Source organism: Podarcis melisellensis (genome assembly GCF_964234715.1).
Source record: "Podarcis melisellensis genome assembly, chromosome: 9".
Classification (NCBI taxonomy): domain Eukaryota; kingdom Metazoa; phylum Chordata; class Lepidosauria; order Squamata; family Lacertidae; genus Podarcis; species Podarcis melisellensis.
Window position 1 is genome coordinate 23443880 of NC_138541.1, and position 144179 is coordinate 23588058.

The 144179-nt window shown below is 43.1% G+C and overlaps 1 protein-coding gene and 1 long non-coding RNA gene across 5 annotated transcripts; one reads left to right on the top strand and one right to left on the bottom strand.

Moving 5' to 3' along the window:
- Positions 1-1605: 1605 nt before the first annotated feature.
- On the bottom strand, positions 1606-106545 carry LEF1 (lymphoid enhancer binding factor 1). 4 transcript variants are annotated; one of them, XM_081925183.1, is made up of 13 exons: positions 105914-106543; positions 104964-105198; positions 101605-101668; positions 99491-99624; positions 40020-40152; positions 33409-33499; positions 29444-29527; positions 27125-27247; positions 25350-25512; positions 19112-19219; positions 17132-17180; positions 16081-16121; positions 1606-2829 (listed from the first exon to the last, which is right to left on the bottom strand). In XM_081925183.1, the coding sequence occupies exons 2-12, from the start codon at positions 105177-105179 to the stop codon at positions 16087-16089; spliced, it is 1200 nt and encodes a 399-aa protein (XP_081781309.1). In that variant the 5' UTR covers positions 105180-105198; positions 105914-106543; the 3' UTR covers positions 1606-2829; positions 16081-16086. The 4 variants fall into 4 exon arrangements, with proteins under 4 accessions (XP_081781309.1, XP_081781307.1, XP_081781308.1 ...); XM_081925181.1 differs by lacking the exon at positions 16081-16121 and having other exon boundaries at positions 105914-106544; XM_081925182.1 differs by lacking the exons at positions 16081-16121; positions 105914-106543 and adding an exon at positions 105419-105582.
- Positions 2713-3488, top strand: LOC309377816. Its single transcript, XR_014171680.1, has 2 exons — positions 2713-2846; positions 3319-3488. It is a non-coding gene; the product is annotated as an uncharacterized lncRNA (long non-coding RNA).
- Positions 106546-144179: the final 37634 nt, after the last annotated feature.

The window sequence follows — 144179 nt, forward strand, 5'->3', positions numbered from 1 at the left end:
GACTGAGAACTGCCTTGACCAGCCCTCCTGGTGAAGTTAGGGGAAGATAGTGATTTCAAGGCTTCCTAAGAGCCATGCTTTGAAGCTGCAGATCAGCAAGATTGAACTCCTTGCCCTGCATTGAGTTCTACCCTGCTTTCCGCGTGGATTAACTGCACGCAACATTTTCCTATGGCGAACTTAATCGTGCAGCTGAACGAGCCACATCTCTTACCTGCCCCATATGATGTCAGGGGTGGGGGCTTGGACTGGAGAAGAGCCACCTGCTGGACAAAATGTGGCCCATGGGCTGAAGGCTCCCCCCAAGGACTCACTTGTCAGGTTTTAATTGGGATTCACTCCCACAAAGGCATTTAAAGCTAATGGAATTTGCAAGCAATTAGGTTTCTTGTACCAGAAACTATGCTATGACTTACTGCACTGCTGTGATGTCTGTCTGTGCTTAATTTTTAGAATTATCGCACATTTGGTAGCGTATTTGAATCTGTTTAACTGTCTTTATATTGAATTAACTTTGCTTCCCAGAGACACATGCACAAAAGGAACCATTTCTAATGTATTCTGCTAGGTTAGATGACCTGCAAAAGCAGTGTGCCTTTTCCTTCTGTTCTCCTGCCATAAGTCTTGGAAGAACAAATGGCCTATTGATGCTCTGTGTTATGCAGAAGCAGCATAGCTGTTGCATCCTAAAACTGAATTCCTAGGCATACTTAATAGGAAGTATCGCTGAACACCATGATACCACTTCCACATATACTTACATAGAATCGGGGAGCTTGAGGCCCATAGCACCATCCCATAGGGTACAAATGAGTGCTGTTAAAAAGCAATGGCAGATGAGCCTCATTCAATGTGCAAAGGCTTTTTATTCTGTAAAGGGACCCCTGACCGTTAGGTCTAGTCGCAGACAACTCTGGGGTTGCAGCGCTTATCTCCCTTCATTGGCTGAGGGAGCCGGTGTACAGCTTCCAGGTCATGTGGCCAGCAGGACTAAGCCGCTTCTGGTGAACCAGAGCAGCGCACGGAAACGCTGTTTACCTTCCTGCCAGAGTGGTACCTATTTATCTACTTGCAATTTGACGTGCTTTCGAACTGCTAGGTTGGCAGGAGCAGGGACTGAGCAACAGGAGCTCACCCCGTCGCGGGGATTCGAACCGCCGACCTTCCAATCAGGAAGCCCTAGGCTCTGTGGTTTAACCCACAGCGCCAACCATGTCCCTCATTCAATGTGTATAGGACTGCAAACTTGGCCATGACTTAGGCCCCACTGATTTCAGTGAAACATTGCAGCAAATAAGAAAGCACCCAAGCCACACAGAACAGCAGATTATTTTTTCCCAGCGGGTCCTCTTGCCCTTGTTTTAGAGAGCATTGTATAAATATTGGAAGTGGCCTTACACAGAGTCTGGGTATATTAGTCCTTTTAGCTCAGGTATTACCTGCACTGACTTTCAGTGGCTCTCCAGGGTTACAAGGCAGGCAATTTGTCCTATCCAGCCAGATGTTGCAGATGGAACAGGGAAACTTTTTGCATGCAAAGCAAATGTTCTTCCTGCTGAGTTATGGCCCCTTCTTCCCCTGACTCATTTAAGTAGCCATAAAGTATTTTGTAGTTTTATTACAAAGCTTTTATTTTTTTTAAAAAAACAAAAACAAAAAAAATGCTCAGCACATTAACTCATACTGGAATGACAAAATATATATTGGTTGACGGGTATTTTTGGCAAAAAGGTTTTTTTTTTAAACTATTTTTTTTTTAAAAAAATGGGTACATCGATGCTCATTTCAACAACTGGCATAAAATCCCACTAAACAGGCTAACAAAAACAGATACAAATACAGAACAATTGAAGTAATAATAATTCAAGTGCTGGGCTTTTTTTTTTCTTTACAAGGAAATTCAAGGTCGGTGGAGGAGGAGAGCTTGCTGTAGTTAGACCTGATGAAATATCTTGCCTTTACACATACTGAGTAAATGAAATAGATGAACATGGCTGGTGACCAGCTGATGGGTTATGTTTAGTATTAACTCCATAGTACACATATACAATGAGGATGGTTATGCTACAAAGTGTTAACAGAACAAAAAGCCACAGTCCTCCAAACATTTTGGTTCCTCTCCTGCAGGGTGGGGCAGCGGGGGGGGGGGGAGAGGATAGGAATTTCCTTTTCTTAAAAAATAAAGGGGGGGGCGGCGTTTGGATGCTTCTTTAAAAGCTCAAAAAAATGTACACCAAGGAAATAACTAAAACATAAAAAGCATTCAAGTTTTCTTTTTTTAAAAGCTAAAAATCCAAGATCGATCCTTTTGCAGCATTTAAATAAACTGGGTTGTGCCTTCCTTGACGAATTTAAAGTGTGTTCATTTCGGTGTGAAGGGCCAGGATGGGAGTTGCTGCTGGCTTTTTACATCATTCTGCTGCCTGAAGCAAAACAAAAACACAGCCGAACTATATTTGCTGCTGACTCAGCATTGACAACGCATGAGAGATATAAACAGGAGTGTAAGGCGGAGCGAAGACCGAAAAGGAAAGAAGCTACTCTGCTGGCTGGGGAAGTTCTGGCATGTTCTCCTTGCTCTCTTTTATTGTGTTAAGATTTGGGACTCCATGATAGCAAAGGGGCCTGGCAGTGATTGTCTTTATGGTTCAGTGTCTTTTTAAGCAGTGACATCGGGGCAAGTGTTGTCGGCGTCCTAGACATACTCCTTGATGGTGGTCTGTGCAGATGAAGGACATGCCTGGAGATTTTAACAAGCTTCCATTTCGAGAAGGGGCCCTGATGTCGCTGCCTTTGCTTTGCACGTTGAGAAAGCGTTTCTCTTTCCACCTGCAGGGAACAGAAAGGTGAAAAGTTTTAGGGTATATATTTAAGTATCAAGACACTTTGTTATTTGTTTGATTATACTACTTTTTAGCATTTAGAGTAGGGGCATGGAACCTCAGGGTCTGTACCTGACTTCCACATGCATAGCTGTCAACGTTTCCCTTATTCCGAATAGGATTCCTCACAAGAAAAGGGAAAAGTTGACAGCTATGTCCACATGTCCAGCATAATAGAACACAGCTGTGCCCATGTTGCTTATATATGTGTGTGACTGGGATCACACAGTGATTGGTACTTGTGTGTGCATATAAAATACACAATTGTACAGGTAACACACACATGGATAGTTCCTTTCACACATGACCAGGGATGGGGGCCAACAGGTGTGATTCGGCTTTTCCTCCACATACTCTGTAAATGTAGTTTGAAGGTCGGACTAGGGTTTTATAAGCACACTAACTGAAATTATCCTGTTTTTTCCATTGTTCACAGCGGTTACAAAACAAGGTCATTGCTAACAATAGCCAACGATTAAGACTAAGCACCCACAGAAGGACTGCAGTCAAAAGCTAGCTTGAAACAACAGGTCCCGCAGACTTTGTGTAACGACACAAACTCAATAATGTCCTAACTGCTATGGGGAAGAGAGGATTCCTTAGAGTCATAGTAAAAAGCCTACATTCTGCGCTGTTGCTCCTCGCTTACAGAGCCTCAGGCTATTGTTGTTGTTGCTTTAAAAAACAATACAGCCCTAGGGAAAACCTGGAGCGCTTAAGGCAAATGTATCAAGCCAGGTTGATGGATGGCTGGCAATTTTTCATATTGACCTCCAATAATGGGTTGATTGGGACGCGGGTGGCGCTGTGGGTTAAAGCCTCAGCGCCTAGGGCTTGCCGATCGAAAGGTCGGTGGTTCGAATCCCCGCGGCGGGGTGCGCTCCCGTTGCTCGGTCCCAGCGCCTGCCAACCTAGCAGTTCGAAAGCACCCCCAGGTGCAAGTAGATAAATGGGGACCGCTTACTGGCGGGAAGGTAAACGGCGTTTCCGTGTGCAGCTCTGGCTCACCAGATGCAGCTTTGTCACGCTGGCCACGTGACCCGGAAGTGTCTCTGGACAGCGCTGGCCCCTGGCCTCTTAAGTGAGATGGGCACACAACCCCAGAGTCTGTCAAGACTGGCCCGTACGGGCAGGGGTACCTTTACCTTTACCTAATGGGTTGATACAGAATATTCCCTTACTACAGGAATCCCCAAACTCAGCCCTCCAGATGTTTTGGGACTACAGTTCCCATCATCCCTGACCACAAGTCCTATTAACTATGGATGAGTTTGGGGATGCCTGCCTTACTACTTAGGTATGAGGCATGATGATTTTGCTACATGGTCTATCCAGCTGTTGACTATTGCTGCGGTTGCATTTTGAGGGGTTGACTCCATTTTTCAAAAAGAAAAAAAATCCAGTGTTTTCAAATCTGCTGTGCCTGGCCGATTAAATTTAACATGAAACGTCACAACACCTTTATCAGAACTTAAGCATGGACACTCAACAAGCAGTACATAGATTCACATGAACACCTGTATTTGTTCTCCAGGCTATTTAAGTGCACAGAAGGTTACACTGTCTGTCTTTCCACAGCGCTAATCATATGTTTTATTTTGCCCCATCAACATATATGGCACCTGCCTGATGATCAAGTGTGATCACATGTACGTATGAGCGAGGGGAGGAATGAACCAAAAATGCTTCATGAATAAAATGGCTACAGAAACACAAAGACTGTTGTACAGTGTTTAAGATCACAGTGTATAGTTTCCTTTTCCCTGTACTTGCTCATATGACGTGCACCTGCTAGGACCCTGATTTTACGTTACTGTTTGTTGCAGTTACATCTTCCTGACGTTTTTAAACAGCAAAGACAAGTGCTTTCTGGGAAAGTGCTGCTTTCAGTGGAGGTGGTCTGTAACTGACTAACCTACTTCCCATTTCCTCATAAAACTCCCCAAATTAAAAACCAAAACCAAAAAACTCCCTCAGCTTCCTGTCTCAAAAAACTGCTCCAGAAAACATGGGGATCAAAAGAGCCATGTGACAAGGGCTTTGGTTTTCCAGGGAGCACAAAGGAGAGAGGCAAAGCAGAGGAACACTGGCAAGAGAGGGAGAGAGCAAGAGAGCGCCACCCTGCTGATTTATATTTACTTTGGGCCTTTTCATCCCAGATTTTCAAAGGTTTGGTCCAGGTTGCTCTTCCTGGGAAGGTTTTCCTCTCAGTCTTACATTAAAACATTGTGTTTCCTGTTGAGGAGCGGCCTTGAGGCGCCAGGCCAGCAGTTCACAGAGCCCGATACAAACACTGCAATTCAGAGTTATTCCCCGTTACCAGCCAGGAATGCACTCCTTGCTGAAGGAAATGAAATGCCCTTCTGTTGAGATGGTTCCCGCTTTTCCTCCTCTTACCAGCAGACCTCCTTTGAAGTGAGGAGGTTAAAATAATGTACGTGGCCTTGCTCTGGCTGCCTCCTTCACGATAGTGGACCTTTTTAATTGTTATTATTTTCCTTCAAACTGCCACAGTTGCACTTTCTTAACAACCTTCTACCTCTTTCCTACACGGGACCACCCCTCCCCCAAAGTGGAGGGGGGTCTGCAAAGACAATAGTTAAAATTTCCCTGGAGGCTACCCAGAGTTCAAGATTTTCTGCCTCTGATTTTGGTTCGTGTGTGTCCGTGCTTACACATTTGCCAAGAAATCATACAGTGAATCAATTCAGTAGCTCTGCTAGAGTCCATGAACTAAAAGTCCTTTGCCTGCTCTAAATACCTATAGCAATAAATATTAATAAACATCCAAACTCCTGCAAGCATGAGCTACAAAGGGGAAGCGGCTTCCATTCCCTGCCAATAAGTTGATTGGAGCCTTAAAGGAACAGCTATGGTGTTGCCTTACAGATATAAAACAGGTCAAGCCAGGATTCTTTTCAAGAAACCACAGGTATGTGCTACAGAGACTGAAGACTTCCCACATCTAAGGCTTCACTGGAGGGCTGCAGCTGAAGTCTCGCCAAGCCAGGCATGCCCAAGCAAAGTCCAAGCCGCAAGTGAAGTCGGCGCAATCAAAGACGGCAATTACAGCTCCCTGGCTGTGGTTAGGCTTCAAAGCAAAGCGCTGCGAGTCACATTTTAGCATATGTGAAGCCTTGAGCCCGAGCCACGACGAGATCCCAGTATGCTGGGTTATGGTGTAGTGCAGAGAACTGACTGCAGAGAAATGAAGGAAACCGTTCCTCAGAAATAAAAGTTGGGCAGAAAGGGGGAAGAAAACGGTCCACTGTTAAAAGATAACACTGAAATTTTGGCAGCCAGAAAGGGTGCATAATTTGAGACCTGCGACATGCAGAGATCAGAGGCTGAAATTTAATTCTCTCCCCCCACAAAAAGTACCCAACAAGGTCTTGCCTTTTTTGCACTGCATTTTTAAAAGGGGTGTGTGAGCGAGCGGAGACACATTTACATAGGAGTACGTTTTTTCGTTATTTCAGTTGGATTTGCTCATGAATAAATGTGTTTTCAGGCTAATGTTTATGGGTGAGTCGGAGCTTAAAAGGGACAGGAAAGTGAATCAAACCCAAGTTCTGCCATGACCGCAACCTCATGATTAAAACTACAGAGAAATGACAGCCCTTTTACTCCAGAGCTTCTTAGAGGGTGCCCTTCCATTCCCCCAGGCACTTGTTCCTTTCTACAACACTTTATAGCTAAGCTCTATAGTCTACTTCGTTGCATCCTAAACAAACTTCCTATTGGCATTTCCTGAACTGGTCCAGTGATCAGTGCCCACGCTTTAAAATATCTGAGAAAAGCTACATTCCATAATCTCCCCTCCTCCCCAATCTAAGCAACATCTGACCATCGCCTTCCAACATTTCCTCATTTGTCATGCATTCCTAAGTCATAATCATTTTTATTTCACCCCTCTGAGTTCAGTTATCGGTTCCATTCCACAGTTCTTAAACTCTGATGATCTAAACCCAAGCTCACTAATTTAATAGGGTGCAATGTCAAGGAATCACTAACTCCCTTGTGTCATTCTGTCAGGGCTGCAAGTTTTATAAATCAGTAGATGAACCAACTAAACTTCTGGCTATTTGATATTAATCAGTCTGGGGTGCAATTTAAGGACACACTGGTCGTATCAAATCAAGGCTTCAGGATGGGGGAGGACTATAAATCTAAGGCAGGCAGATGCCATTTCCTGCTGATTGTAATCTAGGGCAGCCAACCAATTAAATTTGATTATTAATTAATTAAACTGTATATTAATATAACCTCAATACAGGTGCTAATCTTCTAATATTTTCTTTATAATAGTGTACCAGAATTATTATTTTAATTAGATAAATATATATTCATATGCAGTTTACTTAGTTAATTTAAAAGACAAAGGATTCATCCATTGTTGGCAATCCTAGGTTATCACCAACAGGAAATGGCATTTACCTCCCTTGCCCCATCTGATTTGATACAATCCAGTTGACATTACGATCAGTGATTTGTGCATCAGGATTCTTTTACCAATAATGATCAGTAATTGGGGGAGAGGCAATAGTGACACTTGCAATGCTTTATCTTCTCACGGCAGATTTTAGAGAGAAGCAATATCTCAAGCAGTGCAACCCCATCGGCCGTGAGAAACATGGGCTTCAATCAATTTCAATAAATGGCTGCAAATAAACCGGTTCAAAAATTAATTAGACTTTGAAAAAGGGGAAAGTTTCATTTTAAGGTTTTACCTTACACATGACTCTCCTTCAAATACATCTTTCCACCTTCCACTATATTTCTAGAGCACCCAGGGCAGCTCACATCTAAAAACTATCATTTGAAAAATGTTAAACCAGCTAAACTATAGTCATCGTGCCATATAAAGAGCAATCTAATAAGGGAAATAACACAAAATCAGCCCGCTAAGTTAAGGTGAATGTATAAATGGTGCCTGAACACCATTACTAAGAGGGCAGGGAGTGGATATCTTGGAGCAGGGAGTTCCACATCCTCTTGGGTGTCCTAATCAGCTACAACTCTGATGGCAGCAGGATGTAATGGTGAGTTTCCATTGATGAGCTGAGAAAGCAAGGCCACATTGGAGGCGGCAGCCTTTCAGGTGACCTGGATCCAAGCAGTTTAGGGTTTAAAGGTAATTGCCAATATTTTGAGTTTAACTGAATGGTACCAGAGAAAGTACCATCCACCTTGGGCCTGCCCATAAAAAGCAAGTCTAGATTGAGAGACTAGGGTGATGCCTGCTGTTTCCAGGAATTCTTGTTGTGCAACTTTTGTGGCTGAGCTAGGTGTTTGTTTGGACCCTGGGTGTGAACCTGGAGGGAGGGAGTGTCAGAAGGAAAACGAATTGATGTTGGGTGTGTGTGCGGGCACACATATTAGTAACTTTGTTTTAGTGTAACATTTTTATATGTAACTCTACTTTTGTAACATTTTGTTCAAGTTGTTTGTTGTTGCTCCTTTTTTGTACACCACTTATAGATACTTCAAATATATTAAGTGGTAAAGAATTTTTTTAAAAAAATCTGATAATCAAAGCTACCCTCTAGGAAGGATTAGAACCACACTGTAAAACATGACTCCCCCAAATTCCATCCCCACCTCTATTCATATGAAGCCATTGTAAATGGAGTTTTAGATTATGCAATTATTTAAAAAGTATACACATTTGGCCCTAAATCTGCAAGGCAGTCAGAGAGGTGGAAAGATACTGCCTAAGATCTGGAAATTTAGCTTAAATGTAATTTCCAACAGACAGTCTTTGAAGGGGCTGTGAAACATGATATTCCCATGGAAGTCAGTTTGAACGGGTCTATTTACATGGGCTCTGACCACAGTTATTTCCGGGTCGGAGATAAAAGTAATGTGATCATGATGACATTATAGGCGGCTGAACCAGAAATAGCCTAGAGTTCATCTGTCCTGTTAAACTGAGGTCTGGACAACTGGAAAGCAACTGGGTTCATACAGCTCTCATAGTAATAGCAGGTGCTGCAAAAGCCATTTTTTATCTGAGACCCATCAATTCTTCATCAATCTGTACTGTCAAAGAGTAAAATCCAGATTCAGCACTATGTTTTTTCTGGACATTTGTGCTACAAGATGGGTTAGACAAAATCACAGTCAACTATAAGCCTTAACAGCAAAAGGAAACTTTCATGTTCCTAGTACTGCATTTCCCAATCTGACGTCCTTCAAATGTTTTCCATTCCAGTTCCCATTCCTAGCCAGCCCCTTTCCTAGCCAGCATGGCCTGTGGTTCAGGGATGGTGGGAGTGGAGTTGTAGTCTTAACAATTTTTGCTAGCCCCAGACTGGGAAAAGCTAACACAATAGTTTTTGCTACTAGGTAAAAGACTCAAGAGTTCAACAATAATACTACACTTGATCTTAGCCAAAAGGCCGAGAAGCGATAAGAGTTCAACAATAATAGAGGGTTGTTGCCTTATGCAAGGAATCAGGAACTTGTCTTCCAGATGTTGTTGGATTACAGCTTCCACAATCCCTCACTGTTAGCTATGCGGTCTGAGGTTGATGAGGGCTGGAGAACAACAATTGGAGAGCCACAGTTTCTTCATTCACCCCTGCCTTATGGCATCCTTGTGAGCCTCCCAGATGCATTCGATTGGGCACACACGACTGACTAGATTAGCCTTTTACTTGGCCAAGTGATGCTGTTCTAGGATGACAGCATGAAATACACGCGTTTGCAACAGCAACACTTAACTGGGAAAGAAGCAAGTCCAATTAAGCCTTTCATTCTCCCTCTCTCCCACCAGGTGTCACCCTGTTATACACAAAACAAGAAGACTGAAGTTGTTACCTCTCTGCAGTCTTAACAATTTGATAGTGAAGGCTGGACTGTACGTCTGGTGTGCCTTTGCTATACCCAATGGGAGTTTCATAGAATGCATTTGCTGCTACATCTTACTGAGTTGGCGATGTAATCATATTATACACTAAACAGTTATCAACAAATAGACTTGCACTCTCATTAATGCCCAACAGTTGAGATAACAGCTGCAGAATTTTAATTTACTAGCTTTAGGTGTCATCAAACCTCAATCAATCAATCTTACCATGATTGGAGATCAGCTACAAGTCTAAACCTGGATTTCATACAATTAACTGAAAATCACAAATATTTTTTTCCTTCCAAAAGTTAGAGACGTAATCTTCCCCATCACTTCCCCTGTCACATTATGGCTGATTTTCAAGGCTTGTTCTGTAGATATACAACTAGTCTGGGGCAGCCAATTTCTTAGAAGACTCAGAGCAAGATCCCCTTCTGACTCTTCACATGTTAGCACTTTAAAGAAGTCTGCCATGCAGTGAAATTTTGATGTATTGGTTTTGCACAACTGTTCCCTCATTTAAATGCATCCTCAAATTTATCATAATGGGGCTGATGATTCCAGCTTCTTGCCACTAGAGAGTGCTTTTCAATCAAACATATTTGCCATAGAAGGACAGCCACAATGTGCTTAAATTTCACTTTGTGTGAGAAAAAGTAATATGCAATCTGGGCCTAAATCAAAGTACAACATGGTGTTATCTTCAAAATGGTCTTGATGGGAGGCTTTGCTCAGTACTGTACTCTTAGCTGGCTGGCTGTCTTGTTCTCTCTGGCAGACTAATTTTCCCTAATTAGACAAATGGGCTTGGTCTCCTCTTTGAAACGGCTTAGGAAAAATCACAGCCGCACAGCAGGGGCAGGGAGACACTTTCAGCCAATAAAGACAGCGGTTTCTGCTAAGAGCAGCTAGCAAGTAGCGGGTCAAAGAGGAAGAGGGGTGTGTGGCCACTGGGAAAACAGAAAGGAAATAGAGCAGAGTGCTTGCCTTTCTTTGTTAAGAGAGTATTATATGAACCTGCCTTATAGGTCTTTACATAGATAAAGATTACTGCACTATTTTGGCTTGAATTTTTTTTCTGTTTGCCTTACTTTACCAGAACAGTACTAATAGCCATTGTCACTGAGGGCATTGTACATGGGGATGAGAACATATATATAATCATTAATAAAGTTACAGGTAGGTAGCCATGCTGGTCTGCCATACTCAAAACAAAATAAAAAAATTCCTTCCAGTAGCACCTTAGAGACCAACTAAGTTTGTTATTGGTATGAGCTTTCGGGTGCGTGCACACTTCTTCAAGTGTAGCTGAAGTGTTAATTCTGCTGTGACTTCACATGTGGAAAGAGACAGGAAAGGGAGGAGACATCACAGACAACAGCCAATAGGTGGCCATCAAGGCACCTGCACAAGTATGAAGTGGAATTAGGATATATACTAGCTGGTAAGGAAGAGCCATGTTTTCTAGGTAAGGATACAGCACACCCAGTTGTGGAAAAATACAATAGCTTTCTAGAGAACTTGTCAGGACTGATCCCCCCCTACACATAGTTGAAATCCATGCTTACAATGAGAGCTACTGCTGATAAGTATTAGGAAATGCAAACAGGACAAAAAAAGGCATACTCTAAAAGGGGAATGCAAGATTAATATAATCATCCAATTTTTACCTATTGGGCTACTTAATTCTGTTTATTTCAATACAGGGGTACCTCCGGTTACAGACGCTTCAGTTTACAGACTCCGCTAACCCAGAAATAGTACCTCGGATTAAGAACTTTGCTTCAGCATGAGAACAGAAATTGTGTGGTGGTGGCGTGGCAGCAGCAGAAGGCCCCATTAGCTAAAGTGCACCCCAGGTTAAGAACACTTTCAGGTTAAGAACAGACCTCCAGAATGAATTAAGTTCTTAACCCGAGGTACCATTGTAAAAGCAACACACACACATTTCAATGTTTAGGGAAGCTATGTGTGTTGCAGCAAGACATTATGAGATGCACAACTGAAGATATGGCTAGCCAGACATGTTTAAATATTCCCACCATTTAGCACATTGGCTTTTTCATTTTCTATTATATATCCTTAGACATTTCAAAGCAATAGTTATTAGCAGGCAAATACATAAACCACATAATTTCTATACTACTTCTGGATAACTTAGTATATAGTCTCATATCAGCTAGAGAAATTTTGCTTAGCAGTTAAGTTTTTCCTCTAAAGAACTAGGGATATGGAATAAATTTGATTCATTCCACAGTTTGAAGCAAACCTCCTTGCTTCACAACTCCTGTGCCAGTGTTCAAATCAGAACATGGAAATGCAGATTGGATTCCATTTCTTTAAAAAATAATCCATGGCATAGTTCAATCATGGCATACTACTACAACATCTGATGGGAGGGCATATTTTTACAAAGTGGCCAAGGGCTGTCTAAAATGTGCTGTCATTTTCAAGATGCTTGAAGCAGCCAGAGGGCACCATGATTACTGCACTCATTGAAAATATTGTCTAAAAATCCAGATGTTTTATGATATCAGCCTCTATCATACCCTCCTCAGCAGGCTGCAATCCTAAACATACTTGGTGCAAATAAGCCCTATAGGACATGGTGAGATTTACTTCTGAGTAAAGATGCATAGGATTGTGCTGCTAGTCTCAGTTTAAGTCATCAGTTTAAGAGGTGCCAAATACAGTGGTGCCTCGCAAGACGAAATTAATTCGTTCCGCAAGTCTTTACGTTTTGCGAGTTTTTCGTCTTGCGAAGCACGGTTTCCCATAGGAATGCATTAAAAATCAATTAATGCGTTCCTATGGAAACCGCCTTCAGACCAGGTCCGGGGACAGTCTGTCCCCCGACCTCTTCTGAAGGCCGGCGGGGGGCGAAAGTCTTTGCTCCCCCCTGCCTGCCTTCCCGGGAGAGCGGAAAACGCAGCGCTGCCTTCCCGGGGGCTTTTAAATCGCCCCGGGACTGTCCGGGGCGATTTAAAAGTCCCCGGACGGCTTTTGAAGGCAGGCGGGGGGGAGCAAAGACTTTTGCCCCCCACCAGCCTTCAGAAGAGGTCCAGGACCTCTTCCGAAGGCGGGCGGGGGGCAAAAGTCTTTGTCCCCCCTGCCTGCCTTCCGCGGAAAGCGGGAAGGCAGCGCTGCGTTTTCCGCTCTCCCGGGAAGGGAGGCAGGGGGGAGCAAAGACTTTTGCCCCCCGCCCACCTTCAGAAGAGGTCCTGGACCTCTTCTGAAGGCTGGCGGGCCCCCGCCTGCCTTCAAAAGCCGTCCGGGATAGCGGGAAGCGCTTCCCTGCTATCCCGGACCGCTTTTAAAATGCTGGCGGTGGGGAGCAAAACCTTTCGCCCCCGCCGGCCTTCCTGGACCTCTTCTGAAGTCCGGGGGGGGGGAAAGGCTTTGCTCCCCACCGCCAGCATTTAAAAGAGGTCCCCGGAGATTTCCCTATGGGCTTTCGTCTTGCGAAGCAAGCCCATAGGGAAAATCGTCTAGCGAAGCGACGCAAAAACCGAAAAACCCTTTCGTCTTGCGGGTTTTTCGTCTTGCGAGGCATTCGTCTTGCGGGGCACCACTGTACTTTTGGTTGACTTTTTCTTCACCATTCCCAACTCTACAATAGGGATTTCCTCAGTCACTAAGGTCATTAGGTAAGCCCTGCCCCCTCCCCGTGGTGTCACATGTCCACTTAGCAGCCAATCAGAGTAGGGCCTTTACTAGCACCTATCATGTTAAACAGACTCCAGAAATTAAGGTATGCAGAAACTATTTTGTGTTTTTGGCACATGCTGTAAACCTTTTTGTTTACCCAAGTGTTCCTGGGTGGTTTACACCAACTGACTACTTGTACTAGCTTCTCTTGGATTCTGTGGGCACTGCATTTCTCTTGTTTTCACAATGCAAATGTTTTAAAATAAATGAAAATAAAATACTGGCAGTTTTATTTTCATATTCCCTCCTAATAGTTATTTATATTTGTAACTAGTAATTTAAAGACATATTAGTAACTAAAGGTCATAAAACAGCAAGCAAGCAAGCAAACACACACACACACACACACACACACACACACACACCACAAACAGTTTAATAAAACTCCAATGACTAAACTCCAATGACATTATGCAACAGCTGGACTTGGGGGGCAAGTGTGAAACCACCCTGAGAAATTATTAAGTAATGGCCATGTTAGAGGCTTTCCCCCATAATAGGTCACATTCAGCCGTGTGTGTTGGATGCTTTTATCATCTGCATTTGTTTTGCTGGAAGCCCATTTCCTATGATGGGTACTTCTTGGTCCTGCTTTCTGCTTAGGGCAAGCTATAGTAGCAGATGTGTGTACACAGTGCCAACCCCCCCCCCAATTCTATCAACAGGATTATGAAAATTAAGCCAATTTGCATATATCTACTTTTTTTGCACAAGAGATTTGGGGATTTAGAGGAGTGTGGATTAAGAAGAGGGACAGCACTAGGAAATGAAGGAAAGGGTAAGGAGAGTTGTGTTGGCAGCCCAATGAGGTCAGGAAGACAAGTGAAAGGAGCTCGTAGGAGCTATCCAGGATATTTAATGCCTTTCTTCCTGAGCGCTGGATGCTTTCGGCTAGAGTCTCATTTGGTTCCTAAACTCACAAGGCTTCTTAGATGATCAATTTATAGCACACAAAAAATGAGCAGTGGTTCGGTCATCTGTTGTATTGAATCCTCGGAGAAGCCTGTCTATTTAAGGATATCTCATTTTGCCAAAAGCAATAGCTTGGTGGGGAAATGTGATGTTCCCAGTATTCAAGATAATTGATCCAGACGACATGCCTTTAACTTGAGACACAAGACTTTTATTCATTCGTTCATTCCATCACTCACTCCAACCTCATGTTTTGCGATTTCTATGCATGGAATTGGTGTGACTATGTTCTATATCAGGCTTCCTCAAACTCGGCCCTCCAATTCCCATGATCCCTAGCTAGCAGGGCCAGTGGTCAGGGATGATGGGAATTGTACTCTCAAAACATCTAGAGGGCTGAGTTTGAGGAAGCCTGTTATATAGTATCCAAACTTTCAGTGAAAAATGTGAGATGAACTGCTGTAGGATCATTAAGTTCCAAATCCACCACAGAAAAAAGTAGAGAAAGGATCACTTGGATTAAAAAAAAAATGAAACAAAACAAAACCTCCAAAACTGCTTAAGGATAGGCTGCAATTTCTGTCATCATTACATTTCCTTTCATAAAATCAGTCTGAGCAGCAGATATAAAGCATCCATTTGCAAATGAGCCAGCAGAGGGCTTTCTAGAGGTAGGCAAAAAAACAAAATCTGTGTGATGTTATTGAACCCTTAACACCATATCCCAAATTCAATAGCATCAAAGCTAATTTATATCTAGATTTCTGCAAACACACCATGCAATACATTAGCTCATTTGATAGTAAACTAAGCAGTAGAAAAGCCTATCATTCAGGTTTAAAATCATGGCAATGTGAAACTTAACCTTTGCATTTTTAGCAGTCATTTAGTCACATAACCATTGCTTGTTTGTTTAGTCGTGTCCGACTCTTCGTGACCCTATGGACCAGAGCACACCAGGCACTCCTCCCTTCACATAACCATTACTGGCATTAATTTCAATATCTACCTTAACCTCCACAACTTTAATCCCTTTGTAAGTACTGTGGTATTTACCACACCCAACATGTAACAGTGCATTTATAGGAGATAGGAGTCAAAAGAGATTAAATAAAGATCCACTTCCTTATAGCATTCATAACTACGACATTCAAACAAAACAGAACATTAGAATGTCAAACCAGTGCTCCCTTCTGCTGCCCAGCCTGCAATATACTTGTAACTGATTATGGCGAATTAATTTGGGTGCTTAGAAACCATTCTAACTCACTTCTAATGAGGATTTGTGCAGTACACTGCCAGCCAAAATGGTTGAACTACTTAATGCAGGGATAGGGAATCTGTGGGTCCCCAGAAGATGCTAGACTCCAACTCCCATGACCCCACTAGCTGGGGCTGATGGGAGTCAAGAGTCCAACAACATCCAGGGGGCCAAAGGCTCCCCATCCCTGACTTTGTGAAATCATTTTTGTGCCCTACAGGCAGACTTGCAGCTAGTCAGTGAGGTATGATCAGTTTGGTTCATGCAAGTTAAATAATAAAAAGAGTTGGGACTAAAATACACAGCCGGTATAAAAACCATCAATTGTGAGAGCATTCATTTGAGGAGAAAGCACTTTAAAAAGCCATGTGCTATATAGTTCAAGAGTCAAAGTGAGAGAGACAATTTTAAAAATAAGAATAATAATAATAAATTTAGCAGAAAGGCTTTAGAAATATTCTTACCATGCTTCAGATGTAGGCAGCTGTCATTCGTGGGGCTGCACCTGTAGAAGATTGTTGCTTTTAACAAATTTCCATTGAAGAATTTATTTTATTTTTTGCACACTCCGAATAAAAGGTATTTTACTAGAATATTGATTGCCGATTGATTTCCTCTGCCTTTCATGGTTCTTATACCAGCCATTTTGTTTTATTTAATATACAAAAAAGTGAAAGGACCTCACTGATGCTTTGAGCCAACCTACCAGGCAGCTGTAAAGACCAGCTCCTCCTGTCTTTTTAAAAATGTTTAATTACATTTGAGAACTATAGGAGAATATATGAAACAGTGCAGCATCCCCATACCAGATCAGTCAACCAGTTATCTTCACAGTGAGGGAATGTGTAGACCCAAGATACTTGTTGCTGCCTGTTCCCTCCCCTCCACTACTTCTGGAGGTCAGTAGAGTCAGTAAGGACTATGATTCAACCAGTAGTGGCTCCCAGCTGCTAGACCAGGATGCAGAATAGAATCAAAGGAAACAGCCCTCCGCTGCTTCCTTTTTAGAACGTCCATGCCTGTATGTGTAGGGGTAGTGGTGCAGCTACTGCAAACAATTTTCAGCTGCCATTGCCATTGTACAAAGAAGCAGCAAAGGCTGGATGTCCTACAAATGGTCTTCTTCTGTCTGTGCAGACCTCTGGCGAAGAGCACTTGGAACGTATTGTAAACTGCGCTTACAGGTGTTATCAGTGATCTCCAGGCTTTCTGCCTGTACTGACCTCCAAGAAAAGCGAAGGCCACACTTCCCTTCCGAATGTCGAAACACAGTACAGAGCTGGATTCCATACATTCCCTCAAAATGAGAGCAAGTCTACAGTTTGACACCCCACTGAATGTAGAAGGAAAAGGCAATAAAGACAGCAGTAGTATCCATTAGAATATGTACTATTCGATACAGAAGTGTTTGTGCAAAGAATTCTATATATAGAACCAGAAGTAAGCATGAAAGAAAGTGCTGAATTTTTAAAATAGCACACATATTTAATATGAAGTTCTACTCATAAAGCATACCTGCAGTAGACTCTTGTAGCTTTTCTCTCTTCCTCTTCTTTTTCTTTCCCTATAACAGGCAAGAAAAGCAGGGGGAGGGAAATGGGACATTTTTTACAATCATATAATCACCTTCCTTCAAAATACTTAACATTTGTGAAAGGGTGATAGCACATCAAAAGCCATTTCTGATTATCTCCATGTTATTTTTAACTATTATATTCGTTTGGGGTTTTCAAGCCAAAGCAAATTCAATATCTCCATACTGATTTTATTCCCCCAAAGATTATTCTTCTGACAATTTTGCCTATATTCAGGTACAAAGAACTGCAGTTCCTTAGGAGTTTCAGTGCAGTGTAAAAAGATCCTCCTCAAAACTAAGCTCTAGGCTCTGCAATGTGGCTTAAACCTTACTCAGTTGTTTAAGTGTGAAGAGTACTTCTTCTAGTAGAAGTCATTTCAAAGAATAAAATATCCTAGATGACTATACTTGCAGGAAGCAGACACATTGAAACTTGTTTCAAAAAAATGCTTCCAGACCCCAGTTACATATATTATAATGAGTAATAGACTAAAACAACATTTGAAGCCATGATTCAAGTAGTAGACCTGTATTTGTAAGCCAAAAGCTCTATGTAACTGTAATAAGGAGTGGTAACTTGAAATGCTGCGAAATGATGCATTTCTGCAACAAAGAGTAACATATAAATCTGTCCTCTTGCAAATACTCATTATTGCCTCAAAATATTTTTGTCTGGGTGTTTGACAGAAAGAAAAGCATTTTCCAACTGGAAAGAGATCGCAGTTTTAAAGGTCGGACTGGCTATCCCATGTTTTCAGCATAAACTCTCAATAGAACCAATCTATACTCTGCAGCAGATGTTCTTAGCTCCTAGTAGCTGCATGGCTACAGTACTACCCTCCTCTCTCCCATTTTAACACAATTCATTAAGATAGAACAAGTCTTTCAGAAGAGATTTAAATTAAGAGCAGGCAAAAGGTTTTATTAAGTGAATGTAGGTTCTGGGCAAAAGAGATTCTCTGTGCTCTGAAGCTCAGTGGCTCTTTTATGGAGTTTTACTCAGGGGCAAGTCTATTTACCTATCATTAACTAGGCATACTGGATTATGGCTGTAGCAAACAAAGGATTGAGGGTTTTTTATGAATGTGTGACACATTGCATTTTCAAAGTAAGAACTAGGTCTGGGATTAGGCTTCTCTTTGAATTCTTTATTTAGGAGTGATCAAGGCGCAATCTTAGCTAATTCCCAGACAAATAGTTTCTAGGCTATCATGGGTATGGAATTTTTTTTTAATACAGACAGATAAGTTTTAATGAGTAAATGGCAAAATGTTCAACATTAACAGTATCATCATTGGGTTTTGGCATGAGCGGTCTAGCTTGTTAATTTTTTTCATAATTAAATGCAATTTTTTAAGCAGCACTGACTAAACAGTTTTTTTAAATTAATTTATAATATGTCTTCAGATGAAGATGACTGTTCTTTTCAAATCAAGGTGTGAAATTTAGTTCACATCCATTCTACCTACTTAATAAAATAAAATAAAATCCATACACAAACAAGCCTTAAACACAAAGCACAAACATACAGCTTAGATTAGTTCCAGGAAAATCCAACAAGCCACCTTCAGAAGAGATTCATTGTCTGTGTTTTTATTAACCATGTGATAAGCATGCGTCAAAAGAGTTATCAGGTGGGGGACAGTGGTCCAGATGTTTGCAAAGCTATCTATCCCTTAATTGCCGCTTTGATGTTATTTGTCACATGGCATAAAGCTGGACCAGGAACACACCCATGGCCAATTCCAGATTAGTTTGGGATATGCAGAAGCAATCTAAAGAAAGGCAAGAGAATAAATGGCACTTAATTCAAAGTGAACACAAGGCCAACGGCGCATCTCATGGCCCAGCTGCTACCCTCACCTAGACTTTTAACTACTGCAAATGCTAGCTGAAGAAAGTGTAAATAATCGGCTTACGTAGTTGTCCCTTGCAGACCAGCCTGGGTAGAGCTGCATGTGTAGCTGCCTTTCTTTCCGAGCTAGTTCATAATATTTAGCTTGTTCTTCACGGGACAATGCATGCCACTGCAAATAAGGAGAGAAAGAGCGAATGTTACATTTTTGTATAAGAACATGCTAAAAATAAAGGACAACATTAGTTCTAATTTCTCTGGTTCATGGGAAAACACAGAGTGCTCAATGATAAGGTAAGAGAGGCTCCATATTATACACAGAGGATTATTTAAGTAGTAAGATCCATATGAATTCTAACCCACTTTGTTGGCATACCCACGGTGATAGTGTTTCAAGATAGTCTTCCATGGAGGTTGAGTCTATCAACCACAATTCCTATGCTCTGCCTCCAAAGTCAGAGGCAGTATACCTCTCAATACTAGATGCTGAGAATCACAGGGGGAGAGAGAGTGCTGTTGTGTGTTTCTCCTGTCTGAGAGCTTCCCATAGAGATCTGGTTGGCCACTGGCAGAAGAGGACGCTTTGACTGGATGGCCCTTCAGCCAGCAGGGCTCTTCTAATGTTCTTAGGCAGGGGTCAGCAAACTAAGGCCCGGGGGCTGGATATGGCCCACCGGGCTCATTAATCCAGCCCGTGGACCTTGCAAACCCTGCCGCCCACTTGGTGACTCCCTGCGCTAAACTAGCGTGGCGCGGAGGCCTCGCCACTTGGAGGCTGACTTCCGTGATGCTGGCGTGGCAGTTCAACTTGGAAAATTCTCTTTTCATCATACTGCTAAAGATGTTAAACTGATACTTGGAAAGAAAAAGAAATCTGGACAACAGGATCTGAAGTTACTATTAGAACAAAAAAATGGCCTGAAACCTAGAATATATTTAGTTTTGGTACGTAAGAGACTCAAAAGCCATTGCAAAGTTTTGAGACCATGAAGTGGGTACCATCTGAACAGACAGACAGGTAAAAGCAGTCTATCTTGCTAGTTGCTTTCTGCAAGTGAAATTAATGGTAGCAGTTGACAGGTGGGACACAAAAGCAGGAGATAGGGGCTTGGAGTAAGAAGTCACCCTAGTTATAAAAAATAACAATCTTTTTAAAGTCAGCTACTCTTACTCATTGTGTACATTCATGTCCTTGCAAGGTCAGAAGCATCACTGGCTCTAATCTGAGCACCAGTGATGGGGTAATAGAATATCATGTTTTTCCATCTCTCAAAAGGGTAGCAGGTATGTTCATTCTTTAGTGGGAGCTCTGTCATACTTCCAGTCATTCCTTTCCTTTGGGAGCATTTATATTTCCCCATTTCCATCACAGACTGAGACTGGAACATCATTTTTTATTGCTGCGGTTACTACTATAGTCTTCAGTGAACTTTTGAGTTTAATGTTTCAAAACCCATTCTGATTAATTGGCATTTCAGGACTGGACTTCAGCTGTTCCAGCGCAAGGCAATCTTTAGAACAAGTGAACAGCGCTCTCGCTCTCCCTCCCCACATACACACACCTTCTCCAAGCCACAGCAGCTTTTGCTCTCAAGAAGCAGCCAGTTCCAGCCCCCGCAGCTGCCTGTCAGCTGTTTCACAGCAGGAAGTGAGGGTAGAAGCTTAGGGCTTCCAAGAGCCAAACAGCAGGGAACAGGGGAGGGAGCCAGCAGGGGAAAGAGCAGAAGCACAGAAGGTATGCTGCTTTCCTCCCAAGGGGCTGATAGTTTTCTAATAAAAAGGTTTGGGGTCCTCCAGAGGAAATCACAAAGGTTAGATCATCATCTCTGCATCTATGTTTTATCACCCAAATGTAATATTCCAAATAATTTGCCATCGTTATGCAAGACATGGTTGTTACCCAACATTTTAGCATCTCCTATTTTTTTCTCTCTCCTTTGTTTGTTTATTGTTTGCTGCTGGTGGGCAATTACACATGTGGCCAGTTTTAATTTAATTAACTGATGGGATCGGTTAGGGTTTAGGAGTAATAGCAAGCCGAGAGCTGTGGAAACATGTAGCACAGTTATCCCAGACTTCTATACAAATGTACAAACAGTGCTTAAAACACTATATTAATTTATTTGGTAAGTGGGGTTGGGAAAGGTTTTGCGGCAGCAACATTTCAATGCTTTTAAACAGAACTCTCTCTCTCTCTCTTAGTTTGTGTACTGAAGTTGCTTTGGAAAGAAGTCTCAACAGAAGTCTGGAAAGATTCCCACAACACCGTTCTCTCCTCCCTCCAACCCCCAGCTACAAGGTGATTTCAGTTGTGCGCCATCTGCCACTGTGTTCAAAGTTTGGTTTTTAGCAGGCCATCGCAAATACTGCAAAAGTGATATTTGATGTAACATGCCAATAGTCAAATCCTCTTGTGTGTTGGCAGATGCACAGAGCCAGCTGACCTCAGGCTGAAGCGACTTGTTTACAGACACAGGAAATACTGTTCCTTCAAATATGTCCTTCGGAGGCAGTGTGAGCAAACAGTCCGTTTATTACCCCATAAGTTCTGCCTACGTAGGATGGGCCTCAATGAGAAGTCAGTGTGCTTCCCTCATCCTTGAACAGCGTGTGTTTAGCAAGCAAATTAAACATTTGGTGGCTGGGAAAACCCAAACATGGTGCATAAAGTGATGGGCAAACATAATGCCCCCTCTATCGCTAGCTGAAATGTTGGAATAACCATTCTCTGTTCTACTTTGTCAAACATGGTTAGCTGTAGAGAATGTAGGATTTACAACTTGGGGCGGGGGGAAGGGCTGGTAACTTTACAGTATGTGCAACACTGCACAGAAATGCAGCCTAAAGTAAGAGCGGAGAATGAGAAAATACAAAATGAGCAGGTCCCTTGGCTGAGCCCTGCAAAGGGTCTCCTCCAGGCATGGAAGCTGCAGACATGCACTTCAACAAAATGAATACTCACTTGGCTGTCAGACACACTCTACACCCTTACTTAAGGCAAGTTGTCCTCTGAATACTAGTTACTAGGAATTGCAGATGGGCAGAGTGCTGTTGCGCTCATGGTCTGCCTACAGGCTTCCATAGGCATCTGGTTGGCCACTGTGAGAACAGGATGCTTAAGTAGATGTTCCCTTGGCCTGATCCTGCAGGCTTGTCTTACAGGGAACAAGGCAAAGGCAAAGGGAACACCCTCCCATCAGATGTCAAACAGATAAACAATTTTCTGAAGACATCTGAAGGTAGCCCTGTATTGGGAAGTTTTTAATGTTTGATGTTTGCTGTGTTTTTATTATGTTGGAAGCTGCCCAGAATGGCTGGGGCAACCCAGTCAGATGGGTGGGGTATGCATATTATTATTTTCTTACATTTTTATTTCTTAAAGCAGCATACATACATTTTTTTCTCCCCATCCTTCACTCAGTGCTCTTAAGTAGAAATGTTTTATTGCTGTTGTGGTTTAGACTAGGCATGGTAATTCAACTACATAGATCCATGGAAATTGATGGATCTAACTCAGTCATGTTCATTAATATCAGCGGGTCTACTCTGAGTAAAACTTAGTTGAATACCAACCTAAATTGTTTATTAGCTAATTATGTATTTTAACTTTGCATTAAACCTTGAACCTGCTGAAGCACAAAAAATAAGAATCACGATATACATTTGAAAATAAATAATCCATCACCTTCTCATTAACTTTTAGAAGGAACCCTTAAGGAATGTTCTGGGACTGGGGAACCTCGTAGTGCGCAATAGCCAGCCAGCACAGTGAACAACCAGCTTATGTAGCAAACTTTCATCCACCCTCCAGAACTTGAAGCTAGACAGCCATGAGAAATTTGGACAGAATGCACCTAAAATGCTTCCAAATTGCCAACACTACTTTAACAATGTTACATCTGCCTTCATCTAGGACAGAGTGGTTCAACATACTGCTCAAGGGCCACGTGCAGCCTGAAATATCTTTTTTGGTGGCCCTTGACAACATTTGATGCCCACCCCCAAGCCCTCAGGCTGCCTTCGCAAAGCTCAGTAAGTGAGGCACTGGCCTTTGGGAAGGAAGCATGAGGGCTCTGACAGGGTCCTAGTTAGAGCTTTTCCAACTTTGGGAAGGAGCAAGGAGGGCTCTAGGACCCTACCAGAGCCTCGTGACTCCTTCCCAAAGCATGGCACCTCACTTAACCAGCTTCCAGAAGACAGTGTGAGGGCTTGGAGAGTATCAAATTTTAGCATTTGGGTTCTGTGTCAAAGTACTCTTGGAGTCCACTTGGTATGAAATGTTGGACTGCCCTAATCTAGGAGGTCTATTAATTGTTTTGACCCATGCCATGGGTTCCGAAATGTATGCATATTATTGAATGTGGTGTGGAAGTTTCTCTCAGCCTGCCCAATAATCTTCAAGCATCTACACCCCAAAAGTGGTTTGTTTCACAACACAAGTGTAGCAGACAGTACATTCACACTCTTTTGTCCTTTAAATACCAAAATATTTGGCATGAAAAGTTTTTTTAAAGGTTTTGAAGAGGTACTTCCATGGAACTAAATTTGAGTGTACTTTCTAGAGTACAGCTACAGCTGTCTACCCAGAAAGGCAGCACTTGGATTCCTGCCTAGGTGCTATCCTTTGTAAGCCATTATCAAACACGGAGACCAATCATGGAATAAAGGACATAGGAGCTACCTTGGGAGACGAGAGGTAATTGGACTTGTAAGTCTTGCAGAAAGCTGTCAAAATATAGACAAGAGCTTAAGCTAATTCAGTGTTTGTGAAAACCAAAGAAGGTATATTCTCTCCTATGGTGTATTTACACAGCATAATAATAAAACACAGAGAACGTGCTTTGATAGAACCCAAGCAATAAACATTATAGTGTTCTTTGCAAATAGAGCCCTAATCACTCTGACGCCAAGTCTCATTTTAAAAGCCAAGGGTTTAAGTAACTGGCAAGCATAGTGAAAGCTAAAGAAATATCAGAAGAGAATTAAAATTCAGACTTAAAATGAAAGTCTCAACTTGCAAATGCAACAAAATAGTAGTTATATTGTTAAGACCAGTGGGGTTTTTTCTGGGGGACGCAGGGGTATGAATACCCCTAAACATTTCGTGAATCTAAGTTTGGCCTCATTGAGGGGCAGTATTTCAATAGGAGTAGGAAAATGAGAGTAGCCCTAAACATTTTTTTAGGAAAAAAAAGTACTGGCTAATACTTTAAGAAAGGTATCCCATGAAAATATTGCAGAAGAAAAGGAAACATGTACTGCAAAATGTACTTCTTTCTTCCAGCACAACTTCTGCGTATTTTACCATGGCTATTTGTATACATTTGTTCAAATCAAAGCATGAAAACAAGTGGATAACGAAGGCCAATCTAGTGTAGTATTCTCTTACTATGGTGGACAGTTAGATGTGTATGGGAAGCTCGCAAACAGGACATAAGTGCAACAGGATTTTCACCACTCATGTTCCACTGCCACTGGTAGTCTTATGACACATGGAGAGCACACCTGCATGGAATATGAAGCTGCGTCTAGGGTGGAGGACTGCTTTCATGTGGCAGGTCAGAATCTTATCTCCCCTCCATCTCCACGAACGAACTTTGACAGGTGTATAGGACAACCTACCTGCCAATCATCTGATATCCTAATGATGCCAATGATTGACACTTGTAAAGGTCTTTTGTGCTGCTAGTCAGGCTCTTTGGAAGCACTGTGCCACAGAGCTTTGCAAGCACTGCCAATTGGCAGAGCCTGCAAAGCCCCTTTGGGCCAACACCTGCCTTTACCTGCCACACACCTGGTGTCATATATGACTGCAGGTGTGGGGCTGGTGGTGTGGCCGGTAAGTGTGGCCACCAGCCTGGGAAGTCTCATGAATCCATAGCTGTCAACGTTTCCCTTTTTTAAAGGGAAATTCCCTTATTCTGAATAGGATTCCTCGCAAGAAAAGGGAAAAGTTGACAGCTATGTGAATCAGAGATTCCCCACTTCTGATCTAGCCTAGTGTTGAGTTCTCTGAAAAGCAGGTTACAGTCAGGAGTCTTTTTGGTTCTCCTACCTGAGAGCCTTGTAAATGGAGATCTGTGGACTTAAATTTGACCCTTTATGCATGCAAAACACATGCTTTACCTGATGGGTCCCTGCTTTATGACACAACAAGACTACTTGCTTTCATTTTAAACTGCATCACATAGCTCCCAGTAGCCATAGAATACCTTGTCGAGCTGGGTACCGGGGCAAGGGTTTGTTGGACAGCTCATACTGAACACAGAACATGCATATACACAAATATGGTTGTGTCATACCCTTCTGCCAAGAATCTGATTGATAGCTGCACTTTCTTTCAGAGTACACTCTGCTACGACATTTGCTCTCATCTCTTTCATGTATAACATGAAAGCATTCAGAGGCTTCTTAATGTGAGGTCTTTTGGGCTCCTGTTCTTTCCTCTGTTCATGCTGAGGCTTCCTAAAGGTAGCAGGAGGAAAGAAAATACAGAAAGAGCAACTGTTACCATTTTCAACACGCTATTTCAGATGACCAACTATTTTTCTGAGCAGCCATGCTTGATTGGTTATCACATTTTAGGAGAGAAGAGGAAACAACACAATGTTCCTCCACCAGTGGATTGGGACCCATTTTCAGGTAGTCCTCAGTGCCACTGCCTATCCAGTGCCTCCTAACTGGCTGCCCCACGAACCCCAGATATAACCCCATGGCTTCTAGTTAGATGAGTGCTAGCACCAGCAACCCCTTGCATGCTGAGTCAAGATGGTCAGGGGCCAGTGAAGTTCCGGGAGTGAGGCAGGGGTGGCGAAAGGCATGAAGGAAGGGGCTGGAAGAGGGGAAATGTTGTAGGAAGGAGAATGGAATATAAAAGAACCAGGAGGGAGGGAGGGAGGAAATAAAGTGGCAATGTGTTGTGTTTGGGCTTTTGCAGGAGGGTGGTGGTGGGTACAAGTTGAGTGCAAAGAAGAGCATGAAAATAGCTTACAGGATATGGGAAAAATATTTTGAGAGACAGGTGGGGATGGGAAGCAGAAAAAGAAAGAAAGGAAGAAAGGAAGAAAGGAAGAAAGAAAAGAAAGAATGCCTTTTCCACTTAAAAACATTTGGATAAGCAAATTCTGCCTAAAATGATGAGGCTGTCACATCATCTCCAGAACAAATACAGTGGTACCTCGGGTTACATACGCTTCAGGTTACAGACTCCGCTAACCCAGAAATAGTACCTCGGGTTAAGAACTTTGCTTCAGGATGAGAACAGAAATTGTGCTCCAGCGGCAGCAGCAGGCGCCCCATTAGCTAAAATGGTGCTTCAGGTTAAGAACAGTTTCAGGTTAAGAACTGTCCTCCGGAACGAATTAAGTTCTTAACCCAAAGTACCACTGTATCTGTACTTGAGGAAAGCTGAGCTATGGACTTTCATTCTAGGGTTCAGTTCCCAAAAGACCCATTTTGTCAAGCTTGGGAATTTTATCACTGAAGAATGCCACTGGTCCTAGGGATGGAGGCAACTATTCTAGACCCTAGTTATTTTGCCTAATTTCATTCTATCTTTGCATTAACTTGCATTTTAAATAATAATCTTTAAATACACATTTAATATTTTAATATGTAATTTCATGTGTATTCTCCTCTTAAAACTCTGAAAACATTGGAGAAGTCCAGTGGACAGCTGCATCCCAATATGCTCATTACTCTGAGAGGTGAGGATTTTGTAAGCATGCAGCTAACATGGGGGTTACATTCTGGGGATTGCACCTAAAGCCAAAATTACATAAAGTCAAAACCCATTGGGTACAATGCTGGACAGGATTGCGAAAGTCATTTTCCCTAGAACCCTGACCCCTTTCCATCCCCCTTTTAATTTTTATATATATTTTTAAAATACTAATGCAATCACTATTTCTTTGTTGAAGAATACCAAACATTGACATGATATTTAGACACAGATTCAATTATTTCCCATGGGAAGAGAGAAAGAGAATGAAAGACTGAGACTACTTATTTGCCATGCTTACTCAGCTTTTAAGGCATTGCAGATGAAAGATCAATTAAAGACCAGAGGAAAACTCACACGTGCATTAAGTCACTGTCTGTGTGTGGATGTTCTTGTTTGACTTGAGGTGTTACAATAGCTGGGTGAGGGATTCCAGTTGTGTGGGGTCCTGGAGGACCAGGGATCATATGATGTGAAAACCTACAAAAAAAAAAAAAGTACAGTCTTCTTCATAACGGGAACTCAAACACAGCATAGGATACCTACAAATCACTCAAGACAGGCCTAGGAGGCAGTTCATTCATATCACTTAAGAGACCATGATACACCAATGTGGGAAACAATTATTTGGCTAAAACGTGTGTTACAAATAGGGTTTTTAGTCTCATGTTATCTGTGGCTTTGGGAATCTGGAATTAGACACAAGTGAATTTAACATGGCCAATAATTTCAAAAGAATAAAGCCTTAACCAAAAACACTGTTTCCACACAAGTATAAAATATATTGAGTTATCCACCACCAGCCAACAAAAGGTAGTAATTCTCATGCAGAAAATTTTAAAAACTTCTAACAAAGGTAACTTGCGTATCTTTATAAAAGGACATTAAAACCTGTCTTATATTTCATCAACCTTACTTGATCACATATCAAATTTTTAAGTCCCCAAGCGTGGGGGGGAAAGAATATGGGCTAGTGTTTTGCCTTAGGCACAGATCCAAATCAAGCGTGCTTCTACTGGGATGGCTCATACTATAGATAAATTGAAATAAATACTTAAAATGGCATTACTGAATTAGTTTGCTACTTCCCCTCTGAGGCTTCTTTGGTTTCCTCTCTGCCTGAAATGTGTTGGTAAGGTAACCTTCTTGCATATTCCATCAAGAAACTCACAGGGCAGGGAAATGTTTTTAATGGTGGCTTGCTCAACTAGGAATTTCCAAGACATCTTATTCCTAAAGATGCATAAAAACATTGATTAAAGGGGCAATCATATGACAAAATCCACCAGGATGAGCAGTTTAGGATGCAGCAGATCTATGGCTCAGCCAGCTGATTCCTGACTTGGCCAGCATTACGTCCCAACCCTGGCTCAGCTGAAGATATGCTGGTGTAATTTGCTCATCCTGCCTTAACCAAGGCTGGCGTAAATCATCAGAAAGGGATGTGGCAGGGGCGTGATCAGAGGGGAGGACTTAGGCTGGATCCTAAGCCCATTCAACTTGATCACGTGACTTGGCAACCTGGCATAGAACACTACTTTAAATACCAGGTTTAGGCACAGCAGCAGTCCTACTGCCGAATGGGGTTTGGATCTGGTGTAACTTTATGCAAGTTTAACTTACACCAGTGTGCTTTATGCCGGCTTCTTGTGCATAGGATTGGTCCCTACGTGATAAAAGCACACGTAAAGAAATGTGATAGAACCCACACCTAAATAGCAAATGCCTGTGTATATACATAACAGTTGTGTGTTTTAAATATGTGTAAAATATGCAGAGGTTCGCTGAAACCTTTGGGTACACCAAGCACAGGATATAGAGGCCACCTTCCCATAGAGCAGAAATGTAAAGTGTGACGCGAAAGTGTTGTCCTTGCCATGTCCCAGTTAGTGCTGCTTGCTTGCACTAACACTGCCACCCATTCACACGCCACTATTACAGATATAACCATGTGTACACAGCTTCTTTGCCTTTATTTTAAAACAGATTTGGGCTTGGAAATTTCTTTGAGGTGCTGCAGTCTACATGAAAAGAGTAAAGCACAGGAGCGGGGAGTGAAGCCAAAGCGACTCTGATCAAAGGAGTGACCATTTTGTATTTAGTGGTTATATTCATGTGGTGCAAAACGACAAACACCAGTGCAGTTTGAATGACTATCTGGTCTTTTATTATAATTATAATTATTTTACATTTATATTCCACCATTCTTTGCATTACCCATAGTATTACTTAGGGTTTCCAAGAAGTCTTCTATTCAGGCACTGATCAAACCCAGACCTGTTTAGCTTCAGCAAGGCTGCGGTAACATGCGCCTTTAGACCAACATTCCCCAACCTGGTGCTCTCCAGATGTTTTGAACTATAGCTCCCATCCCTCCTGACTGCTGGGCCATGTTGGCTGGGACTGATGGGAGTTGTAGTCCAAAATATCTGGAGGGCACCAGGTTTGGGGTAGGCTGTTTCAGATTCCAGCCGTGACTATATGCTGAAGGTCATTAGCATGTGATTTAGGTAAGCTGTATAAACACAGTATAGTTTATAGGTATAAATGCATTTTAGCTGACTGGGGGAAGGGGGTAGCAAGCAGAGGCATACACCAGGATGCAAGCAGGGGAGCAAACTGCCCCTCTAATTCCAGCAGTTACACCTCAGCCACTCATTCCGCACCTAGACCTACCTTGACATGGAAGTGTCGACTGAAAGTGAGGGTGGGTAGGGCTGCCTGAATCCACTTGAGATGGGATATACAGGCTGACCTTGCCTGAGGTCACAGAAGAAAGGAACCCATCAATAATACTGTAACAGAAGTGAGCTTGCCTTTTTACCAAACACCAATGAGTTGAGATGCGAGGTATCAACGAAAGCATACTGCACTGCATTCTGATTTAGGGTTCTACAGCTGGCAACCTTGGCCCTCCAGATGTTTTTGGCCTACAACTCCCATGATCCCTAGCTAGCAGGACCAGTGGTCAAGGATGACAGGAATTGTAGTCTCAAAACATCTGGAGGGCCGAAGTTGAGGAAGCCTGCTCTACAGATTCCCTACTGAGAAAGACCACCACCACGGATCTTGGGAACATTAACTTGAACTGGATAACCTTCAACACTACCTTTAACCTTTAACACTTTCTATAAAATGGATTTGAATAAACTAGAATTTGCTTTGTGATAAGGGGTGCAGTATTGACTTGCCAATGAAACCCTAGAAACTATAGTTCTGTGAAAACAGGGTGGGTGTCTATTGATCTCTAACAGAGAATCCTCTGTGAACTGCAGTTCCCATGATTCTTTGAGGGGGGCTCTCTGGCAGTCAAAGTGTGACAAAACTTATACCCATAGTTCCACTGCAACCAAGAGATATTTACATGTCAGTCTGCCAATACAGCACATTGAAAATGGAAAAGTTTTTACCATGGGACTAATTATATTTCTGAAAAGTGTTAGTAGCATCAGTAACTCCCAAAGAACATTGGTTTGTCAGTAAAGTCACTTCAGGGTGTTGCAGGATATCATTATGACGATTATCTGGGACGATAAACCTCCACATCTAGCAAAAAGAGCATAAATGAGACCTAGATCCTAAGAACTGCTAGCTTTACCAAGCATATCCTTAAATTAACAGGATTTAGGAGTAAAGGATAAGTTTTTGTCATGCAAAATAAATAAATAATAAAATGTTACTCAAATAACCATTAAAGTAAATATAAATTTCAATTTCAGTGGTACTTCAAATTTATATATTTTCTTCTATCAGGATGAGGTGGAGAGGACATATATTGGAAATGTTAAATTTTGGAAGCTGATGTTACTGCATATGTTTTGGACTTTCCCTTATTTATCTTTTTTCTGGCAAAAAGTGCTGGTAATAATATAACTGGCTGCAACATTCCTAAAACACCTAAACTGATTCTCTCTGCATATTTAAATGAGGTCTTAAATGACGAGGATTTGGATTAATGACTACTATTTACCTATTGCTAGATTGGTTATCAGTGGTAACTGAAAATCTTTGAAGTCCTTCTTTCAGTGAGTGGATAGTAGCTTTTAATAAGCAGCACTCTTTAATAAAGTTAGCTATTACAAAAAAGGCCAAGAGGGTGAACACACAATAAATTTATGGAAAAAATAAAATTATACATAATATATACAGGTTAAAGATAACATCAAACCTAGTTCTTTAATCTAATTAATATAATTCCTTTCTGGCAACTATATCGATTATAGGGTATTGAGTTAATTATTTTAATAGTCCTGCCAAATCTTATTGGATCAATATATTTGGGGAAAGATTGTGTATATTTGTAAACTAATTGCATTTTTTAATATTTATGATTTCTATATGAAGGGGGCATAGTGGATTCAGATTCCTGAAATGCGGTAGTTTGAGTGCACCATACAGAAAAGCATAAGAAGCACCTCTGCAGCTTCATAAGATTTTGTTTTTGCCTAGTCTTTTCTAGGCAAGGTGTTGAGGCAGCTTACTGTCTTGTTGACAGCATCACTTTTCCATGACCTACTGAAGTTACCTAGTACGGTTTGAAAAGATGCAAATAGTTCTCTTTATTCGGTAGTGAAAACTAAGCATGTATTTTTACCGAAATATGTGTATGTAAGCAACTTGAGTGCAAAACATGAATCTTAAGAGACGGAGAGAGAAAGCAGGGCACACAGAAAACAAACCAATGAACTCTTGGTTTGAAGTTCCAGTCTTCTTCAGAATGCCATATCTCACTAGCACAAATTGATTGCTTCAAATACTTTGAACTTTTTCTGCTTAGTTTACATTGTCTTTTCCTCCAGCTTGCATTGATGCAACTTCTGAGCAGGATTCAACACACTTAAGTAGCAAAGTTCAGAGAGAATAATTGATCTACTCTTGAAAGACTTCGCTCAATTCTATTTAAGCAGAGCTATCGATTGACAGATTTAATGTTTTAAGAAATTGGCATTTCCAAAGCTATTGGCCCTTTCTTTTGCTCACCATGACTGTCTTCACACTTAAACAGAGCTCTGCGTGTGTGCAGTAGGGAGGGCCAGTGCACCAAAGGGTTGGGGGAAAAGAAAAAGAAATCCAAATATAGCACATTTTCAGCTACAGTAAGCAAAGCGTAAGAGTAATCTGTGCTAGACTTCATCATTTGTGTTATCAGCATTTTCCTCCAGATTCACCCTCTTTGCAAAAACATCTGCATTGAGAAAGCATTTCGAGGAAATGCCAAAACTTAAAAGCTAGAATCAAAACCATGAGAAAGGCTTCCATAGTGTAAAAGCAGCTGTACAAAAGAGAACAGGCACCACACATCCTGCTCTTTCAAATTCTCTTCTAATTACAAGGTCATTTTGAAAAGTTGCAGCCATTTTTTACTCATGGTGCTGACAGCCATTTTGCTGTTATTTTCCAAAATATCGAGGGAAGATTACTCAAAGATTTGGGCCCAATCTAACAAGGTGTAGAGAGCCTACAGCTGTGGAATTTTCATGTCAGATGTGTGTGGCAAAATGCCAAAATGCACATTCCCAGTATAACAAATCCAAAGAGGTGCAGAAATTGCCAACTATAGAACTCTAAAGAGTATATCATTTTAGCTCACTACACTGCAGATGTCATTCTTTTGTTGTCCATGTCTGAATCACTCTCTTGCTGGATGGCAGTGCAATTTATTAACATGACTGGGGGAAGATTTACTGAAGGTATACACAGGTAAACACAGTCACTCTGCAATGGCTCTTCTTTAGATTGTGATTGCACCATGCAGTGCTCGAATAATTGTGTTTTCACTCTGTGCCCAATGGTGGCGCAATGGGTCAGTGTGTCTGTCTGGTAACAGGAAGAATGGTGTCTCAAGCCCACTCAGGGACACCTGTGACAGGATTCCTGCATTGCAAGGTGGCTGGACTCTTAGGAGTCTCTTCCATCTCTACAATTCTAGGACTCTATGAAAACGACCCATCTGCCACATGGACAGTGCCTTGAGCAAATCAATTGCAATTATTCAGTGGCGAGAAAGCAGTGCACATGCTCAGTGGCATTCATATGCATGCCCCAGTCCTGAACCCTGCAAACATTTAGAGGAAAGGTCTTGTGAGCACTGGGCCAAATGAACCATGTTGAAGGTACAATACATACTAGAGTTCAGTACAGTCATACCTCGGGTTGCGAACGTGATCCGTGCGGGAGGCACGTTTGCAACCCACAGCATTTGCAACCCGCAGCGCAGCATCACGTCTGCGCACATGCGTGAAGCGATCTGGCACTTCTGTGCATGCGCGTGATGTCATTTTGCGCTTCTGCGCATGTGTGAGCACTGAAACCTAGAAGTAACCCATTCTGGTACTTCTGGGTTTGGCGCAGTCTGCAACCCAAAAACACACAACCCACAGTGTTCGTAACCCGAGGTTTGACTGTAAATACAAACCTACACTTTATGAAACAATTGCTAGTTACAATCAACTGCTACTTCATTATTTACTCATTGGCATTTCCATGGATTTCTACTTTTTTAAAAATGTAAACAGGTAGGAGATACTTCTCAAGCCCATAAAGGTAGCAATTATTATTATTTTAAAACAAAAACAAACACGCACATACACAACTATGCAAGCACACACAAACTTAGTTCGGAAGCACCAGGAGGTTCTTACCAGCCAAGAGGTGGGGTAATCTGCCCAACACCACCGGGAGACAAGGGATAGAAAGTGGGCATATCAGGACCTGGAGGATGTCTGGACATGCCTGTTGAAAAGTATAGAGCGCAAGTCGTCATTTTGGTCATCAAATTATGAAATACTGTGTTAAAAAGAAATAGACGCAACTCGTCCGTAAATTAAAAGAAGAAAATGGAACAAAACCTCTAAGCCTGTAGTGCGTTTAGCATTTAGATTCACTTTAAAAACAAACACCCACACGACTCATTTCATCAGCCCAGATTATGAATGCTTAAATTTCAATAATTTTTTTTGGTGTAAGAGTTTTCCCTACCTACTTGATAGCAACAGGGCAACTAGGACCGAACTGTCAACCAAACCAAAAACACACAGAGGAAAGACTAAAAGCTGGCATGTTCTCTGCCAAAACTAATTCTTAGATGCTATAGCTGGGATTTGATCTGGGTCAGAAATGTGCTTGCTACAGCTGCTTTGTGCAACAGAGCTATTGACCCCAAGATATTAGGGGTTGGATCCAGATACATGCTTAGGCCCCATTTAAATTAAGGGACTAAAGTTGTTACTTACTTAACCACATCATTTATGGTAAAATTAAAAACCACTATGCCATTCAACGAAACAGTCACAGAGTCTATCATAGGATTCTAGAGTTGGAAGGAACAATCAAATTAGTGATTTTACATGCCATATAGCCACTTTGAAAGAATGGCTGGTGTCAGCATCTAGAAAATTTGGATATCTACCCAAGGCCCACAGATGTTTGTAAGAACCTGTTAATCCAAGCCTTGGATCTGGTGTGAATAGCTACAGTAAAATCTAGACACTGGCTCTTAGAATGCATTTCATGTTCCAAGGGGATAGTTATAGCTATCTATCTGTTGCAACAACAACAAAATCTTACAGCATCTTAAGTGCTAATAAATTGATTGTGGCATAAGCTTTCATGCACCAGAGCCCACTTTGTCAGATATATACTCTACTCAGTGGGTAAGTATATACACCCCGAGTACAAAGAGAAGGAAGAGTGATTGATTGTGTTTCTAAAGCAAAGTCAAAAGGTCAAGCAATACAGGACATAGCAGTAAGTGAATCACAGTGCTATGCAGAACACAAATGACTTCAAGATCCAATCGGAACGGATGTAACCCACTGACTAGTGGATGCTGATAATGAACAGGCATTGCAAGATCAATAGCTTAAACACACATCTAACAATTGCTTTCTGTAGTGATCTAGCAATTCCTAGGATTTGCTCAGATGAAACATCAGAGCATCAAATTTGCTAAGAAAGCCATACTTATCACATTTGAAACTTCCATAGGAATACCATGATCCTGTGATCTCCTGGGACCACAAAATGCCCTGGGAATTGAAATGCTCCCCTGCTGGTATTCAAATATCACCAATTTGTCCCCATTAATCTTCTTGCATGAGAAATAAACTTAAAGCAATGGGAGAAGGACATCACTGCTCAGTCATACCATGTTAGAAGATGGCTAGATGAATAAGACTTTGATTTTATGGCCATTGTAGTTTGGTCCCATGACAGTGTTGCCAGAATAGCTAGGATAGCAAAATGGCACCAGTTTATATATTTTAAAATTCCATTTAGTGACCTATTGCTGGTTAGCAGTTGCTTCAGTTAAGAAGTGATATCTGTTAAGGTGTTGTGAGGTGGAATTATCATCTTCCAGCATGAGCTGTAGACAGTAAATGACATTCAGTTAGCCTTTTGCTGGGTCCAGTCCACTGACAGCATCTCTTCTGTACCTGCCTTGACTTGATCTGGTTTTCCCTCTTCCCAAGTGAGTGCTCCTGTTTTAAGAATGCATTATGTAAAACTTGAAGGTGGTAGTCTCTAACCAAAGGAATGGATAAATGCAGTTACATCATCCAGTAGACAATGTATTCTGTGGTATGACCTGGATGGCAGCTTGAAGCATATACGGTAAGTATGTCAGCAAATTGTAGTTTCCAGGAAGACTGTGATGCCCGGAAGATAAGTATGACTGCAGGTGATTTTGGACCTAAGAATAAACTCGTCTTAGTAAGGCACCTGTCCTGTGAGAATGCCAAAATTTGAAACAGGATTATCTAGTTTCTGCATTCAGGGTAGCAGATAGTATAATATTGGGTGTGTCTGCGTAAATTTGTTCCTGAAATTCTGTAGGAAGGTTCCCCCTGCAGCTCTGATCCTGCATGAAGATATAAATGTTCCATGTAAAAGTCCACCAGGAGAGGTCCACACATTAACCCTTTTCCAGTGTCGAGAGGATAGTTGCTGTCTCCAGTGCACTGCTGAGTGAAGGGACTGAAGTATTCCTTGAATTGGGGATGGTGGAAATAAACTTCCATCACTGTAAACCTCTGCAACATATATGCAGATGTCACTGAGCCAAAAGAGAGTTTTCAAGACAAGACATGACTCTTCTGTCTAAGTCAGCGTCAGGCTGAGCAAGTTAACAATTTTGCCAGGTGAGTTAAGGGCACCACTCTTGCGGGCCCTTGCAACAGGCAGGAGTTTCGCATAGAAAATAACACTGAAAAATATAGATGGATTGCTTTGTTTTGGGAACATACTGCAAAGTGCAAACTTGTGGAGAAGGTTGGGTCTATGTAGGCTCTGTTCATGAGAGTTCATCATTCTTCATGCTCACCTGTTTGCCCCACTGCACAGCAGCCTTAAATCAAATCACACCATTTGTCCACCTAGGCCAGTACTGTCAACACTGATTGGCAGCAGCTCCCCACAGTTTCAAACAGGAATCATTTCCGGCCCAACCTGGAAATGATGGGGATTGAACCTGTGGCCTTCTGCATGCAAGGCAGATGCCTTTCCACTGAGCTACAGAGACCCTTCCCCAGACTGCTTACCAGATTGGATTCAGATTTCATTTGTGCTCTGGTTCGTACTGTGATGCACCAGCTGTCCTGCCTTACACTGACTGACCTTTTGTTTTCAGTATTTATACGTGATACGTAATTTTTAAAAGATTCCTTCTCTCTATACTAGGATATACATATATATACCTACCCACTTAGGTGACTGCTTCGTGTTTCTGATGGAGGAGGATCTGGTTCACAAAAGCTTAGGCCACAAGACCAGTAGTTTTTATATAGCATGGTTAATTTTCACTCTGATTTAAAAAGAAAGAGAGGAAGAAGGTTACAGCCTATAAGTCAAGGGTAGAGTACCTCTGGCCTGCTGGATGTTATTGGACAATAACTCCCTTAATCCCTGACCATTGGGCTATGCTGTCTGAGGGAGATTTTTGGGGGTCCAACAACTTCTAGAAGACCACAGATTCCCCACCCTGCGAAAAGTGATAAAATAAAAGTATATGGGGAAGCTTATCTGATCTCTCTCTCTTAAAGGTTCCATTGGAAAGAAGTCTTGAAAAACAAATCAGAATGAAACATTTTCAGAGGGGCTGAGAGAGCAGAAAAACAGCAGCTCCAAATAGGCAGCAGACCAGACTTATTAGATTAGGTAAATTGCTGCTTGTACATTTTCTGTGGTTCCCTTGTGATTCACAGATTTTGGAAACTTGCTACCACAGAGGATCGGTGGTTAATTAAGAATCATTTTCAGGCGTGTAATGGTCACACTTGATATGATTCATTTGGCTCCTGATTGTCACTCCAGCTTCAGCTAAGCTCCTTGTCTCTGACTCTTGTGGGCGCCAAGGTCAATCTTTTGTATTGGTTAGTATTTTTGCAATGGCATAAGGAAGTCCCACTGGAAATGATCCATCAACTCACATTCTCAAGAATGTAGAAATGCTACAAACTCCAAAAAAAAAAAAAAACCACCTCAAGGATTAAAGCTAATCCTAGTCCCAGATGAGCCCTATGGTTTTCATGCTCTACCTAAATCTCATGCCCCAAGGAGGCACACAGAATTATGGTCACAGAGACCATTAAACCATTGATTTATTTAGTGCATTAAAGAACCAATGCAAAAATCACAGGTCTCTTTTCATATGTAAAGTCCTCTATTCTAAGTGAGAGGAGGCATAAGTGACCCTGCCATTTTGAAGGGGGGGGGGGAATCTGACTACATCAAAATTCAATATAATAAAAACAGGTTTCAACATTTGGGGGTGGTTGAAGGAAAGCCATAATGGCAGAAAAGTGTATGTGGCAAATAGATGGTGTGGGCCCCCCGGTTCAGTCTACAATCACTAGGGGGACAAAAGCTTAAAGTTCCTACACTCCCATTATTGTCCTTATCTGTTATTGTTTTGTTTTTTTAACTATTTATTTTGTGTTTTTATCCTGTATTTTTTATCTTGGGACTGTCCTGAGATCTTTGGATGAGGGGTGGTATATTAATCAATTAGTTAATAACAATAAAAGCTCTTGGAGCAGCTTTCAAGAATCAGTTCTAAGATGGTCCCTACTCTCAAGCTCAAAATCTAAAAAGACATGAGACATGAGAAAACCAGTGGCTGTTCTGGCTCTTTTACCCTTGATAAAGCGAAGTGCTCCTCTGTTTCCCCAGATTCGGAAACAGAACTGGTGACAATGTCTAAGCCAAGGAGATGGGGTCAGTCTTGCTACACCATTCTTCCCTCACCAGACATGTTGCTAAACTGCATGCTAGACTATGGAGCATTGCCCAGAGACACAAGACAATGTCAAGCACATCAAAGTGCAAGTAGATAAATAGGTACCGCTCCAGCGGGAAGGTAAACGGCGTTTCCGTGTGCTGCTCTGATTCACCAGAAGCGGCTTAGTCATGCTGGCCACATGACCCGGAAGCTGTCTGCGGACAAACACTGGCTCCCTTGGCCTACAGAGTGAGATGAACACTGCAACCCCAGAGTCGTCCGCAACTGGACCGAACGGTCAGGGGTACCTTTACCTTTCCTTCTTTTATGTGTGTGAATATTTTATATACAGAATGGGGACAAATACAAATTTCACAAATACAAGGAACATTTATAATTAAAGAAATTTACAACGAGCAATCGTTATGTACCGATGTAAAGAGAGGGGAGAGAGAATTAGATTATCATCCCAAACTTGCCCAGCATCTGTTGTTTATGCAAGCAGTTCTGTGCAGAGGGTCCATATATCGGAGTATTTCTCATCATTTTTCTGCTTACGGAAGGCTCTTTCTGATAAATGGCCAGTTGGATCATATTTTCTGTCCATCGTATGATGGAGAGGAGGGATATAGGAAGTTTCTTTCCAGTTAAACATTTAGCCACTGTGAGTGCACGCAACAGCCAATGTCATTGCCCTTTGGTTAAATTCCAATGGGTTGGTATATAATTCAGCAACATGTTGACATCTGAGAAGATCAGGGATATGTGAAAACCACATTCATGTGGCTGGTCACTTCTTTCCAAAATGGCATGTTTGGACAGGACCACATCATGGGACACAACATTGCCTAGGAGACACGAAAGAGCCAACAGCACCTTATTTCTAAGTCCTTCTTCCCTCTCACCATAGATTTTTCAGTTGTTTTCAGAAATGGCACTGCCGAACATAGCATGGTCTACCAAGCCTAAACTGTCACAACCACTCTAACCTACGTATATTCTACTAGATTCTAAGCAATTGCAACAGTAGATATCACCAGCAATGATTGCAGAGTGGCCTATCAATGCAGTGGCTACTCCTGAAGCCAGCTAAGCTGTCTCTTGCACTCCAAAATTCAAAGGAACAACAACTACGCTCCAGCAGTCTAGGCAGTAAAATACAGGAACAACAGAAGCTGCCTTATACTGAGTCAGTCCATTGGTCTGTCCAGCTCAATTCTGTCTACAGTGGCTGGCTGTGACTGCTCAGTGTTTCAGACAGAAGACCCTTCTGGCCCCACCTGGAGATGCTGAGGACTGAAAATGAGACCTTCTGGACACAAAGCAAATGCTCTACCACTCAACTAGGCACATATTCTACATTTTTATCCATTAGAAACTTCCTATATTACTGTAAGAAAAACTTGGGGAATTGTTCTTTAAAGGAAAAAACACACACACCACACGAAATTTTTATTACGAAGCAAAGTTAAAAATTCAGGTAACCGAAAGCAAACACACACATAATAATGTGTGCACACCATAAACAGCATTTACTTTCTGTGGTAATATCTGAAATTAAGATTAGTGTCCAAGCTAAACTTTCAGAAAACCAACCGACCAAGTAAGAAATGGCTATTATTTATTTAAATACAGATGAAATAGTTGGATGAAAGGGAAAGCTTCAGGTTGAGCAGCCTCTTGGTTTCCTCTAAAGAAAGCCTAATCTAAACTTTAAAACAGAATTTGGTTGGTCATTAAGAAAGGTTCATGGCATCCGCCTTTCACCTATCAGAAGCCAATTTGGGGGAAAGTACCTCCTAATGCACTGGTAATTTAGAACTTATGTACTACACTGGCAAAATGGCAGGGGGCGCCAAGGACTTCAGTTGAGGTTATTTTCACAAAAGTGAACCAGGAAAACCTAGGCATTTGGCTCCTTGATAAAGATATATTTTAGGATGGAATAATTGTTGCCTTTAGCATCCCTGAGCTAAAGGCAAAACGTGTTTGGCTATTCTGCCGAATGGCTGCAAATAAATTAAGGCCTCTCACCTTGTTTTGAGTTGACGTCTGAGGGGAGGTGTGATGGATGCGTCCCTGGAGAAAAGTGCTCATCACTGTAGGTGATAAGTGGGGTGAGAGGGTGGACCGCATGGGAAGGCTGCACCACTGGTACTTTGTTGGACTGCAAACAAAAAACAAAGAGCATTAGTATCAATTTTTTATTTTATTTTAAATAGGGCTTGTCATGTTTTTGTGAGGTTTTTTTTTTAGCATGTTTATTTGCCTAGCTTTTAAATAACCAAGCATAAAGATGGCAGTTTAAACAACACCCACCCACGCACAAAGAGCACACTTTCAGGTTATTGGACTAGGCAAGTTTTCCACAATCTCCTTACTCCACCCAGATCCGCACAACATTTACTCCACTAGCCTTCTAAAGTGACTTGCCAGGGGTTTGACATACCTTCTGGTTTTGCAATCTACCTGGGACTGAAAACGCAAGGTGTGCTAGCTATAACTAATGGCTGCTGGGGCAGCATTCGTTATGATTGGTCAGAAGTCATACAGGCCTGCTTCACACATAGCAATATTCTCATCACCGGGTGGGGAGGTGGGAAGCCACCAAACAGCAGGATGGGCACATTATCCACTTCAGTTCAAAAGGGCAGGTACGAGGGGCTGTCCAGCTCTTTGGGAATATGTATTAATTGATGTATTATTTAAAAACGGCAGAGATGTAGCCAGGGATCTAGCAGTAAACAACAACTGGTGTAAATAGTGTGACTGTTAGCACACCCATTATTTTCCATCTGGGCTCTGCCATTACATTTTCAGCATTAAACATGGGAATGCTTAAGTCTCATTGGAGTCATTCATAGAGATCAGGGGTGGGGAGCCTGTAGTCCGTCAAATGTTGTCAGGACTACAACTCCCATCATCCCTGGCTAATGGTCATGTTAGCTGGGGCGGATGGGAATTGAGAGTACAGCATAGGCGCCGACTCCATGGGGCCTGAGGGGGCCCGAGCCCCCTCAATAATTTTTTTGGGGGGGCTCAGCCCCCCAATAATCTCGGGCGCCCCTCCAGCAGAGCGCCGCCGCCGTCCCCTGCCTCCTCCCCACCTGCTCCCTCGCCAGCCAGCCAGCCAGCCGCGCGCCCTAACCGGAGAGCCCCGCGCTGTTTCGCCGCTTCGCAGCACCACTGCCGGGAGGAATTTCCTTCCTCCTGGTGGTTTCAGCCCCCGCGAGAACAGGGGAATCCCGACCGGCCACGCCTCCGAGCCAGCCAATCGGCTGGCTGGGGGGCGTGGCTTTCCCTATTTAGGGCCGGAGCAGAGGGGGCTCACCCTCTCTTCTCCGGCTAGCCCCCACGTTTTCGGAGGTTCCTCTGAGGTTCGATACTTGACTGGGCCGCCCCTCCCCCAGCCCAAAATGCACAGGGAGGGGCGGGCTGCATGCCTCCTGCCCTCCCTCCCGAGCAAAAGCTCCACCCAATTTCCTTTGGAGCTGATTAATAGGCGCAGCACGCTCTCCCCTATTCGCTCACGAGGAGGCGGCGCCACTTTATTTGCATATTCATGAGCTTATTTATTATTCATGAGCTTTCCCGGGCCCCCCCAATATTTTTTATAAGTCCGCGTCCCTGGAGTACAGAAATATCTGGGTGGTCACATACACTCCACCCTTGATACAGATGCAGTGCTGGCGTCTGTCATCACCTTATTTTATGTTTCCAGTGCCTAAGGATAATCTGTACCAAGCTTTTTAAAAAAATTGTTAAAGACATGTATATTATTGTTATTTTGATAACATACTATGAAAGGCAGGCTTCTATAGCACTGGTAAAGTAATATTCACTACTGCCTCTCTACATTTAATCTGGCCGCCACCATCATTCATAGACCTACTCTCCAAGGCGAGTCCCCTTCTCAATGCAATCTCACCGAGTGCATCTTCTTCCCAAGGCATCATATTTTATCAAGTCATGCAGTACAATTTCATCAGTGTATGCTGATGGTAGATATGAAGATTCCCAATACTGCTTCATTTTCATTTAGACCATCCCACTCCCAAATTGCATGTAACCCCAAAGTTAGGTTACTCTGAAAGTGATACTACAATGCTGCGGGGGGAGGGGGAGTCTATTTCATATCAAACAAAAGGAATAATAATGGAAGTGTGCTAAAAAACCACCACTACCACCACCACCTTACTGAATCATAGTCATTTCTATCAGAGTAGTACTACCCTGGATGTTAAGGTAAAACAAAGCTCATATAACAAAACTGTATCCAGTATTTGCTAGAAAAATAGCAAAGCATTTTTTAAATAAAAAAATCAAGATATCCCACTACTACATGCAGAAATCCCCTCAAGCTGAAAAAAATGCTGGAGTTACCAGAATAATTCCTAATTTTCTCCCCACAGGCTAAGTCTATGCAAAACACAGAAAATGTTTGAGACTCATTTGCATTATTACACCATGTTCTGTAGTTTAATTTTCTCTTTTTCTGTAGATGGGCGCTATGCTATCAAGAAAGAAACCTTAGCGTATTTTTACGAGACTCCTACTGGATCCCCCTTAAGCAATATTTTTTTGCTCATAAATTTAAGATCACGACGGATGGTTGTATAGGGAAGGGAGGGTTCAGATAAAAATGCAGATACGGCTTAAAAAGAACTTCAAATAATGTAAAATATTGGGAGCTAAGGAAAGAGGAAACTGATCCAGATTTAGTCGAATGCTAATATGATCAGAATTTGTTGGCCCATATTTAAAAATACAGCACAGGAGAAGTGTCTGTGTATAATAAGCCTTTCTAGTTTAGAACGAACGAACACAAAGCCAGAGTCATTTTTTTTTCTTTGTGTGTTTCCTCCCCCCCCCCTTGCATACTTTCCCTTGTTTTCAGAGCACCACCTTAAGGAGCCTGCTTTAGCAAGTGGTATCATCTTAATGTCTGACCTATCCCTCCAGTCATATAGGCTCAGAATCTTCTGCCATGAATTTTTGCTAAATTATGCTATCCTTGCTCTCCTCTTAATTTTACGGTTTTCAACACAGATTTGCTTTCCTGTGGGAAGGAGATAAGAACCTGAGGATTTTAATTTAAGCTTTGGCCTTGTCTTATATTTTGCAAGAGGGAGACAGTGCACAGGCAGGAGAGAGAAAGCAGTGCTACTCATAGGTGTTTTAAAGCCAACAAGCATTAGGCCCATTATTTCTGGCCAAGTAATAAAAGCTGTATGGATTCTCATTAAGGTATAGGAGCTGGCTTCCAAGGGTGATAGCTCAAATGGCCATAATCTCTCCTTTTTCAAAAGACGCAAATTGGATACCCAGATTCAGATTACCTATAACTACACGCCTCCGTTTTCTGGGAAGAAAACCATATTAGTTTTACTGTTACTTACAAATACTTTAGAAACAAAGGGGGGGGGGTCAAAAACAGTACAGAGCAAGCAACATTTTCAAAGATGAGCATTTATGGGAACTTTTGTCACCACCATGCATTAGGAGGTGCTGAACTGCTGTTTGGGCTCAGTAACTGGCCAGTATGGAAGTGAGAGCTGGACCATAAAGAAGGCTGATTGCTGACAAATTTATGCTTTTCAATTATGATGCTGGAGGAGACTCTTGAGAGTCCCACGGACTGCAAGAAGATCAAACCTATGCATTCTGAAGGAAATCAGCCCTGAGTGCTCACTGGAAGGACAGATCCTGAAGCTGAGGCTCCAATAGTTTGGCCACCTCACGAGAAGAGAAGACTCCCTGGAAAAGACCCTGATGTTGGGAAAGGTGGAGAGCACAAGGAGAAGGGGATGACAGAGGATGAGATGGTTGGACAGTGTTCTCGAAGCTACTAACATGAGTTTGACCAAACTGCGGGAGGCAGTGGAAGACAGGAGTGCCTGGCGTGCTCTGGTCCCTGGGGTCACGAAGAGTCGGACACAACTAAATGACTAAACAACAACAAAAACTGGCCAGGAACTAAAGATGAATCCTGATAAGATGAATGCACTGTGAATTGATCATTCCTGGGATCAGAAATGGGCTGTGCATGTGCTGAATGAGCTTGCGTTCCCTCTTGAAGGAGCAGAAATGCAGCTTAGGGATGCTTATTGAACCAGTATTGTCACTAGAGACCTTAGTGGCTCAGAACACCTTTAGCCAGCTTATGCTGGTTTGTTACCTGGACATTTCTTCAACTAGGATAGCCTGGCTGCAGCAATCCATGCTTTGGTAACCTCCAAGTAGAATCATGTGGGGCTGCCCTTAAAAATGGTTAAAGGTAAAAGTAAAGGGACCCCTGACCATTAGGTCCAGTCGTGGCCGACTCTGGGGTTGTGGTGCTCATCTCGCTTTATTGGCCGAGGGAGCCAGTGTACAGCTTCTGGGTCATGTTGCCAGCATGACTAAGCCATTTCTGGCAAACCAGAGCAGCGCATGGAAATGCCGTTTACCTTCCCGCCAGAGTGGTACCTATTTATCTACTTGCACTTTGATGTGCTTTCAAACTGCTAGGTTGGCAGGAGCAGGGACCGAGCAATGGGAGCTCACCCCGTCATGGGGATTCAAACCGCCAACCTTCTGATAGGCAAGTCCTAGGCTCTGTGGTTTAACCCACAGCACCACCCAGTTAAGAAGCTGCAATTAATGTGGAATTTTGCTGCCAGAGTTCCTAGTTTTAGGAAGGTGGTGGGAGGGTTCTAGGACCCTGCCAGAGCCTCACACCTCCTTCCCAAAGCCCAGTGCCTCACTCAGCCAGCTTTGGGAATACAACACGAGGACTAGGATGTAGCGCTTGCTCTCCCACGACCACCACTATGCGTGCACGCATGACAAGGCAGTATGCAGCCCACAGGTTCTGTGTCAAAGTAATCTTGCAGCCCCCTTGGTATGAAAAGTTGGACCACCTTGGTCTAAATGGGAACTATGCAGCATATATACTGAAGGAATTATAGTACATTGGATGTCGTTTTGTTCTCAAGCTCAGTTCCAAGTACTTTAAGTACCTTTGAAGGGCTAAATCACTTGAACACCTCCCCCCACCCCATATCTACCTGCCACTCACATGAAGACCTTCAAACTAGGTCCCTTTCCAAGTTCTATCTCTAGGAAAGGTGTGTTAGGAAGGACAGGGCCTTTTTGGCGATTGACTTTGGAATACCCTCCTGAAGGAGGTAAGACAAGTCGTCTCAGTGTTTCTTTTTGGTACCCAATTCATTGCCCAAGCTATTTACTGTATTGTTTTAGCTGGTGGAATAGATTTGATGTATTACCTCTCAGATATTATATTGGTTATTTATTTATTTATTTTTGTTTTTTTTCTTTAAAAATACCACATTGATGTTTTGGGAGAATCCATGTTTGAATGAATGGGTGGTTTATATTATTTTTTAAAAAAAGATTATAAAAGTGTATTTAAAAAATGAATAGCCAACTGGGGGTCTCTGGGCTCATTTCAGCCTCTGAATTTCCCCCCTTCCAATTTAACCTCCATACAAAAGGCTCTCAACATAGCACAAAAGCTGCTTTCTTCTGCATAAGACACCCAGAAAGAGCTCTTTCCCCTTCTGCCCCCTTTAAAAACAACAACGTTTTCTATTTGTGCACTTTGGCTGGCTGCCTTAGTTCAGACATCACTGAGGTGTATAAAAAGTTGAGGGCACTGTGGAAAACCAGTGCTGATGTGCCTAACAGGGAACAGCAAAGATTTGTGTCATACAGGAGTGTAGCCAACAGTGGTGTGCAGTCAGTGGACTAGGGGGGCTAGGCTAGTTCCTTAAAGGGTCCAAGAGCCTTTCTGCCACCTTCCCAAAGCCCACCCACCTTTGGGAAAGAGACGACAGGGCTCCAGCATCCTCTCAGAGGCCTGGTACCACCTTCCGGAAGCCTGGAAAGCTTTTGCCCAGCTTTGGAAGGAAGGAGCAATGCTCACATATTAGACTTTGCGACATCACGACATCCCCCCCCCACACATCGCCCTCGCAAGCCGGTGCCTCTGTGAAAAATGTTGCCAAGTCTTCAGTCCTCAATTCAAAAAATATAGCCTCTTCTAATCCTTGCCAAGGTAGACACACATCATACCACAGTTAAGAACCATTATTGCACACTGGGTGTTACAAAGAATTTATTTCTGATACTATGTTTCCTAAATAGTGGATAGCAATCAAAACTCAACAAAAACAAGTCAAAACTGAGTTGATAAACCACAGAAGTGCTTCTTGCAATAGCCAGCATAAGCATGCCAAGGTTTGCAAAGTGAATTAAGGCAGTGGCATTTTAGATCTAATATTGGCAATATGAAAACAAAATGAACTTTCAAGCACTTTTAAGAACATGATCTGTATTATTCTAATACTTATATTATCTGACCCAATAATTGTACTGCAACAAGAAACAAGCACTATTAGGCCTTTTGCATTTCTAAATATTTTTATAAACTGGCTTGCTGTTTGTTAACTATGTAGGGTGGGGTTGCACATTTAAAACAAATAAAGGTCTAGGAATCTCTAGGACAGGGTAACCTGAAAATCTTCCTGCTAGTATTTTGAAGGATTGCAGGCCTGTCTGTGCCTTTATTTATGAGCTGAAGTTTTTAAAACAATTCTTCTTCTGTCCCAGCAGACATGGTGGCAACCTAACTCATGCACAAAACCCTATACCGCTCCTGTAAGAGAGAACCTTGCCCAGGTACAACATGCTGCCATTATCTCAGAGACTCAATGGACAACACTTGACTATTTTTGCTCTAGAAAGCTATATCTCAAAATGTCCATGGGAAAAAGTGGTTTGGGAACCACTGATCTCAGGGGTTAAAAAAGAAGCAGTAGAATCTTGTGTTCCACTGCCACACACACACCTGCCTCCTACCAGCTTAGACCATTAGTTCACCTAAGACTACTGGCTCTTCAAGGTCTTAGGCAGAGGTCTCTCTCAACCCCAGCTGCTAGAGATCCCTTCAACTGGAGAAGCCAGAGACTGAGCCTGGGACCTTTTGATGTCAGAGCTCATCACCTAAAAGGTGAGATGAACATGGCAAAGGGAGTGCCTATCTGTCCAGTCCAATAGCATTCTCACAGTTTTTCTCTGATGGTGCAGGAATACCATATATGGAAGGCAGTGTCGCATATAAAGACTCCAATCTCCATCTCATGCAAAAAATCAATAGCAGATTTCCCTCTCTCTCTTTTTACATGTTTTCTTGATGTTACATTACTCCACTTTCCACCCCCCCCAATAAAATGTTTATATATGTTGCAGGCAGGATGCAATTTAAGTTAGTTGGAAGGTGGTTGTAGGCAAGAACAAAAAAGAAAAAATTCTAAAAATAACATCAAGGCGTCTAACTACAGCTCTCGAATAGACAGTACTTTGGAATTCACTGCAAAAGACCAAGCACAACTCCCCCTAATTCAGAATTGAATAGGAACAGAAACAACCACACAGTACTAAATTCAATTGAACTGACTCATCAGGTGTGGGGAACCTCAGGCTCTCCAGACCTCTTTATACAGCCCTCAGGACTCTCTGCAGGCCATACTGCCTTGCCAGGTCATCATAGCCCTCACTTGCCCTGCTTCACATCTTTCTTGAGTGCATTTGACTGACTAGAATGTGTCATTGAACTGTCATAATGCCTCTTGCCTCCCTGTGGAAATTCTGACTTTTGCTTGTATAGATTGTACCCTACTATACAAAGGTAAGAATCACATATGTTGCTCTGCTCAATTTTTCTGCTGGGCTCCAGAAGGTTATCCACAAGGAAATGATAGCCCTCAGGCTTAAAAGGAATCCCTGTCCCTGTGACATACATATCCATCTTGCACCACAGCTGCTGTGGAATGTCAAGATTCTTCAAATTTGTCAGAGTCTGGAGAAAATTCAATTACACAAAACGAAACACCATTATGACTACATTGGTAGGCAATGGACAATGGATTAAAATGCAAAGCATGTAGCAACCCAGGGGTGCCAACTTGAATAAAATATGGGGGGAGGGCAGGTAAGCCCCACCCTGAATAATCTATCACATGCCTACCATTTGAATGGCGATGCCTATCAACTTTGCAGGCGGTGCCCTCCTCAAATATTTTAGGGTGTGTGTGAAGCTACCTTGGCCCCTAGGAGTTGGCTCCTGTGTAGCAACCTGAGATACAAAGACAACACAGAATTGTCCATAAACTCACCAGGAAAAATAAGTGAACTTGCAGGGATTAATACAACAGGATACGTATCCAACCTGCAAAGTTGTATTTGCAACCAGTAGGGAGAAGCTGCTCAGAGTAAGCCAGCATGGTGTTGCTAATCTTTAATCAGGAGCCATCTTCTAAACCATTGTTCCAACATAGCTGAAGCAGGAACCTGATTGCAGAGATGTCCCCTTAGGAGCCAATTCAGAAGCCTCCAATGAATTTCACAGTTATGCATAGATCAATTAGAGTTGTCTTTGCTTGGAAGCAGCTCCAAATGATGGCAAGCAGAGCTGCTTAGCAATCCTTTGGTCCCATCTCTCCTAAACTAAAGCATAGCTTTGGGTCAGCTGATCTAAGGAGAGAGGCTGGACCTGGACTTTGTTTGACCAGACAACTCATTGATTCCTTCTCAGCTCAATAACTGCACAAGTTACTTACCGTATATCTTCTTTCTAAACAATGTTGCTGCTAACCTGGTTTTGCTTAGGGCTCCTTCCATGCAACCTGTTTATTCAATATTCATCCTAATTTGCTTACACATAGTTAACGTGGTGGTTAGACTATGTCCAATGTTTATTGAGCATTCATTCTGAAATTTTTATGGGGTGGCTATATGACAATGAATGTTCAACCTACATTCATCCTGATTTGCTTGTGGTGTGATTACACGTCAGCCATTTGTCCATCTCACAATTTTCAGTGCATTTTCTTGTCACTTTCTTAACCAAAAAAGGTCAATTTTTAAAGTGAATTTATTGCACTAGGGCAACAGAGCACTTTATCCCACTTCAAACAAGAAAAAACTAACACTCCAGGTCAGTATGCACTTGAATCACTCCTGCAAAGCACTGACAGTCTGGAAGCTTCCTTAAACAAGTTGCTTTCTGATTATCTCTGACTAATCTCATGCTTGAAAAAGTTATACAAGATTTTGTTTTTCTTCCCAGAAGGGCTACCATTCAAAGCAAACATTCCTCTGAACACAGTATTACACCCAGAGGGAGAAGAAAAACAAAGACGATCCTTTGAGCAGATATCTAAAGAAATATATTCAGCAAACAGATTTGGTGTGATTCATCGCATATTGGACCCATTAGATCAGTGTTTCCCAACCTTGTGCCTCCAGATGTTTTTGGCCTACAACTCCCATCATCCCTAGCTAGCAAGACCAGTGGTCAGGGATGATGGGAATTGTAGTTCAAAAACAGCTGGAGGCCCAAGGTTGGGAAACACTGCATTAGATAATCACAGAATCACATCGCAACTTAATCTAATGGGGTGTGTGTGTGTGCAACTTTATAGCCAATTAGATGGGTGTGCGGAACCTGTAGACTTCCAGATATTGTTGGACACCAATTACCATCAGCCCCAGTCAACATGGTCAGTGGTCAGGAATGATGAGAGTTTAGCCCAGCAACATCCCCACCCATACATAGAACATAAGCTACGTATCTTTCCCTTAGACCAGCTAACCATACTCAAAACAGGTGCATACCCTCTCCAAGGTCAACATGAAGTATCTTCCCTTCCATATGCACTTTCAGTCTCAGAAACCAACACCTGTATATACTAAGTAGAGTAAACAAAGTGAGCCACTCAGCAGCAATGTTACACAGTGTTCCGTTTCTTTGTCTCTTAAGCAACAGGGCCCTGGCTGGCCAAGTCATTGTTGGATGAGATGACTAATGAGCATGGATATGTAAAAGAGAAATAAACAATTTCCATTGTGGAATGGTGATGATAACAGTCACAAAAGGGTGAAAGGTTGAGTACCTACATTGCCTCTAACTAGTTACTCATGGGGGGAAATGACATAGGTCAGTGGTAGATCATCTGCCTGACATTCAGAAGATGTCAGGTTCAACTGCTAGCATCTCTGGGTAGGTCTGGGAATGTTTCCTACCTGAAACCCTAGAGAGCTACTGTCAGTCATTATAGACAACGTTGTGCAAGATGGACCAACAGTCTGAATCAGAATTAGGCAGTTTCCTATGTTCTTATAGTTAATAAAGGCCTTATACCTGGAAAAGTCAAAGGTCTGTATCAAAGCATCACTTTCCAGATGCAGATGTAGCTGAACAAAAGCTCTTTCACTTAGCATCTAAGTGTCTAGGCTACAGGTTGCACCACACACTGATGACTGGATGAGCAAAGCAAAAGTATCAGAAAAATGCAGAACTTCACAGGTCGGTAAAACTAAATAGCCCAGTGTCATGCTTAAAAGCACCTTGTCACACGGATGCCATAATGTATTATGAACATGAAAGGGTAACGGCAAAGGAACACTCAAGCCTGTTAACCTGAGAGTGTGCCTATAATGCCCCCACTGACCAGTTTGAAAAGGGTGGGGGTATTTTACAAATAGAGCTATAGAGTTTCACAGCATCTTTTAAAGAAGTTACATACAATACTAGGCTCCAGCTCTTTTGCAATATTAGATACTAAAAACAAACAAAAAATAACTCATAGCCAGGTGATTGTGTTCACCCAATAAACAAAGCCAAAATTATTATCTTTTAGAACTTAAAAAAGCATTCAAGCACATTTGCACATTTTTAAACAAATAAAATAACACTTTTTCATCTGACTTTTGTGGCAATTTGAATGTGGTCTTTATGATGCAAGCTTTAAGGAATATTTTGAATTATGAGTGGAGGGGTGAACTGCTTTACTTTCCAGTTGGCAATTTATTTGCCTGAGGCACAGTCAGTAGAGCATGTTCTCAAGGTTGTGGATTTGAGCCCCACGTTGGGCCAAAGGATTCCTGCATTCCAGGGGGATGGACTAGATGAACCTCTTGGTTCCTTCCAACTCTACAATTCTATGACAACTCTATGAGGCAGTTCATTATTATTTCCCACAGCACTACAAAGCTTTGGAATGCCTTTGCTTGTGTCACTCTCTCTCATCCTGCAACTTCCCCCCAACTTTTTTTTAAAAAAAATGAACAGTAGCAGCTGGAGGCCACAATTAGAAATGTAGAAAAGGGGAGGGGGGAGAATTTCCTTCCTGCCATTTGCCGATTCAAAACCATTCCCCTCATGGACACTAGGTGATGAAGCTGCACAACAAGGATGCTGCCCGAAAAAGCTTATTACCCTGAACGTTTAAAGGGATCCATAACAACACAGTAAGAGCACTGCTGGATCAGATCACAGGTGTCTCTAGTCTAGAATCCTGTTCCTCACACACACTGACAAATGCCTATGGGAAGCTTGTGGGGCCATGAACAGATTGAATGACTTCCCTATTCAAGCAGAAAAGCCTACTGTGGCGATCACACAGGGTCCCCAGACGTTTAACGGTCTATTGATCCCTGTGCCACCACTGTGCTTGCTTCCCCGCTGCCACCAACCAGTTACTCTCTGGTAAAACACTGAGTCCAGTCAGTTGTTAAAAGTGAACCAAAAAACAAGTTTATTTTACAAACATTAACAAGTTTATGGTTTCTCAGATAATATTCCTGTCAGTATCTTAACTTTAGTTTCCTTACCGGCCTATACCTTCCTAATACCTTCTGGCTGATTATCTCAACTGTTTGACTGACTCCTCTTAACAAATTCTCTCACTCTCTCACACCAGACTAGCCCAACCCACAGACTTATCTTCTCTGTCTTTCCTAACTCCAGACTGTCTTCTCAACAACTCTAACTCCCTAAAAAAACCTCTGTGCTTAAACCTTATACACAGTTAACTCTGCCCCCTGGGTTCCCATTGGTTAGTCACTTTACAATTAGTTAACCCTTTCCCTATGAACCCAGTATGATGTCACACACATAGGAGGGCAAACACCACACCTACTATTGTCACATACCTATCACATAGTTAAACTACGGAATTCCCACAGGAGGCAGTGACGGCCATCAACTTGGATGGCTTTAAAAGAGGGTTATACAAATTCATAGAGGACAAGGCTAGGATCATGTCCTCCTTTTCTGGCTTCTTGTGGGCATCTGGTTGGCCATTGCGACTTCTCAGTTCCCAAGCCCACATGTCTTTTTTCACAGCAGAACATAGTAGCCCAACTAAAGAAATACCTCTAGAACAAAGAAACATGTCACTGTCTTCCCTTATTTGTATATGGTGTTCTACAAAAAGTGACGTGGCTCTCAAGAAAAAAGTATTAAAATAGCATTCAAGTAATGGTTGCCATATAGAAGCAGTGCAACGCAAGTGCTAAGAGAGGAAGTAAAAAATGTTGCGTGTGCAGTATGAGCCTTGGATTGGTTTCTGAATAATATGTACATGAAAATTACTATGTAAAAGAGGGATGTCAGCAAAAACCCAAACAGTATTTCAATTAAACACAGGAAATATGAAAGCTGCCAAGTGAAAAGTATTACACATAAGCAAGTCATAAAAACCTAAGCAGAACTCTGCTGGATCAGACCAAAGGCCTATCTGGTCCAGCATCCTGCTCTCACAGTGGCCAACAAGATGCTTATGAGATGCCTGCACACATGACATGAATGCAACAGCCACTGTTCCACTCATGTGCCCAACAACTGCAATATTTGAAGTATTACACACACAGCCATCATGACTAGTTGTTGACAGCCCTATCCTCCATGAATTTGTCTAATCCCTTTTTAAAGTAACCTAGGTTGGCAGCCTACTGCAGCTTCTGGTTAGCCAATGTAGTGCACTCCAGATGTTGGAGTACAACTTCCATCATCTTTTTCCACTGGTCATGCTAACAGGAGCTGATGGGAGTTAAGACTCCAACAACATCTGAAGGGTGCCTCACGGATTACTTCCACCATAGTTTATGCACTGTGTCAAGAATGGATCACAGTACCTTACTGACTGCCTTTCCCAACAAGAAGATATCCGGATAACTGAAGTCATCTTTAGTGAGCTCCCTCTGGAGGAAACGTGTAGGTTTAGGATTAGGGAAAGGCCTTTTTGGTGTCCCATCCACCCCTGGGCTTTCTCAAGCCAGGCCCACCTGGAGCTAGCATTGAATTCTATTCAGCACCAGCATTTTAAGATTTTCCTCTGCAGCTGGGCATGGTTAGCTTTAGTGGCAGAATCTGGTTTTTCTTTACCTAGTCCTGTTTAATTTAGGTTGCGAGGAAAGGGGGGAAGATTACCCTGCAAGGGCTAGGAACAGATACATGCAAGGACCAAAGAAAATTGCTGTTAGACATGCCAAGATAAAAAGAATGCTCCATCAATGGAAAACTTGTCACCAATCTGGCAATTGTGATCGACTGATCTCAGAGTGTATCCAGCACCTTGGCCGATGTGTTGCATGACCTTTTGGAGACTGATATGAAAATGCAGAGGAAGGCAGCATTGGATGACACCCCCACCACCCCAGGGGGGAAATTCCAGCATCTGTCAGGAACGAAAAAGATTGTGTGGTTCATCTGCAGCTGTGGATTCTGTAGGAATCATGGGCTGGTGGAGTTGATAGCCTCTAAATTTCTCTCCAAAGGACTTTTGATTATAGAATCTATCCATAAAAAGTGAATATTGTATAAATGGGGGAAAAGGGGAAGAGCTATTAGGTTTGCTGGCCAGAGCCTGAATATTTTCCAATCCTGCAAGAAAAACATTCCCAAACTCACCTCTTGAAGACCCACAGTATCACAGGAGGACAGTTAATCCCAAACCTCTAGCAGCAGCAGCAACAGCAGCACAGCTTAATGGAGCGCTGCAGGCAGTGTCACATTCACAGCCCCAGCGCTCATGCCAGCCAGGATGGGAGGTGGAGAAGGGAATGGAAAGAGGAAAAATGCCCCTCTACTGAGCCAAATTGCAGGCTGGCATGTTAAGGAGGACCAAATTGGACTCTATGCTGTCACATGACAACAGTAGGGTTCTTATAGATATTGTGGCAGCCCTGCTTCACACCCTGAAACACCCATTTTGGGGTCCTCTGCTGGCTACTGCCAGCAGGGATACTACTGGTGGCAGCTTTCACTCACTAGCTATTTGGGTGAGTACACTGAGGTGCTCGCCAGCGGGCTTCCCTCCTGCAATTATACAGAGGCTAGCAAAACATCTCTCCTTCATCCAAAGCCCTCCAGAGCAACAGATTCTCCGTTTGGACTGTTCTGCCTGACAGCTTTAACTGTTGCTCTTCTGAAATATTTTGCCAGGGACCTCTCATTGGCACTGAGGCCAGAGAGAGAGATGAGATTATTTCTGTCCATATCCCAAGCTGGAATGTTGCTATTAGCCAAGTTGCGTATGTTTGATTTAGAACTGCCTGCTTATTCCTGTAGCAGCTGAAGCACACATTTCAAATTTGTCAAAGGAAAACAGGCAGAATCCTTTCTTTTAATGGATTTGAAACCTACAGTACACAAACATTAGATCTCCCAGTTACTCAGATTGCATGTTTTTCATACTGTATTTTGGAAATGTGTACTTTTTTGTTGTGAAATGTTCTGCTCCCAGAATTCTACAAGATTAGAAATTCTTAAAATTTAATACATATTAGGCAAGTCATAAGATTCAGTTCCCAACTCAGTACATACTGTGGGCTTAATCTGCAACTCAGTTGTGCCATGCCGATGCCTTTTGATCATTCCCAGCTCTGACTGTATTATTCCAGCAGAATCTTAGGTTCACACTACATGTTATGGTTAATGAATAGCATGCAGTTATGCCTCCTCATTTTCTGTAATTAATTACAGCTGTGTGTAAGGGAAGGGGGGGTTTATTGGGAGCACAGCATGAGATGAATTATAATTTTCTTCCCTTGCCATGATAACCCCCTCCACGCACACACACCCCATTGGTGTGGCTTAAGGGGAAAGTTCCAATTGGCACATTTTTATTTTTATTTTTTAAAAGCACAACCCATTTATATGCCATTCTAAAACTGATTCAGAGGGAGAAGGAAAGGAGGACTACAGTATCTAGACCAAGGTGGTCCAATGCATGGCCCAAGGGCCTCATGTGGCTCTCAATGCCTTTTCTGGTGGCCCACAGCAATGTTTGAGCCACTCCCTTGCACTGCTTTCCCAAAGCTAAATAGGGGAGGTGCCAGCCTTTGGGAAGGAGGCATAAGGACTCTGACAGGGTCACAGCGTCCTCCTTCCTCCTTCCCAAAGCCTAGTTGGTGCTTTCCTAGCTTTGGGAAGGAAATGGAAGGGCTCTAGGACCCTGTCAGAGCCTTGTGCCTCCTTCTGTAGTATGTACAAAGGCATAAAATTTTGGGCTCATTCCCTCCCCGTCCCCAGCACAAGAAGGCTGTATGTGGCATGCAGGCTCCTTGTCAAAATACTCTTGTGGTCCACTTGCTATGAAAATTTGAACTGCCCTGATCTAGACAATCATTGCTGTGCACAACCATCCACTAGCCTCTTCTTGCTGTGCTTACCACTTTTACAAAACATACAGAGCTTGTTGACCTGCCCTGCACCCCCATAATCAGTTCCGGAGGGGGAACACATTTCTGAAGTATCAAGTATCATTTCCAAAGTGTAGTGGCTTCAATTGCTTATGAGTTTCCATGTACAGCCTTAGCTGTCTTGGGGGAGTGGGGCAGGGGGAGGTGAGAACTGGACCTCTGGGGCAATTTTCAAACTGAAAGGGAATATATCTATATCCATCTAGAAACCTGGCCTTTCTTTGAAATATTCAGACACATAGAATGTGTATGTGCCATAAAACAAATACTGTGAGTTGCCTGAACAATTAAGAATGCTGGCAAGCATTTCCAAGACTATGATCTGCCAATCTATATTCCAGCAAAGCAGGACTGTGTGCATTTCATTCGTATGGAAAACTGGCAACACTTGGAACACATCATTTAAAAACAATAGCAGATTGGAATAAAGGTGACCTAATCAGTCAGTCATGCTGCTCTGCTCTTTCTTATCCCACATCAGTGCCAGGGTAGTCTTAGAAGACAATTGTGGTTGACCCCAAACTGATTCTCACTGCGGTGCTAACTGGAGGACTTCTTTGAGGGTTAGGGTAGAAGCCAAAAGTGATACACAGGGTTTTTTTTATACCTCCAAACAGAATAGTACATAGAGCTATTTACCACTCAAATGTAGCAGGGATATATTTGTACCCATCAAACCCACTTATCCCCATTTGTTTTAATTTTTCTTACAGCAAAACGAATTCATATCTTGAGTGACTGTTTAGTTAGGCTCAATGTGCAACAAGATAATGAGTGAAATGAGTTCATTTCCTGATGTTACTGAATATATTATATCATTTGAACTTCAAACCCAAGTATGTTAATTATCTAGGATTTAGTGCATCACATCTTAGAAAACATCTATATGAATAGTATAGCCTTGTGCTAAAAAAATGGCCTATCTACAAAAAAAGAAGAAGGTTTGATTCGGATTTTTTTCTTTTAAAGAAAGCTACAGAACAGGTGTTCCAAATTCGGTAGTATGGAATTCAGATTGTCAAAATCTAACTACACAGCATCAGCTGACTATCTGATCCACACACAGTCACTCAATATATTATGCTCTCTTTTTTTAGATAAAGAATATCTTTGAGACCCATGCCAGATCAGACATTAGGAAAAAGTCATGCATCACCTGAGAACTAACTGTGGACAGCCTCCCCACCCCCAAATCCTCCAGAGCAAACTGGAGGTGGGGAGGCAGGGAGCCTATGGGGAGAGGAAATGGTGAGCAAATACCATTGTGCAGGTTGAGTTGGTTTCATTGGGTACAACCCCTTCTCTTTCAAGACATGTGCAACCTCATCCATAACTGGTTGAATGTAATCCTCCTCAAGTTTTCACCCATATTGCCAGGAATGAGCTTCAGTTTATTGGGACATTAAACTCTGCATTCATTCTACCACTGTGTGAGAAACCTTCCCTGATATAGGCTCATCTCACATAGCTGTCAACGTTTCCCCTTTTTTAAGGGAAATTCCCGTATTCCGAATAGGATTCCTCGCAAGAAAAGAGAAAAGTTGACAGCTATGGCATCTCATTTTTTTTACACTGAACTACTAACACAAACAGGACATGGGTGGTGCTGTGGGTTAAACCACAGAGCCTAGGACTTGCCAATCAGAAGGTTGGTGGTTTAAATCCCCATGACGGGGTGAGCTCCTGTTGCTCAGTCCCTGCTCCTGCCAACCTAGCAGTTCAAAAGCACATCAAAGTGAAAGTAGATAAATAGGGCCCGCTCCCGCGGGAAGGTAAATGGTGTTTCCGTGCACTGCTCTGGTTCGTCAGAAGTGGCTTAGTCATGCTGGCCACATGACCCAGAAGCTGTATGCTGGCTCCCTCGGCCAATAAAGCGAGATGAGCGCCACAATCCCAGAGTCGGTCATGACTGGACCTAATGGTCAGGGGTCCCTTTACCTTTACTAACACAAACGGCGTGTGAAAGGATAAAAGAAGGCAATTTCTCCAAATTAGTACTGCACTGCTCTTAGGATATACTGGTACACAAAAGGTTTGCCCAGGAGTGCTTGCTAAAGATGAACACAAGTTTAATGCAGGACTACTATGAAAATCAGGACTACTTAAAAGAGTTTATTTTAGGACAGAGTCACACAATAATTAAGGCAGCTGGCATGCAAAGAGAAAAGGTTTTAGAAAGCACAGGACGTGCTGGTTTGTTGTCTATGACTACAGAACCATGCTCACCTGCCAGAAAACCATATCACTGTCTGCAACCTTCACTTCACTTCTACAGTCCCTGTGAAGGGAGGACGCCTCCATGTAATTAGTGTGCTTCTATTAAGATGAGTTAATTAAAAGAGAAATGAAGAATAGGATTGCCACCTGGCCCTTTTCGTTTGATAAACATCTTGCCATTTGTCAATGGCTTCTGCCCAAGAAAAGGAACTGTTAGCTTTTAAGTTACTCCAGGTACTGTTCTGTGCCATAGATTACAATCAGTGCTGTATATGACTGTAGAAATAACAGCTAGAGTGCTCAGCTTTAGGGAAGGGGGATGGGGTCATAGCTGTTTCTCTTAAGGGGGGTGGGTACATGCCAGATATTCAGTTGATAGTGCATATATATTACAGTGGTGGCCAGGACAGGAGCATACTGATGAAAATAGGGACGTGGCACTGTGGGTTAAACCACAGAGCCTAGGACTTGCCGATCAGAAGGTCGGTGGTTCGAATCCCCGCGACAGGGTGAGCTCCCGCTGCTCGGTCCCTGCTCCTGCCAACCTAGCAGTTTGAAAGCACAAAGTGCAAGTAGATAAATAGGTACCACTCCAGCGGGAAGGTAAACGGCATTTTCGTGCACTGCTGTGGTTTGCCAGAAGCGGCTTAGTCATGCTGGCCACATGACCCGGAAGCTGTACACCGGCTTCCTCAGCCAATAAAGCGAGATGAGCGCCGCAACCCCAGAGTCGGTCACAACTGGACCTAATGGTGAGGGGTTCCTTTACCTTTATTCCACAATAATAATAATTTTACTATTTATACGCTACCCATCTGTCTGGGTTGCCCCAGCCACTCTGGGTGGATTCCAACATATATAAAAACATAATAAAACATTAAACATTTTTTTTTAAAAAAAATCCTTCCCTATACAGGGCTGCCTTCAGATGGCTCAGGGGTCAGATAGCTCCATACCCTCCAACATTTATCCAGTGAAAATCCTAAGGAAAAACAGGACATTCCAGGATCAAATCAGAAACCAGGACAGCTTCTTTAAAATCGGGGCTGTCACTGGAAAATAGGGACAACATCTGGAGGGCCATATGTTCCCCATTCCTGCTCTAAATCATTGCAACAGGAAGTTCCTATTCATTAATGCAATTTCAAAGAACTAGTTGCAATTTTAGTGGCAATGGGTTGTTTTATTTTTTTAAAAAAAATATGCATGCCTATTTCAGCAAATGCTGGAGTCCTCTAAGTAGGACTTCCCAAGCAAGGCCTGAAATCTGGGTATATTACATATACTGATGGTGGGGGTGGGGTGGGGGAGGTAACCAGCAACCACAAGAGTCTTCACCAAGGCTCAAGCTAAGAAACGTAACAATTTTTTCTCTCACAAGCCTCAGTGCTGAATACAAATGGGATGTTTTTAAGTATTGGATAGTTCTTTGGTTTTCTATATCCATGTAGGGTGGGATTTAATAGAGAAAAGGAAGAGGAGGTAGGAAATAGAGTAACAATTATTGGGTGACTGGAAAAGGATAGAAAAGCCACTAAGCTGTGAAATTTTTGTGAGAAAAAAAAATAGATAAAAAAGGAGAATTCCTGGGTGTAAAAAAACAAGTTTGGGGCAAGTACTCTTGAGTGAGGAAACCCCAGGGAGATTTAAAATCACAAAATATGCAGCAAGGTAAAGTGTGGAAATATAGGTTTTCAGACCTTTAAAATATGCCCTTGTGAGTTCCTTCCAAAGTTTTCCTCTCCCCCTCACATAGAAAAAGATCACACAAATAAAAAATTGTTTCCCTACAAACTCTCCAAAGGTCAGATTCATGTGATTTTCCATACAGTATTCAGAAAAAGTTGCACAGGCAGTGAAACCTGGCTTAGTTACAGTGTTGAAAGTTCCTAAATTATTTAGAGCCATGTGGTTGAGTTTCTCAAGTACACTAGGGAAACAAAGTCTTGACTACCTAGTCCCTCCCAAGGTGAGCTAAGCCTGCCAGGACAGCTTACTCAATGGTTTTAACTCCTTCATGCATTAATTAGACTTAAGCATGTTGGTGTTAAGAGGCTGGTTACTCCACAATTTCCATTAGCATTTCCAGGGCCAAGAAAACCCACAGTAGTAAGAAATCAGTGGTGTCAGAGTCACCCGTTTGGTCCCAGCTCACAAGAGACCCAACTCCGATCCGGTTTATTTACAGAAAGTCTTTATTGAGGATCATGGTTGCATTTACACTCCATCTCTGTGACTCTACATCTGTACCGTTAGATCGTTGAAGTCCCCTCTGAATCTGTCCCGCCTCGGCACCAATTTAAGAGGCTAGCCCTGGACCACCTCTTCCTCTCCTTCCTTTTCCGCAGGGTCTTTCTGCCCCCCTGAGTTCCCCCTCTCCGGGACTCGCCCGAGGCTGAATCCTCTGACGCCTCTGCCCCCCTCCTTCTCGCTTTAGGGCCGGGCTCCTCCCCAGGGCTCTCCTCACTTCCGCGCGCCTCTACCTTTGAACTTGGCGCGCGTACGTTGCTCCTGACCTTTCTCTTGACCGCTACACTGCTCTCGGTGCTGCTCTCCACCCCTTCCGGCTGAGCGCCCTGCTCCGATCTCCTTCCCCTGTCTCTCTCCTGCTCTGCTCCCTCTGACACACTTGTAACTCCACCCCCTTCACTCCGTTCCGGCTGAGAAGCCGGCTCCTGCCTCCGACCCCCACTGGGGCTTCTCCCTTCTCTCCCCTGCTCCTCACTGTTTCCCCCTTGTCCCCCTTTCGGTCTGGCCAGGGGAGCCCCCTTTTGGGAATCCTCTGACTCACTGGTCAGACTCATGGAGAACCTTTGGGCATCGTCATCCTCCTCCTCATCTCTCTGGGATTCTTCCCCCTCGCTCTCTGTCTCCTCCCCCATCTGCTCTTCTCTCCCTGAAACCCTGACATCCATCCCCCCCTCGAAGCCCCCCCTTCCCCCTCCCGCTCGCCGGGGGCCGGTTGTGGAAACTGCGGCTCTTCGGGGGTAGGTTCAGGATACAGGTCGTCTACGTCAATGTTCTCTGCTGGCAGTTCTGTGTATGTGTGTTCGAACTCGGGTTCTTCCCCCAAATGCTTCTCAGTCTCTGCTTCCATCGCTACTTCCTCCGGTGCTGCCCGCCAAGGACCTATCAGCCACCTCTTACGCCATTCCTCCTCTGGCTGCTCCTCCCACCAATAAGGGGTTTCCGTGTCCACCCCCGAGCACGATCCCCTGGGCGGGCTTGATTCTGGTGTTCTTCCCTCGGGGGAAGAGAAACCCCTGAACGTGCTATCTGACAATGTGGGTGTGAAAAGCCAGTCATCAAAGTACTCAGCTGGCATGGGTCTATGTGGGAAAAGTGCATGGAACTCTTCTTTCAAAAGGGGTTCGTCTAACTCGTAGCCTGGCACCCAACTATTAGCAGTGGCTGGTGTGCCCTCCCTGGCGAGAAAGTATTCAACCCCCTCCTCCCCCCATCTCGAGTCCAGTATCTCTGTGACCTCGTTAAGGGGTTCGGCTCTAGGCGACCCCCCCTTCTTTGGTGCCCCTTTGCGTGGGTCTGGTACTGTTACTGACTCCTGAAACCTGTGCGGGGCCTTGTAGGGAGTGAGCACCGACCTATGAAAGACCGGGTGCACTCTGGAGCCTTCCGGAAGGGCCAGGCGAAATGCTACTGGATTGATCCTAGCCTCAACTTGGTAGGGTCCTAGCTGCCTGTGTCCTAGCTTCTTCTTGGCTAACGATTTGGCTGGCATAGCTTGGGCTGCTAACCATACCCAGTCCCCCACCTGGATGTCTTCTCCCGCCCTTCTGTGCTTGTCCGCCTGCACCTTATAGGCCTGCTTGGCCAGCTCTAAATGTCTCCGCAGCTCCTCGTGCACCTCTTGCAACTCTGCTGCGAACTGGTCGGCTTCTTGAGACACCCCCTCCTCTGGTGCTATAAGCCTCGGAAAGGTTCTGGGATGACGGCCATTGTTCGCGAAGAACGGTGTCACCCCGGTCGATGCGTGCTTCGTGTTGTTGTAGGCAAACTCAGCCATCGGCAGGTAGTCCACCCACGCTGCTGGTCGCTGATTGGCGTAACACCTCAGGTACTGCTGCATGATCGCGTTGACCCTCTCTGCTTGGCCGTTGGTCTGCGGATGTCTCGCCGACGCTAGGTCGATCTTGACGTGCAGGATACCCAGAAGCTTCTTCCAGAAGTTGGAAACAAATTGGCGCCCCCTGTCGGACAGGACGGACTGCGGTAGTCCATGCACTCTGAACACGTGGTCGATGAAGAGTTTGGCGGTCTGTTCTGCCGTCGCCACCTTGGCACAAGGAATGAAGTGCGCCATCTTGGTGAACAAGTCCACAACCACCAGCACCGCCGTCTTGCCCCTGGCGCTGGGCAGGTCAGTAACAAAGTCCAGTGCTACCCTCTCCCACGGTTGCTGCGGCGTTTCCAGCGTTTCCAACAATCCCGCCGGTTTCTGGTGTACTGGTTTGGACCTCTGACAGGTGTCACACCTGGCGACGTAATCCGCCACCTCTCCCCGCATCTGGGGCCACCAAAAGTCCCTGGCCACTAGTTCTATCGTCTTCTCCTTGCCGAAATGTCCCGCACTGGGAGCGTCGTGCAATTGCTGCAGAACCTTTGCGCGAAGTTCATCGCTAGGCACGTAGAGGGCACCCTTGCGAGTTAAGAGTCCGTCCCGCAACTGGAACTCATCGTCTCTTTGCGACCCGCTGCGGAGCTCCTCCATCTTGGACTGTGCAAATTGATCCGCTTGCAACGCTCGTCGCACCGCGTCCAGGTCGACTGCGATAGCCGCGCACGCCCACGCCTGCGGTGCGAAAATGTGCTTCGCTGCAATTGGTGTCGTCTCCTCCAGGTATTGCGGTTTCCTGGAGAGTGCGTCTGCTATAACATTGGAGTCCCCCGGGATGTATTCTATCTTGAAGTCGAAATCTGCAAAGAATTCTGCCCAGCGCATGTGTCTTTGGGCCTGCAGCCTTGCCGTTCGCCAATACTCTAAGTTCTTGTGATCCGTGCGGACTTGCACTGTGTGCTTGGCTCCTATGAGGAAGTGCCGCCACGCTTTGAAAGCTGCATGAATGGCCAACAGCTCCCTGTCCCATATGGTGTAGTTCCGCTCCGTCTTGCTGAGCTTCCGGGAGTAGAAGGCACCCGGCCTCCAATTGCCTTGCGGATCCTCCTGCCGAAGGACGGCTCCAACCGCTCTGTCGGACGCATCGGTTTCCACTCGCATGGGTCTGCCGGGATTCACGTGCAGTAGCTGTTCCTCGGAGGCGAAGAGGCTTTTAAGCTTCCGAAAAGAGCGCTCTGCCTGTTCTGTCCAAGCGAACCTCTTCTTTTTGGAACTGAGGGTGTCCGTGATTGCTGCCGTCTCATTGGCAAAACCTTTGATGAATTTGCGATAAAAATTGGCAAATCCGATGAATCTTTGGACCTCCTTCCGATTGCGTGGGCTCTTCCAGTCCAACACCGCTTGGACCTTGATTCTGTCCATGGCCAGCCCCTCGTCGGAGAGCTTGTAGCCAAGAAAATCCACCTCCGTCACATCAAACTGGCACTTCTCCAACTTGGCGTACAGCCTGTGCTCCTTCAACCTCTGTAGGACCTCCTTTACATCCTTCTCGTGAGCCTCCGGCGATTCCGAGAAAATCAGGATATCGTCAAGAAAACATACACACTTCTTGTAGAGGAGTCCCGCCAGCACGTGATGCATAAATGCTTGGAAAACGTGGCTGCCATTTTGGAGACCAAACGGCATAACTCTGTATTCATACGTGCCTAGAGGCGTGAACATGGCAGTCTTCCACTCATCGCCCTTCCGGATGCGGATGAGATTGTACGCTCCACGCAAATCCAACTTGGTGAAGATCTTACCCTTCCTAACGGTCGCTAGGAGGTCGTCAATCTTGGGCATGGGAAAGGCCTTGGGCTTAGTCAGTCTGTTTATGAACCTGTAATCCACCACGAGTCTTTTTTGGGGCGTGTCTTTTTTCTTCACAAAGAAAACAGGACTGCCTCCCACTGCCTTGGATTCCCGGATGAACCCGCGCTTCAGATTCTGCTCTATGAATTCTCTGAGCTCTTGCATCTCGTCCTCAGACATGGAATACAGCTTTGCAGTTGGCAGCTGCGCCCCTGGCACCAGGTCGATCGCACAGTCGTAAGGCCTGTGAGGCGGCAACTTGTCAGCTTCTTTCTCGCAGAAAACCTCCAAGAATCCCTCGTACTTGTGAGGCACTGCCTGCACCATGCCCAGGTGCAGTTGCTGCTCAGCTCCTTCCTCCTGATTGGGTTGGATGCAATGCTGAGCACAATACGATGAGCAGAAGGTGATCTGCCGCTGGTACCACGCTACAGCGGGACTATGTCTCTCCAGCCAACTCATGCCTAACACAATGGGTGTGTCTGACAGGTGGGTGACATTGAAGCTAATGACTTCCCGATGATTTCCAATCTGCATCACCATGGGAGGCGTCTGCTGCACAACTTGCCCTCCCAGCAATTTCCTGCCGTCCACTGTGACCACGTTCAGAGGGGTCGTTGCAGGCAGGAGCGCTATGCCATGCTGCTTGACAAATTGCATTCCCACAAAATCCGCGTTGCTTCCTGAATCAACCGTGATCGGAACTTCCAGGGATTGTCCATTTGGCAGCTGAAGGGTTGCAGTGAGTTGCACTGCTGGCTTGGGGGGTAAAGGGTCTGTGCGTTGCAAGGGTGCTGGGGACTGTTCTACAGATCCGCCTGGCTGAGCCCCAGTAGCTCCGCCTCCAGCCAGGCACTGTCGTTTCCCTGAGGCTGCTCCGTTTGCACCACTTCCGCTGACACTGTTGCTAGAGCTGCAGTGTGCTTCTGGAGCCTCTGGGGGCACTCTTTCGCCATATGGTGTGCACTGTCACAGATGTAACATTTCCTGGTCCCTCTAGGCGGCTTCGCCTTCACTGCACCGGAAACAGGGGCTTTGGATGGTGTCTGAGCCCTAGCACCACCGATTTCCATCGGCTCTTCACCTTGCCTCACCCCTTGCTTCACCCCTTGCTTCACCCCAAGGGCGAGGGGTGCGACTGGTTGAAGTCCCTGGGGACAAAAGGGGGGGTTCTCGCTGGTGCACGCGCCTGGGGTCCCTCCCCCTCGTGCCACGGGCGTCCCTCATGTCGGATTCCAATAGCCAAAGCCCGATGCACGACGTCTTCCAGGGTCTGGGGTCTATCCCCCCTGGCGATCTCATCCTTGACGGGGGGGCTAAGCCCCTCCCAGAAAAGATCTCTGACTGGTTTACTATCCTTCTCCCAGCCCAACGCAGTTAGCAATGCAAAGAACTTGGAGTGATATTGGCGCACAGTGGCTTTGCCTTGTCGCAGTCCGTGCATCTGTCTACGTGCAATATCCACATCCACAGAGGACTGGAAACAAGCATCCATCGCTTTAATAAATTCATCAGAACTGCGGCGGGCAGGGCCATCTTCGCGCCACAAATTGCGCAGCCAAGCTCTGGCCTCCCCATGCAGATGCGAAATTATGAACCCCACTCTCTCCTCCTCATCCTTAAAATCATGACGGAGTAAATGCAGTGCATACACGATGTCCGCTCTGAAGTTAGGGTAATCTTGAAGGTTGCCATTAAAGTGCGTAACTAGGGCGCCCCTCCGCCGTCCAAGTGCAACGCCCTCCGATCTGGACCCCGGGACCCCTGCCCTGGCCGCTTGCTCCCACCTTGTTCGCAGGTCCTGGCAAGCCTTGTCCAGTTCGTCATTCTTCTTCTGCGATGCAATGACTGCAGCTGTGAGCTCGGTAACTTGATTCCTCAGCGTAAGCAGCTGTTCCTCCGCGCTCATGGCTGCTCCCGGTGGTGAGCTTTGCAAAAAAAAATTTTTTTGCGTTCTGGAGAGGGGACTTACTGTCAGAGTCACCCGTTTGGTCCCAGCTCACAAGAGACCCAACTCCGATCCGGTTTATTTACAGAAAGTCTTTATTGAGGATCATGGTTGCATTTACACTCCATCTCTGTGACTCTACATCTGTACCGTTAGATCGTTGAAGTCCCCTCTGAATCTGTCCCGCCTCGGCACCAATTTAAGAGGCTAGCCCTGGACCACCTCTTCCTCTCCTTCCTTTTCCGCAGGGTCTTTCTGCCCCCCTGAGTTCCCCCTCTCCGGGACTCGCCCGAGGCTGAATCCTCTGACGCCTCTGCCCCCCTCCTTCTCGCTTTAGGGCCGGGCTCCTCCCCAGGGCTCTCCTCACTTCCGCGCGCCTCTACCTTTGAACTTGGCGCGCGTACGTTGCTCCTGACCTTTCTCTTGACCGCTACACTGCTCTCGGTGCTGCTCTCCACCCCTTCCGGCTGAGCGCCCTGCTCCGATCTCCTTCCCCTGTCTCTCTCCTGCTCTGCTCCCTCTGACACACTTGTAACTCCACCCCCTTCACTCCGTTCCGGCTGAGAAGCCGGCTCCTGCCTCCGACCCCCACTGGGGCTTCTCCCTTCTCTCCCCTGCTCCTCACTGTTTCCCCCTTGTCCCCCTTTCGGTCTGGCCAGGGGAGCCCCCTTTTGGGAATCCTCTGACTCACTGGTCAGACTCATGGAGAACCTTTGGGCATCGTCATCCTCCTCCTCATCTCTCTGGGATTCTTCCCCCTCGCTCTCTGTCTCCTCCCCCATCTGCTCTTCTCTCCCTGAAACCCTGACAAGTGGCTTCCTGATGTGGGTAATTTAGCAGCATACAGTTTTTTGTTTTGTTTTAAACTGGAACTCTGCTTCTAGACTGTGGGCAGTAAAAATGCTGTATGTATGTATGTATGTATGTATGTATGTATGTATGTATATAAAGGTAAAGCTGTCATCACACAGCAATTTGCTTGGCTACCATCAGGAGGTGCTGACAAGCGACAACAGCCTTCTGAGAGTTGCTGGGCTATCACAGCAGCATTGGAGGGCAAGGAAAAGGCAATATGGGGAGGGAGGGCCATGGAGGAACAGCTCCAAGAGGAGAGAAGTGGTTTGGCAAGTGCAAAGGGGACAGGTGAGTGGGTATGGCAAGCTTTAAGGCAGGCATAGGCAAACTCGGCCCTCCAGATGTTTTGGGACTACAACTCCCATCATCCCTAGCTAACAGGACCAGTGGTCAGGGATGATGGGAGTTGTAGTCCCAAAACATCTGGAGGGCCGAGTTTGCCTATACCTGCTTTAAGGGGAAGTGGGATTAGCGATGTGGAAGAGCAAGTGAAGGTCTGCACACCATACATGACTCAGAAAGGAAACTATACAGCAGGTCTAATTGCCAGTCCTGTTGGACCCTGATTCTTCTCCTTGATTATCTATAACCCTACATTTTTCATAACTATTACTCTACCAATTCCACTGCTCCCAAACGTCTACCTCTGTTTTTCACACATGAAGCCAACAATTAATCATGAAAAAATTACAGTACACAAAGTAATGAGCAAGTTCTTGAAAACAAAATGCCAAATATGCTGCTTATGTCAGCTAGTTCTCCAGCTGATTATATATTTTAGCGTGGCCCTCAGTGTAAACCAAGCGGCCCTCCCAGAGTGGTGGTGTCCCACTGGAGTTAAAGCAATATGCAGGGAGTTCACATTAAGAAGCATCCGGAAGGATATTCATTACTTGTAGCTCCCTGTGTGCTTTAGGATGCTGTGTTTTTATTAGCTGTTATAACCAATGCTGAATTGGTTTTATTGTAGTGTTGCTGACTTGTAACTTGCAATTTGTTTTATTTCATAAAATTTATATACGGCTTGATGGTAAAAAAACCCAACCACCTCAAAGCAGTTTACAAAAAGAAAAGAACTTAAAGGGCAAGCTAGAAATTCTCTTGTTTCATTAAATATATATATATAAATTCCTGACCCCATTAGAAAGAATATTTATAGACATGAAATATCCAAGAGATAAGAGAAATAATTTTTGCCATCAATCTTGCCATATTGTGAAAACCATCAGAAATCCTTGTGGTTAACACTAGGGGTAGGACTACAGCTAACACCCCTTTAAAGTATTTACATACCCCAATATCTGCCAGATTAAATTAAATTTCATGAATTGAAAAGGCAATTAAAAGGTATTGTAAGAAACACAACCAGTGAAGCAAGCAATAACCAGCAGACACCAATAAGACTTTAGTTCAATACTACATTCATATCATGTGGGTGGGTGTGAGCACATGCACGCATACAGACAGACACATTTGCATAAATTGGTATAATCCAACCATGGTTTGGTGCAAATGCATAGGCTCCCAGATAGGACAGCTTCAGTCCTCCTGCTGCACTGCTGTGACCCAAGTCATGGTTTAGCTAACCATGTCATCTGAACCCAAGCTTCTGGTCTGTCTTGCTCTAGAGAAGCTACAAGATGTAACCAAGGCTTGTTCTTGAGCTTACAGCTTATGGCTTTTCTGGTGCAAGATAAACCATGAGCCCTAGTTCAGACAACATGCTAAGCCAAACCATGATGTCGCTCACTGTAGTGCAGCAGGACCAGAGGAAGCCTGTGTGTCCATGTGAAGTCATGGGTTGGCTTAGCATCATGTGCGAACTCCAAACAATTTCAGAGTGTGTCTCAAATCTAGTTCAGAAGGACCTTAATTTTTGAAGTTTCGATGTAATGCTAACCAACAGAGATGTAACGCACCACAACAGAGAAAGCAGGTACCGTAGTTTAATATATGTATTTGCAATGTTAGACTGATAGCAGCAACTATATGCATAATGAGAAACTTCAGTAACTTAAGGTGGATAAAACTAAAGGATATATATTAGTTTAATGTTTGTCTGTTTACAGAACAGAGCTGTGTACCAAGAGCTAGATTGTGCATCAAACACTTGTAACACAAACACAAAGCCATTTTTCAGTGTTCTCCCCAAAGAATTAGACAGTTACGAGCAAAATTGTTAAAGCAAGCCTATTTTCAGCATACATAAAAACAGGCTGGGTGCTTATGTGGCTTTAGTTATAGCTTAAAGAAAATGAATCAAGATTTATCTAATTAGCACATTCCTGCCCAAACCTCCAGATGTGAAATGCTTAGCATCCTATTTATATTTAGGCAAGCAGCTGTGGGACTAATTCAGATGGGCTGAAGCAGCAGTATTTTATACAAGGATGCAGACAGTCAGTGGAAGGAATTTTTTTTTTTATCCTATCTCAAAGTTGTACAATGGAAGCTAATATACATAAGCTACTTGCAAAACCTGAAGCAAAGCACCACCACATGCACTGGAGTGCTAGACATTATAACAACCGTATATAGGTTTTATACCACTTTTAGCTGCTTTGATCAATTTTAGTTGTATCCAGACGATCTATACTTGGATATGAAGTTTGTTGACATGCTGAGAATTTTGTTGCTGTTGTTGCTTTGGCCCCTTCCCACACCCCCTTGAAGTGAATGACTGCTAAGCCAGTTTGAGTCTGTGGTAGGATATGCCCCAGATACCGCAGTCTCAACACAACATTGAATGGAAACCACAGTTTCATGATATCCTGTGATTTTTACAATTTGGCTGCTTTCACTGGGCACACAGAGTTCTCGGTTACTGTGTAAAAGTTCTTTTTTTAAAAAAAGGTAATCATATTCCAAAATCAGTGCACACACATTTAGGACGCACACGCACACACACACACACAACTGAGAACATGGGCAAGAGACCAGGAACACAGGTAAGAGGTTAAAAAATAAAAAACCCATCAAAGCTGCCTCTAACCCCCCCACCCCACACACCCTTCCAGATTCTGCAAAGGGCTCATTATCTCAAACTGTGAGCCTGCATGATCAAAGCCCTGGGAAAGGTCAGACATTCCACTAGGAGTGAGACTGATGCCTGCAAGCACTCTTCCAGACTACATTTCTCACAGCAGAAGCTTCAGCCCAGCACCTAACGGAAGCGCTTTATCTGGTTACCAGGTGAACTTGCAGATTAGACTTTTGAGTAAAGCCAGGCAAGCTGCTGTCTCTTCTCTGAGCTTTTGGGAAGAAGAAAAGCACTTTTCACATATTTCTCTACAATTGGCTCTCCCCCCCCCCCAAAGAATAGGCCTATATTTAACTGGGGTGTGCGCACGCGTCTGAATATCAAATAAATGCTCTTCAGTGTCTGTCTGTCTGTCTGTCCTCAGACTGTACAGTGCAAAGTCAAATCATATAGATACATCATTCTATGGACATTTTTAGAAGCACAGCCACGCGATTCGCATAGCACAAATATTCTGTGCAATTGTTTCAGGTTTGGAAAGGCTTTATTGTTACACTACCCTTCATCCAAGGATCACAGGGCAGTTTATAACATAAAAACAAAAATGCGTAACACAGTAACAAACAAGGTGCATCTCTTTGGACTTCTACTAGACAAAGTAGCTTTCATAATTCTTAAACTTGCCGAGTCATGCACATTTTGTGGTTTAGTAGGACCATGGCATGAAGTAGATATTGACAGAGGAACACACTGTGTCCAGGAGGAACAAAACTTAAGAACTACATTATTATTATTATTATTATTATTATTATTATTATTATTATTATTATTATTATTGTTATTATTATTTGGGGGTATAGTCGGAATGAACTTTTGCCAGTATGGAAAAGTCTATGTGTACACTGCACTGCAGTTCAGTTCAGCAGGTGCCCAAGCAATTTTCCATGTACTGTCCGAATTGTGATGCCTGAATATTTATTTGGAGCCAGCTGAAACCACAGAAATGAAAATGAGTCTGCCTCCTCCTCCTCCTCCTCCTCCTCCTGATGACATGTGTGTCACATCACAAGAACGCAATGCACTGCTGCCCCCCCCAATATTTGGCCCAAGGTGGCACTTCTGACAACATAGACCACTGAAGAAAGCTAATAAGAGCAGGTGGGGGGCGGGTGCAGAGGCATGCAGGAATAGAGGAGGAAAGGGAAGTCCCATGGCACAGGCAGAAAGCCTCATTGGATGCAACCCTAGGAATACCATTTTTAACCTGTTCTAAATGTTACTTCGGGATGTGGGTGACGCTTTGGGTTAAATCACAGAGCCTAGGGCTTATCGATCAGAACGTCGGTGGTTCGAATCCCCATGACGGGGTGAGCTCCCGTTGCTCAGTCCCAGCTCCTGCCAACCTAGCAGTTCGAAAGCACGTCAAGGTAGATAAATAGGTACCACTCCGGCGGGAAGATAAACGGCGTTTCCGTGCACTGCTCTGGTTCTCCAGAAGCAGCTTAGTCATGCTGGCCACACGACCCAGAAGCTGTCTGCAGACAAATGCCGGCTCCCTCGGCCTATAGAGCAAGATAAGCACCACAACCCCAGAGTCGTCCATGACTGGACCTAATGGTCAGTGGTCCCTTTACCTTTAAATGTTACTTTAACTAACCTAGTACCAGCAGCAGAGCTTATGCCTGCACTGCCCAGGGCGAGTGCGCTTCTGAGGGGTGTGGGGTGTGCCCTCCCAGGTGTGGGATCACCGCTCGGTTGCACCGAACTGGGGGCAGAGCGAGCCACTCATGGTAGACATTCAGTGCACCACCCGCCCATGACTCCCAAGTGTCTCCCAGCTGTCAAAACGAAGGGGGAAGCGGGGAATGCCGCTGGCAAGGCAGCGTAGCTCCCCCTTCCCCCGACGGCTCGGGGTAGGCTTGGGAGTCACAGGCAGGCAGAGCTCCAAATGTCACCCCTTCAGCGAAGACACCTGTGGCGATCTACCCCTCTTCCTCCGCCCTTGCCCAGTTCAGGTTTGCTTAAATGATAGTAATGAGACAAATTATAGCTTCTGAACACACTTTTGGAAGCCGTTCTGGATAGGATTCATAGGATGAGGCTCTTGCATACTGCCCTCAAGCCGAAGTAACTGTTTCTTCCAGTACAGTATGTCTTCACAGTCTGCCGGTCTGCCTGGGATTTCTCCTTCTGCAACCAGTTCACAGAATGTTGCCATCCAGCTATTCCCCTTACATAGCTTCTGACTCAGGCTACAGTTTGCTTCCCTGACCTAGTACAGTGGTACCTTGGGTTAAGAACTTACTTCATTCCGGAGGTCTGTTCTGAAACTGAAACTGTTCTTAACCTGAAGCACCACTTTAGCTAATATTCTCATCCTGAAGCAAAGTTCTTAACCCGAGGTACTATTTCTGGGTTAGCGGAGTCTGTAACCTGAAGCGTATGTAACCTGAGGTACCACTGTACTGTAATTCATCTTACCCAGATCAACAGCCAAGCTGCCCCCAAAAGATAGCTGGACCCATTATTGAGTTAGATTTATTGCAAACAGAAATGGGCAAAACACCACCACAAAAGAAAGCTGGACAAAGGTAATATACAGGCAAATAAGTAGCAACATCTTTACAGAATGTGAATATTGAGGGGCGGGGCACCATTGGGAGAACTGGAATTAAAGGGTGAAAATGGAAATGAAAATCCAACTGTTGATATTCAAAATAGTTTCCGGTCTTTTTTAAATCAAATGTCCAATGCTGAATAATGATGAACTCATGCTGCAGTGCAATGTTAAGCATGTTTACTCAGAAGTAAGTCCAATGGGGAATATTCCCTAGTAGCTATATTTAGTATTGCAGCCCTAGTACATGTTAGAGATAAAGGAACCCTATAAAGCTTTGTGGATCGTTATTATATTTTGCCCACTGTCCTTTTAAATGGATGAAATTGGGTTAAGCATTCCAGCTGGAGGAGATCAAGATGTTGATTAAGAATAAAATAAAATAGTTGATTTGCCAGATTACAACGAGAGAGAGAGAGAGAGAGGGGCGGGGGAGAAAGAAAGAAAGAAAGAAAGAAAGAAAGAAAGAAAGAAAGAAAGAAAGAAAGAAAGAAAGAAAGAAAGAAAGAAAGAAAGAGACCATGGATAATAGAATTCAAATTTCATGAATACATCTACTTAACTAGCTGTAGCTGTATTTTCCTCTAAGCTTTGGAGTCAACTAAGTCAGACATGCTGTTTATTAATAACGTATGAGCATGGCTGCTTTTCTGGTGTACGGCTTTGACTGTAGCACTTTTAAGATGCTGTTCCCCATTATAATTTTGTAAAGCAACCAGAAACCATTTCTGAATCCTGCAATCCCTGTTGTAAGACGGGTAAGCTAGAAAGTGTAGCAGCCATACCAAAAACAACAGGCATTGCATTTGTAGCGTATTATTGCCTTATAGCATCCATTCAATGTACAAAGCCATTCACAAGAGAGCAGCTGGCTTTATCTCCATGTAGAAAAAGAAGTGTATTTCAAGTGGTCCCACCTGGAGTCGGTCTTTATACCTTGGGCTGCAGAATTGCTTTTACACTTGTAGCTGTCCTTCTCACAAAGGAAGCTGTAGGGCTCGGGAAGGTCCTTTGCTTACTTTGGCTTTAAAATAGTAAGCATAAGAAGTTGTAAATGAAAGCAATCACCATGTCACTGCAAAGAGTAAAAACTCTGGAACCCATTCAGTGTCATTTCCACCTGCTATTATAAATTATAAAAGGTTTCTGAGACCTTACTGTAATCTAATTATTTTAAGATGAGAAAGCAGATTTGGCTGTCTGTCTGAATGCTTTCTTTGGATAACAAACTGGACTACCGGGTCCTTTTACACAGAACTTAAAAGCAAGAGCAGACACAAACATGCACACACCCAGCTAAGTAACCTGGTAGTACAAATATTTGAAAAGTTTAGAAGGTGTTGCTATAAAAAAGAAAAATAAACTGATTTTAGGCAGCCTTAAATCGCTGTATGTGACGCTGTATTCCACTTGATCTTGCCACATCTACTGCCACCATCACCACTCCAGCCTTATGCACATCTTGATAATTAAGTGGGCTTTACCTTCTTGTGGCTTTAATTGAAACCATAAATTTGAATATGCTTATGGAGACACAAATCATTTTCCTTCTCAAAAGTGTTGAAAGTTTTGTGGTGTAGACATTTTGTCTGTGATGTGCACAGCCTGTCATAACCTCTAGTCTGACAACTTCTGTAACAACACGGAGAGTGAAAAAATAAAACAAAAGCACAATTTTAAGTGCTCTGCAAGTGACAATGGTACTTATATACTACCTTAACTTCTTAAAAATTATTGTGTCTAAGGAGACACAAGGATGCACCACACAACATAAGCCTATGTTAACTTTACAATTGAGTATATGTATCAGAATCAGTAAATTGTTTTAAATGGTTCTTTTCCCCCAGGTAAGAATCTATACAGTTGAGTTACCCGATATCATAACGTGACATTCTACATTATGCTTTAATAAGATTACTTGGTCAGCCTGGATGGCTCAGCTGGTGATTGTAAGATGCTGATTATGCTAAGGTTGCAGGTTCAATCCCTCTATGGGACAGCTGCATATTATTACTGCACTATTTGGGGAGTTGGACTAGATCATCTTCAGGCTCCCTTCCAACTTTAAAATTCTATGATCTTGTTAGTGGTCAAGCTCAGTCAATCTTGCTAGACTCACCATTATATCAATTATGATCCTAGTACTCTGCTGTTTCCGGAACACCAGGTAGAGTGACAACAACAGCAGCTAAACATTATGCCAAACATATTCATATCATATTCAGAGTTAATTTCAAATGGAGGAAAATAGCTAGTCTAAACAATTCTACTTAAGAGTTGTGTAATTTCAGCTCAGTCATGTTGTTTGTCTCTGATTTGCTGCATACTGTGCAGAGGGAAAAATTAAATCTGCTCTTTGGCAGAAGGACCACTGTAATTAAATTACCTTAGAAAGCTGTAGGGGGGATCAGAAAGGGAAAGAAAGCTTTAAAGGGGACAATTCAGGTTTAAAGGGTGCATATACTAAAACACTTGATTAATGTATCCTTGCAGATCGATAAACTCTCCCATGGTGTCCTTTGAAGAGATTGTACTTTTGTACCCATTTCAAAGACATGAATTATATGACTAAGGAGAGACTTGGTAGATTCAAATTTATCTTTGGGGTGGTGTTTTGTTTTTGTTTAGAGGTAGTTCATTACATCCAACTTAAGCTACAACACTGCACACCGTTACAATCCCATGGAAGTCAATGGTATTTAAAAGCAAAGATAACCTAAAAATGCCCCTCTCTGAGAACTTCCAGGCACCCAATTTTATCTTCACAACAATCCTGTGAGGTAGGTTAAGCTGAGATGCAGTGACTGGCCCAGAGACACCCAGTAAGTTACATGGCTGAGTGGATATTTTGACACTGATCTCCCAGATCCTATTCTGACATTCTAACCAGGCACCCCTGAACTCGGCCCTCCAGCTGTTTTGGGACTACAATTCCTATCATCCATGACCTATTAGCTAGGGATGATGGGAGTTGTAGTCCCAAAACAGCTGGAGGGCCAAGTTTGGGGGTGCCTGCACTACACCATACTTAGGACATCCATAATTATGTTCCCCTTCCTGAAGTAATATGGAATGTGGAGTGAATACAACAGCCTTGTTAAGTAATCAATATTATGGCAAGGAAATATACTGGAAAATACTAGCATTTTTAAGCACTGTTTAGGGAAGTTTTTAATGTTTGGCGCCCAGAGTGGCTGGGGAAACCCAGCCTGATGGGCGGGGTATAAATATAAGAAGAAGAAAAAGAAGAAGTTTTATTCTTACTTAATATAACAATTATGCAAGTATTGTGAAAAAGAACACCCCCCTCCAAAGCAATGGAATGAGGCAACAAATAACAACATATAATCTGAAATTAGATAGCAGCCCTGTAAGTTTCCAGTAGTAGAAATATAACCAGTAGTTACCATTTACTTTAAATGCAAGGCAAATAAAAAGTATATTTGGTTTAATATCACTCATACAAAGTATAGGGAGATAGCCCCTGACTGGCTAGCAGCACATGCAAACATGATACCGGCTACTCAGGTTCTAATAAATTTGTACTCTGTACTTCAAATAAAATTCTGTAGTAAGGGAATCTCTTGTGCTCCAAAAAAGTTGAATTTTGGAACTCATAAAAATTCTGAAAAATTTCTACGCTTCTCCTCCTGGGGGAGCTGTTCAGAAGCTTCTGCTTTTGCTTGACAATGGTTGTGTGGATCAACAAACTGTGGTTAGCATTAACTATCATACTTAAAACCATAACTAGAGAGGCTGGCTTGTTAAATTAATCACAAGAAGGAGACTAATAACCACAGTTCTGGGTTCCAAAGGTGGTTAATCCAAAGTGGAAGCAAAAGCTTCTGAACCCCTCCTCCCAGCCCCAGTGGAAGATATGTCAGGGGAGCACATGGCCCAAAGCTTTGCTGCAATAATTCATGCTTTTGCTTACCATGCTAACTTCTGGTTTAGCATGACATACAAGTACAGCCATTACATTGTATAGCCTCTCGTAAGAAGCATGCTGCAAAAGTGACAGGCATTATCTAAAACAAGTTAATCCCTCCTCTCCTTCAAAATTGTGTTATTCATATACAAATTTTCGCAGATTTAATCAATTAAAACTGTAAGGAATCTTGGTTTATCCACTTGTATAAGTCGAAATGACAGCACTAGTTTTAATCCAGATTTAATTGACATTAGCGGGAAGGTGTCCACTGAGTTTAATTGCCATGCATGGTTATCCTCAAGTAGGAGAGTCTCAAAAATGTGAGGATTTTAAAAGGGAGCATGCTAAAAGCATACATTGGAAGTCCCATGCCACAAAATGTATTCTGCATGAATTTGGTGACTTGCAAAAACCAGCTTCAGGACAGCTGCTACTACAGTGTGGTGACTACATTATTGCTATTAGCAGGTTGCAGAAACTAGGCTACCATCTCCATCTTATCCCCGTCCCTGAGTAAACATAAGGAGAGCTACCTTACATTCATCTGGACATTCAAGATTCAATTTTTGAATAGGATACAAAACTTATAAATTCCCAAGATTCTGGCATGAAACACACAAAACAGATAATTGTAATTTGTAGCTTATTTGCAATGTTACGTTATGGTAGCTAAAGAAATAGTTTGCGTGAAAAGGCATATACAGTACTGTATATGAAAAAGTATCCTTTTGCCTATGTCCAGCTATTAGCCCACACAACACAAAAATGTATTCAACACACACAATAGTGTGGTTTTTTCCATAGTGCTTCAGGTTCTAAAGCACTGTATACAGGGCTGACCCAAGACATTTTTGGCACCTGAGACAAAGCACAAAATGGTGCCTCCCTCCCACCAGGAAAGAAATGGTGAGTGACTATCTACATCAGGAACAACAGGAGAATTAAAATGTACATTGGGATATGCTGCCCTTATGGTCCTACCACCTGAGGCAGAAGCCTCACCTTGCCTAATGAGTGGGCCAGCCCTGCCTGAAAACAAGCATATAGATCAGGCTTCCCCAAACTCGGCCCTCCAGATGTTTTGAGACTACAATTCCCATCAACCCCTGACCACCGGTCCTGCTAGCTAGGGATCATGGGAGTTTTAGGCCAAAAACATCTGGAGGGCTCAGTTTGAGCGAGCCTGATATAGATGTTCAATATTATTCTGCAAATATGTAGGGCAGTTGAAGTCTTCAGCTGTATTTGTGCTAGGCAAAAACTAGATTTCTTATGAAACCACAAAACATTTGGGCCAAATCTGAGATTCCCCAAGTGGTGTTTTTCTTGTGTAACAGGCAAAAATGTGATCCAGATATGATTGGAACAGTGGCACTAGGGAACTGTAGATCTTTACTTCTGCATTTTCTCCATTCTGTATCGCTTAGGGTGGTCATTTCTCTCTCTCTATTCTTTCAACTTGCAGCCCACCCTTGAACCCAACAATGTCTAGGCAACATGTATTGCCTAGACATTGTTGACGTTCTCTTTGCAACACAGGGGCTTGTTTGGACATCCTTCAACCCAGACATTCCCAGGGGAACACACAGCATTTCATGAAACTGGAACATGTGCGTGATAAAAACAGTTAAGCAAAATATAACATGGCCAAATATAAAAACCACAATGCAAAAACAGCAATTCATAGAATCAGAGTTGGAAGGGACCATGAGGGTCATCTAGTACAACCCCCTACGATGCAGGAATCCTTTGCCCATAACCCATCATCTTGAACCCATAACCCTGCAATTAAGAAACTCATGCTCTACCAACTGAGCTAACCCAGTTGTCAGTAGCAAGGAGTGCAGTTCTTTAACTGAGTCACCCACATAAGCCTGCTGAAAGATAAAACTTAATATGTTGCTGAAGCGCCTCTCAGGTGCAGTAACAGAGAGCCCTTGCTCTGCATTGCTGTGTAGTGAGCCACAACCACAAGCAGAGCCTGTCTGCAGATCATTAAACATGGGGTGGCAGGTAAGGGCAGATATCCTTCAAAATATTTGGGTCTCAGGCTGTTTAAGGATTTCTATTATCCTGCACCTTAAATTTAGCCAGGTAGCAAAGATGCAGTTCCTGAAAACCTGATAAATTCTTAATCCCATGCTGTGGTGCTGCTCAGCATCCCGGCAACCACATTCTGAACTAGCTGCCGCGTTTTGATCAACTCCAAAGGGCAGCCACACATAGTGAGCATTGCAGCTGTCTAATCAAGAGACAGCCACAGCATCTACCAACGCAGCTAGGCTGTCTTGGCCCAAGAGAGGTCATAGCTTGGAATAGCCTCCTTGCCCCTAAGGCTGTGCAATCCCCTCAAGAGATAAGGATGACTCTCAGAGCACCCTCACACTATTAATCTGCTCCCTTGGGAGAGGTGCAACACCATCCAGAATGTGAACTCAACAAGCTTCCTGGCTCAGGATGTACCCACTGGCCACAACCATTTTACTGCCCAAAGTCAAAGGTCACAGTTCCCTCATGCTATGCACCAAAGCTGGCTGGACTGGCAGGTGAGTTAATACTGGCAACAGATTGTCAGCTTCTACTACACCCTGAGCGCAAAAGGTTAGTTTAGGGGGTGCATTACAGGCTATGTAATATATATATATATACTGCTCTGGATCTCCAATATAAGTGAATGGTCAGGGTTTCAGACCCCGGGCATCTGACACCTGCCTCGCTCTGCCTAATGACACACAATCATAGAATTGCAGAGTTGAAAGGATTCCCAAGGGTCATCTAAGTCCAAGCCCTGCAATGTAGTTTCCATTTCTTTCCCTTGGTTACAGAAAGTTACACTTTTGCTTCAAACAGACAAAAATCTTTTGCAGTGACTTTGAGAACGGGAAATGAGAAACGGGAAACTCAATGTGCATTTGTCACTTTTTCTTGTTAGTATATGCCTTTCAACATTTTAAAGAGATCTCAATTTATATTCCATTTAGCAAAGGGAGGATTATTCTAGTCTTTAATTTATTATTGAAGCATGTGGCAAAGTTTTACACTTGTGAGTGAAATGTATTATAATTCCTCTGTAGCTATATTTAAGAGTGGAAGAAAGTGACTTTATTGAAGCCAGTGCTTCAGGCTACCCTGGAGCAGGCTGGGTTCAGACTGAAAAGAATTGGCAACCCTAAAACTTTTTGATAAGATAAAAATTCATTGATGTTGGCTCACACTGGGCCCACTTCAACTCTGCACTTGTCCTCTGTGTTTCCTTGGCATATCTGTTCCTTTCCTCTATCTGCTTTAGCATAACTTTATTTTTCTCTTTTATCTCTAGATAACTGCAGCCAGGGACCGGAGGGATTGATTTTTTGTTTTGACTTATTGTTTGAAGATCTGTAACTCAAAGCAGCTCTCACGCCTCTGATGTCTAAAGCCTGAGCAGCATAAAAGGTAAACCTAGTCCTGTGTATCAAACTGAGCAGTGATGCCATTTATAATAAGCCATCTCTCTGCATTTTATTTTGCTTGGGGATGGGGAAGTGAGCATGTATTTTAAGGTGAAGTGACATTTTTTGGGGGGAAACAACACCCACCTATGAATGATGCTCTCTATATAAAATTCTATTTAAAAAAAATATCTAGTATGTTGTTCCGTCACCCCCACTATTCCAAATGCATCTTGTTCCTTTAAAAAAAGGAGAGAGGGGAAGGGGGGAAAACCCTTTTAAGTAGTCTGCTTGCATATTAAATAGAGTATTACAGCTGAAATGTTTTGATAGGTGCTTTAAGATCTCTGCATGTAAAAAAAGGCACAGCTCTACAAAAATATGGTTATGAAGCCACCTGAATGTCCGACTTGGATGGGAAAGCAGTGGGGCGCATTCATTCTTGCAATTCAAACACACGGCAATTCATCAGACCACCACTAGCACTAGAAAGCAACCTTAGAGCTTATTTCAGAATTACCCAAGATTCCCCTGCCCCTTCCAAGTCTTCATGATCCATTCTCTCCATCCCCCTAACCTTCACATCTTCAGACATTGCTGTGATACTTGTCAACATAATCATTTGACAACATTCTCCAATATATAATTTATCTCTGTATTTATATCAAGTTGCACAACTACCCCACCACACACCCTTTCCCCCCCTCGCCGCAGCCCAGCTAGCCTGTTCCCTGAAGTTGCCCAGCTTGATGAAATATGGTTACATATGCAAACATTATCTCCCAATTGTAACCTCATTTTCTGCTCTGCTGGACAGTGTGCCCGGCATTTGTCATCACGCCTCCCCTGCCTGCTACATCATTCATATGTCTATAATTGTCATCAAGATGTGGCATGTCAGCAGGACTCCTGTGTTCAGAGTTCCCCCATCTCTACGCAGTCACTCAGGTAACAAACCCATAATCTCGTCCTGTTTTCATGATGGTTGAATTACACATAATTGTTTCTGCACAGTGATTGATTTCTGCCTGAATAGAGACCTCTGCCTTTTTTCAATGCAAGCGAGTGGCAGCCAAGTCTCTCCATCTAGGAGGAGGCAGCAGCCTTTGAAGAGATCAAAGCCAAGGCCGCAAGCAGTTGTGCGCCCTGGGAATATGGAAAGCCTTTATGTTCTCAACCCCATTTCCAGCATCATGTTGGACTGCAGCTGCATTGCATTCTGCCAGCATTCTTAATGCTTTTAGTATTGACTCTGACATCACCGATAGCTGTTTTAAAGAAACAAAAAGCTGAAAGATGACTTATTTTCACAACTCTGTAATTGGAACATGCAAAGTTAAAGCAGGGAAGCATTTGTTTTTAATCCAAAATAATAAAGAAAAGCGTGTGAGCACACACAGGAAAAAAAAATTATGCAAAATTTCTCAAAATGAAAACCATGTTTTTCATTCGGAAAGAACACAAGGGGCATTTTTATAGCCTGGACCACACAAAACGAACTGCTTATTATTCACACACATTTTGAGGCTTGAAGAGTAAAATAAAGAGTGACTTCACAGAGAAAGGCAGACTAGAAAAATTAGTGCTTTAAAATTAGCCACAAAAGCAGCAGCATCTTATCTAAGATAGAACAATATGGACACCTTTCCTTGTAGTAATATATTCCCTGAAATCAATCAACTTTTTAATATTCTCATAGTACAAAATTTTCATTAAGAAATGCAAAACCAAATTCCTTTTTAATCCCTTAAATTAGTAATGAATGCTTCAGTGAATTACCACTTTAAAAAAAGAAAGAAAAAAGAAATCCAGTATATGGATTTATCAAGTTGTGAAACAAACCATTTCAAACTTCACTCATAATAATAATAATTAAAAAAGAAAAGAAAGATGCAAGTGCCTTGCCCAAGACATGAAAGCCTTCAGTCCTTTACACAAAGAAGTCCTGTTTAAAATCATTTTGGTGCAGGATAGATGGCAACATGCCACCCGAAAAGTACAAATTCATTTTGAAGCAACTTCTGTTGATTTAATGAAACATACTTCTCCAGTGTGTGTGTGTGCTCAGTTACACATATTAAAGCCAAAGGATGTCAGCTGAATTTAATAGTGCATTTAAAACACAGAGGCCAATAAATGCTCTTATGCAGCTTACACAGCCCACACCTAATCCTGGGCTGTACCCAAACTAGGACACACCTAGACAGACACTATGCAAAAAAATATTCCACTACAACAAATAAACATCTGGTCTGGGAAGGGTGAGATAAACCAGAATGAGGGTATGGTACTGGAATAGTGGTGCATTCAAGGACTAGTCTTTGTGAGTGATAAATAACAAAACGGCAACAGTGAGATCATGCATGAGCACCATGAGGTTGCCTAGTGATCAGATGGCCTCTTCAACCACCTAAGAGTGCAGAAAAGAGCTTGGCAGATCCTCGTCGGTCCTGCTTGACTTCAATTTATTTTGGCTTCACCCTTTCATAGAATTATGGAGTCAGAGAATTGTAGAGTCGAAAGGGAAAACAATGGTCATCTAGTCCAATCTCCTGCGATGCAAGAATCTTAGCTAAAGCATCCATGACAGATGGCCATCAAACCTCTCACTTAAAAACCTCCGAGAAAGGAGAGTTCACAAGCTCCCGAGGGAGACAGTTCCACTGTGGAACAGCTCTTCCTGTCAGAATGTTTTTCCTGAGGTTTAGGAGAGCTCTCATGCACCTCTGATGTCTAAAGCCTGGGCAGCATAAACCTCGTCCTGAGTATCAAAGAGAGCAAGTTACAACTAAATACTCTAACCACTGCACCATGTGCACATACGTAATGATGATCAAGGGTCTGGAAACTGTGCCTTATGAGGAACAGTTGAAGCAGCTGGGTATGTTTAGACAGGAAAAGAGAAGACTTGAGAGAAGATGTGATAGCCATCTTCATCTATCTCAAGGGCCATCACATGGAAGAGCGAACAAGCTTGTTTTCTCCTGCTCTGGAGGAGGAGGAATGGGGCAGCTGTGGAGAAGCAATGGAGAAAAGTAGATGGCGAGGGGGTAAACAATAATGGGATGGTCTAATAATTCTGTTATTAGGCTTATAGTGCTGAAGAATATACTAAGTTCTTGTTTATACTATGTTGGTCTTCAACCGAAATTCACTAAATTGCCTTCCAGGAAAATAACATTTTCTATCAGGTAAGGGAAACTGTTGGCAAAATTATGAAAAGCAGAGCAACAGCAGGAATGTTTTCCTACTTAATTTACTTTTTCTGCAACACTGTATTCCCATTTATTACTTTACCTGCACAACCATTTCTTTTATGTCCCTCCAAGGAGAGCAGCTGCAAAACTCCCTAGACATCTTTGTTCTTCTACAAGTTTCCCTTACTATTTTGACTCCTATATCTTACCTACCTAGAATTTGAAACCCAATGCTTCTTATTCTCAAATGAGTGGGCAATTACTTATTCTTGCATCCATTGTCCTTTCAGTTCAATGAAAGCTGTCCTTATTCCCTAATAGTGGCATTGCCAAATCCACAGTTTCGTCTTTCAGTGAATAGTTTTCAGGTGGTCTATGGGATGGGAAATAGGATGCTTAGCCTTTGGGGGAGCGCAGAAAGAGGGAAATGTTACCAACGAATTTGTTTATTAATTAAAATGGTTTATTTGCACACCACCCTTTCATTATGGAACAATTTCCTAGGGAAGCTCCTATTAGTATTGTATTAAAACGGTGCAAGATAAACATCATTAAGAAAAGCAAATCAGAGACAGGCACAGCAGACAAAAACACTCTTTTGTAACAAGAAGGCAGCTGGTTTAGGGCAGTTCCATTATCCTGACAGTACAAACGCCTGCCAGAAATGTTTTAACCAGGTAACAGAAAGCCAACAGAAATGGAGTTAAGTGAACCTCCTTATGCAACAGTCTACCCAAAGTTAAGCATGCCTGGTGAACACCTATTATGTAGAAGTTGTAAGCATCCATTTGGAAGAAAGGTAGAATATACCATACTTTTCCATGTATAAGATGAGGATTTTTTATGTTAAAGTAGTGTTGAAGTATTGGGCTAGTCTTATACACGGGTAGTGCACGGGGGATTGGTTGCTGCCGGGAGCTGGAGATTGTTTCGTCAGGGGAGTTATTCTCGGCAATTCCCCTCCCCCCCCCAAGAAAGCTCAACAACTCTGGGCAACCTTCCCCCAAAAATATCCACCCATTTTCTTAACTTTGAGTCCCCCCAAATAGGGGGCATCTTGTACATGGGGGCATGTTATACACGGAAAAATACGGTAAGTGTAATAAATAAGTAACATTTATGAGGTATGTTAAAATAAAAGGAATGGTATTCAACTACGTTTTACCTAGATTAGACCCAGTGAAATTAATGGACCCCAAAATTAAAGTTCAGAGTCCAGGGCACTTGCCTAGAGCACAGGCAACATGGTACATGCAAGGGCTGGATTAGCAACCTCTGGCTTACAGAAATACCAGTTTGAATAAACTCTTCGTCAGCAAATCAGTTCGGCAATCTATCTATATCTATCTATCATCTATCTATATTTAATGGTATGTTTTCAATATCTTTTCAATAGTTAGAGATGCCCATCGGGCTATCGGAATGCACACTGAAACTTAGCAACGAAAACCCCCACTCTGTAGGCATGGACCGGCCATTCCTAAGCAACCTTGCCATGATTGATCAAGATGACAATCCACTCACTATCTCAGCCAAAGTACACATAGCCATCTTTTCATCTTGACAAACACTGCATTCTTGTTCCATGATCCAGCATTCTGATATGGATTTTTAAGCCTCCCCCCCCCTCTCTCTCACATACAATCTAAGTTACATATACATATTTTCAGTTCTGTCCCGAGAATTTCTGGCTGATTAATCCAGTTGGGAAAACACATTAAATTACTAATGCATTTAGCTAGAGTTTCTCAAAATTCAGTAAAACCAGAGTTAATTAGCTATTGACTCTTATGGTGGAGAACAAGAAACCAGCAGCTAAACACGTGCATAGCATTTGAATGCTAAAGAAGCCATCCCTAGTCAGATTGTCGCTGTGTCTTTCTCCATTCCATCATGCAACCCCTCAACACCTAATAAACGTAACTGAGAAATCAATTATGGTGACCACTGGTCAACTTTCAAACAGGTGCAAGCTTGGTCAGCTTCTACACATACTGCTCTGTAAGCAGTCCTTTAACAAAACTTCCACCCAAGGAAGGACTAATTCGGCCTCTCCAATTAGGTACCCCTTTGTCTTCTCTGCGAGGGAAGTATGCAGGAAGTCCATTTTCCTAGATAGCAGTGATCACTAGCTTATTTCAGTACCTGCTTGTTTCCTACCCTCTTACTGTTTAACACAAATCTCTCTGAACTATGCAAAAGCCAATACAGTGGTAAAGGTAAAGGTACCCCTGACCATTAGGTCCAGTCGTGACCGACTCTGGGGTTGCGGTGCTCATATCGCTCTATGGGCTGAGGGAGCAGGCATACAACTTCCGGATCATGTGACCAGCATGACTAAGCCGCTTCTGGCGAACCAGAGCAGTACACGGAAATGCTGTTTACCTTCCCACTGGAGCGGTACCTATTTATCTACTTGCACTTTGACGTGCTTTCGAACTGCTAGGTTGACAGGAGCTGGGACCGAGCAACAGAAGCTCACCCTGTCACAGTGGTACCTCGGGTTAAGTACTTAATTTGTTCCAGAGGTCCGCATTTAACCTGAAACTGTTCTTAACCTGAAGCACCACTTTAGCTAAGGGGGCCTCCTGCTGCTGTCATACCGCCAGAGCACAATTTCTGTTCTCATCCCGAAGCAAAGTTCTTAACCTGAAGCAATATTTCTGGGTTAACAGAGTCTGTAACAAGAAGCGTATGTAACCCGAGGTACCATTGTACTAAACATCTTGCTTTTTGAAAAAAGGTTGAAAGACTAAGCCAGTGCTTTTTCCCTAAAAAAAATAAATAAAATTGTTTAGGGGTACTCTTTTTCCTACTGATATTGAAATACTTCCCCTCAATGAGGCCAAACTTAGATTCACAAAATGTTTAGGGGGTATGCATACCCCCGCGTACCCCCAGGGGGGGGGGAAAGCACTGGACTATGCCAGACCTATTTCAGTGATGCATGCAAAAACTCCATACTTGCACCAATCTCTAACAGCTATTTCATCTTCTCCTGGGTAGGTTCTTATGCAAGCAACTTAACTTTTGTTTAAAAGGCAATAGTGATAGCAGCTTCTTTAATCAAGCACAAAATACATACATATTACACCAGTTATGTTATATGTTATAATTCATTTATATACCTCATTTTGGTCTAAAGGCCCCCAAAGCAGTGAGCAGCATGTTATTACAAAAGAGACAACAAAAGTACAATAAATATAAAACCTAAATTCCCCACCAATTAAGCTGTATGAAGGGCAAATCTTTGCTTGAATCACGGTTTCCCCCTTCAACATAACGCAACTAGGAAAGGGTTTATGTGCCATTTTGAAGAATAAAAATGTTAATATACACAGATGTGTGCCCCATTCATTATAACCAACATGATAGACATGCATTTTATACTTGGGTATCTGAACAAAGTACAAAATGTCTTGTAAGAAGCAGCCTGCGGAGTCATGTGGAAACCCACTATTTGGTTGAACATTTCCGTACTACTTTCCACAGTATGAGTTGGACCTGCCAACTTGGTTTGAGCCCAAAGCATTTGAAATGTATTCCAGCTTAGGCAGGAAGAGACATCTTAAGAACTCTTTAAACCAGCTCCAATGCCAATGGCCTCTGCAAGTGCAGCAACAGAATAATGTTCTCCATATGTGCAATGCAGTGATCTATTTGTTCTCAATTTGTGCTACACAGGGATCCTGCTCCCAAGCGTCCAAACGGCTTAGGGACTTTTATTTATGTTGATTTTTCCCTATTCGCACCTTTAAGTTGAGGTTGTTGGGGCAGGTTTTAAAGGCATGCAGTCAGGACTCTTGCCAAAGCCAAGTATATGTGGGTCCAGTCAGGGCCCACCTAGGAAACCAATGTACGCTACCTTGAATGTCATGGCAGAAATGTGAGGTATAAATCAAATAAAATGTGCATGGAAAATGGCAGGATATTCACTTCTTTGTAATGTGCAACGTGTCAGATATGTCTCTTGAGACATTTTGCAAGTATCTTGGACGCTTACTAAAAATCATGCACAACAACAAGAGATGCTCATTTTCACATGTGAGAATTTTGTATATAAAACAGTATAATGAAGTGATGCCTTCAGTAGTACACTACATACAACAAGTAAAGCTACCCAGATGCGGGAATTACCACAATAAGAGATACAAATTCCTCCTCAGGTGGCAAGTCAGAAAGAATAATTTCACCTCATATTTTGGAGCTTCATGCTGCAGGCTGCTTAGAATGCTTATGTCTACCTTTCCATTAGAACAATGGTTATTCTGTGAACCACTCAGACCTCTGAGTATAGGGCGGTATATAAATTCAACAGAGGAGGAGGAGGAGGAGGAGGAGGAGGAGGAGGAGGAGGAGGAGGAGGTGGTGGTAGGAGCTGCTTCCTCCCTCCTACACAAACCTTGGTACTATTCTGTACACCGGTTTAAGAACCCCTGTGCTGTAACAACTAACAGCAGTTGTCTTGGTTAGCTTTTGGTTTCTGCTCACCTCCTACCTGGTCTCTACCCTAAGGAAGCCAGGTTAAAGTCTCAGACCACTGAGCCTGTAAGCATTCGGCGTCTACCTTCTCCAAGACTGGATTTGTTTACTTACAAGTCTACCTTTAGCCCACTCAATGCAGGTAGCACAGCATTAAAAAGAAACAGCATACAAAGAAACCTATAACAGCAGCAACCTCATTTAAAAACACAGGACAATTAAAACAAGTAGAAACAATATAAAATTCCTGCCAATGTGGCAAGAGTATTTAACTAGGAATACATTATTTAAGAGGAGAAGGTCTGAAATAAATAATTTTTTAAGAGGTTGATGCCTCAAATTTGCTAGTGCTCTCATCTAAACCTGTTAAACCAGAAGATCTAGGCTTAAGTCCATTTAGTCCAGGCATGTTCCTAAGATTGGGGCACATCTCTCTTGGGTTTCAGACAGAGTGGAAATCTTTTAAGTCAGTATTTGTGCTGCATTTCAGTCTTCTGGCATGAGTGAACTTATCCCTCATCAACCCTAATGCTAACAAAATAATTGAGTCCCCAGATAATCCAGCTGTGTTTAAAATATTATGGGTTCTCTTTTATTTGACTTCTGATTTCAGTGCATTTAGCATCCATGTTGCAGATTCTTCTCCAGTAGTTTTCCTGAGAGACACGGCGGCCAGGAGCAAAGGAGGACAGGACTGCAGTTCTTGCAAACAATGGGTCTTTTTGATTACTAGCTTTGCAAGTAGGTATCTATGTTTTTAATAGTCCTGAAAAGTGAATTCTTTTCTCCTGTGTTTGTGGGCTCAGGTGCAGTGTGCTCACAGCAATCTAGGCCCTCATCAAAACCAGCAAATGAAGCCACAGAACAACAACCTTGGGGCTGAATAGACTAGGCCACAACTTTTATATATTACAGATGTAAGAAGGCATTGGCTGCTCATTGATTATTCCAGCTGGGTTGACCATGGTTTCAAGGGCATCGAGTGTGCCCCCCCCTCACAAACCCAATGCCTTATCCACAAACCCAATGCCTTATCCTAAATATGGCAACTGAGTAGTACCATAGCAAAGTCTTTAGTAAGGACTGGCTGCTTATCAGCCACTAAATTCGGGGAAGGAGGGTGGGGAATCCAGCTCAGAATGAACTGTTTGGAACAGCTGCAGTCCTGTTAATGGACCTGAGTGAAGCCTAAGCAGCCTAGGTCTGCCAACCAAGCTGCCCCCCCTCACTCTGCCTACCCACAATTGGCCAATTTAAATGGGCAGGCTCCCATGGGCACTGAGCTGCAACCACCATCTCAATGGGATAACCAGTGAGTGTTCTTTTTAGCAGGCTGAACCTGCTATTATTTCTCCTTTTCTACCCCCCTTAAGGTTACATCCGCAGTATACATTTAAAGCATTCTCAAACCACTTTAACAGTCACTGTTCCCTGCAAGGAATCCTAGGAAGTGTTGTTTGCTAATGGTGCTGGGAATTAAAGTTCTGTGAGGGGTCATCTAAACAACTTTTGGCATCCTTAACAAACTACAGTTCCCAAGCGACAGAAGTCCAATTCTCCTTTGCATGTGGTGAGACCTCAGAATTCTGCTAAAATCTATCCTTCCCTGAATCCTTTGAGACTTCTGCTCTATTTACTCAGTATGGTGGCTTTGTGAAAAGGGGCAGGCTTTATGCACCTTTAATTTTCTCTTCAACACAACTACTAAAGGTGCACAACAAGCACTGTCTTCTTTTTTGTTGAATAGCTTGAAAAACAACAAGCCATTCCTTTAAAAATCCTAAGTTTTATATACTTTTTGAACAGATAAAATGCTATCAATACCATATACTTGTCTCCAATATAGCCTGGAATATAAATGATTTTGATGGAGGGTTGCCACCCAAAACTCACAAAGCATATTTACATAAGGATACTGAGGGCAGTTTGATCCATATTTATTTATCAAACTACTTGAATACAGTGGTACCTCGTATTAAGAACTTAATTCGTTCTGGAGGTCCGTTCTTAACCTGAAACTGTTCTTAACCTGAGTTACCACTTTAGCTAATGGGGCCTGCTGCTGCCACTACGTGATTTCTGTTCTCATCTTGAAGCAAAGTTCTTAACCCAAGGTACTATTTCTGGGTTAGCGGAGTCTGTAACCTGAAGCATCTGTAACCCAAGTTACCACTGTACTTCTTACCCCTAGCAAGTGGCTGGCTCTGCAACCATATCATCCTTGCTGTTACTGTTTCTTTCTCATGAAAGATTAAAAACAAGAGCCAGACGACCTCAAACATACACAAACACTTTGGATAGTCAGAGCTGATTCACAATATCCTTTCAGGAGGCAAACACTTAATTGGTTGTGAAGACAATCTGGAACATTTATTTCATCTTCTGCAAGGAGGAGGAAGATATAGGCAGAGATTACAGTAAGAATTCACTTTCTGGATAACAGAGCCATCAAGCAAATAGAATGATAATTTTAAACCTTAGTAAGTTACGAGTGCTATATAAACTGAGAGTTAACTAGCATTTCTTATTTTGCACTATAGAATAACCAAGTACACACCTCAGTTCAAAATACTTTGAGCTAAAATGTTAGGCTACATAAACTCACCCTAATCTTAAACCTGCTCACTTGGAAACAAATCATCAGTTTCAACAGGACTTGAAATTCAGGGTATGTTTAGGTTTTCAGCCAAGTCCAGTATGTTAACAACCAGATAATCAGCTACATTTATATTCAAGCAATGCTTTTACTAACCAAGCACAACAAGCCAAGCCAAAACTGCAATACACAGCAAAAGCAGCTAGTTACACAATGTCTCTTTGCTAATAAAATAAACACAGGGGCATTGTGGCTCTCCTTGCTAAATGATATTTCTGAGGGCAGAAATTTCTGAGGAGGTAATGATTTCCACTGCAGAGCTGGTGGGTGCTTAACTTTTCAACGTCCCACCACCTTACTCTTCCAACTTCTCCTTTTTATTACCTATTTTCCCCATGCCCATGTTCTAGACCTGCGATTGTGATGGAAATGCAGAATCGGGGCCCTACTGAGCAGGCGCTGAAAAAGAACAGCAGGTTCTCTTCCAGCCCCCTCCTCCCATCCACTGCTTCTCTACTGGGAATCATGCTTTCCATGCCAGGTTGCAAAAGCAACACCAGAGCTTTGATTTCACACAGTGGAGGTAGACATGGGGTTCCAATCCTAAGCCTATGAAAGCTAACAAAGTGCAATTATTTTAAAATACCATGTGACCTTTCACTGTTTGTGGCATTTAACTACAGAGGAGTGCACATCTGTGGTACCAGTAAGATTCTTCCTTTGGCTGTTGTGGGGGTGGGGGATACACACACAAACATGGAATAAAATGTGAGAAACTCAACAAGTGTGGAAAAGAAAAGCTCTTCATCAACTCAATAGCAAGTGCTGAAAAGGGGTGTTGTGTGCAGTGGATTCATCAACAGCTAGACAGTGTTTTGTATGTTCATTTTTTCCCGTCCCCCCACCAAAATGCTATGTACTGTATTTTTCGCACCATAGGACGCACCTTGTTTTAGAGGGGGGAGAACAAGAGAGAAAAAAATCTCCCCCTCTCTGCCCAGCGCCCCTTCAGCAAAGCGGCAGGAGGTGCTGCGCAGAGAGGGGGAGAATTTCCCCCCTCTTGTTTTCCCCCTCTAAAACAAGGTGCCGTTTAAGGTGCGTTCAGTTGCCTTCAGGTGGCTACCTTGGAAGCCTGGAGAGCGAGAGAGGTCGGTGCGCACTGACCCCTCTCGCTCTCCAGGCTTTAGGTTCCTTTTGACCTGCTCTTTGGGGCTGGCGGGGGGAAGCCCACCACCAGCCCAAAAGAGCAGGTCAGGGAGCAGCAGAAAGGTGCGCAGCAGAGAGGCTGCTGCCATAGTGGCATTTCACCTCTCCAGCTGGGAGAGGGTAAGCGGGGCTTCTTTAGCCCCACGCATGCTCTCCCGGCTGGAGAGGTGGCGCGGCTAAAGAAGCTCCTGCCATAGCAGCGCGTCACCTCTCCAGCCGGCAGAGGGTTGCGGGGCTATGCCGTCTTCGCTCCATACGATGCACACACATTTTCCCTTCATTTTTGAAGGGGGAAAAGTGCGTCCTATAGAGCAAAAAATACACGGTATTCCTTAACAAATCAATACCCCATGAACGAGTTCTTTTTTTACCACAGCAATCAGAGAAGTTCTGCTTCTTGCACCATTTTAACTGCATAGCTAATTTTAAATAAATATATATGATATATAATACATCACCCCCCCTCTCTCTGAGTTTGCGCATTGTATTGTCATGTTTAAAAAATATCATGATTTGGATATCCTTGAATGACACCCCCCCCAAAAAAAGGATGACTAAATAAATATTGAAAATTCTTCTACCTACAGGAGGTTTTGCATTTTACTTTGATGGTGCTGAAGATGCGCCTTTTAATTCAATGGTCTTTCAACACATCAACAATTACTATTTCACTATAATTCTTTTAAAAACAATTATACCGATGAAGTTGCAGTACATTAGGCAACTTTTTAATGTCTGCTGAATAAAGAGTTCAGCAACTCACAATTCAACTTAGAATTGATATAGGGATAACATCTAACAAGGAAAGTATTGAATTTTGTACGAATGCCAGCGTCAAAATTGATTCTGTTGTACAGCGTCCCCCCCTTTATAAAAGCTCTCCTGATACATCCACAGGTTTCCTATTATATGCAGAAATGCAAGCATGAGCTAGACAGATGTGTTCAACATTATCTTAATGTATTCCTGCCACTTGCCTTTTTGTCTTCTTGTGAGGGGAAAGTGTTGCATTTTAAAAAGTAACCTTACTTCTGACTTTCCTTTTCTCAGCCCAGCTAAGCATGCCAGTGAAATATGCCTTACTGCAACTTCTTTTTTGTGGAGGGTGGGGGGTGGAATTTAGATACAAAAATAGGACCTATTACTTCCACATAGTGTTCAAACTTTTGCATGGCATGTGTGCAATCTTTTGCTGTTGCATCAAGTGGGCAGGTGTGCTTTTGGCGGCGAGCGTGCAGATGATTTGCCGTGGTGGGCAGCCTGTAGAGCGATTAGCGGCAGTGCCCCCCCAAAAGCTCAATAACTCTGGGCAATTCCCCCCGCCAAAAAACTCAACAACTTTGGCCAATCCCCCCCCCATTTTTTGTTGTGGTCCCAAAAAATAGGAGTCATCTTATACATGGGGGCATGTTATACATGGAAAAATACAGTAAGCACCTAGAATTGGACCTTGAACCAGTTCAGCTGTTTGAGAATAGAAGTAATATACAACTAGCCTGCTGCTGCTATCAACACTCTGCCTACTGCATTATGCACAACTTGCAAATTCTGTATAATCTTTAAGGGTAGTCCCATATAAAGTGCATGCATAGTCCATTCTAGATATTGCCAGAGAACGGATAACCATATCCAGACCAAAATGGCCAGAATTGAAGCACCAACTCCTAGCCATTGACATCACCAGGGCCTCAACTGTCCATTTCTATGAGCATCAAATCTACAAACCTGCACCTTCCAAGAGAGTAATCCCACCCAGAATCACTGCCAAATTCCAGACTTGGAAACCACCCAACCACAAAACCTCCATCTCACCAAGATTCTTCTTCAACTTATTGGTCCAGCCCTTTCCAACTCCAAGCTCTGATTCAGGACCTTCACTACCTTTCCCAATGCAGATACAACAGAGAAAACAAGCAGGGTACCATCAGCATACTGATGGCACTTTACTCCAAATCTCCAGATGACTGCTCCCAGCAGTTTCTTATAGATATTAAAGATCATGGGCAACAAGACACATTCCTAAGGAACCCCACAGGATCACTCATACAGGGCCAAGTGTAAGTCATGCAATGCTACTTTCTTTAAACCCCCCTCAAGAAAATGGAATGAAACCACCACAAAACATTATTCCCAACTTCTAAATCCTGAGGGCAGTCCAGGAGGATACAATGGTATCAAATATGCTTGAGAGTTCTCCTGACAAAGTTCATTGACCAGGGTGAGCAAAGCAGTTTTAGTCCCCAAACCAGGCCTGAGGCCAGATTGAAATAGGTCTTGATAACTGGTTTTATTCAAGCATGCCTGAAGTTGTTCTGGTACCACCTTCTTCAGCACCTTGCCTAGGAAGAGGATATTAGACCCATAGTTATCATGGAGGCAATGTGGAGTCAGGGGTGAAGGAAGGAGAACCGGCACCCGGGGGGGGGCAAACCGCCTGTTGGTGCATGCGCTGTACGTATGGTGCATGTGTGGCACCACTATGTAGGGCGCATGCGCTCACGTGGCTATGTACAATGAATGTGTGCGTACCGTACGTAGTGTCGTCATTCATGCGCCGCCTGGCGGTTTGCCAACGGAGCTGCTCAAGCAGCGTATGGACAGCAGTGGAGGGTGCAGCTGCGAACGGAGGATCCTCCACATGCGGCTGTGGTGGGGCAATTGAGGCGGCTTGCCACAGGGTGCCTTCTTGTCATCTCCCTCAAATATGGCACCTGGGGTGGACTGCGGCTCCTTGCTCCGCCACTGTGTAGAGTTGGCTTCAGCATGGATGTTGAAGTCCCAACTACCACCACTATGAAGAGGTTATCTGAAGCCACTCGCACACCCATGGAGGCTGTTGGGCAGTGGGGTGAGTGGTACACCAACAACATCCCTATTCTGCCTATTCAGGCCCAACACAAATAACAGACCACTGAATTCAATGACAGGATGGATTGGCTTCCTGGTGAGGACAATGGAAATCTAATGGATGAAAGTAACTTCCAATCTGGGCTTGCCCACCAAGATCTTCTCCATGACACATACCAGGTCAGCCTTCATCTCATAATGGAATCACGGAGCACAGATGTTTTATTCAGGCCAATCTGGCATTCATCAACAGCACAACCAGACTAGGGAATGGACTGATGTGATCACCCAAATTCAGAGAGCTGGGAAGTGACTGAAAAGGGCTTACAGTGGCTAGCAGCCCTTTTACAAGATCCTGTCTACCACTCCCCCAGCACCATCTCTCCCTTTGCCAGTAATCACTCTGTGCTTCAGACCCCACCCCCTAAAAAGTATAAACATTTCCTGCCCCCAAAAGAGCAGAATAAAGAATGCAGGGTGAATATGTCTACACATCATTTGGCAAGTTCTGTGTACATGAAGAAGACGTTCCAATTACACCCATATTTCTAAGCTTACAAGCTGACTGTGTTATCTCAAGCTTAGTAGTAATCAGTGAGGACTCTGGTGTAAAAAAGAGTCTCTGACTTCTATATTAGATCCATACCTTGGATACAGTAATAATGTGTATGTACCTTCAATGGAGGAATCGTGTCATTTATAGTTTTGCTGCCTTCCCTGACTGCACGTGTTTCATGAGCTACACATGAGAACTTCAAAATAAAATAAATGCATTATGATTCGAAGCTAAATTGGGTCTCTCTTGCCATATCATCAAGCGTTTAGTAGCAGCCTGATTTTCAAATGTGGTCTCAGCTGACTGTGAGGCTTCTTTCAACAGAACAGGGAGGGAAGCAATTTTCAGTGATTCCGCCTCCCCACTAAATTCGGGGGGTGGGTGGGTGGGTGGGAGAGGAGAGAGAGATGGGAGCTTGCTGCAGGAAAAAGGAGGTATCACTGAAAATTGTTTCCTTCCCTGTTCCACTGATGGAAGCCTTACCATCAGTTGAGTGACCCCCACTGTACACAACCCTCAGCATGTAATTCCTGCAATCTAAAACCATAAGCCACAATCTCTGGATATCACCAAGACTGAGGTCTGTGAAAACTACAATATGAAGTCCAGCTTCAAATACTAACAATAGCATTGTGAGAGTTTAAGTTAAAATTGGCATTTAGTTCACTGCCTATACCAGAACATATGGGGGCTCTTTCATTGCTGCCAAGAGGCCTATTGTTCAGTCTAATTATTCCAGCTGGGAATGAAAACCAGGATGCTTAGATGCAAAGGGTGGCGGAGAGGGGGAGCCTTCTTTTTCTTGCCAAGAACACAGGCCACATAATATAGAATTACGGTACTTAAACTTGCCACCCTACATCTTACTCAAGCCTTAATCTAATTGCTTTGGAAAGAGATACATATAAATAGCCTAATAATGTGAGATAATTAGAGGAAGTCTCAAGAAATGCAGGATAGATCCTGCTCCAGGACAGATACCTAAAACCAATCTCACTTGAAGTGCCATAATATAGAGGGAACCAATCTTTATTCTCTCTCTCTCTCTCTCTCTCTCTCTCTCTCTCTCTATCTATCTCTCTATCTCTCTATCTCTCTCTATCTCTCTCTCTCTCTCTCTCTCTCTCTCACACACACACACACACACACACACTCACACACACACTCACACACACACACACACACACACACACACACTTCACACTTATGCTAGGATGGAAGCCGCCAAAAGGCACACAAGGCTATGTTCACAAGTATTGTAGTCTCCCTCTCGACATATGTGCTGCATTAACACTTGCTTTATGAAGAACAACATTGCTGCCATTTGCTGCTCCAGCTGTTCATACCATTTTCTTCTATGGTTATAGCAGTTTTTCTCCCAGTAAGTCGGAAGCTTGAAAGCCGAGATGTTCAGAATAAGAAACAAGCTAGGTAAAATTTAACAGAGCTGGTGACTTTTTGAACAACAGGTTTGGTGGCAAGATTTTCACAAAAAGTTGTATTACAACCCTTTTCTTTTTAGGCCACTGCTTCAGGATGTGCTATTTGCAAGTATCTCATGAGTTGATCCCCAAAGCCTTGGGTCTTAGAATGCCTTATAGTGACCCATATTGTTTCATCTTTCCCAGTGTTATCTGCTAAGTGAAGCTTTTCTTCATTTCTGCATGATCAGTCTTAAGAAAAGGGTTCCAAACATGAGATGGTAAGGGAGCCACGCTGCCACATGAAAATGATACATTTCAAAGCCTAATATTATGAGTTAAATTCACTGAAATCCAAGACACAGAAATATGTCCAAACTGATACCAGATTTGCTCATATGTTCAGAAGGCTGCCACCTCCGTGAATCTGAGAAATAACTGAACATATCATATACATAGATGTGCAACTCAAAAGCCATTTACATAAAACCATAGGGGAAACAGTTTTTACAAACTGGCTGGCTCTCGTTATTTCTGCAGTATACTTTCCTTCACACATTGAAAACCATGCAAATACTGTTATTCAACCCATGCAAACACTGTTATTCAATGAAAAATTGGTAAAAACTCGCATAGTATACAAGTCTATATTGTAGCCTTATATAAGCTTAATATAAAGATGTTAGAATTTCTGTGAAACATTACATGCACATTTCTGTCTGTGGAATTCCCCATCACCACCAGCAGTAGTCAGAAGTGCAAAATTAGGTCATCATCTTAAGGAGAAATAATCACTATGAATTTGTAGCATCTGATAAAAAAAATCTTATTTACATACTGCAAAAAACTTTTGCAGCAGAATATTCATCAGCAGTAGGCCGTTCGACTAATCATGATTCCCAAGCCACTCAATTTAAATAAGCAGTGGTATTCATCAGTTTCCCTGCACATTAAGAAAATCAGGCTCTCCAGAATAGTGTGAAAAAATTCACTGCCCCCAAGGTGGTTCAAATCCTACCTAACACCTCTGGGGCAACAGATGTAGCCAGCAGATGCTTTGTTATGCTAATGAAAAATTCCACAGGAATCAAATCCACAAACAAATGGTCAGTCCAACACAACTTTTTTTAAAAAGAAAAGTCTATCTTTTAAATCTATCTGAACCATCTTCAGCTTGGAGAGAAAGAGTTCAACTAAGTTTGATTCAGAGTATGCCTATTGAAATTAATGGACCTTACTTTGTCATGTTAATTTATTTTAGTGGGTCCACCCTAAATAAAACTTGGTTGAATAATAGACAAGGAAACCAGAAGGTGAATTCATGATAAAATGTAGGATAACTAACAGCAAAACTGCATTACCCTGGAAAACATGTTTGACAAGGTTCATCAACATGAAGGTGAAGGGGGGATTTCTAGCGGAAAAATAGCAAGTAAGAAGAGGAATGTCAAATTCCTCCCATGGTCATCAGTTTTCCCTCCAAATATTCCTCTAGGCAATTTTTCCTCTGTCAAGCTTAGTCCCAATCAGATGGGGATTTTCCTCAAGGGAACTCTAGTTGCCTCAGATCAGACAAGTTTTGGAAGTTGTGCAAGAATATTCTGTTTTAAAATGTCATGATTTCTATCACCGAATACCATTATAACCATACACACAATGGCACAGACCTTTATATAACTTAAAGCAGAATGTGGCAAGACAAAACCAACCTGATGTCAACAGGGCAGAAAATGCACTAAAATGCAAGAACAGTTCTTAGTTTTCACTTCTGATAAGTTCTCCTCTTACTTACTTACAAAACACTTCAAAAAAAAATAGTGTCGAAGCACACAATTTTGTCAATCACCTGCCTTTTTATTCAAGACATGGTAATGATGAAGCAGAATACACAGCAGTTTCAAGTAACTCTGTAGCAAGATTTAACTCTGTAGCAAGATTTAGCTCTGTAGCAAGATTTTGTTTCAGAAAGCCAAAAATATATTCCCATCATTGTAACTCTATTTTGACAATAGTGCTTTATGTAAGTTCCTAGAGTTTGCTATTAAAACTATTTCTGTGTTTATAAACACATTGTTATTTTGCATGTTGTTAACACACACTCTCTCTTCCCTTTTCTAGTATTAAACACAGCTCTATGTGCTTAGAACATCCAGGAAGCATTGGTTCCTCCAACAGGATTCTGCCAGTGTTTGATGATTTATATACATCTAGTGTTAGATTATTTGTATACATTATCTCCTTCCATAACCATCTTGGAAGTTTATGAGGCAATAAACACAAATGCAATGACAGCTTACTAGTACACTATTTGTATTCTCAGGTGCATGTGCCAAATACAGATAGCCAAAGCAATTATTAACCTCTAGACTAGAGTAAGCCAGTCACAAACATGAACGAGATGCACTCAACCAGGAAATAACTTTAATAAAATTTTGGATCTCAGCTGTTTCACATACTGAATCTTTAACTATTTGGCTTGTTTCCAGAACTTGCAAAGATTAACATATTTCCTTCATGTTCAGAAGCATAAGTAATGCATACTTATAAAAGGAAGAAGCAAAAGCAGTATATATAACCAGTTTTATCTGTCCATTTCACTCAAGGTCAGTGGCACAGAATATATGTCCCTATAGATCCTAACCCCTATAGTCATCATCATCCTTTCAATTAACAAGAGTGGGATATTTACATCAAGAGTCCTCAGACAGACAGTGCAATCATTACGCTTGCTCTGAAGCTCCACTTACTTCAGTGGGACCATCTCTAAAATAAGTAAGCACAGAATTGGAACTTTAGGGTCACTTCAAAGTGATAAATCACGTTCACCACCAAAGATATATTTGTCACAGAGATGCAGCCAATCCCAGTGTTCTGTCTGCGTAAATACATGCACTGAAAACACTCATCACATGCCAAAGTTAACAGTTTCATGTTTATATGAAAAATGTACTGAATTTCAGCACCAGAGGTAAAAAGGAATGCAAATTGTGGTCTCTTCCAGTGCACCAAGGACTTGGAGGTAGCTGGTTCACTTAACCCACTCACAACTTACAATAAGAAATACAGTCTAATGTAACATCCCTTATACAGATGATGATATTATTATTATTATTATTATTATTATTATTATTATTATTATTATTATTATTATTATTATTAAAGTTAGAAAGAGGCATTAGGAGGGCTACAAGGGCACTGAGAATGCATTATCTCAGAAAAAGGGTGTTAAAGCAGGGAAAAGTTTGCAAGACCCTGTATATTTTATTAGATTGATCACCAATTCTGATACAAAAGGATTACTGCCATATTGCATGGTTCAACATAGGCTGGCTTGAGACTGTAACTCAACCTCTTCAGCCCAACCAAGACAAACACTAAGAGGAGTCTCCACCTCCTCTAGCAACCACCTGCAACTTCCTAGGGAAGCCAAGTTCACAATGGGTACCACAAACATACACCACTTGCCAATGGGTTCACACCACGATGCCATTCTGTATGATTCACCTCTTATGCTCCACTGTAAACTGTTCAAGATTCCTAGAAAGCACATGCAGAGCTAGAAATGAGCCTAAGGATCAGGTATGCACTGTCAGCACCTTAATTAGCAGTAAGAAACATTCCTCTCAAATCCTGCCAAAACCGAGGCTTGCTAATCAGTAAACAAAGCTTGTACTTCCAAAGAATGATTTGTGAGTGTACATATGCATGCATACATATATATATATTTTTTAAAAAGTAAACTTACTGTTCTGGGGATTGGTGGAGAAAGAGATCCATTAGACATATATGGATCATTATTCATATTTGGCATCATGATATACCCAGAATAACCAGAGTAGGAAGGTCCTTTACTATATAAGCCACCATCATTGTGTTTCCCTGTAAAAAGCAAGAGTTATTGATTTAGCCCCGCCACTTAATTTTCCAGTGTGTCTCTACATTTTTGGGGGAAGGTGGGCGAGGTTGCATTCTGCTCAAGGTTTGCATCTTTAAGTTCCTAGACCTGGTAAAAGGATTGCACTAAAGTATACCTTAGACCACCACATTTTAATGGGTTCTGTTATATCTGAAGATATGACATTTCCAGGCAGGAGGAAGCTCAGCCTACTAAGCATCACAGATATTAAAACTTTGAATACGTCCATTTACAACCACATCTTAGAACAGGTTAATCTTTAGAGGAAAGTGTCCTGCATGTTCTGTTCTCCAGTTAAGAACTAGGACATTATAACTAGTTTTTTGGTGGGGTTCCCCCCTTTTTTCTTTTTAAGGCTTCCTTCTGGTAGTCTATACCAGCAGCAGGAAAAAGTTTGTTCTGACCGTGCCAATTAGAAGCAATTAATAAGGGAAAGAGTTCGGCCTCCTGTACAACAACACCTGCCGCTAATGGTGAGCCTATTCAACACAGGGGGTTCCATTTCTAATCTGCTTAAAATGTAATTTAAATAATAATGGCTATTTTGCTATCAAATGAAATGCTGAATTTTACAGACTCCATGTTACAAGTCTTACTGACAGAGTTGCCCCCAAACCTTCACTACCATTCCCTGGTGACAAAACAAAAACAAACAAACAAAACACATTTCTATATTGAGAATTTAACTGAAACTGATACGCATTTGCAGTAAGAATCATGCTGATCTAATCACTGGAAAAAAACGAAACCCTCATCTAACCTAGTGGCTTGGGGGGCATCCAAAATATTTGGTTAATTAGCAGATAACCACTGTGCTGCTTGAATTATGCTTCCTACATCGTGTTATAGAACAAGTGAGTACTTGCCAGAATAACTCCTTCTAAACTTTTTTTAAAAGACTGAAAGAGAAGTCAGCAAATACAATTACCTATAGCTGCCGGTGGGAGAGAAGCACATATGTGCTTCAGTAAATAAATATTCGTACCATAGGAATTGATCAAAATGTTTTGTACACAGGACTGATTTGTGGAAAATGGCACAACACAAAAAGTGGCTCACATGGAAAAACCATAAGATTAACATTAGTTGGGGCCAGGCTTTATGTGACTTTTCTTAGTTGCTTGCCTTTGAGTGTAGGTTTTTTAAAAATTTATATTTGAATGCCAATGTGGGTTTTCCAGTTGAGACCCCCCACAGTTGGGTTGGGGGCATGCAGCCCACTATGATCCAGGTCAGGCTGCCTGCAATTGCAACTTGCATCTAAAAAATCTGCTACTGAAGCCAAAGGGTGCTTCCAAACGCTATGCAAATTGCAGGCACCAGGAACCCAAACTCATAGTGGGCAGTGGCGTAGCGTGGGTTGTCAGCACCCGGGGCAAGGCAAGTAATTTGTGCCCCCTAACCCATGGATTTGTGCCCCCTAACCCGTGGATTTGCGCCCCCTAACCCGTGGATTTGCGCCCCCTAACCCTAACCCCCAGATGTTGCGCCCGGTGCGGCCAGGCCCCCTGCACCCCCCACGCTACACCACTGATAGTGGGTGGCAAAAAGTTAAGCCCACTACCCCCAAACACACACACATGTCCTAGCGCAGACCAGACTCACACACATGCAGGCAATTTTTGAAACAGAATGCTTGCATGCAGATTGACCTCAATAACCAACATTCAGATCTACTGTTACTTGATGCGAGGGTGCAAGGCATTTATTTAAGGACTGCGGAGAAGGATTGCACTTTTTGCCTCACCCCTAACATACAAGCAAAAGTGCTTCCGCGCAATTGTTGCAATGGCAGCAATTGTAGGAAGGAGTTGTGAAGTTGTGGGTGGGGCTAAAAGTACAACCCACAGTCAATACAAAAATGCCCTGCATGCAAGCAAAGCATGAATAGGGGCAAAATAGCAGCAAAATCTATAACTTGTGTAAAGAAAGATCTGTCTTACCTTCTTCAGGGTGTTCTCTGCCTTTCTCGTGGTAAGACTCCTGAGACTGGCCTTGCCTGGACACCTGGACAAAAAACATATCACATGCCATTATTACATTTCCATCCATTTTTACCTTATTTTGTTCCTTATATCTTCCCTTAATAAAAATGTATCATAATGTCCAAATCCCACATAAACACTTCTATGTCTCCCCCTCTCTCTACCTACCTATCTATTTGCACCACTTTGCTAGTATTTAGTTTTATAGTTATGCAAGAATAGCTTCCACTATCTTCAATTTGCACAAACCACATTTTAGTGAAAAATATATTGTGGGCATCTCTGAACTATCCTTGGTTTATATATATATATATGTATATATATAAAAGAATAAATCCCTATTTTGTTTCAGTGTTGGTAAGTTGCCCAACAGTTTATGCAAATCCTTTAAAGAGTTTATGACTAATGCTCTGACCTTGCTGATTTTAACCCGAGAAATTTCATGGCTACTCTTAAGGCCTAATGCTATTATATGATCCTGTGATTCATACAAACCTGCCTTTTCCTGTGCCATGAAAACTGATTTAGGGAAGAAAGCACTCACACAGCATTCCATACTCATGGAAAATAATGAATTACATTTTTGGGGGGAGTATATGGACTCACAATCATTATCATTAAATTCATCACCTGCCCTTCACCAGCAGGTTCCAAGGCAGGTTACAACAATTCAAATCCAGCATTAAAAGCAGTTTAAATTAGAGTCATAGGAACAGAGTGGGTCCTGAAAACACATGTCTCAGGTACCGAGGCCAGGGCAGAGGTGCATTCACTGAAAGTGAAGGTGCCAGACACACCTCTGTGCTGAGCGAACTCCAGAACTTAGGGGGTGCCACAGATAATGCCCTCTTTTAGACCACCACGTCCCTGAACTTTATAGGGCAGCAGAACTACCAGAAGGAGCCCCCCCATATATTACCAACCAAGAGCATCTTAAGTTGAACCTGAAAGCAAATGGGTAAACCAATGCAGCTGTTTTAGAACAGAGGTTATGGGAGTTCTAGCAGCAACCCAGCATTTTGAACCAGTTGGAAGTTTTTGATAAGTCTTCCAGAGCAGCCCTACATAGAGCACATTGCAACAGCTCAATGTGGAAAGTTAATGTGGGAATACCATGGCCAAGTCACCTCTGCCCAATAAGGAATATATAGTTAATGACTGCAAATAACACTACGCATTAAGTAACTAAATACATTTCAAAGACCTCAACTCCATTTGAAACAATGCCAGCTCCTACAAATTTAAAAGGCAATCCAGAAACATTGAAATTCAAACTAAACCTTTAATGCACAACCCAATATTGAAGGTTTGCAAGTCATTTCTCAGTGTGCTGGAAGGAAGTCGTTCCTTGGAAACAAGTTCTGTTGACTTCCATGCACCTTACTCTGAAGGATTCAGAAAACAAAACCCTTCACTGTAAGTGGTATTGATCATTAGTGAATTCTAGTTGACTTAAGTGTACTTGGGACCATTTCCCCAACTGTTAGTAGTAGAGTGCAGCACCTTGGCTAGGTTCCTAAGGTACCACTATAGCAAAATAACACCAAAAGTAATGATGGAAAGGAGCTCTTTCAATTTGTAAGCCACAGTTAAGCCACAGATGCTACAAACATAAAGTTTCTTTTAAAAAATTATGGACCAGCCATTAACCATGTCATCTGGGCAGATCACAAAAACAATAACCAAAAAACAAACAAACAAAAAACCATCAGATAAAATACTAAGAGCAATAAAAAATTCCACAAGCATTCTATCATCATTCTTAAACAGAAGACCCAGTAAGAAATAATTTAAAATTGCTGGGGAGAAGGAAAAATAGTATTTGCCTGGTGCTGAAAATACTTTAATGCAGGCACCAGGAAAGCCTGAGAAGACATTCCATAGCTAGGGTACCAGCACAGAAAAGGCCCTCTCCATCCTCTCATGAATAACTTAAAAGTATATGCAGGTATGAAAGGGTGGAGTCAATCTTTTAGGTAACCTGCCCCCCCCAAACCATTTACTTAAATTGCTCAAAATCTCTGATTCTTCTGTCTTCTCACAGCAAGCAAACTTCTGATCTAGGCATGAGTCAGTTCAGCCTGCAGATATTTCTTTTGGCAACAAATATACATAGGTCTGTCTACTTAAGGCTCCTCACTGGTTTTCTGCAGCACAGCCCTAAAACCTGTGGTTTGCCTTTAGAAAAAAGTCTGAACTTTGTTGTGACGTACTGTTCCCAAAAATCTCTCACTGAAAGATGTACAGGAAGTTAACTTTCTAGCGTTTTTCTTGCTCTGCCTATACCAAATTAATTTATCTCTGCAGAGTTAGGGAGCTGCCACCTAACCACCCACGTGTCTCTATGTACTCTTATTTGCTACTGTAGTGCACCACAGCAAGGCAGGGCACCAAGAGTAACCATGGTAATGTAAGGAATACGGCACCCGACTCAAGTTTTAATCTCAGACCAGGTTTACGTTTGAGCCACGATAGCCATCTGCAAACGCACAAGGAACAAAACCAAAGGAGGCCAGTTTAGCCATACTTGAACCCCAATACATGCCTCCCCACCACTCAAAAAAAATGGGTTTAAACTAGGGGAAAGGTAACAGGAAGATTAAAGAGTAGCTTCACAACATTACAACCGCTCCTCTTCAACTGCTCTGCCTGCCCCCACCCCCAATTCCAAGGCGGGGGGAACTGCAGCAAGCGGAGCTTTCAACTCCGCTCCCTCCTCCGCCGCGCCAAGCGCTACTCATTCATGGAGAACTGTGGAGTATCGGTTTTCAAAGCGCCGTGGTCAAAACAGTATCCCACTTGGCGGCTTACAGTTTCCCGTTTTCCACGCTGCGCGCACACACGCCCTTTCCTTAGCTAGCCTGAAAGAAAGAAAGATCCTTCTACACTTGGAAAAAACAACAGCCCCTGAAATCTCTGAAAAGGAGCGGTAGTCTTGAGTTTGCCAGAAACCTATTCTTCCACCCCCCCCAACCCAACCCCCCCATCCTTTCCTCTAGCCCCAGAATAGCAAAGCCACCCACTCGAACGCATTCCAGCGACTTTATCAAGCTCAGGCTGATTTACTGCTTGATTTACTGCTTGAGATAAGAGGGCAAAAGGATCAAGACGAAGCCTTCCCCCACACCCACCCCGAAGCCCACCCAAAGAGTGAAACCGGATTGTTCCCTGTGCACAACTTTTATTATGCTGCTACTTGACCGTCGCCCTTCCAGGAAAGTTTGCTCTATTCCGCCAGCTGTTGTGCGCGTCCCCCTTGCACTTCGCGCAGACCCCCAACCGTTTGTGCCCATCTCTCCCTCTCTCTCCATACCTACCTCATGCCCATTGCTGTTTGGGATCGTCTCCGACTCGTTCACCAGCGACGACTTGATGTCGGCCAAGTCGCCCTCTTCCTCCGGGTGGCTGATCTCGGCGAAGATCTTCTCCTTCTGGGGGTCGCCTTCGTCTTTGAACGGGATCATCTCGTCGGTAGCACAAAGCTCCGGGTCCCCGCCGCCGCCGCCTCCTCCGGCTCCCGAGAGCTGAGGCATAGTGGCTGCTCCGGAGAGGCTGCTCCACCCCGGGAAGCAAGGGAGAGGAAGGAAAGGGAAGAAGGGAGGGCAGGGAGAGAGGGAGGGAGGAGAACAGAAGGAACGAGGGAAGTTAAAAGTCTTCGGCGATCACTTTCCCCGGCTCTCGAGCCGCGCAGCCCACGCGCCTCGCCGCCTAAGCCCAGCTCCCTCCTCCTCCTCCTCGCCCGCCCCTCTCCATGCCATCCAGACCCAAACACCTGGGGGAGGGGAGAAGAGGAAAGGGCTCGAGCGCGGCCCGGCCCGGCTGCCTTTAAAAGAGGCGTCACCCCTCCGCTCCCGGTTTCTGTTGTGTCTGAAGAGGACAGGAAAGTCTGGGCAAGACCGCGTCCCTTCCCGTAGAGGCGTCTATCTCCTCTGGCCTCCCCCTCCCCGCCCCTCTTTTGATAAACAAGAGGAGAGAAGACCTCTGTGGGCTTCTCGCTGACCCCGGGGTTATTCCTGCGCCCCACGTTCTTGGATAGAAATAAATACAACTGTCCGGGTTTTGTCTTCTCCAAAAAGTAACAGCACTATTTGGGTGTGAGAGAGAGGTGGGTGGGGGCTTGGCTGGCTTAAAAGAGGCTCCCCCACCCCCACCCCCACCCCCCTTTTCTGTGGTAACTTGGAGATGGGGAAGAAAATGCCAGAGAGACACCTCCGCTTGGAGAGGTGGAAGGAGGGAAAGGCGCGCGCGCACACGCACAAACACACACCAGGACGACTCTGCCTTTGTCCCTTGGCTACGGAAGAGGGTCCCCCCCCCCTTCTCGCCCCTCTTTCTCTCTTTTGCTGCTCGCTGTCCTCGCCTCTCTCTCTCTTGAAGAAGAAGAAGTGGTGCCGGAAAAATCCCTCGAGTGAAGAAGTTCTTGCGTGACAGGAAAGGGGTGGGAGTGTCTCCTCGAATGAAACTTTTAAAGTCTGCTCCCTCAGGAAGATGGAAACGCCGAGAGCTCCTCCAGGGTCCCCCGCTTCTCAAAAGGGAGTGTGCGGGTCGGGCTGCCGAAGTCTGAGGGGGAGAAGGGAGATTCCTCTCCGTCGACTTCTCCGTCCAGGTGCCGCAGCTTCCCCGCCGCGGCCCAATTAGCGCGGCAAAGAAATCCAGCCAGGTGCGCGCACGCAAACGCGCTCTCTCTCTCTCTCTCTCTCCCTCTCCCGCGCGGGAGAGGTGAGCGGGTTCTCTCTCGCTTGAGGCGCTTGCTGGGCTCCTCTCGCGGCTCGGACACGTGTTCCCGCGGTCGTGCGAATGCGTGGGGACGGCGCGCCGGCGGCCAGCTCTGGAGCCGCTCAGCTAGGATGAGCTGGCTGACGCGGGGCCGTGTGAAGTGGGAAGCCAGTTGTGTCTCTCCCTCTCTCTGGCTCCCTCTGTAATGTAACTTTAACATCCCCTCCACCCACTTCTTCTCCACCTCCTCTCTGTGTCTCTCCCCCTCTCGCCCGCCCTGTTGAAAGGGTGGGGGCGGGAGGAAAGAAGATGAAAGAGAAGCCGCCGCTTTGATTGACAGCGCATTGATAGACGCTCTTGAGAGAGGGAGAGGAAAAAGGAAATGTATCCATACAGAGAAGGAGGGGAGGAAAAACAACCTAAACCCAGCTTAGAAAGCACGGGAGTGGGATGGAAGCTCTCTCCTTATTAGATGCACCCGAAGCCATCCCAGCAATCCAAGTTTAAAACAATTTCAGCCATCCACTTCCACGCAAGGGAAAGGTGCCTGCGTGAGAATAAAGCAAAGGTGTAGCTGAAAAGGGAAGGGAAGAGGTAGCAATGCGCGCATGTGGCTCCCCCTCCCCTCGACCAAGAAAGGCTCCCTTATCTCTTTCCTAATTGTTTGCTCTTTAATCACTTTAACTCTGATAACTGCCCTCTTCCCCAATTCTCCTGGCGTCGCTTATTATTCTTATTTATTATTATCTGAGATGGGCTGAGTTTAAAAAGGCAGAAAAAAGAGATGAGGGCGGAAAGGGAATTGCTATTCCAAGGGGTGGAGGTTTCTAATTCACTCTCCCCCTCCCCAAGGAAGCCTCTCCAGAGAGGGCAAATAATAGTTATCTGAACATCTTCAGACAAATCTGGAACAAGGATGTTTTTCTAGGGCTGCTTTGTTAAGACTTCCCCCTTTTTGGAGAGGAGGGGGAAGCTTATACATACACAATTGTTTTGTGGCTGAAAAGGGGGAGCTTGTTTGTGTGGGTGTGCTTTTTGCTTGTTTATTTACAGTTTTAGACACAGACACACACACACAGTCGCTAAAATCGGTAATGCGGGAAGAGAGAGAGAAAGGGATCCAAAATGAACAAAGCTACATAGTTTCCCGGTTCTCAGGACGGAATAGTAATGAGTTCTAGCATCTTGAATTAGGAAGAAAAAATGGAAAGGAGGACGCTTACAACCACCCATTCACCTACCATTTTAAGGTTGCTGTCTTGAGTGCATTAAATTTATTGACAAGTAAGTTCAATTGAACTGAATGGTACTTACTTTCAAGTACACAAGCATAGGTTATGGCTGCATTAAAAAAAAAAAACACGTTATGGACACAGTACATATAACTAAAACCATCCTTACCAGTAACAATGTGTAGTTACTAGTATGATAAAGTGAAATAAAGAGCATGCTATTATGTTTTTAAATCAGTGATGTGCAAAAGGAAAATTCAAACTCTTAGCGTAATGCTTTGCATGTTTTACTTGGAAGCAACTGCCGTTAAGTTAGATAGGTCTTCCCAATAACTGTGCTCTTCGCATCCTTTCTGTCTTGTGCGAGAATTACTGTTGTTTTTAAGTCGCCCCAAAACCACACGAGAAAGGTGCATTAGGAACAGTGGCGTAGCGTGGGGGGTGCAGGGGGGCCCGGCCGCACCGGGCGCAACATCTGGGGGTTAGGGTTAGGGGGCGCAAATCCATGGGTTAGGGGGTGCAAATTACTTGCCTTGCCCCGGGTGCTGACAACCCACGCCACGCCACTGATTAGGAATATCATAGCCCCTGAGTGCAGTCCTATCCGTCATCCGTTCCCCAAGAACGTTTTCAACTCCTTCTAAGACAGCGGGGTATGTGTGCAAGGATAAACGGCTCCTGGTGACGAGGCTGCTTCAAAAATTGAGGTGGAATAAGCAAATGTGGCATATTTTCGTGACACTACTTCCTTTCTGCAACCTGTAATCAAAAAACCCCTGAAGTACAAAATCCCCATGAAAAGTACGAAGGGAAGGAGGGAGAGAAACGAGACCCTACGGTGCTAGCTAGAAGCAAGTGCATTACATAGAAAAATGAGGCAGCTCCTCTTTCTCATAAAAAACATGGGGTGTTGCTTGGATTCTAAGATCCAAGGTCTGCAATCCTATTTTTATCCACTGAACACAATGGGTCTTGCTCCCGAGTAAACATGTAGGGATTCCGAGGCATGACCCTACGCCTGTTTACTCAGAAGTAAGCCCCACCGGGGCAAAATGGGGCACATAGTGTTGCATGCGACATGCGGAAGAGAACCCCACTCCGTTCAAAAGGGGCTTTATTCTCAAATTCCTAAAGGACTATAGTTGGAATCGGTTCTATTCAGATCAGTGGGATAGGGCAAGTTTCCATTGAAATGTGTGGGGCTTACCTTTACCTAAAGGTGTGCTTGTCAGAGTTGTGTTACAAAACTACACGCCCTCTCTCTGCTGAGGCGGCTGCTTGGGACCTGGAGGAAGTTGAAGGGGTGATTTGTGAAGTTTTGATCTTGTTCCTCCTAATTCGAATCCTATTTCCTCCTTCATGTTAATTGTTGTGACTGCCACACTCATTTGCAGAATCCCTCCCTTTGCCCTCGAGATCATTGTAGTCTGAACTACCTAATGGGGACTGCTTAAGTAGATTTGGGGGTGGGGGGGAGAGAAGATGGAGAGGAGGAGGGCTGAGAATCAGTGCGTAAAGGGAAGGATCCATTTGATGTATTTTAGCACAGAGATCTTCTGCTTCGGAAAACCAACCAAGCCCCTTTCGATAAGCTTAAGGATTTTCTTTAACAGGCATGTGTGATTTTAATGTTTTGCTGTTTATATCTCCATTTACGTGGGATCCCCTTTAAAAAGGCAGAGAGGGTTTGCATTTTTTAAATAAACCGTATATATATTAGTAGGGAACCTTGAAATAAATTATATTTTTAACAGCCTTTTTTAATAAAAAAAGAAGAGAAACCTTTCTCATAACTAACAGCAAATATAATACCCTCCGAAAGGCATTGTTTTGAAAAGAACTCTATTAGCTGTCATAACGATTAGGCATTTGGGTCTCCAATTAGCATGTGTCTAATCGATTGTTATTGCCATTAAAAAAAAAATCGAGCAAGGGTGCTGAAATCCTTTCCACTTCCAACGAGATTTGTGTCAATTTCGGTGCTGTTTACCGTTCCTGGACCCTGGAGGAGGGTGGCGGGGGAGGAGAGGAGCTTTCTCCAGGGAGTACTGTTCACACGGAGGTTTAGTATTAATCTGATCCCTCTAATAAAACAATTAGGGAAGGATTTGTGCCTCTTTCTGAAATTTGCCCTAAATCTATTATTCCCCCTCCTCCCTTCTCTATCAGCCTGCATCCCCACCGGCTGGTAAACACGCTTTCCCTCCTAGCACCGCCACACTCTTTGCAAAAGACATGCTCTTGATGCTAATTTCTTAAAAAATAAAAAAATAAAATTGAGTTACTGGAGGGGGGGGGGGAGTAGAGGCATGTTGTGCGCAGTTCCGCCGGGTTGCAGCGATGCCCTTCTTCTGCGTAGCCAGAGGGGCTAAAATCGGAACAGCAGCAGCGCTGCCTTGCGCCAAATTGGTCTCCTGCAAAATAAACTGTGTGTTTAATTAAAGGGAAAGGCGCGGTTGTTTTGTTTTGTTTTAATTGAAGCAAAAAAGGATCCCCTCTTGCCTTTCATGTGGTCTGGAGGTTTTCCCAATCCCAGTTTTTTTGTTCGGAGGGAGCCTTTTAAAGAGGAAGAGGGGGAAGCTGGGATGGCGGGGGCTAGAAACTTAATGATTTATGACAAGGGGATAAACTCAGGAAAACCTCAACTCCAACGCCAGATTTGACTGGAGACAACGCAAGGCTGTCAAGGAGAATCTTCTCGAGTTCATAGGTTGGTTGGAGGGCTAGAGATTCCTCGTGGTACAGAAGTGGGTGGAGGTGAAAAGAAAAAAGAAAAGACTGCGAGGTTAGGAAAGCGGGAGAGTTACGAGAAAGGGAAAGGGGGCGTTCAAGCACCTGTGTGCTGAACTGCATACAGGCTTGCTTAGAAGTAAGTAACTCTTACTTGGGAGGTTACTTTGGCGTGAGCAGGAGCTACCTCCGATTAAGCCCGTATAGGGCCTATTCGTAAGACTGCCACCCTAATGCCCACACGTCAGACATCACTGAACTCCGTAGGACTTTCTTCTGATTAAGTATCTATAGGATCGGGCTGCGCATAGCGCCCAGAAGGCTCGACGTTCCTGGGCATCTCCAGAAAAAGCTCGAAAGGAAGCCTATTTCCTTGGAATAGGGTCCTGTTTCACTGAGATTTCTCCCCTTCCAGGTTCAGCACGCCTAGGATCGCTACTTTAGGTGATAATCCAATACAACACACTATCTTATTTGGGATTTAGTCCACATCCAAATAAAAATGCATAGGGTCGGGCTGAGCCGGATTTACAGTGCAATTCTCTGCTGTAAACTGTACTGGGTTCAGTAGGAATGACTCCTTGGTTGAGACTGCGATCCTACACACCGCGCCTTAACTCATAAGCAGGTCCAATTGCATTGAGGCGTGCATAGGATGAACTCAGTGGGCCTCACCTCCGAGTAAGCGCACATAGGATGCTCGATTGGACGCATTAAAGAGAGAGACAGAGGTAGAGAGTTCTTGACTTATGGTCTGTCTGAGATGTTAAAAACTGGGTGAGGGAAAAGAAACCATGTTAGGAGACCTAATTGGAATGGGGAAAGCACGTTCTGGTAGCAAGCTACTACTGTCCAAACCAGAGACAGCATCGGTGGTGCATTGCCAGGACCAGATTTAGGTTTGATGAGGCCCTAAACTACTGAAGGTAATGGGGCCCATTATATCGTAGGCAGGGCCCATTACTTACATCATAGGAGCCTACACAACACAAAACACTGTTGATGTAAGTAGGTTTTATTTTATTTGTTTTTTATCTTATATTTTGGAAATGTACATCCAGCTGTTTTTTTCCTTGAATTTTTTTTTGGGCCCCCAAGAGAGTGGGGCCCTAAGCTATAGCTTGTTTAGCTTATACGTAAATCCGGCACTGTGCATTGCAGATGTTTTGAACTCCCATCCCCATTGGCCATACTTACTGCCTGGGGCAGGTGGAAGTCGTCGGGAGAAGAGCACCACCACGTTGGCTACGTCTGATGCTTGGGGGATCAAAGCAGGAACACAATGGGTTTTTCAGCAGTTTCGCTCTCTCTCGAAGGAACAAGGCAAACTCGCGGCGTTGTTGCTGATTCCACTCCATTCGCCTCCTGCTAAACATACCCTTCATTACGACGCGCATCCAAAGCTCTCAGGCCACGTCTACCTAAGTAATTATTAACCACTTAATAGGTTTAGGACGCTCGTGGGCTCGAGAGGGTTAAATAAGGGACAAAACCAGGGGAGGTCTAGTTGAAAGGTGTCGATTTGAAACCCTTGTCAGAGAGTGAAACTTCGGAGGAGGGGGACTCTGCAAGGCCAATGGTGGGCGGGGGGTAGATTCTGTAATCGATAAACGAGCCGAATAAACCGCGTCAGATTGCATAGATGGGAAGATGCGTGATGGAGCAACGGGGATGAATTGAACTTGGGAGTTGAATGTCATTGAGTGAAAGGGATGCGATTTCCAAGCGTCACAGACAGACAATCAGGATATGACTACGGCGGCTGTAAAGCAATAATCATCTGCAAACTCGCATCATCAAAGAGAAAAGTTCCATGCAGACAGCACGGCTGCCAACCATACAAGAGGAGAGGCAAAGCGAGAAAGGACCTAGCGCAGGCTCAGGAGCGAAGTTTCTGAACTGAGAGATGCAGGGGCTCCACGTTGTCTGGGAGCCCCGGCTTTTCAGATCTGTGGAGAGCGCCGAGCGCGAAGCCACTCAGCGCACATCCAGATTAGAACGCCCCTTCTCTTATCCCTGAACCTAGGAATCGTTGCAAACAGGTTTTCGGGGGCCGACAGCGCTTGAAGCGCTGTTGTGTGGATTGCACACAGAAAAGTACTGCGCTGTTGTTGTTCTGAAACCCCTTTCTATCTAAATACCCTCGTCTGGTCTACTCGGCAGTATGTCCCATTTACTCTCTAGTAAGCAAACGTATGCTCCCACTATCTCTCGTCTTCCAGTGGTTTACTCCTGCTAGGAGCGTGCAGAAGGTTGCACCAACCACGATCGGATACTGCCTTAACAAAAAGAAATAAACCGGGATGGAAAGTGGAAGGAATAATATGTGTGTATGTGTAGGATGAAAAGGGACATTTGCTTCCTGGCAAGAGAACTACGACGGCTGCCTTAAAAAGCGAGCATCTTTATAAATTAATCTTTTGTTGAGTTGCGGGGGAAGAGGAAAGTGTAGCAATTCAGTGGAAAAAGCGAAGCAGGGAATCGCAGGGGAATGCGTATGGCGCAGCGCAGTAGTTGCGTGAGAAAGGACCACCTCGGCGAGGCTGCCCTTATATAGGCAGAGGGCGGGGTTAGCGGGGCCCGCGGGGGCGGGGCGGCGGCTCCCTTTGATGTCCCGCCGGCTGCCTCTTTCATCCTCTTGTTCTTCCCCTTTCTGGCCTCTTTGTGTGACTAAATTTGGCAAGAACATGGAGCCGCGCCAGGTTTTCCACGTGTGCTTAGAGCTCCCAGCTGAGCAGGCGAGGGTTCTCTTCCGGGTAAGGAGACAGAAAGAAAGATCAAAGAGTTTCGGGAGTTGGATCTGAAATGTGAATTGAAAATAATAAAAAGGAAAGGGGGGGGGGAAAGAAAAAGAAGATCAGCTAAGCCTGGACGCATTCCAGCCCCCTCAACAGACTGACTGGAGGGAACACATGGTGTAAAAATAAAAGCAATCAGCGGAAACTAGTTAGATTCCCCTCCCCGCGCCTCCTTTTCCAGATTTCTGTTTGGCAATTTGGCAATTATTTTGGGAGAAGAAAAATGGCTTGTTCTCAATTTGCACTCCGTGCAGCTCGATGTCTTCCACTGTCAATATTATTTCAGCAACAAATATATGCCTCGCACGTCTCTCCTCCAGCTGAAACAATCAGAACAAAGGTGCTGATGAAAGGTTTTATTATTATTATCCCTCCCCCCCTTATGACTCACTGCAAAAACCTTAATCATAACAGTGCTACACTGAGGAGAGAGAGGGAGAGAGAGCTGCCTCCCAGATTAATCCCTAATTAGGGAGCCTCCTTTCAGACGCAGTAAGCTCTGGCAGATCTGCAGCGATTGGGGGTGGGGGAGTCAGAGAATACCACCGAGTGACAGCCCCTTTAAAAACAGAGCAATTTTGCCAGGGCAAATATATTTAGAACCAAATGCGTGTAATGTTGCTGATTATAATAGGCTCTTCAAATGGAGCCGTTTCCTATGGAATTAGCCTTAGCTATGGTATTGCTAACATAGCAACTGCATCGTATTAGAGCCATTGCAAGAATTTGTAGATGGTGCTATTTCTGAACCGTAAACTAAAATGGTTTTCAAAAATTGTAACTATATCCCTCCCTCCCCTGTCAATGATCTGAGTGATTCCATTGGATAAACTGAACATCCTTGCAGAGGCTGATGTAAACCAGAGATTTTGACCCCGAGTCAGCTGCGGAACATCTGGAGTAATAGTGAGGTGGCGGTCCTACACTTACTTGGGAGTAAGCATATTTGCAATCAGTGGGACTTAATTACGGAATAAATCTGCATAGGATCAAACTTCTCAGAAGTCAGTGCCTCTAATTATGTGCAGAGTGATGTTTCCCTATTCCCTGTGAGGATGTAATCCAAAGCAGTCTGCACAAATTAGTTGTATCAAAGACACTGCATTGTTGTAAATGAATTCAGTATACTCCCAGACTCAGGCTAGGTGTGCTAAGAGTTTTGCCCAAATAACAAATTATTTGTAAGTGTTATAGGAGGGAGGGAGCTCCTTTTACTAAACGAAACATCCTCAAAATGGCTTTCAGCTAAATATAGTAGCTTAATAGCTACTATAAGCTGTTATAACTCACCACTAGAAATACTGGGGTATAAAGACTATGCTGTAATTTTTTTGTAAGCCACAATGCAAATTTGTTTGAAGGGTAGAATTCCCTGTAATAATTAAAATAATTCATGAAGGTGGGTAATTAAAATCATGAAAGGCAAATGGAATAGAACAGCGACTTCTCTGCACAAACCTATGCACGTCTACTTGGAAATGAGACACATTGATTTCTGCTGAACTGAATCTTGCTTCCATGGAAGCATGGATAGGCTGCATTCATTTGCCCATTTACCAGGTAGATAGCCAAGACCTATTGAATACTTACATCCAAGTAAATATGGGTAAGATTGCATTACATGACTGCAGGCCTCTGCAATGGAGTAAGCACAGCACATGATTCTCCTGTAAACTTGTCACTTAAGGAACCTGTTGAGTAGAACATCAGCCTACTGATATTGCACACATTTCATTGGAACTAATTGTCACCAGGTTCAATGGGAATTACTCCCAAGTAAGTATGCAGAGGATTGTAACCTAAATTGCCCTTGCCATTGTTTTGAATCCTATGTACAATGGGAAAGTCCATTTTACAGGTGATTATTTACTTCTGAGTAAACATTAATAGGGGTTTAGGATCCCAATTTGTCTTGAGTCCTGTTCACATAATTGTTCACTTTATTTTTAGCCTAGGCTGCATTGTGTAATAGTAGCCTGATAATCTGAATGGCATATTGTAAACACAAACCACAAATCTGCCTGCAACTATCTGAGTGGTCTTTACAGGTTTGGGGAAGAAGAGATTTCAGGTGCAGCAGAAGAGGGGAAGATTAATTACTGGCATGTGTTCTGTATATTCAAAGCAGTGTATTTCAAGATCATTTATGGTGTGTGTTAATTTAATAAATAAATAAATAAATAAATAAATACCAGAAGTATAGATATTCTGGAGGAATAGCTAATCAGAGGTATAAAAGAGGTGTGCAGCTCCTTCCCCTCCAGTCCCCAAACATCACTTCAGTACATTTGTAGATGTATGCAAAATCTTCCATTGTGCTATTGGCAAACTATTCACATGAGTCATTTACTAGGTGCAGTGTGTATTCTGGGCTATGTGGTGGCTCAGTTGCCCTACCCCCCAGCAAATCTCAAAGGAGATTAGTGATAAGATACGAATAGACTTCTTGTTTGGATGTCTTTCCTGTCAAGTGTATATTTTTCTTGCTTTTTGGGATGTGTGATAGACTGGCTAGCAACAGATAGATGAGAAGGAAAGGAAAGCCACTACCAGGGTTGGCCCAGTATGTTTTGGCACCTGAAGCAAACCACAAAATGGCGCACACACATACCTGCCTGGGGAGAAGTGGGGAGTGAAGAGTTACATGAGGAACAAGGGAGTGAAAATCTGCATCTGGAACAATAGACAGAATAAAATCAACCTTACCTGATGGTTGAAGTGGGAAACAAAGGCCGTCAAGGGTGGGCGGGTGGGGAAGGGTCCCATTCTGAATTAGGCTGGTCAGGTACAGAGTCCAGGAGATCCCAGAGGGCCCTCGCCATTTCCTCTCTGGGTGCGGAAGGAGAGAACCAGTGCCTCCTCTTTGTCGAGAGGCCACTGTAGAGGTGGCATGGGGGACAGGCTGCTAAGGAAGTGGCAGATCTGTCCTCCAAAGGAATACATGGCCGCTGCCACTGCTTCAGCAGGCAATACATTCCAGATCTGTTATCCCTGTGGATCCTGCCACCTGAGGCAGCTGGCTCACCTTGCCTCATGGGTGGGCAGCTACTCTGCATAAAGCTGAGTCACGATTCTTTATGATGCAGCATTTGGCCCCTCTAGGATGATAACTGCCTGAATCTGCAAGCAGCCTAAAACAAGGTATAAGCACAGATAATGTTTCTGTCCTCTGCTGTCCAAACTACAAGAAAGAAGATTCCACCTAAACATTAGGAAGAACTTCCTGACAGTAAGAGCTGTTAGACAGTGGAATTTGCTGCCAAGGAGTGTGGTGGAGTCTCCTTCTTTGGAGGTCTTTAACCAGAGGCTTGACAACCATATGTCAGGAGTGCTCTGATGGTGTTTCCTGCTTGGCAGGGGGTTGGACTCGATGGCCCTTGTGGCCTCTTCCAACTCTTCTATGATTCTATGATTCTATCTCAAAATCTGAGATGAGAGGATCAAATCTGGTGGTCTTTAGGAGGGGAAGGAAGAAGCCGATTCACATGATTTGCAAGCACAGAAAAGGTGTTGCAGCTTTTGTAAACATGTAAGAATAAGTGTGCTGTGTAAGCCATGTTTGAGCTCAAACAGCTAGTATATGCTGTGGCAGCTGAAATCCACTTTCATCACTGCTTCAGAATTCTGTCTACTGAAAGTGGCCAGCCAATATACTTCAAGCAAAGCTGAATAGCCCTATCCAACCCTTGTTAATTTCTAGCTCCTGGAAAGCAGCAGGATGTATTTCCACAGGTATTTCCTCAAGCATCAGGGCTAGAAACTCACTTAAAAAGTTGGCTGAGATTCTCTGCGTTCTAGCAAGAGCACATGGCTACAAAGAATTGTCTCGTGACGTGTGAGAAGATTGCATGCTGTACAGTGTAAGTCAAGATTGGACATCATATAAATCCTCACAGGGACTACACTTACCTTAATATTATGGGGACCAGTGAAGCTATGGGGTGGGGGAATCACAAGATTAAATCAATAAGAGTGCTTAATGCATGGTTTAAACAGCTGTTCACCTTCCGTTGAGGCTGCTGCAACCAGACAAAGCACTCCTAACAGCTTCCAGCCAGATGTTTTGTGTGCAGGATGCCTGGTCCAGGAGAAACCAGGAATACTGGGCCTGCAACGTTTGACCAAGATGTTGTTGTGACTGCTCTGGTCAGTTACGAGTAGCAACAGTGGTGTCGTATTGTATGCCCCCACCCAGATATGTCTGGAACTTGTCAGGGCTTGGCTGCCTGCAATGGTACTGCTGTAAAGGGGCAAGTGTCACCAAAGGGCAGCTGTTTGTGCATTGCACCCAAAGGGGTGGAAAGGGCTAAAAGTTTAACTACTTTCCCACAACAGGAATGTCTCTCCAGTACCAGCATTCTCCAGCAAAATATAATCGAGAGAGAAATAGCTCCAAGCATAAAAAGGTCATGCCTTTTACCCAGTGCCTTTGGATATTAAAGCTGCAATCCTGTTCTTACTAGAGAAAGTTTGCTTGCCATAAACATGCATAGGATTGTACTGTGCAAGAAGCAAGGGCTTAGAGATCAGTAGTGCTTATGGCAAGAACTTGGATTCTCTAGGCCCTAATTAATATGGGCAACTTAAGCACTGTACAAATTTGGTTGTAGGTCATCTAGCATTGCGCCAGAGGAACAGCTAAAATATTCAAATATGTTGCTCAGCCTTATCATAGGAGCACTGAAAAACGTCTTGCAGCCCAATCCTATGTGTCCCCTGAGTTTTCTAGGGCTTAGTCTTCAGTACATAGGCAAGGATTGCAAACTTGGGGCTAGTTCCTTGAGGGTTTGCTCACTGTGGACGCTTTCACACAATACTGTTTTCTACATAGGTGCATTCCAATTGTTTCAGGAGTGCATTTATGTAGTAGCCTGTATGATGTGAATCAGTGACCATGATGCAAGCTGCTTCCAGGCTATCTGCTTTGTGAGTGAGATTCAGCTGCATACCAGCAAATTCAGGTTGCTCAGTTAGTGGATTTGACATTCTTGCACAGTGCACACCAAACCTGCTTCCAAAAAAAAAGAAAAAAAAGAACTTTCTGCAGTAAGGAAAGCGATGAGATAACTGGAAAGCACAGTATAACAATTGCTTTATGTAACATCATATAAGCCCACTGCAATCATCTCTTTTTATAAGTTTGGGTTTGGTTTTTAAATCTGATTGAATGCTTATGTTAATTGCTTCCAGTTTCACAATGGCCAAGACCTCATGGCATCATGAGATTGTAACAGTGGCAAGGAGCAATATCTCCTCTATTTTTCTGCTGTTTCTCCCTATTTAAATACTACATATGTCAGCAGAGAGTTTGCAGTGATAATACAAATGCCTTGCATTCATAGGTAATTTTCAATATTACCTCGCAAAGGTCAGCTCCAGAGGTTAAAATTGGCCCCTTTAGGTGAGCCTAGCATCAAAAAGTACCAGCTGGTGTTTCTGGGTGTGATTGTAACACCTCTTTCACAGAAACAACCCTCAACCCTCCAGCTCATTTCACACAGGGCACTGAGCTGTCAGCAGATGGTAAGAGCTTTCTGTCACCACTGACATGGGCCAGATTCAAACCTGTGACCTAGAGGTGACAGGCAGTATCTCAAACAAGAAGCAGACGAACATGAAGCTCTTTGATTTTCCCAGAAACTGGTCTGAACTCAGATAATGAGGAAGATGGTTCAACACATAGGCTCATCAGTGGGTCACTTAGCGCAAAGAAAGGCATTGCCCCATTTGGGTGATTGATAATCTGAAAATACATGATGCAGCGATGGGAAGTCATTGCAATAGGGCATGTCTTTAGAAGTTTCATTAATACTGTTCCAGGAAAGAAATACATACACTGTCCTTGGTGGCACAAGTAACCTTATTTTTTTCCTGCCTTGCCCCCAGGCATAAGTATCAAGCAAAGCCCTAATTGTAAAATCAGTGTGGTTCAGTGGATTAGGATTTTTTAAAATCAGCCCACCAGCCTCTTATAGTTCAATCTTATGCAAATTAACGCAGAAATAAGTCCCATTAAGTTCAGTGGTATTTACTCTCAGGTTAGCCATGTGTATAGGTTTGTAGCCTCAGTTCTCAGTCCCTAAAATGGAGAACAGAAATCTGCTTTGGTGGAAGCATTGAAGAAAGCACAGTAAAGATGTCAAGTACAGTGCAAATGTATATATGTGCTTGTGTACTGATGTGTGCATAAGAAACGATGAGTAGTGACATTATGCTCTAATTCTATTACTTTTTGTGTGTGTGCTGTAAATCTTTTTAAGAGAAGGAAGCAGGCTGGCTGAGTTGCACAGATGTGGGACAGCTGTGAAATACTGCCTGCCTGTTCTCTTCTCCTGAATGGCTTTGTACCATAAGTAACACGGCAATTCCCAGCAAGAGGAAGAGACAAATGAATAACTTTCCATAGGCACGAAAAAGTGCAAGACTTGCAGTTATCAAGCAAGTCACTAATGCAATGCAACAGGACAGAATCTGCATGTTTGTTCTAGGTTTATGGTCTTTGCCCATTCTCTTGTGGTGTTCTGGCCTTTTTTTCTGATCCACTGCACATTGGCAGAGCCAGTTTGTGAGTGGTTTGCAATAATAAAATTGTGCATTGAGTATGGAGTAAACTTTTCTTGGTCATCGTGAAACACAGATTAAAATACTGTTTTATTTTGGAGAGGAATAATCCTTTCAACCTCCCACTGGAAGTAACTGAAACTAATGTCACAAGACAGGTACAAAAGGTTTGTAAATGATAGGAACTTATAAATATGGGTAGAAACCAGAACTGGAGAAATGTGTTGTCTTGAATAGAGGTTTGTAGTATTGTTTAGAAGATGTCTTATCTCTGGGCCGTGATGCCTTCTTTGTGGAGTCTGGCAGTACTCAAGAAGCAGACAGCTAAATGATGACTAAAACAGAGATTGTAAAGAGCAAACAACAAGAGCAAGGATATCTAAATTGAGGTCTGTGTTGAATTCAGCCTTCTTTTGGATTTAGGCACATAATATTAGGTGAAATGTGGTAGCTGCCTCAAGTAGCAAATTTGGGCAGGGCTGGCACCAGGTTCAAGGGGCCCTAGGCAAGCTGCCACCCAAGGTGGCCATTCCAAAAATGAAGATAATGGCAGTGGCTGCAGCTACTTAACCTGCCACTTCTCTGCTGGGTGCTGCCACCTGTACTGTGTGCCAATGCCTGCCCTGCTGTCAGCTTAGCAGGCCAGGAAGGGGTGGGCAGTGGTGTTCAGCAGAGAAGCCCTGAGTAAAGCAGCCATCACAACCTTCATTACCACAGAAAAAAGGCATATAGTTGAGGCACTTGGCCCGGTGCTCCTCTTCAGCGCATCAGGCCCCAATAAAATGTTTCCTCTTGCAAGCCCTTGTTTTTACCCAGCTAGAGATGTCACATTTCTTTAGATACAGTAGCTTTGCATCAGAAGAGTTCTATCATTAGAGAGAAGAGCAATTAAAACAAAGGAACTGCAGGCTAAAGTGCTACAGCTTTTAACTGTTGCAAATATTGTGATTTAAGCTACACAGTAACTGCTAGACTCTCCACTGGGAACTATGAATGGTGAATTCTTTAATTCAGGTTGCATTGCAATGTAGTTTAGATTCACTAAAACCTACAATGGTTCTATTTGTATTTTCTCACCAGGCATTCCTATGGCACTTTTAGCATGATTTCTGTTTTTGCTGTTGCTGTTGCTGTTGTTTATTTAGGTTATATTCCACCTTTTCCCCTAACAGGGCTCAAGGCAATTTACAGATAGAAACAATAATAGCTAAAAACAGAAAACAACAACAACAGAAAAATCAAAATACAATTAAACATTGATAAAATCAAATTGAGATACACACACACACACACACACACAGAGAGAGAGAGAGAGAGAGAGAGAGAGAGAGAGAGCGCTTAAAAAACATGCAAAAAGAACAGCATGGCACCTGCCCTTTCATTAAAAGTAGTCAGTTCCCAAAGGCCAGTTGGAACAAGAAAGTATTCAGCTGATGGCAGAAGAACAACAAGGAGGGAGCCTGCCTGGCTTCTCTAGGGAGGGAATTCCAAAATCTGGGAGCAGTCACCAAGAAGGTCCTCTCCCGTGTCCCCACCAAGTGTGCCTGTGAGGAGGTGGTGGTGGGATTGAGAGCAAGGTCCTCCCTTGAAGATCTGAAAACCTAGGCAGGTTTGTATGAGGGTATAGAGTCTTTCAGATAGCTGGGATCTAAGTTGTGTAGGGCATTGCAGGTTATAACCAGCACTTTGAATTGTGCCCAGAACCAGACAGGTAGCCAGTGGAGCTCTTCTGGCAGCCCCAATCAATGACCTGACTGTGGCTCTTAGAGCAAGTTGACATTTCTGAGCATTTTCCAAAGGCAGTTCCATGTAGAGACCACAATCCCAAAGTGATGTGACTAAGGCATGTGTCACTGTAGCTAAATCAGACATCTTGAGGAATGCATGAAGCTGGCACAGTAACTCTAACTGTGCAAATGCACTCCTGGCCACTCCAGAGACCTGGACATCTATTACTCCAGGAGTATGCCCAAACTGTGAACCTGTGTCTTCAGGGGAAGTGTTACCCCATCCAACGCAGGCCAAGCCCCTATTCTCTGTTCTCCCTTGTGACTGACCAAAAACACCTCTGTCTTGTCTGGATTAAGTTTCAGTTTGCTCATTCTTATCCAGACAATTACTGATGACAGACACTGGTTTAGAACCAAGAAAGCTTCCTTGGATTTAGGTGGAAAAGAAAACTAGAAATGGGTGTCATCAGGCAATGTCTCCTAGCAGATTCATGTAAATGGTAAATAGCATGGGGGTTAGAAAAGAACCGGAGGCCAATGATCAAGACATCAAACGCAAGTCTTCCTGCACCACCTTCTGGGTTTGCCCCTCCAGGATGGAACAGTGCCTCCAAGTCCCATCCCAACAAGGTGACCCAGAAGGATACCATGATCGATGGTATTGAAAGCCACCAAGAGGTCTAGCAGAACCAACAAGCACACAGTTCCCCTGTCCAGTTTCCAGAGTAAGTCATCCACCAAGGTGACCAGCTTTGGCTGATGGCCCAGCTACATCCCTATCTGGATAGGGACAGTCTAACTTCTGTTGTCTATCTTCTGGTAACCTCTAGGTTAGATTACTTTAATGGGTTCAAGTGTTAACTGCCTCTGAAGAGAGTTTGGAAACGTCAGCTACTGCAGAATTCTGTGGCCAAGTTGCTCAACGGGGAAAGATGGTTTGAGCATATTACACTGATCCTGGCCAGACTGCACTGACTGCCAATCAGTTTCCAGGCCCAATTCAAAGTGTTAGTTTTGACCTATAAAGACTTAAACAAATTAGGACTGCAATACCTCAAGGACCATCTCTCTGCATATGAACCAACCTGGACCCTGAGATCATCCTCTGAGGCCCTTCTTCATATGCCCTGTGGCAAGTAAGTTGAATGAAGTTCCTGTACATAGCTTTAGCGAAGTCAGCAACAGAGATAGCCAATGAAATACAGTCATACTTCGGGTTACAGACGCTTCAGGTTGCATGTTTTCAGGTTGTGCACCGGAACAGGTTACTTCTGGGTTTCGGCGCTTTCTGGAACATGCCTCCCGCATGGATCACATTTGCAACCCAAGTGTCCACTGTAATGAATAATGGGCTACCTGAAGTTCAGATAATGGAATCCTAAGATCTAGGATGACTCTTTAGCTCTTGAAGGAGATTGGAAAATTGTTGCACACTAAAGTAAGATGTTGCCCACTTGGCTTTCCATTGTAATGGTAAAGAATGTGGCATTGGGAAGGTTTAGTTCACCTGCAGCAAGGTTTTCTTCTCCCCTCCTAGCCTAATCTTTATAGTATACAAATGTGAGATTGTTAATTCAGTTTATAGTTTGTACAAACCCTGGAGCCTGAGTCAGTGCTGTTATCTATTATAGAAATGCAAACACACTCTTTGATGTGTAACTCTTGGTGACTTGGGAGGATAAATACGGAATACTCTATGGGCATGTATAAAAAGAAATCCACAAATTGCAAGTCTACTAGGATTTCTTTTCATAAATGTTACACATTGAAACTGACGTACATGGTGGACACACAGTGCACTCGGATAACCAAATGCTTTGGAGAGTGACAGAATTTATGCGGGGTATATTTTAGATCTTTTGTATTTTTTGGGGGGGGGGGATGTTACATTGACTTCTTTTTAATGTTAAACATGGTGTGAGCTGAAGATCTGGCAATAATCAGTGTCATATCTGCTGTGTTAGTGTCAAGTTATGCACAGAGGGTGGGTTCCAGTATCAAACCCAACTCCCTCTGGCATATCTGTAGAGTGAGCAAGAGGAATGTCCACTGAAATGTGGCTAATGAGGAGTATTGTACAGTATTCAGAAGCAGTTTTACTATGAGACAAGATGAGTTGGTTGCCTGAAGTGGTAGATTTGGCAGCAGATAAAATCTTTCAGAAGCTGCCCTCAGGGCAGTTGGGATTGCTATTTAGATTTCACTCTTGACTCAAGAAGCTTGAGTATCAAAATGGATTGACCTGGCTGGGCCTGCCCCACTCCAACCCTGCTTAACAACCGTCCTTAAACTGACCAGCCATGGCTTGGGTCTCTCCACAAGAGCAAAAAGCATCTTCACTAACGCAAAGACACCACTTGTTAAATTCTGCTGGTTTCCTCTGTCCTGAGCTGAAGTTCCAAATACAGCAATTCATAGGAACTTAGGAAGCTGCCTTATACAGAGACTGACCATTGTTCATCTCGCTCATCTTGCCTACATCAGTGGTTTTCATCCAGTGTTCCATGGCACCCTGGGGTGCCTTGAATGTTGGTCAGGGGTGCCATGGGCAACATTGGCCTCTGTCCCTCTCTCCTTCCCTCCCTCCTCGCCTCTCTGCCTCCCAAAGGCTTGCACAGCTGTTTGTTGCAGCAGCCAAGGCTACAAGCTCCACAGGCGAATGGTGCCTCTGGGGTTGGCCAGGGGGTGCTGGTTGCCAGGAGCTGAAGTGGCCTTGGAGTAAGCAAGCAAGTGGGCGAGGGAGCCCAGCCAGCCAGTCTGCCAACACTTGCTGTTGGGAATGGACAGACATGTGGGAGGCCGGGCAGGCAGGCAGGCAGTGTGCTGGCCTTTCTTGTGCTTGCTGTGTGTAAGACCTGCTTGGGAGCTGAGTGCCCGGTACTGAAGTGGAACCTTTCCAACATGCAGGCCCAGCAGCGCCCACTGCAGCAACTGCTGCCTCCCAAAATAAGATGCTGGCCTCATGTTCACCTTTGGCCAGTCTCTGTTGGGCCACTAAGGCTGGGGGCATCCTCTTTCTAGGGTCCTGTGGGGCTGTGTGAGGAGACACCTCTCTTTCGGGCAAGGGTGGGCAGCTCAGAGACCAGGGGCAGCGGCAGCAGTTGCCTGGAGGACTCTCAGGGGGAGGAGGCTGAGGGAATACTCCACAAGGGTGGGTGTTCAAGAAAGGGTGAGAAGCTGCCAGCTCTGCAGGCAAGGGGTGACATAGCTGGGCTTCTGAGGGGTGCTGCAGAAAGAGTGTAGTTGATCAAGAGAGTCGTGGACTCAAAAAGATTGAAAACCTCTGGTCTACATTGATTGGAAGCAACTCTCCAGGGTTTCAGACAGGAACCACTCCCAGCCCTACTTGGAAAGACTCAATCTGATGGCACGTTCATGTCTAATGAAACTTACTCTCTGTTAAGTGTCTTGAGGATTGCAGTCTTTATCTGGTTGTTGTTGTTTTTTGTACAAGTTTCCTTTTTTCATATTACTGTATTTCTTTAAAATATTTCTTAATGACCCTTCATCAGAAGGTTTCAGGGCAGGGTAGAAAAGTGTGAATAAAATTATTCACAGACGATATAAATACAATTAAAACACAAAGTGTATATTTATGATAAGATGTGAGACAAACTAAAAACATAGCACTTGAGACCAGAGTACAGCAATTCCAACAAACCAAGCTATCTAAAATGCCTGAGCAAATAGAGAAAGCCTTAACTCAGTGCTAAAAGAATTGTAACATTGGCGCCAGTTGCAATTCTTCGCGTGAACAGTGAAGGTAAAGGTGAGCAATGGAAAACTGATGGGAGAGAAGGGCCTGATTGCTGCATAACATTCCTATACAGTATATTGATCGCCATAGTCATCTGTGTGACCGATGGTTTCCAGCACAATTCTGCTTTTTTCTGCAGGTGGAAGTTCCATGTATGGGTGAGTAAAAGGGGTGGGAAAGAGGAAGGTCTAATCCTATTTCTGCTTTTCTTTTTGTTTTTCTTCCCTTGCCTTCTTTTTATTAATGCCAACTGGGTGGAGAGAACAATCCTTCAGAGGCTTCCATCATGTCAATGGCAAGTAGGAATGGGGGATAAATTTGATTCAGTTCACCTTTAAAGCCAAATCTATTATATTTGCACTTTCGATTTGCAGCCAACTTTCAAAATTCCTTGTTTTGTAAACAATGCACCAATTGGGGGGGAGGGAGATGCATAAAAATGAAAGTAACATGCAAAAATGCATCATATATCAGGACAAATTACTTCCAAATATGTCTACATTAGTAAAAAATATTAACACAGAATTGTTCATTAGGAGAAATTTGGTCTAAAATATTGAAGAATTTATGAGGATTTAAAAAAACAAAATACACCGATGTGTTATATGGACACCCTCACACTGCCCCAGATGCTACCAGGAAAGTTACTGCAGCAATGTGGAGAACTGAATTTCAGACTGGAAAAATGAGAAACCAAGAGAACCAAAATTAACAAATTCTTCCATCCTTAAAGGTAAAGGGACCCCTGACCATTAGCTCCAGTCGTGACCGACTCGGGTTGCGGCGCTCATCTTGCTTTATTGGCCAAGGGAGCCGGCATACAGCTTCCGGGTCATGTGGCCAGCATGACTAAGTCGCTTCTGGTGAACCAGAGCAGTGCACGGAAACGCTGTTTACCTACCCGCCAGAGCGGTACCTATTTATCTACTTGCACTTTGATGTGCTTTTGAACTGCTAAGTTGGCAGGAGCAGGGACCGAGCAACGGGAGCTCACCCTGGGTTGTGGGGATTCGAACCACCGACCTTCTGATCGGCAAGTCCTAGGCTCTGTGGTTTATCCCACAGTGCCACCCGCATCCCTTAGTGGCAAGCAAAAAAGGAGATAGGGAGAAGAAAAGAGAGAATGCCAACCCATTTCTTACCCCCATCCATCTTGGAGGAGCCTTGATGGTGTGCTTACTTCTGTTCCTGACAGACATTACACTGCTACAGGTTACAGTGAGTAATGCTGGCCGTGACATTGCTCTACCATGACCTGATGCATTGCTGCATGCCCAGCAGCTTCTGCCTCCTGCATGTGAGCTCCTTGGACTGTGTAACACACAACAAAAAAGCTGTATTTTTTAATAAGACTTAATTCCTTTGGCATTCACCTTCCCCCACCCAAGTGCACAGGGACCAAAGCTATGCAACTATGTAGCAAGCCTAGAAGTACTAGGCCCAGAAAATTGTTGGTCTTGGAATGTTTGGTAGAAGGATAAATAATAATTTATAAAATATATAAAATAATTCCTGGATGTCTAGATCCAGGTTTGGGGCAAGTATTATTTGGTGGGAGAATCCCAGCAAATATTTAAAATCTCTCTCTCTCTCTCTCTCTCTCTCTCTCTCTCTCTCTCTCTCTCTCTCTCTCACACACACACACACACACACACACAGAGCGCTTTATTGCAGTCCATAGACACAAAATTCACAGTACAGTGGTACCTCAGGATACATACGCTTCAGGTTACATACGCTTCAGGTTACATACATTTCAGGTTACAGACTCCGCTAACCCAGAAATAGTGCTTCAGGTTAAGAACTTTGCTTCAGGATGAAAACAGAAATCGTGCTCTGGCGGTGTGCGGCAGCAGGAGGCCCCATTAGCTAAAGTGGTGCTTTAGGTTAAGAACACTTTCAGGTTCAGAATGGACCTCCGGAACGAATTAAGTACTTAACCCGAGGTACCACTATACAACAATGGTATACAGTTGTACTTTGGAAGATGAACAGAATCTGTTCCGGAAGTCCTTTTGACTTCCAAAATGTTCAGAAACCAAAGTGCGGCTTCTGATTGGCTGCATTTTGGGGAGCAATTTGTCCTAATATATGATGCATTTTTGTATGTTACTTTCATTTTTATGCATTTCCCCCCAATCAGTGCACTGTTTACAAAACAATGAATTTTGAAAGATGGCTGTATGTCAGTTCTAATGTTGCTTTCGAAAGTGCAAATATAATAGATTTGGCTTTAAAGGTGAACTGAATCAAATTTATCGCCCATTCTTACTTGTCACTGACATGATGGAATCCTCTGAAGGATTGTTCTCACCACCCAGTTGGCATGAATGAAAAGAAGGCAAGGGAAGAAAAACAGGAAGAAAAGCCATATAGGATTTTGATAGATTTTTTGATACACACTTGGAAAGGTTTAGAAACTACAGTTGTACCTTGGAAGCCAAATGGAAGCAGTTCTGGAAGTCCTTTCGACTTCCAAAACATTCAGAAACCAAGGTGTGGCTTCCAGTTGGCTGCTGGAAGCTCCTGCAGCCAATTAGAAGCTGCGGAAACCCCGTCAGATGTTCGGTTTCCAAAAACAGTTCTCAAACCAGAACACTCTCGGTTTGCGGCATTCGGGCACCAAAACATTTGAGAACTAAGCTGTTTGAAAACCAAGGTATGACTGTATATCAACAGTTATTAAGGCATAAGAGCAGCCTTGCTAGCCAACAGAGGAGATTTGGCCTGCATATACTGATTTCTGAATCTGAATCACAAAATATAGGAAATATAGGCTGTTAAAGCTTTAAAATACCTGCTTCTAAGTTGCTTCCAAAGTCAGGCAGTAAAACTTAGGTTCCAAAGCTGTTTCTAAATTATTTGTATAGAAGCACAAAGATGGCTTGCGTAAGCCACTTCATAGGAGTTAACATGGTAGCCTGGGAGAATGAAGAGCTTGACAACCGTTCCTTCCAAGGTGAGGGGCAGTAACCTAGCTAAGCCTGGCAGGACATCTTACTCTATGGTCTTAACCCCTTCATGCATTTATTAGAGTTAAGCATGATGGTCATATGAGGCTGGTTATCCCACAGAAACTAGATACCAAAATGGCTTGGATTTTATGTTTTGTTTTAATAATTGATGATCAACCAATGCTTTTATTAAAAGATGTGTCAGAATCCTTCTCTCTTCAATGGGAGGAAGATTGATTATTTTACTGAAAAGCTGACTTAATACTTGAACTCAAACAAAAAAGAGCAATTACAAATTGAAACTACAGAATAGTGCCTGAGGGTGTAATGCAAAATAAATGATACTTTGGTGTGCTAAGAAGTTTTTATTGGCAAGAGGTTAAGCTGGCTGAATTATTCAGGTGTGGTGAAGCCATGATTGAATTATGGAGCATTGCCGAATGAGTGCCAGTACAATCCACAGTGTCACAGAGTCTGTACATGCCACATATTTTACAAGGAAAAACATGATTTTAAGGAACTATTCAAAAATATCATTGAGATGAACTTTGATATTTTTGCTTGATCGGACAGGCTCTCAGAACAGTCAGTCAGCCCAATCTTACAGATCAAAGCAGAAGAAAGTAATTAACACATTTTCGTAACATTATAAGCACTCATTGCTCCTTTTATCATATTGTTCTTAGGATTTTTGAACCATTTAAAGCAGATTTTAGCTCGAGTCCAGTTAAAGTAAAAATGGAGCATAAGGAGTTTATACATATACACATCTAAATCCCTGTGCACATATGTATTTTATTTCCTTATCTTCTTTAGAAAATTTCTAGACTACTTAGCTTAAAAAACCCCAAAGCACCTAACAAACATTTTAAGAGGTATACAGTGTATGTGTTACTGGAAGCAATGACTTGGATACAGCAGGGTTCTTTCATGAACAGAAGTGGAAGGACAATTTTTGCCAATTTCCCCTTTTGCTTGTAACCCCCTGCCCCCAGCAAAAATCATATGACTGTACAGAAAATACAGAATCATTTGCCCTAATTTTTCCAACCTAATGTCACAAGTGAAGAAACTGGAAAATAATTCAGCATACAGCAAAAGCTTTGTAATAGGTTTTTTAAAAATAAATAGGTCAAATTATCAGCGTTCTAAATTAAAGAAGATAAAGAATTAAGAATAGCATAGTTATAATATGAGATAGTACATGTGCAGACTTGAGAACTATAGAAATTTGTTAGACCTGCAAAATGTTTATAAAGCAGAATGTTGAGTTTTACTCAACATAAAATAATGAGTAAATATATGATTTTACTCAATATAAATATTTTGAAAAAGAAAAGAAAGCTGATAAGCCGTTAGCATGTAAACTAGCAAGGGGCGAGATAAAAAATGGATTCCATATGTTATTTTAGAACAAAATAGACTAAGTGAGAGAGAGTATCCCCCTCCCTCAATAAACTATACCAATCAACACAACCAGAGGGGTATATATATAAAACTGGTGGAATAAAACTTCATTTCCAACATTGACTGAAGATATCAGCACTCAGTAAACTTATGACACTATAAGATCTCTTACAAATAAGAATACAGCTGGTCTGGATGGATTACCTGCAGAATTTTATACAACTTTCTCAGATATCTTCATGAGATTATTAAATAACTTATTTAGAGAATATAGAATAACTAAGTATATGCCAGAACCTGGCAAAGTGCAAAGATAGTATTAATTTATAAGAAAGGAAAAGATGCAATGTTACCTGCATGTTATGGACCAGTATCTTTATTAAATTAACATTATAAAATCATTGACACAATAGATACATGGAGGCTAAATAGAATTATAACTATAAATATCCACCCAGGCCAGACAGGTTTTATTATGAGTCATTTACTATCTACTAGTACAAAAAACAGTGTTGAATTTGATCAACAAAAGATGCCAAAATAAAATTGAAACAGCTTTGTTTTTCAAAAAAAGCATTTGATTGTATAGAATGAAAGTACTTACATTCTCTGTCAGAGAAATGACATATTGGCAAGCTATTTCAAGATTATGTTAAAGCTCTCTACAATGATCCATGTGCTATATTATGTTTCAATGTTTCAAAGGCTACCACATTGTAAAGAAGAGCAGAGTTGTGTAAAAATCCTTCCATAGTACAGTAGAGAGAGAAGGACAACAAATATTTGGTAAAATTTAATCTTTGTACAGAAGCAGCCTTAGGTGTTTGGAATAGCTTGAAAATAATGTTAACATCTAATATATCCTTGCTTACATCTTTTATGTTTAACAAATATTTTAAGATTTGAGGCCAAACATCTAATTGGATAAATAATTATGTAATTGCATATAAAAAGAAATTGTTAACAATGGTTACTGCAAAACAATGGTGGAAATAACCCAAATGTGTCTAACTCCACAATGGTTTCAGTGCAGACAACTAAGAAGGAACAAGATGATGGGAATACTGTTAAATTTCAAAGAAATAATTTATAAAAAACGAAATTATGAAGGAGGTTCTGGCTAAAATGTATTGTCATGTGTTTGAGTGGAGGGCTTCCTGTATCTAGCAAAAGTTAAAATCTAAGGAAGGATTCCATTGTTGGAATAGCCAGGCCAGCTTTTCAGTGGACCTAAATATGGGTTGTTTAGTATATAAAAAAGAAGCTGCTCTGTGCCAGACAACTACCGTAAGTTGTTTGTAGTTAGGAGGACAAAAGCCAGAGTTGATGTGTGTGAGAGACCTGGGCTAGAAGCAGGCAGCAACTACTAGAGAGTGAGAGCCTTCCTTGATTTCTGCATGAATCCAATGCTATGGCTACGGGAGAAGCAAGACTTTCTGGGATGTTAATGCTGTGAGCCCCTCCATCGTAGGCTCAGGTTGTGCATATGTGTTAATAAACCATATATTGTAAAGACACCGCAGTCTCCACTGTCCCTCATTCCAAGGAAACCGAACCTGGGGTAAGCACCTAGAACACTGCTTGGAGATTGGGGTGGTGTGCAACCATACATCCTTTCTGAGTACTTTGGAATCACATTTGTGTACCAGTGCTAAGAGAAATGGGATAAAAATAATAGGGAGACCAATTTCTCAACAAGAATAAGGAATGTTTCTTTTTAGTTGGGAACCAGCACAGTTTCATTGTGAGGAAATCATTACGAACCGCTCAATGGTGTATGACTGCCCACAGATTGAGTAAAATTCACACTGCCTGTGATGGAAAGTGTTGGTGAAAGGCATATATGGAACACATTTAGTGGACCTGTCGAGCAACTGTGTAGTGTGGGCACCCAGGGCAGGGCAAGTGTTGTTCCTCCCCTGGTGGACTGGGCAGCTGAGATGGTATCGCACGCCGGGGGGGGGCATGTATGGAGCCCACCCACAACAGGCTTCTTGCCTGCTGCCTACACCCATCTGACCACTAGACCAACTCGCCTGTTGCTGTGCCTCAGCTGCCAGGCTCTGTGCGCCCCCTCAAAAATGGGCGCCCAGGGCCATGGCTCCCCCTATTTCTATGCCTCTGCTGTCGAGTAATTTAAATCTTTTGGGGACAGTAGTAATGATATTGTTAATAACATCTTACACTTTTGGCTATATAGACCCACACAAACACCATAAAACATTTATATGACATTTAATAGTAGCTGCTCACACGCCTGTTGCACAAAAATGGAAAAATAGGCCACCATCAACAGTGAAAGAATGGTTAACGAAAATTTGGAAGGTAGCAACAATATAGAAGCCTATGGAATTGATTAGAGCAATGGAAGGCAAAAAAGATTTTAAAAACAAATCGTAGTATCTTTTTGTAAATTGCTTTGAGAGTTTTGGGGTGGTTTGTTTTTTAACACTCAAGCAGTGTATAGATTTTATGAAATAAATAAAACAAACCCACTTACTGAATTTATGCATAAACATAGGAGAATACAATAATTTTTCTATGTAGTTAAATGATAAATATGATAATGTATTGATTATAAGTATGTATGTTGCTGTTTTATGTAATTATTTTGTGTGTGTGTAGTTTGTTAAAGAGAAAAGAACGTGGCTAGCATAAGTTTGTTCAATAAGTTCGTAACTGAGATTTGAACCAGGGGTATCCAAACAAAATGTTCACTTTTCAGCAACTAACGATATATCTTCATGCTAAAATCTCCGTGTGTGCTATCCAGATTTTTTCGAACAAAGATGCATAAATAAATCAGCAGTGAATAAATTAGGATTACAAGTATCTGTAATTTTCCCATAAGGCGTCCACATTCCATCATTGGGAGTCCAACAAAGCTACAGCAAACAGATGTTGTATTTATCTTTGGGATTTCCAGTGTGCCACATCTGTTGCTTGCGCCATCGGCAGAAAGAGATGCAGGAATAATGTTTCACACCACTTGTTATGTGGGACAACTACTGGAATATATTTTATAAACAGAGAACTAACATGCTACCACTTCATTTCTCTGTGGCCTCCAAAGGCAGAAAGGAAGTGAGTCTTCTCTTTGAAGAGTTAAAACCTGCACTTTGTCAAAAATGCTTCCAACTGCCTATTAGTTCTGACTGCATGCCGGTTGCAGCTGTCAGGACTGCATCCCTCTCTGCTTGTTACATTGATTACCTATAAAGGTTTGATTTAAAGTTGCACTGTTAAGAGCTTCTAATCGTATAGGCCATCCAAATGGAATCTCCAGAGTCCTCCTTCTATGGCTTCCATTCACTGGGTGTTATGTCTAAAGCATACTTCACTTCTACAGTCATACCTTGGAAGCCAAACGCCGTGGCACTTGTACGTTTTGGCTCCCAAATGCCGCAAACCCGGAAGTGAGTGTTCCAGTTTGGAAGCGAATGTTCTTTGGAAGCTGAACGTCTGCAGCTTCTGATTGGCTGCAGGAGCTTCCAGCAGCCAATTGGAAGCCGCGCTTTGGTTTCCGAATGTTTTGGAAGTCGAATGGACTTCCGGAATGGCTTCCATTCAGCTTCCAAGGTATGACTGTAGTTTCTAAACCTTTCCCTTTTCAAGTGTGTACCAAAAACCCCTATCAAAATCCTATATGGCAATATCAGAATAAATTACATAACCCCTATTTCCCTCACAGAGGTACAATTTCCAGAGTGGTTTAACAACCAATCCCACTTTCCAGGGTTCTCTAGGAAATACGGACCCTTAACAAACCAGACTTTCCAGGATTCTTAGCGGGAATGCATGACTGCTTAAAGTAGTATAATACTGCTTTAAATGTATAGTGCACTTAGTGTCTCAGTTGTAGTCATTGATGCTTTGCATTTGAAAGGTGCTATAGACCAATTGCCTGAACCAGTTCAACTCAGTGTCACAGAATGAGAGTGTTTGCTAGCTAATATCTGAATTGGATGCCACTTACAGTTTGAAGAATTTATTGCCATTTTTTAAATAGGCTACTGAGAGTGCCTTTGCTAGACCCCACCTCAGTTAAGCTATATTCTCTGTTTATGTAAAATAAATATAAAAGGTACAAAATCCTGCAGCTTCTGGAATCTGAAGACCTTAATTGAAAATAGCTCAGAAATTGGGAGGGGGAAGAAATCATGCAAATCAAATTAGAAGAAGGAAATGTGAGATTAAAACCCTAATACGTGAGTTAATTGGGGGAAGATCATTATAAAACAACTCACCACAATATAACTTTGAGGGATATATGCTCATGTAAAATAAGTTTTGAGTATGCTTCTACAAAACATGTAATTTCAAGAGAAAATAACCAGCTTAAAATTAATATAATTGATTAACAATTAAAAATTATAACACAAGTAGAATGAGGTTGGAGGTGAAATATTGAGTTTCCTTTGATAGGTAGAGTAATTATGAAGTGTGCTTTTGAAGTTCAAGAAGACAGCCTTAGGACACAACATTTTTTAAAGTAAAAATTGGCTTGCACTCTGTTAGAATGATTTATTTTGCACTAAGAAATGGGTGTGAGACATGATGTGATTTAAAATTTCATCCCTTGATGGAACTGCTTGAGGGTGACATGTTTCTCTCTCTCATTCGAGAATGGGGGTGGTGGAAGGTTTTCTGTCTCTAAAACCTACTGTATAAAAAGCCAAGCTGCTAGTTTCTTTTTAAAGGGAATTTTGAAAAACAGGATGTAAACTTCCTCCTGCTACCAGGAAGCTAGAACCTTGATTCTTCAGAGAGCCACGGGCCATGAATAAAATTTGTATAGAATTATCAAGGTTGGTCGTTTTCTCTGGTCACCTGATAATTCCTGCCTGAGTAGAATAACACTTCATACCAGGTAATAGACATCTTTTGAAGATTTTTTTTTTTTACTGAATAAAAGCCAATCTTTCAGCAGCTACTGTATATGTTCAGCCTGGAATGGTCATCGTACATTTTAACAATCCCACCAAAACCTGCTTGTCCCTACTGTAAAAAAAAATGAACCAATGCTCTCTTGTTTGGATTAAGCTCACACCCAGCCCATTACTGATTTTAGGCACTGGTTCAGAACTTCTATGGTTTTTTTTGGCTTTGTTATTTATTTATTTTTATATATTAAAGATTTTCTTTATATATTAAAGATTTTCTTGGTTTACAAAAGGAAATGCCTTGTCTCTTTTTCTCAGGTTGTACAGTCTTTTTTTACAAATCAGTTACATTTGTTGTGAGACATTAGTGTAGAGTACAGTATAAGGTTGAGGAAGAAGAGGCGGGGAGAGGTGGTGTGGTGAGGCTTATATTTTGAATATTGTATGTGTGGGGTTTTGTGTCAGTGTCAACTGGGTAGGTTCTCTTTCTATTCATTTATTACATCCCCTTGGTAGTGAGAGGTATTGGGGGGCAGGGTGTGATTGGTTGTCTGTGGTTGTCTGCAGTGGGGTTTGTTTGCATTTGCAGTGGAGGGCTTCTTGGGTCAGATAAACCAGACTGATTTGTTTGCTGTTGGTGGATTCCTGTTGTTGTCTTGTTGGGCTGTGTGTGATAAAGGGGAGCCATACTGGGGTGAAGGCGTCCTCTTCTATTGTCCCCGTGTCAGTTTCAGTTTGTTGGTTAGCTTTTCTAGTAAGTCCGTTTCCCATACAATTTGATACCATTGGTCTATGTCATGGGTAGGCAAACTAAGGCCCGGGGGCCAGATCCGGCCCAATCGCCTTCTAAATCTGGTCGTCGGACAATCCGGGAATCAGCATGTTTTTACATAAGTAGAATGTGTGCTTTTATTTAAAATGCATCTCTGGGTTATTTGCGGGGCCTGCCTGGTGTTTTTACATGAGTAGAATGTGTGCTTTTATTTAAAATGCATCTCTGGGTCATTTGTGGGGCATAGGAATTTGTTCGTTTATTTATTTTTCAAAATATAGTCCGGCCCCCCACAAGGTCTGAGGGACAGTGGACCGGTCCCCTGCTGAAAAAGTTTGCTGACCCTGGTCTATGTTTACTCCTGACAGGTCTTCTCAGTGTGTGGCTATGAGGCTTCTAGCTGCTGAGAGTAGGTGGATTATAAGCTCTGCGTAATATGAGTGGTCATTATGATCTTGGAAGATGTTCAGCAGGGCCAGTTCTGGGGTGAGTTCTAATACCTGTTTAGTTATTTTGCATATCTCTTGTAGGACTGCAGTCCAGAATGGTTCGATTTTAGGGCATTCTCACCACATGTGGAGGTATGCCCTTGTGGAGGTGCAGCCTCTCCAACATCTTGGTGAAGTTCCTGGGCGTATAGGCACCAGTTTCCATGGTGTTAAGTACCACCTGAAGGTGAGTTTTAGAGTGAATTCCCTTCTTTTGGATGATATAGACTTAAAGGGAGGTTCAGACCACATTCTAGCCCATTGGGTGGGATTAATCTCATAGCTTATGTTGTGCTCCCATTGTTCTTTGATTGCATCAAAGGGTTTTTTGGGGGATTATGGGGCAGTATTTTGAATATTGTGGATACCATCCCTTTGCCATGTCCCTCTGCTGTCAGGAGAAGGTCTCTCACAGAGCCCCTTCCTTTGTTCTCCTTAATGGCTCATCACCCAGGCTATCACCTTACCAGGTAGCTAGCTTGGCTATTCCAAGAATTACAATGGGGCCCAGGCCTAACCCCCACAAAAATACTCGTAACAGCTGTTAGTGCTGATAAATCAGAAGTACAGTAGTACGTTGGTTCTCAAACTCAATCCGTTCAAAATGTTCGAAAACAAAGGCATGGCTTCTGATTGGCTGATTGGCCCTCGAAGCAATGCCAGCAGCTGAAACGGATGTTCGGCTTCCGAGAAAGGTTTGCAAACCAGAACACTTACTTCCAGGTTTGTGGCATTCAGGAGCCGATTTGTTCATCAAATAAGCCGTTAGGGAACCAAGGTACCACTGTAACTTTTAAAAACTGCAGAAGAACATGGCAATGAATGAGGACAAGCACCTGACATCCGATACATATTTTGGAGTAACTGATTTCAATGGTTGTGGCACAAAGGTGAGATTACCACAGAAGCTTTGTCCCAGTCAGTGGTGTGCATAGGTGAGCTTTAAGTATACAGTAGCATTTTGGGGTCATTTTCCTCTCCTGTTCTGCAGATCCTCCTATTCAACTTCTAACTGAGATTCAAGCTCTCTCAAGTTGTTGTTATTGTTTTAAAATAGAAACTGGTACTTCTACAAGAAGATGACATGTCATTGAATCACATCTACAGTGGTACCTCGGGTTACATACGCTTCAGGTTACATACGCTTCAGGTTACAGACTCTGCTAACCCAGAAATAGTGCTTCAGGTTAAGAACTTTGCTTCAGGTTGAGAACAGAAATCGTGCTCCGGCAGCGCGGCGGCAGTGGGAGGCCCCATTAGCTAAAGTGGTGCTTCAGGTTAAGAACAGTTTCAGGTTAAGTACAGACCTCCGGAACAAAATAAGTACTTAACCCGAGGTACCACTGTATTGGGTGGTACTCTGGCCAGAACTTTTCATGTTCATGATACAGACTCAGAATATGCGTGCTATCAGCAGCTCCACATTTTTAGACCTAAAATTATCCCAGTCTTGTATGAATCAGGGGGGTCAGAGGCATATTAAGAGCAAAATGGACACACATAGGGATACTAAACCTGCCCCCACCTGTGCCTTATTTCCCTGCAGACTGACTCCCTGACATCACTTCCCCATTAGCTGGGCTTTGATACTGGAACTTAGCCTGGCTGGGAGTCTTTAACACATGGATCTGCCGCAGGCCTATGCAGCCTGAACAGACTATGCAATATAAATGTTGCTTAATGTTAAAAACATATTTTACCTTTCGCATGAGGGGAAACGTCTGGAATTGTGCCTAGCATATCTACTGATTTATGGAACTTGAAATATTTTTCAAAAGAGTGTCACAAATGCACGTAATGTCTCCAGATGCTAAATTTTGTATTTGCATCTCTGAATAAAAATGTAGCCAGCAAGATAGAGCTCCCTATTGGCAATACATCAGAGGAAAGAACAGAGCGTGACTTATTCCAGCAAGGGTCTGGTATACATTACACCCCATTAAATTGGCTCCAGAGAGGCCTATTTTGGATGATAAAACATAGAGAGTTTGTGTGATTTGCTAAAGCCTCTTGCCTTTGCCTAGGCCCTGTCCCTTCTGAGGAGTAATGGAACTTATCATCATACTGTAAATGTGGAAGACTCATCAATCTGGAGTTGGATCCATCATGGACGGCATAATCATCACAGCCATCATATTTTGGGCAAAGTCTGCAGGAGTCTGTATACTGCTCTGTGTGTTTTTAAAATAAAGACACCAAATAATCTCCAACTGGTATTAATGACTGGGTAGTGGAAGCTCCTAGCACTGGCATTTGGGGCATGTAACATTAATAAAAGGAATACCTTTTATAATTTGAATGCCATAGGCGACAGCTTTCTGGAGTGCCTTGATGACCAACAGTATTGTCCAAAGCAACAGCCATTGCCTGTTGAGACCTTTAAACCTCCTCCTTAAATAAATTCAGACAAGACTCAAATTTTAGTTTGGTTTTTGGCAGAATTTAGGCCACAACTTTATTGATTACAGCAAGTGACTGGTTGCATAGGCTCTGGTTCGACTAGGCAGGCAGTGTTGCAGGCAGCGCTGACCCAGGGCACCAGCATGTCAGCCTAGGGTGAACACTTGGATAAGTGGAAAGCTGGGAGCAGGCTATCTCTGCCACCCAAATGTCCCCCTGGACGCAGGCACAGGCACAACCCCCTCACAGGGTTGACCAAACCATTGAGTCCCTGGATTCCTTTGACGGACTACCCTTCACATAGGGATGGCAAGAGCGTTCTCCCATCCCTATCACCTGAACCAGAGCCTATCCCTAACTTTGCACGTTGTGATGATTTGCTACGCGGCAGGCGAAACCCAGATGGCACCAGCCAATCAGCCAAGTGGGGAAAATTCCTGCCATGCCCCTGTCCCAATGACAGACGACACACAACGGCATAGCAAGGTCAAGTGTGCAAGCCCTAAATATAGGGAGAGGTGGGCAGGCGTTCCGATGCATGCACTGAAAGAGGAAACTCTGGGTCACGTGCATAGGTATATATAGGTCCCTTGATCCGTTTAGGCTGCATCCCATTGGCCTGATTGAACCCTGCATCAAGGATCCTACCAATCGGGTGTTGTGGCTATCCAAATGTACCCACTCACAACACAGGGTTAGGCTGCCAGGTCCCACCGCAACACGTGCCCTCTTTAAGGGAGGACCCGATTTATGACTATATATCTCAGCTGACTCTTTTCATGACTGACATGCAGCAACTTCCTTCCTTCCATAGTACCTGGTGTGTATAAAAATTGATAAAGTTCAGTTTCTCCTTCTAATTCTAGAATTTAGGGTCATCCATGTAACTACAGGGACACGGGTGGCGCTGTGGGTTAAACCACAGAGCCTAGGACTTGCTGATCAGAAGGTCAGCGGTTCAAATCCCCACAATGGGGTGAGGTCCCGTTGCTCGGTCCCTGCTCCTGCCAACCTAGCAGTTCAAAAGCACGTCAAAGTGCAAGTAGATAAATAGGTACCGCTCCGGCGGGAAGGTAAACAGCATTTCCTTGTGCTGCTCTGGTTCACCAGAAGCGGCTTAGTCATGCTGGCCACATGACCCAGAAGCTGTACACCGGCTCCCTTGGCCAATAAAGCGAGATGAGCGCCGCAACCCCAGAGTCGGTCACGACTGGACCTAATGGTCAGGGGTCCCTTTACCTTTACCTTTACCTTTATGTAACTGATCAGCAGTAATTTCATGAAAGACAAAAGAAAGCACTGGACACAATTGTATGGAATTTGCTACTATGTAGCTCTTTTTTTAAAAAAGGGATTAGATGCATTAATGGAGAATAAGCCTATCAATGGATGATAGCCATCATAGTTCCATGAGACCAGGACCAGCTCAACCATGAGGCAAGGTGAGGTGTCTGCCTTGGATGGTAGGATCCGCATGGGCAGCAGATCCAAGGAATGCATTGCCTGCTGCCGCTGCCACTTCTGTGATGATGACAACTGCTGTGGCATGCACCTTGGAGGGTGGATCTGCCACCTCATTGGCAGCCCCACCCCAGTGCTGCCCCTACAGTGGCCTCTTGGCAAATAGGAGGCTTTGCTGGTCTCCAGCCACCCTTGTTCCCAATGTGGATCTTTATTCCCCCTCCCCTTGTTCCGGACGTGAATCTTCACTCACCTTCTCTACCTTGGTGGAGGTGGGGATTTTGTGGTTCACCTCAAGTGCCAAAATGACTTGGGCCAGCCCTGCATGAGACCTTCATGGGCAGCATGAATGCCAGTTTCTGGGCAGTCACTGAATACCAGTTTGTAGAAGTGAAGTGAAAAAGGAATGGGAGTGCCTAAATGAATACCTTAAAAGCCAAGGTTCGAGGACAGAAATCTGGCTGAGTCTAGAATAACCTTGTGGAGTAAAAAGATAAGAAAGAGGGATTTTTATCTAGATGCTAGGATAGAGATGATAAGGAAAACAGGAAGACCCAATGAGAGGTAAAGGAGGTGCTGTGGGATTGGTGGAAGTCAATGTTTGTTTTTCTTTTTAGTGTTTCTATTATTAATTTGTAATATATGGGTTTGTGTATTTTTGTATGCTGGTTTTTGTGTTTTGTGTATTGTTATTTTTTGATATTTTTCGTGTTGTTGTGTGGATAAGACTAATTATATACACACACACCAGTTTCTGGGGAGCAACAGTGGGAGATAGGCATTGCTTCCAATTCTGTTTGTGGGTTTCCCAAGGGGAGCTGATTGGACACTTGGGAAGACATTCATATTTTTTTTAAAAAAAGCAACCCTGAACAAAACACACACCCAAATCCAATACAGTTCTGCCTCTACCTCACAACTAGGAAATAATTTTACCTTTTATTTCTTGTGTTTTATCTGTCACCCACATCTTAGGCTCAATAGAACGCGTTAAGTTTAGGATGGATGATAGTTTGTGTTTGTTTGTGAATATTCTAATGCAGTACAGAATTCTAGAAATGTGATCTTCTAGTTTTTTATTTTTTGTAACTATTTTTTATTGGCTTTCAAAGATGTATAGCAAAATATACATAGAAAACAAAACATTATCATAATATCCCTCCCCCTGCATCTTGCCAGCTACTAAGTAAATATTCATGTTGTTGTAATATTTATTCCTCTTTTAGTTTTTCTATAGGATTCTCTTGTGTTATTCCATCACAGTTGCATGGAAGCATCCATGCACATTGATCTTCCATTTATGAGGTATGGGTTGTTGACACTGTCAAATTCCTCCTTCTGAACCTGACCACAGATATGGATAGTTAAAGCACACATACATAAATCTTGGCAGCAAGTGTGACATGATCCATATTGTGAAATTCCTCCATAAGTTCATATGCTAACCAAGATAACCCATTTTTATTGGCTCTGTTCCTGTGGCTTTAAAAGCCTTTCTTATTGGGAAATGTGCTTTATGTGTGTACTGCAAAGTAAATTATCCTCCCACCCTGGGATTCCTTGAGCAGTGAAAGGGAAGTCTCCTAACCACTGAAACAATAATTTGGGCAGTTACACTTAGCATTTCTCTGTCAATCCTGGAGTCAATTTTGCCCCACTCCCCTTGCTCACAAATGTCATCACATAAATTTAGAGCCTGATGAATTGAGGGGAAAGTCTGCAAGCCACATGAGAGGCAGCCCAAATAACATCACCCTAACAAAAGGTGTTCAGGTATGTGTGCGAATGGTGTCATAAAGTATCCAGTCACTGGCATGGCTTATAGTATTTTGCTATACACATTTCAGTAGAAAATTCACAGGGCATTAACTCATGTGTTTTAAATGCAGTGTTCCTCTTTAAAATACATGAAAATAAAAATAAAGAGGAAAAGGATTTGCTGAATTAACCAAGTGAACTGGAATACAAAAAAGGGAGGTGTGAGGAGATCAGGAAACAAGTAAATGAAATATAAGACCTGAAAAGATTGATTTGTTTTTTTTTAATTGTTTTATTTTTCATGTATTTTGTATTTTTTCTTTGTATTTTTGTACCGTTTTTATTTCTACCTTTTCTTTTTTATTCTGTAATTTTCTTTTTCTGCCTGTAAAACTTTAATAAATATCATTTTCAAAAAAAAATAATACATGAAAATAATTGTGTCCTTGTTTCCATGTGTTTTGAACAGCATGTTGTCATTTGAAATAGGCACCATTCTGAACTGATGCAATAAAGCGTGTATTATCAAATTTGTTTTCCAAATTAATTTTCTCCCTATACTGTCTATGATAAGAAACCTTCAAGGAGACTTGCAGTAAAAGCTATCATTGGAAAAACAAACACATTAAAAACTGCACCTTTCAAGCAATTCCACATTTTTTAAATGGTAAAAGTGAATAAAATTTGGCAAAGTATAAAACAAAGTAGATTGGCCTAGAACTCCAAACTCTGAATTTAAATAGCATTTGCCTAGCTGTGATCTTGACTAGGAAATGAGAGTCACAACTAAAAAAAGCCCTGGCTGTTCTGCTTACCCTGCCAGTATATGTGAGGGTCAGAGAGCTTGGAACCAGGGGTGTACTAGGGGTTGGCAAAACTGGCCCCCATCAGAGGCACAGCACCACCACAAAAAAATCACCCCAGATTATACCTACTGAGGAAAGAGAGTTAATTGTGTGAGGCAAGAGGTGCAAGAAATTGAGATTGGGGATGGGTGGGTGATGGGACAAGTGGTGATTCCACTGCCATCTTCTTTACACTGGCTACCAATGGGGGCTTTTAACTCTTCCCAACTATTGTGTGTGTGCACGGCCTTTGAAGTCCCCCCTTCCTGGGGGATCGGATTAGGCCCTGCCTTCCTCCCCACTTGCCTCTTGTGTGCGACTCGCTTAGCTGGTGACTATTGTGCTAAAGTGATTTTTCCCCCAGGAGGGACAGTTGCCGATACAGTCGTACCTTGGTTCTTGAACGCCTTGGTACTCGTACGTTTTGGCTCCCGAACGCTGCAAACCCAGAAATAAATGTTCTAGTTTGCGAACTTTTTTGGAAGCCGAACATCCGATGCGGGTTCTGTTCGACTGCCGGAGGCTCCTGCGCCTTGGTTTTTGAATGGTTTCAGGAGTCGAATGGACTCCTGGAACAGATTAAGTTCAAGAACCAAGGTACGACTGTACAGCTCCTTGCCAAGGGCACAAGGAAGGGACCTTAAGTATGCCTCTGCTTGGAACAGGGATTCTCCTGGTGACCCAAGCTTCTGGGCAGAATATATGTAGGAGAAGGAGATCCCAGAGTATCCTTAACTCAAAACATTTATGGCTTAAAGCAAGGGGAGCTGTGGCTCTCCAGTTATAGGATTACATCTCCCAACATCACTGACCATTTGACAAGCTGGCTGGTGGTGATGGAAGTCTCTTGCATGCTCACATTGCAAGTAAATAGGGGGACCATTCTGGGGGCTGGCAAATTCTGTATACAGCTTGGGTTCTCTATTCTTGCCGTAAAGCTTAGAACCTTGATGTTTCCATTACTGACAAGAGATGTATCCTTCTTCCCTGGGTTGGATTATCCTTAACAATGTAATCTTCTTCATCACATTCCACATACTTTGAGGCCTGTATATATTGCCGGAGAGGCTTTAACAGGTTAAGGTGCAAGCAATGAACAAGGCACTGGTGTTTATTTTAAAAGCTTTGAAAGCTTCTGCTGATTCAGAGAGTTGCCCTACAGTCAAAGGAATGGCTTGTTTTAATTAGGTTACATCTGTACCATGCTCATTCGGTAAACCACTCCCTGCCGCCCTCCACAGAAAAAAAAGTGAAGATAATAACAGGAGGTTGTGGAGATTCTCGAAGACTGCAGTTTTATTGTGGCAAGGCACCAGTGAAAATACTTCAAGTACTAAAATAAACAGTACTCCTTTGGCTTGCCATATCTATAGGAGCTGGATTGAGTCACTTGGTGTTTATTTTCCAAAAGCAGGGATTTCCAAATAATGCTCTCAGATTCAGAAGCAGGCAGTGAAGAGGAATGGGAGCTTTGCACATGCTTAAAAGTTACCTTCTCTGAGACTAAAAAGGCTGTGAAGCTGCCAAGGATTCACCTTCAGATGTTTCAGGCACAGACAGACTAAATTCCCAGCTCCTTCCCAGAAGGATAGACTACCTCTGTTATGAGATAAACATAAGAAGAAAAACCTTTGCTCTAATGAATAAGGGTGTTGTGTTGGGTAGTATATTGCATTATTTGTATATAATGATCCAGAAGTTAATCTCATGGTTTGCAAGAAGAGGCAAGACCTGCCCAAATTAATTTAGATTTGGGCAAACATTTGCATCAGACTCTAAAGTAAATTAGTGTCAGGCTTATTTAGGATGCGTAGATATTGAAACTTGAATTAAAATGTTGAAAAGATAAATTTTCTATTCATATGGACATTTATTCCCAACTTTACTATCGTTTAAATTTATGTCGTCTCATTTATTCCCCAAGTTCCGGTGCCTTAGTTCCAAAGTTTCCTGTCTTATCCATACTGCATGCTTCTTTGATCTTTCCTGGTCAAGAACTATATTGGTAGCCTTCATGATACTGTAGGAGCTCCACATCTGG

Bases quoted from the DNA above. Each gene is read 5' to 3' on its own strand.
- LEF1 (XM_081925181.1), bottom strand. From the start codon at position 105,179: ATGCCTCAGCTCTCGGGAGCCGGAGGAGGCGGCGGCGGCGGGGACCCG. The intron at 27,248-29,443 runs GTAGGTCTAGGT...TTTTTTTTGTAG, and splicing joins GTCGACACTTCCATGTCAAG to GTTTTCACATCATATGATCC. The intron at 17,181-19,111 runs GTAAGCCGATTA...TGCCTGTTATAG, and splicing joins GGTCTGCAAGGGACAACTAC to GGAAAGAAAAAGAAGAGGAA.